Source organism: Cyprinodon tularosa, unplaced genomic scaffold, assembly GCF_016077235.1.
Source record: "Cyprinodon tularosa strain WSP-4 unplaced genomic scaffold, ASM1607723v1 ctg902, whole genome shotgun sequence".
NCBI lineage: Eukaryota > Metazoa > Chordata > Actinopteri > Cyprinodontiformes > Cyprinodontidae > Cyprinodon > Cyprinodon tularosa.
The window spans coordinates 68,901-213,079 of record NW_024039677.1 but is presented as its reverse complement, the minus strand read 5'-3'; the positions used below and the strand labels follow the sequence as shown (position 1 = coordinate 213,079).

Below are 144,179 nucleotides of genomic sequence, written 5' to 3'. Positions count from 1 at the left end.
TAATGATGCATCCTTTTTAAATCAAGTGAATGCACATCTAAGTACTACAAATTCATGCTGATAACAACAATGCTTGCTTTTCAGTAAAATCAGAGTATTTGAAATAAAGCCAGAAAACATGCAGAGAGTGATTCATTTTTAAGATGAAATCTGTTATTGTTAGTGCATGTGTTTCTATAGATAACAGTTCACAGGTAGGTTGGAATTCTGGGGTAAATGCGATGATTTCAAAATCAATTAAATGCCTTCGATTAGCACACCTCAAACTCTTTGGAGACTCTCTAAGTTAGCTGAATGGCTCTTTGCACAACTCCAATACTCCTTGAACTTAAGGCAAATCTTTTGTTTCCTGTCTTATATTAACAGATTAACTGATTAATCCAGGTGTGTCTATCCATGGTTACTGGGGTCAGCCACACCTGGATTAATCAGTTAATCCAGTAGAAAAAGACAGGAAACAATAGAGCTGCCCTAAGTTTAGCAAGTAGTGGAATTGAGCATAGAGCCCATTGACTAAACAGGTCTTGAAATAGGACTGAGCTTTCAACATACAACAGTAATGCTGGAGATGCAATGCATTAGATTTTTCTTGGGTTTGAATACTGTCCAAGTATATTTTTGCATGGAGTTTATACATTCTCCCTGTGAATGCATGGGCTCTCTCTGGGTACTAAGGCTTCCTCTCTCCATCCAAAAATATGACTGTTTGGTAGATTGGGGACTCTAAATTGTTCATGGGTGTGAGTGTGTGCACAGCTGTATGTCTCTGTGTTGTTCCTCTGCTGAACTATTGACATGTGCAGAATGTATCTGACTTTTTGCCCACAGAATGCTGGATTTAGGCAGCAGCCTCCCATGGCCCCAAAGGATAAGAGGTGGATGGATGGACACAGAAATATATTTGAGAGCAAAAAATAGAAAGGTCAGTTGTAAATTAAACTTGCTCTGATCTATAAGAAACGCCTTTATTGTCCCACACAGAGGAAATCAGCACTAAATTGTTTGAGACAATTATTTTTTTTTTTTGTATTTTGCTAACTTGACTCTGTTGTTATCAATGTGGATATGAAAACAAAAAAGCCCCTAGCAGCTTAAATCCGTCCAGACATTGAAATGAGATGGGGAGGGTGAAGGTGATTATTGGGACTCTTATCCGTGTTCAAATCTGTCTGTATTTTATAACATCATTTTGGGTGGAGGTTCTGCTTTCAACTGGTTCTTTTTGCAGATGCACAAACAAAGCCCAAAATGTGATGTTTTCGTATCTGAGTAATTGTCAGTATTACCTTTAGTTTCAAGTATAGGTATATTGACCAGATTATGTTGAAATATAATGGTGAAAAATGTACTACATTAAATAAACAGTGCTTGTTTCGAAAACTAGAAGTTAGATAATGGTCTCCGTGTTAAAGCAATTTGATCAGTCCAGTCAGGCATGCTGTAATGATCCCAACCGTGGGTCGCTGGAATGTTGTCACACTCACTACAATCTGCTGGAAATGACTGCAAGAAAACATCTGATATTGGCTTTGATGTGGTTTCATTATGTGAAATACAAAACCCCCACTTTGGCTAAAATGAACTGTTATGAAGGCTGTTTTGACGAAAGACCAATTGCAGAAGAATGCAGCAGGTTGAAGAAAACCTGAATATTTACCTTCTATTGACACCTCTCAAACTGTTTTTGTTTTCTCTCATCACAGTCTTAAATCCTAATACCTTTTTTGAGATATCTACATAATAGAACAATAAAAAGTAGCACATAATTCTAAACTGAAGGGAAAATAAAACATATTTTAAAATGTGTATTACTTAAAAGGAGAATACCAGGAAAGTTGATGTTGCAGATCTTGTCAATGAGGGGAAGTTGTGCAATAGAATACCGTACCTGGTTTGGGTGTGGTATGGGGCAGAGCTTCATCCTCTAAAAAGATCATAATCATATAGTCAAAGCTACACTAAAATTGTTTAAATGACAGTGCGTTCCAAGTTTTAGCTTTTTGCACACTGTGTACCAGATTTTCAAAAGGTTGATATGTATTAAAAACACCTGTAAACTTGTTTGCAAGAGCAGAGGAAATTTTAATACCAGGAGCAAAAGCGATCTGCACATGCAGTTAAGCAGGTAGTTGGTAGCAACTTTAGTTGTGATTATGCAGCTCATATTCGGATGGCCAAATTGTGAAAGTGCATAATCCTTCAAACAAGAATCAAGAAATCCCAGGATTTCTTGTTTCCCTTGATGTTCCTTTATCGGAACATTAGCCATCAAGGTGCAGAACAAGTTTTATGAATGATATCTAATCTTAAAATTTTTTCTTAGCCATGTTCATCGTTTTTCTGTTCTTGGCTGCACATAAGTGCACAATGAAATATATTCTTCCTTGTTGCTTTTAATTTTTAAATATCATTATTACCAACATGTTGGTGATAATTATAATATATATTTAAAAATTCAAAACTAAATTTTCTTGATTGAATGGGGAGAAACCAAATCTGTTTGCATGTGTTCTCTTTTGCACATTTAGTCTTTGTGGATAAATTACGACGCACAATCTAAGAGCAAGTGCAATTTTTTTGTCCACAGAATTCAACATTCCCTTTTTAAAGTCATGAAAGATCAGGCCCAAGATATTCAAAACTGGAAGAAATTCATCCTCAAGGACTGACTGCAGTGTTTCAGTTTTCTTCCACTTCAAAATGATGCACTTTTTGTGTTGAACAGTCAGTAAAAATCCTTGCAAAAATATTTGAACTTTGTGTTTTTTGTCATGACAAAATGGGTGTTAATAAAATTTTACAAGGAACTGTAAACCATGTTACTCATGAAAAATCAAATCAGTAAAAAAATACTAAGATATATGAATATATTTAGGCCTAATTCCAAATGAGATTACTGTACCAATAAAAGCACAACTGAAAAATCAACTGAACTAAACAACATAACTGGAATATACATTATTTCCATTATTTGAAATAAAATACATAAAACGGGAATTCCAACAAGAATACAAAATGCACCCAAAAACCCAAAACAGAAAGCCTAGGCAGTTCCATGCTTGAAACAAATATAACCGTATAGATAGTTAAATTAAAACCTGCTCACTTTTCTGAGAGCAAAACATACATTACTGTAGACAAGTAATAAAATATTTCCTTTTCATACAGTTTTTCTCTGTTTAACTCAGGCACTAATCTAACTGAATGCTGCTATTATCAACTGTTTTTTGCAGCCACTTACCTCAAGCAGTAGCTGTTCCTCTCCACAGAATGAGTTGTATCTCCAGAGGCCACAGTGTGAGCTGTCCTGCTCTCACCTAGGAACATAACAGATCATGAGGGAGGGCAACGTCCTCCCTGATCATTTGTAAGGTTTCAGTGGAAACTCCTCTTTGCCTTCAGAGGTTCAGTGAAGAAAAAGAAAAAAAGAAAACATCAATTCAGTCAATATGTTTACTCAAATTATCCTGTGATCTTAAGTCGTTCACAGCAGACTTCAAAGAGAAGCAACTTGAGAACTAATAAAGAAATCCTTAAAAGCGAGGGCTTTCTTTCACAGACCCCAGTAACTTTCTTATTTAATAGTTTTTTTTTATTTTTATTCCTGCTTCTGGTTAGGTTGAGTTGTTGTCAGGGTTTTTTTCTGGAGCTTTCAGTAGCTCCCTTGGCTTAATTTGTAAGAGTAGAGTATTCAGATATGGAGCACGTCTGTCCTTTATCCTTCCCCAGGGCCTGAGCTCAGGTAGCAGAACAGGTGACTGACTCTCAGGTTTCAGGACTTACATAAGAAGTACCCACTACACTAGACATAAATGGAGGCAGAGACTTTAAAAAGCTCCTCTTTACATCTCTCTGAAACAGTGAAGAAAAAATTACATTTTAAGATAGCAAAAATACACCTTATTACTACAACCATTCTATTCTTATCAGCGTTTCTTTAAGCAAACTCTCTGTTTCTTTTCAAAAGCTTTTAAATAGCAACTTATTTCCTCCCCCTGTGGAAATAAATAGGCCGCAGTGTGAGCACAAATAAAAGAAACACAGAAGCAAATCTATAAAAAAAAAGTAAATATTCTGTACAAGAGGGAAAGTGCTGAATGTTCAATTCATTGCTTTATTCACAAATAAAACCCAGCCAGATTAGGCTAGAATTTAAATTTCAGTGTAAAGGAACACAATGTTTACACTTTATCACTGTTGAATTATTTGATTATACAAGAGAAAAAGAAATAAAGCAAAACATATTTCAGTCTTGTCAATACTTCCGACCCTGTGGTGTTTTGAATTCTAAAGGAAGCAATGTAATGACCATGCCTCTTACTCAGAGATGAATCTAAAGGTTACTGCAAAACACAATTATAGAGGCATAGTCACATTCTATGCCTATTTAAAAAGGCAAAAAACACCTAAGCATGATAAAATAAGGTTATATACACTAGATTTCCATTCAGTGTTTTGATAGTCCTTTGTAAGCCTAACTAGACTTTAAGCACCAGGCTTTAAGAGAAAACTAATGCTACGTTCACAATGAATGGGATTTGAGCAGCAGAAGTGACTGGTTTACACGTAAAATCAATGGTTGACACGCATCAAGGTCCCTCAAAAGGTCCTGTAGTGTCTCAAGCAGCAGGAGCAAAGCATCTTGATGCATCTGAGCAGCAGAAGCAGCCCCTTATGAGCATTTTAGCATCTTAGGCACGTGACCCGCTTCAGATGCAGCTGATGCTGGAGTTGGAAAATTTGAACTTTTAGTGCTCACTCATCACATCAACCAATCAGAGAAGCTAATATGGGGGCTTGCAGGGAAACAGACACAATGCTGCTCAGAGCTGTCAGCATAACGCCATCAGAAATGAATAAGAATATGTATTACAAGGTAAAGTGAGCGATATGATCCCTCCACTGAAGGCAAGGTAAGAAAAGTTTATTTCTATAGCATAATTCAGTACATGGACAATCCAAAGCACTTTAAATGAATTAGATAATAAATTAAGAAAAATATAAGAAAAATAAAATCAAAAACATTTATACAAATGTTTTTGATTTTATTTTAATAAAACAATTTGACCACAAAAAAAGCAGAATAAAGCAAATAAAAAAAACTTTATGAAAGCAGGTAGAGAAGAAAATAAAACAGTAGAACCACAACCTTAAAATAATAATAATACCTCAGTTACAGTAGCAGCCGTTCAATATTTCTCCACTTTCCTTGATGGGCTTTTGGCTGGTCTCCTACAATTAAGTGGGCTGCCATTCGGCTGTTGTTTGACTTGGAGGGGCCATTTTAAATGGCTGCTACTATGGCAGTCTATTTCCAACAGTTCAAGGCAGCTTTAAACAAATGGGTTTTTTACTTTGACCGAAAAACTCAGGCTTTCATCACTTTTACAGTCTTCTGGGAGTTATTTGCAGATAAGTGGGGCATAGGAACTAAATGTTGCTTCTCCATGTGTGGTTGTAGTCCTGGGTCTACAGAGTAGACTGGAACTAGAAGACCTGAGTGTTCTGGGAGGTTAATACACTGACTAAAACATCTGTTATGTATTGAGGTGCTGATCCATTCAGTGACTTATAAAAGGATTTTTAAGTCTATCCTTTTGAGCTACAGGAACCAAATGTAAGGACTTCAGAGATAACAGGGAGCAGAGATTTGGATCAGCTGCAGGTGTATGATGGAATTTTTAGGCAAACCTATGAGGACACTTTTGGAGTAATCATTTCTACTAAAAAAAGATGCAAGAATTAGTTTTTCTAGATCACGCTTGAGCATTAGTCCTTTAATCCCAGAGATGTTCTTCTGGTGATAAAAGGCGGAGGTTGTAACTGTTTGAGTCTATCATCACACCAAGATACACTATATTGCCAAAAGTATTTGCTCACCCATCCAAATTATTGGAATCAGGTGTTCCAATCACTTCCATGGCCACAGGTGTATAAATTCAAGCACCTAGGCATGCAGACTGTTTTTACAAACATTTGTGAAAGAATGGGTCGCTCTCAGGAGCTCAGTGAATTCCAGCGTGGAACTGTGATAGGATGCCACCTGTGCAACAAATCCAGTCGTGAAATTTCCTCGCTCCTAAATATTCCACAGTCAACTGTCAGCTGTATTATAAGAAAATGGAAGTGTTTGGGAACGACAGCAACTCAGCCACGAAGTGGTAGGCCACGTAAACTGACGGAGCGGGGTCAGCGGATGCTGACGCGCATAGTGCGAAGAGGTCGCCAACTTTCTGCAGAGTCAATCACTACAGACCTCCAAACTTCATGTGGCCTTCAGATTAGCTCAAGAACAGTGCGCAGAGAGCTTCATGGAATGGGTTTCCATGGTCGAGCAGCTGCATCCAAGCCATACATCACCAAGTGCAATGCAAAGCGTCGGATGCGGTGGTGTAAAGCACGCCGCCACTGGACTCTAGAGCAGTGGAGACGCGTTCTCTGGAGTGACGAATCGCGCTTCTCCATCTGGCAATCTGATGGACGGGTCTGGGTTTGGCGGTTGCCAGGAGAACGGTACTTGTCTGACTGCATTGTGCCAAGTGTAAAGTTTGGTGGAGGGGGGATTATGGTGTGGGGTTGTTTTTCAGGAGCTGGGCTTGGCCCCTTAGTTCCAGTGAAAGGAACTCTGAATGCTTCAGCATACCAAGACATTTTGGACAATTCCATGCTCCCAACTTTGTGGGAACAGTTTGGAGCTGGCCCCTTCCTCTTCCAACATGACTGTGCACCAGTGCACAAAGCAAGGTCCATAAAGACATGGATGACAGAGTCTGGTGTGGATGAACTTGACTGGCCTGCACAGAGTCCTGACCTCAACCCGATAGAACACCTTTGGGATGAATTAGAGCGGAGACTGAGAGCCAGGCCTTCTCGTCCAACATCAGTGTGCGACCTCACAAATGCGCTTCTGGAAGAATGGTCAAAAATTCCCATAAACACACTCCTAAACCTTGTGGACAGCCTTCCCAGAAGAGTTGAAGCTGTTCTAGCTGCAAAGGGTGGACCGACGTCATATTGAACCCTATGGATTAGGAACGGGATGTCACTTAAGCTCATATGTGAGTCAAGGCAGGTGAGCAAATACTTTTGGCAATATAGTGTATCAGCCATAATCATTGGCTTTTAGCTGTAATAACTGAAGCTGTGGGCTAACAGCGGAACTCTCCTTCTTTGGTTCGAAAATTATTATCTCAGTTTTGTTTTTATTGTAGAAAACAATGGTGCATCCACATATTGATCTGTTCTAAGCATCTGATGGGTTCATAATCACCTGTTGACATTGTGATGTAGAGCTGTGTGTTGTCTGCATAGCTATTGTAACTGAAGTTATTTACTATAATCTGAGCCAAGACGGAGCATGTACAATAGGTATTCAATAGGAGGGGCCCCAAAATTGAGCCTTGAGGAACCCCACATGTGATTTTTCTAGTCTCTGATTTAAAGTTCCCTACTGGCACATCGAAGTCCCTGTCCATCAAGTAGGATTTAAACCAGTCCAGTGCTTTACCAGAAAGGCTGACTCAGTTTTCCAGACATTCTAATAAAATCAAGTGATCAACATTATCAAATGCTGCACTAAGGTCATACAATACCAGTACAGTGGTTCTTCCAGAGTCTGATTTTATTCAGATGTCATTAAATGCCTTAATCAGAGAAGTCTCTGATTAAGACGTTTGGCACGGACACCTGAGTAGAAGGCATCAAAGCAACTTGTCATTGTTAAGAAGGCACTTAACTGTAGAAAGACAACTTTTTCAATAATCTTACTGATGAAGAGGAGGTTTTAGATGGCCTGTATTTCTGAATGACCAGCTTGTCCAAGCTTCTCTTTTTCAACAATAGTTTGATAATTGCCTTTTTAAGGTTCAGGGGAATACACCTGGCATGAGGGATGTGTGGGGGATGTGATTTGAATCAAACCAGACTCTTTTACCAGTGGGTAAAACGTCAAGACAGCATGAAGATGATCTTAGCTGTTGAACAGTTTCTTCTAAACCTTTACAGTTTATTGGGCAGAATTGGGACATTGTAAAAAGACAGACAGGCAAACATGTACTTTTAGTAATTGATTTGGCACCTTCAGATGTATAATAGTAGAATATACTCACTTAGCAGCATTTAGAAAGTTCATTCATCATCCTTTATTTTGGTAGATTTAACTTTTTCAGGTCCTTGCAAATCAGCCCTTAGCCTCTACTGATCTCAACTTGTTTACTGTTTTTCATTTTTCTGCTTCTACCTCAGAGATGTCGTGTCCCTGTGGTAAAATCCTGTCTTACGGCTCCGGAAATAACTTTGACAAATCATTTCTTCAAAGTTCTTAAACGTTTGTTTGGAAATCAGATTTCAGCTAATCCCATTAATAATATTTTCATATCATATAACATAACCAGACTTAGACTTACATAATTTGCACTTCCCATCTATCTCATTATTAATGAATTAATTCAAGTATTGTGACAACTTAATGAGATAAAATATGTGAAAGCTTTCTTTAATCTGACCCTAAAGCAAGAGGCGCTCATTATGAGATGCAACCCCTTAGGGAACTCAGTGTGATAACAATTAATGTAGGAACTCATTATACTTATTAGAATTGATTTTATGTGTTGGTGTTTAGATTTAACAATAGTTTGTAGAGATTTAGGTTCTTACTCAACTGAACAATTAATGGAGATAAAGATATGTCAGCTGCACATGTGAGTCTTCTGTTCTAATGATCCCCATAAGTGCTTTACTGAATAGAGATTACAGATAGGAGAAGTACAGGGAACTTACTTTCATTTGTAAGCAACCAGTTTTAGTAAGTGGTAGACTATTGCGTGTGCAACATAATTACAGTTTCCAAAAAGAAATACTGTTTCCAAATCACTGAGGCTCTCAATTTTTGGTAGCTAAATTTAAAAGGAGTGAAACATTATCTCTCACTTCTGCCCTTTAAGTGACAGTACTACACCTAGAGTTGCTCTGCTACCACATAGAAGGGAAGAGAGAGTAGCAGTTAACAAACAAATCAAAGGCTCGATCTGAATACAAAAAATTGTAAACCCTGCTTCTTGTTCCTATTACCTGTTCTTTCACCCTTCATGAAATGTAATTTAAAGAAGGATCATGCTAAAATCGGGAGGAATAATGCTAAAGGGACTAATGGGAAACATACAGGAACATTTTTTTTCTTCCGTTCTTCCATACTGCCAACACTACTTGGACAGCACTTATCATTGCAAACACTAATGCACTTCCACTTTGGCTTAAGAGTCCTTACAGATTTTTTAACTATGGATCAAGCCCATGAGTGCAAGCTAGAAGCAAGCACTTTTCCACATAGCAGTTAAGTCCCACAACAATGCGCTGGAAAGAAGAGCATTCAAAGCCATGAAACTCTAGAGCCGAAAAGGAAAGCTTTCTCTGTCATTTGGATGTATTTTATACTTGAGCAAGGCTATTTTGCACAGTTTAAATTATTATAACAGTAACCTTAGAAATTTACCATTTTAAGCAGTATAAGTTAATATGTTAATAACATGATATAATAAAAAATACTTTTTTTACTGCACTCATGCATTATGGGGGAGAGAGTGACAAAAATGATCAGTTTCTTGCCAAAGAGGAACCTAAGCTGTTCAACTCTGTTTCATCAGCATCGCTGATATAAAAAATTTCAGACTTAGCATATATTTAGTTATTAACATGAACAATTGTAATGTAAAATAAAAACTAATAAATTAGTTATCTAGTGTTTATAAATAGATTGATAGCATATCTATGAACTATTTATATGCCACCTATAAGGGAAGCTTCAATGTAAATTGATACCAATGAAGCACTACTGGGTCTATATCCATTCTTCATGTTGTTTCCTCTGCAACAAGGCTGCAACGGTAAGCTAAAACTTGATGAAAGAACAAGCTCATAAACACTCTTGGAAGCTGCAGTATAAATGTCTCTCTTATAGTTTTATCATTTACTTGTGTCAGCTGAAAAAGCATATCAAGCACTGTCCTAAACACAGATCTTGTCTTGCTCTGCTTCTGAAAAAGTCATGAATCTGCTTTCTGAAGTGGTTGAGATATTATGTAATTTAAAGAAGCTAACTTTGAGGATTTCCAGGTGAATACAACTTTTTTATATATATATATATAACTTCATAAAAATAAAACCAAAAGTGCTATCGTTCATTAAAATCTTCTACATGAATGTTTTTTTAGCGAAGCTCTTTATATTGTTTAAACAGTGGTACTGCACTCATTTAGTGTCATGATCTGCCCTGATAGCTGATTTACTGTAATTGCTAAGTTCACTTAAATGCCGAACCCTCCCTCACTAATTACCATTCATCTTATCCACCTGTTCCTTCTGCTTTATATACAATTCAGTTCAGCTATTGGGGTCAGATCATTGTATAATTCTTCTTTGTTTGTTTGTTTTTTTTTTTTTTCCGTAGTTTAAGTTTTTGTTCTAGAAGGCCAGTGGTTAGAGAGGATGTTAGTGTTGTCTCAAGTTTCCTGATCCTGTCCTAGCTCTTGCCCACAGAGCGCTCTCTGTTCCAGCTTTGGCTCGGCGAGGGGAGCTAGTTTAAAGTCCCGTAGACCTGGCTATTATCCTCTGAAGCGTGCCTTGTTTCCTTTTTCAGCTCATTGGAGAAGTCCAGTTTAAAGTTCTGCAGTTTTCCTGGTACCATGTCTTGTCTCTTGCCTCTCAACCACAGATCCCGCCTTTCTCCATCTGAGAGTGTCTGTTTGAGCTCGCTGCTGGACTCGTGGAGCTCTGAAACTGCTTGAATGCTCCTTGGGTTCCTGGAACCCAGGATCTGCATGTTTCTGGTTGGATCAGAACCTTTGGTTGGGCTACGGACTCCTGAATCTAAGAACTATCCTGTTCTGATCTGTTTTTCCTGATCTGGTTCGGACTCCTGCCTGCTCACTGAGGTTGCTACATCTGGGACGCTCTGGACGGCTTTCGCCGCATCTCGTTGGCAGTGCATCAGCTGGATCCTGCCTCACACAAGGGGGATTGACTGAACCATGAAACCAGGTAAGTGACTTACACAGATAATTATCTCCTGTCAGATTTCTCCCTACAGAGTGTCAGTGATGGGCGGTTCCCCCTCCTCCCCCTGCAGCTGCTGCAGATCCGCAGATCCACGTTCTCTTTCAGTGTGGTTTTGTTATTAAACTTTTTTGGAACTTCCCACTGTCTGTCTCGTCTAACTACTGGGTCTTACATTCTGGTTGTCATGACACATAGTTTCCTGTATTTTTAGCAAAACTAAACCATCTATAAAATTGTAAAATGATATAAAAACTCCTATCTGCTTCTAAATATATTGGCAGATCTCTAAATAACTGAATTAAACAATACACATACTGACAGATTGAACCCAAGTCTCTGTATTTAGCATCTTAAACACTCTAACTTTAATTCATTAATTCATATTATTAATCCCCTGTTTTAATTGCTTTTAGGGTTTATACTAAGATTATAATATAAGCAATTTAAATCATAAAAAAATATATATTATTGCTTGTATGACTTCTAGAACATTAATACTATGCTACGCGGGGTCTGACTGAAAAAGAAATCAAATAAACCTGGATAATTTTAAAATACCTGGTCTTAACATTTTGGTGTTTACATATTCAAAGTAAAATCTGTTAATGAGTATTAATATTATTAATGTATATTTTGCCCTGAGTTTCAATTTTTTCAACTTACTTTATTGTTTTTTAAAATACTGAGAATCAATAGTGATTGTATATCAGGTGTTATGCTTACACACAGGCTATTTAATTCTAACAGGTTAAAGCGACCAAACAGGGCAAAAACTGTGAATGTGTGAAATAGACTTTGATAACAGGTTATTGTTAGTTAAAGTGGAAAAAAATGTATAAAATCAGGGCAATTGTACGTTACTCATGGGTGACAAAAAATTTTTTTAGAAGAAAAGCATTATACAACAATCGGGAGTAAGATTGACAATGTCTTTCGTAGATATGGCAGAAGACTTTGCAAAGCAGGAGTTTTCCTCAGCAAAATGTTGTTTGTAATCTTTTTGAGATTTCTGGCTTTGATATAAAGTCTCCCACCAGTCTTGGTTTCAATGAATTATTGAGCCCAGCAAATCATAGAATGCAACTGCATTAATATTTTGCAGTAAGATCTGTCTGAGAACTATGTTGCTGTAAAACTTTTATAAAAACAGCCAACAGGGAGACCTACACAATGTTTTACATCTAAACCATCATTATGACACACGGTGGCAGGTTTCAGTTAAGCAACCTTTACATTATTTAAATCCTTACTTTTGATGAAGAAATTGTCCCCTAATTTGAACTGGTGTAAATGACACACTCTAAATATAGAAAGGAAGATATTCTCCCCATTTACATTCAACATTTATATATAGTTATCAACTGGATAAAGGCAGTAATTTTTGATACATTTCAGCTTTTTGTAGTGGGGTTCATAAATGCTAAATAGCAAGGATAATGAACTTAAAATAAGTTTTCCATTTCTTGGACTTCTACCATACATGGGGGTGGGGGGGGGGGGGTGGATTACTGTGTTATTTCTTTGCTCGACAATTTCGACCCATTTGCTCAATTTAAATCTAGAATACTTAGAGTGGCCCATATGGTCATAAAATGATTTATAGGAAACCAAATGTAAATTCCCTAGAATGTCTCTGTATATGCAAAAGTAGAAATTAATTGTAAAGGTTTGAAAATCAATTTCCTAAATTGAAACTGTATTTAATAAAGTGAAACTTAATTAAAGCTGTATTGCATAATATGAAACTGAAATAATTTGCTCTAAAACAGGATTTTATTACATTGAAAATTCAATTTTACCAAGTTCCCTTTATAACTTGTAAATTTCACCCCTCCTTGAACCACCTCCAACTCCTTGAACTCACACTCCCTGAACTTGATACCTTAACATGGTGGAGGGGTTTCAGTTCCTCAATGATAGCATGGGCTCAGGAACCCAGCTCATAGAGAGGCTGGAGTCTGTTCTTTTCTGGAATGGCCCATGGGGAGAGGATGAGGGTGGGGTTGGGTCTGCTTATCTCCTCCCAGCTCAGCCGTCTCCTGTTGGAGTTTACCCCTGTGGTCTGTGGAGGGTTGCATTCCTTTGCCTTTGGGTAGGGGGGAGGTCTCTGATTGTTGTTTCTTTCTATGGGCTGAACAGCAATACGGAGTACCAGAGCTTCACGGTGTCTGTTGGATGGTGTTGGACAGCGTTCCATCCAGAGATTTCACCATTATGCTGGGGGACGTCTATGCCCATGAGCAAAATGACAGTGACACCTGGAGGGCTGCTATTGGGAGGAACAGCTCCTAACTCTGAACCCAAATGGGGTTTTATTATTAGAATTCTGTGCAAGTAATGGACTCTCCACAATCATATAACATAAGGATGTACACTTGCACCAGGACACCCTCCTGCAGCTGTGGCTGTAAGCAGTGTTGGGAAAGTTCTCTTTCTACGTGAACTAGTTCAAAGTTCAGTTCACACATTTTAAAATGAACTAGTTCAGTTCATAATTCAAAATTTTGAACTAAGTTCACAGTTCCAAAAATTGATCTAGTTCATAGTCCTTTTTTTTTTCATATATTGCTCAATTACACCATAGCCTACTGTAGAACCACAGACAGCAATTATTTTATCAGTTGTAACACTGAAACTTCATATCCAGTTTTGAATCCTTATCCAACCAGGGTTTACATTAGCATTGAGGGGACAGCATTTCCCCATTGTTGCTTTAACGCTTTGTTGCTGTCCATTCACTTCACACTAGTATCAGCTGCAGCTTTCACCCCTACAGTATATTCTCAAAAACATCAGGAGAAATGCGCTGTTTGAATGGTCTGTTTTATGAGGAATTATTAAAAGAAAAACAGGAAAGTAGTCTTTAAGGTGTAAAATGTTTTTTTTATTTTAATAATTTTTTCCATTTGAAATTCCAAAGTTCGCAGAGAAATGTAAGATTGTTGCCATCATCCTCACCGACTACCTGGTCATAAAACTGTTTTAAGTGATCACACTGCTGCTTTGTCGCCTCCTCTGTCGCCTCCATGCTGCTGTGGCTTCCACGCTGCATTTTGTTTTGATGACTCACGTGGCTGTAGGCTACGACACTGGTAGCTGGTGTTGCCAGATTGGGTGTTTTTTTTTCGCTACATATTAGGGCTGTTTACGGTATGATTTAGCCGGGGTTTCGCCTGGAGGGCTCTATAGAAATTTGGCAACCTATTGAACGAAGTTGAACTGAGAGAGCGTGCCGTTCACAGACACCAGAATAAACGAGTTCACAATAACGCTCATCAGGCAGTAATACAGTACGTTCAGTTCACGTTCGCCCAAAATATGAACAAGTTCATGAACTTTCGTTCAATGAACGCGTTCAGGCACAACACTGGCTGTAAGGTCTCAGGTGCCTGTCATGGCAGCAATCCCCAAATCCAGTTGTGGACACTGGCAGTAAGGGATGCTGTCAAGCTGAAGGGGGAGTCTAATTGAGCATGGTTGGCTTGTGGGACTCATAAGGCAGCAGGCAGGTATCATGAGAATAAATGTGTCGCTGTGTAGGCCGTTGCTGAGGCAAAAACCCGAAAGAAATTGATTCTGGTAAACTGTGCGGTACCTCCGGAGGGGAAGACAGTGCTTTGCTAACTGTGTTTACTGTAGAAGTTGGGAGCTGCTGACCATAAAAGAATAAATTGTTGGACGTTGAAATGAGTACTCGAGATCCCCTCAATCCAACTGACACGGCTTTTGTGGAAGAAGAAAAGGGGTGCTAGGGATCATATTCATCACCCTGGCTAAATTTAGTGAGGTGGTTAAAAAGCTTCATGGTGAATGAGATCCACCTTGAGTACCTTAGAGCTCTGGATGTTGTCAGCCTGTCTTGACTCACACACCTCTTCAAAAACACATAGAGATCATTGACAGAGCCCCTGGACTGGCAGACTTAGCTGATGATTGCTCTCCGTAAGAAGGGGGACAGAGTGGTGTGTTCAAAGTAAAGGGTAATAGATTAGCATAGTATTTATTTATTCTGGCATTTCTGAAGGAACAAGATATGTACCACAAAAAAAAGCTGAAATAAAAAAAAATGGTTTATGAATTGAAAGTGAGATTTGTCAGAATGTATTTTCAATAGCATAATATATAACTTTAAAGCAAATTTAAATCATTGCATACAGTTTTTTATAAAGTCAGAATATCTTTCCAACCAGTATATCAAAATTTGACCACACACACTGTGACCGTTTTACAAGATTAATTATTTTAGTTTTTTTAAGTGGGTGTTTTTCACTATTGTAGGGGTGCCAGTCAGTTATCCCTCCTGACAAGTAGGATAAATATTTTACTTAAACCAGTCACACAAGCACCATACACTTCTGTGTGTAGACCCTTACAAATAATGAATGACAAATTTTTCACAAACACACCAACAACAAAAAAAATTAGGCTTTACACTTGTATTTGTGAAGAAAAGAAAATATATAGACATCAAAAAAGAAACACAAAACCCTTCCCCACAAAATAAATGTCAATTTTCTTCTGCCAAGGAGGAAGGGCTCCAACATAAATAAACAAAAGAAAAAAACAAAACATAAGAACCTATACACACTTTAATTCCTACAATTGCATAAAAAACACCACAAACTAACATACACAGAATGGACTTAAAGATCAGATGAGGAAAATCTTGCACAGAGGCAGGAGCAGGGACAGGTTTTCTTGTGTTGGTTTCACTAGATAAATATATGTAAATTTTATTAATTTCTTTTTGTAAAGGAGCATAATGATTAATTTAACTTAATTTTATGTTTTCAGTAATTGTAAAACTTGCAGAGAATGTTTGATCTGTGACATCAACGGCTTCCAGGATATCGGTGGTGACACGTCAGCACGGCAGGTACATAGAATGTAGTTTGTTTTTTGGGTTTTGTCTATTCCTTATTGATCAGCTTGAAGGATTAAACAGTCTCCAATGGACCTTGTTTCTGTTTAAGTGAATGGAATATGCAACAGTTGTAGCCTCGGTTGTTTTTTGTGATGCTGTCTGCTGGGAACATTTTTTAAACTGGAGTTAAGAACCAGATTGAACAGTGGACCAATCAGGTAAGTGCATCTGTTGAAGGGGCGTAATCAAGGTGTGCCTTGAGCTGTGAACAAACACGAGAGTTTAGAAATAACGGTGCAGCTAGCTCTCTGCAACAAGCAGGTTGTCACAACACAATTGAGACATTTTACAATTTCTCAAAGCTTCTGGTTTGCTGACATTTATGATATTGAAACATTCATGTGACACAAGCGATTGTTTCCTGTGTTGGAAAACTGAAACTTAAGAGAATGTACCCACAGTCTTTTTTGGCATGAAAAAAGTAACTGAAAATAAATCTAAAAGAGAACTCTCTTCAACTCTGAGTCAGCTAAATAAGCCATGAAGTCTTTTGCATTTTTCTTAAAATACAAAATGTAAATTCCCAAAAAAGGGAAACTAATAGCAAATCCTCCTCTGTTGAGATAGTGAAACCTTATGTAGGATTTAAACTTGGTACAAGTTGAGTACTTTTTGAGGATTCATTTGTGTTTAAATGTATAATTTAACTGACTTAATAGAGGATAATGATGAGTTAGTAGACACCAAATTACAAGAGCCTTAAGGAATAATTATGCATTGGTAGGTTCAAGAATTCCCTTCATAAAATAGCCTAGATTAATGCCAAGCCAACCTGAGGACAGCAAAAAATAGTAACAATTCCTTTCTGCAAAAATATGTTTCTGTTGTTAGACAATCAAATTCAAAAAGCCCTCCAAACACAAAAATGAAACAAGTAAACCAGAAATTAGACTTGCAAACACAGAAAATAGATATACCGGTACACAAAAAACATGCAAACACCTAATAACCCTTAATCTCCCTCAGTATCACATTTACGCTTTTACTGGGGGTCTGGTCCCAAGGAATTGTCAAATTTGCTGTAAAATAATTTATTTGCATGGAACAACACCTTTTGTTAAAGGAGGGATCATCATCTATTGTTCAACAGTTTTTATAAATGGTTTTGGCTAAATCAGTTGTTTTAACATATCATCCATATTCATAATCAGAACAGATTTTGGCAATTTGTTTACTCAGAATTGCAAATCCATTGAAAGGTACAAACCAAGAAAGAACGAGGGTGGTGCTTGAAAAAAAATTGTTTGTGCTTTTTCTACATGCCTCCCGGGGTCTCTAATCAAATGCTGATGATAAGTCACTGAAGTGCAAGGGTGCATGGGTGTTTTAAAAGTCTGATGCTTGCCTATTATTTGGTATAATTTATGGTGCAAAAGAAAGAGAGATATGATTAATATATTTCACAGTAATCTTGAGAGGTTCAAAAAACTATTTAGAATCTAGAATCCATTATTTTATATTGAGAAGAAAGATTTTACAGTTTTACAGAAAACAGATATGTTCATCTTCAGATGATTTTACAAGTTCATCCAAAAGAAAATCAGTATTAAAAAAGCTAATAAATGCAGTCGTGGAAGTGCATTAATCCAACTTGGTATGAAATCATGGGGCCTACTGAATATGTTCTTAGTAGTGAAAAATAAAATCAAACATTCCCCCGATGTGCACTAGGGCTCTATCTGCTTCCCAAAACATCCAAAGCGTCTCCTTAGTAGAGGGAGTTAGCCAATCCTACTAATGGCCAAAATCTTCAAATTTAACTCAATGTCAAATATACCCCAAGCTTACATATACAAATATATACACGTGGAGAAAATTGTTGGTACTCTGTATATAAAGAAAGATAAACCCTCAATTGCTACAGAAATCATTTGAATTTGACAAAAGTAATTATAAAGAAAACTTCTATGATCAAATAAAAGTTGAACATAACTCTTCAACAATGTGTTTCTACATAATAATTGAAAGAAATTACCAGTAAACTGATCTAGACAAAAATTATGGTACCCAAAACTTAATATATTTTTGAACTACCTTTGGATTGGATCACTAAATCTGTCAACGAGACTTGTGCACCTTCAAGCAGGTATTTTGGCCAAAACCTCATGAGCAAACTGCTCGAATTGGCTAAGGTTGACTTTTCCAGACAGAGTGTTTCAGCTATTTCCAAAGATGCTCATTAGGATTTATTTTAGGTCTCACAGGCTAAGTTCACACTGCAAAGCAATGTAGGCACAGTGTTCCTTTCTTGATTTGCTTCATTCGTCCAATTGTAAACATAGAGGTAATGTAGCAATGGGAACCATTGCTACATTACCATTTCTGTGTTATTTGTCCCTAATATATTTTCCCTGGAGCTTGGTGGCTAGTCAACCTGTAGTTTGGCAAATTCCAGTATGTTTTTTTCATAATTCCATTTCAATGATAGTGTTCTGCTTGGCCATCTCCCATGAAGTCTACCTTTGCTCGGACAAGAATGGATGGTGTGATCTAAGCTAGCTTGAAGTTTATGTTTAATCTCTTTAGAAGTAGTTCTGGGCTTGTGACCATTCCCATTATCAATCTCTTTAGTTTTTCACCAATTTTCCTCCTGCAACCACATCCAGGGGGGTTGACCACAGTTACATGGTTCTTAAATTTCTGAATGATCCATGCAACTGTGATCACAAGGACATCAAGGTGCTTAAGAATAGTCTTATAGCTTTTACCTTAAATATGCTTTTTTATAGCTTCGATTAAGGAAGATGTAGGTTAACTTGCATCACCAATGTCCAAAATGCTGCAAATCCCCCTGTCTCCCAGACTTTCTTGAAGACTTGGACATTTGATCCACCCCCCCACTGTGCATGGGGACAAAGTTTTCTTGTGTCTCTCCTGGAGGGAGCTTTACTGTACATTGGGGAGGTGCTATTATGAAAGCATGGTTGAAAATCAATGTTTGTCATTTCTTTATATAAAAAAAAATTCATTTATTACTTGGATTTGTCAGATTCATGTTATTTCTGTGACTACTGAGGGTTTTCTCCTATTAAATAAGGAGGGATAACAATTTTGTCCACACATGTAAAGGGCATAAGGCAACCAAGTTTTAAATTATTTGAGTTGAAAGCACCAGAAGAACCATAGATGATTATTTTCACTTTATTTTTATTACTAGGAAAATATTAAGTGGCATTTTGGATTTTGCTACAGAAAGACAAGCAAACATTGACCCAAGAACAAATGCTTTAAGTGAGGATTACTGAGAAATAGCAAATTACAGAGATATGATGTTTTTTTTGTTTTGTTTTTTTAATAGACGATGGGAAGCAAGTGAAATAAGTATAAGTAAGTATAAGTTCTCTCAGAAGAAGAATGACAGAGTAATTAAAAGGTTGAATTCTTTTTGGATAAACAACTCACACATCTTAACAAAGACTTATTATAAAAACATTTTTTTTTTCCCACTTAGTAAGCAAAGTGTGTGTAATATGCTCGGAGACTAACAAAGGCTAGATTTTTTAGAAAACAAAACTTCTGCATATATTTAAAGTATTTTCTATATTTTCTATCCCTATGTAAAACAGAGATTACTCAATTGTTATTGCTTTAAAAAAATGCTAAACAAATCTTTGTGATACTCAAGCTTTGAAAAAGAAAAACATTGAAGCAAAACAAATAAAAAAAGATAACAGTCATGGGTTGTAGATGTCATTAATTTTCTCTTCACCACACACCTTTTTTAACACACAAAGATGCATTGCACAAAAGCACAGGGAAGGTGAAGTACAACTACAACCATAGATGTGCTAAGTGGGCTTATTTTAACATTTTTGGAGAAACAAACAAATAAATAAAAATACATAAAAAACAATAGCAATGTTTTTTTACTCTTTTCTTAAAAATGAAGTAGCTGTGATGTAAATACAGCATTGCTTTCACAACTTATCGATTTAAAAATGAGTTTCATTATTCACCAATATTGCCGGTAATGATTCGCTAACTTCCAGTGGTTCATAATCACCCTATTTTTTAGCCACTCTATCCTTCTTCATTCTTTTTTGCACAGTGAACTTGTTAGGTTGTGGAATAGTAATTGCTTCGATTTTTTTTTTTAAGTAAACACTGTTGGTCTTTTGTTCTCTTGTGAGAAGTCATGCATCTATTGTTAACACAGATAAGAAACATGGCTCTGTGAACGGCGGACAGGATTGGCTGTCATGCCAACTTAAGTCACCAGGCATATGTAAGTATGTGTGTTTGACTTGGCTTGACTGGGGCTGCTTGTTACACTCTTCACCTGTCAGTTATGCCTGCAGCAGCACACCCACACAGCCTTTGTTTGCATGACTTTTGGCTAATGCATGACATTTCATTGACCTATATTCATTTAACATGGCATCCGACCCCTCTCCTAACCATTAGCAACATATACCTTAACCTAACCTAAAGTGGATTCACAACCGAGACCTAAACCAAACCCCAACCTACCTAAATATGGAAAAGCTGTATTAAAAAGAAAATGAAAATGTTTGAATGCTATAGTTCACATTTTTCTGTTAGTATGAAGGTCAACAACACTGGTAACACTATTTTTTTTTTAGCACACTAATAAATTCACTTCAGCTCCTCTGTGTTTGTTGGAAAATATCCTCAGGGTATTGGGACAGGTATAGAAGAGGTTTACCTGTTGCTGAGCAGCACAAGGAAAACATGCAGCTGCTGCAAAGACACACCTGGCTATGGTGAACATAACAAATTATTTATCTGAGTTTATAAATGTAAAATAACATAACATAACATAAAACAGGATGCATAAAGCTAAAGCATTTATGCTACAGTATCTACAGAAGAGAAAAGGGAACTTTATTATCTTTAGTATAACATATGTATTTAGAAGAAATATAGCAGGGCTGCATTACACCCAGTATACACAGATAAAATTAAGAAGAGGAAAATGTTTCTCAGTGACACAATTTTGGGCATCTCTGTTCTTTACATAGCTAAATGATTTTTTTTTCTTAATGATATTTCAATCAAGACACAGAATAATTTTACTTATTCATTTACAGTATTGTTCCTATATTATGGACAGCTGGATTGTGACCGTTTATTTTGTGAAACATATTCATGCTAAAATAGAAAAAAAAAAAATCAGAATTAAAAATCATCATCAGATGAGCTTTAACATTATCAGTAATTTGAAACTGGAATCCAGTGTTTCCACTATTTCCAATCTTCACTTCAGTCTCTTACCCATTGCTTCTGTTTTCTGTTCTGTTTTAGTGCTGTGTTGATGTGTTTTCCCTTTAGTTTGCTGTCTCTTTTGTGATAAGTATAGTTTCCTCTTGTAATTCTTAACATTTCCCTGTTTTGTTCTCTTTCACAGCTGAATTCCTCCAAGTTACCTCATCCAGATCAGTTGTCATTCTTATCCCCTTCTGCTATAATAAAGCTCTCTAACTGTCTTTCTTCATTATGGTTCCACCCATCACTCTGCCCATGCCCCATTTCCTCTTTTTCTTGTGTATAATCAGTAATTTTCCTGTTTTAATTATTAAATATCAATAAGTTTTGTAATATGTTTTACAAAAAATGAAAAAGGAAAACATGAAAGAGGATGTAAACTATAAACATCAATAGACCTGATGTCATGTAAAAATACATTTATGCCTTACAAAAAAATAAATTTAACCTGCCAAGGCATCTCCTTAAAGTCGGCTGCCAGCGTACGAGTCTTTCGGGCCGAATTTCCAGTCAAGCAAGAATTATTTGCATCAGACCAATTTTGCCGGGGTCCAAGCACCAAAGAACTTGTCATTTATCAATAAATCTCTCTAATTGCCACTTTTTATTTGTGAATCTCTCCAGGATAAATTATTTCCCCAACTTTACAGTGGAGGCAGAGATGGATACTTAGTTATTTTCATTTGCGCAATGTCTTTGAAGCAGGGTGCTGCATCTGCTGCTTTCTATGTTAAAGCAGCCAGAAGCAGGTGACTATAGACCGCCTAGTAGAGCAGATAGCCTGACTAAGTAACCAGCTAATGTCTGCTAGTTTAACTAGAGCTACTCTGAATACAGTAAAATGACAAAATGTACATTTTAATAATTTCTTCCTTTTTGCAAATTGACTACTATGACTAAAAATCCAATTGTAGTGTAGTACAATGTCTTTACAACAACCAAAAATAAGATATATGTATACAGTATGTCAATATTTGCTATACAGGCAGATCTCCTTGCAGGGATACTAGGTGTTTTGTCAGCAACCCCTGCCATAAAAAAGTTGTAGTATGTGTCCTGTGAGCTGTTGGTATTGATCTGATTAATCATGGGGCAAAAAGAGCTAATCCTTGACAAGCAGTGCAAACGTAGCCCAAAACCTGTCCTTTAGAAAGTTCCATACCACCCTTTGCATGTACATAAAATCCTTATGTGTTGTATCCTTGTCGACTGGTTTTCTTGTGAAATAAACTTAAATGTAAAACAATTCAATAAAATTATAAAATACTTGATTGATTCCAAAGGAAAATGAAATGTTTTGACTGCTATATATATATATATATATATATATATATATATATATATATATATATATATATATATATATATATATATATATATATATATATATATATATATATATATATATATATATATATATTTATATATATATATATATATATAATTTTTTTATTTTTTATTTTTGTAACAAGGTGTTTTAGATTATGGCTCCGGGAAGAAAAATTATGCTCAGATTTTATTTAATTGAAATAAGATTATAAATGTGTATTCCTAAAGGATTGTTTAAAAAAAAAGAAAACTTCCCATGTAGAGTACATATTAGCTCCATGTACCAAATTTCTTAACACTAGAGAGTATAAACATAAGCACAAGGGCAAAGGTAATTATTCCATAGCTATAATTGAGGCAGAGAGGCTCCGTATCAGTTTGTCAGCCTTAATAAGATCTCCCTACTGCTGAGAAGAAGCAATCTACTTAAAATTGATATGAGTGATGAATCTTCAAATAAGCCACCAAGCCGGTCAATTCCGCAAATCAGATATCCTATGACTCTAAGAAATCACCACAGTTAAAGTCTGTCTGTAAATGTGGTTTATTAAGCTATAAATGTAATTTAATTCAGTCATTCTTTTAAGCACAGAAATGTAAGTACATTTAAAAAAATACTTTAAATGAAAGCATTTAAATAGCAACCACAAGTTTTAAATCCTGTCAGCCAGTGTTGGTTCAAACAGGAATAAAGGGCAAATCCTTTTTCTATATCAACCACCTCATTCAAAAATTAAATGTTGTAAAAAAAAACAAGAAACAGTATCTTTGGACTAAAAAATTGTAAGTCATAAATATACAGTAAATGTTAGAGTAAGCATAATACACATGAAGAATGAAATAAATATCAATGGATGAAAAATGACACTAAATACAAAACTGCAAATGTGGCTACAAGGGTGTGAAAGGTTATTAGGTGCATTGCCCATTAAAACAAAAGCTAGGAATGCCAAAGGTGGTCAGCAACGCCAGTTTAGGAATTTCACCAAATTTTAGAGACGAAGGATATGTTGCTCCACTGTTATACTATATCAATGTAAATGAAAAAAGGTATCTTAAAAATAAAGGAATGCTGGGAATGGGATTAGGAGTAGAGGGGTTTTTTTAATGAGAGACAGATCAAACATATACAGACAATGCATTACATTTTGAAGGGAACCTTGCATCTAGCACACCCATGGCACAGAGGAACAATTTGAAGGCCTAGGTTACAAAACCAAGATAAGGGTTTAGTCAGGCTTTCTAGATATCCTCGTTTATTTAAGCTTTAACTCAGTATTGCAGAAGCAGTGAGTTGTTACCAAGGTGATTTATTCTGTGCAGCTGGACTGCTCCTGTCCAGGCAAACAGCCAGGCTTCCCAGTTCTGGTGCCATATCTGCTCAGTCAGCAGTGAAACCAACCAGAAACCGATGAGTTTATTCAGTGATTTTGTATTTGGCACGAAAAGGATCCATTTCCATAAGCCCTCCCTGGCTACAGTAGAATTGACTACATCAAGGAGGGATTCTACAATATTGCTTAAAAACCAAATCACAAAAGACTGCACATATGTTCAGGTAAGAGTAAGTTTTGGTAAGGCCAGTCAAATATATATATATATATATTACATGTGATGCAATATCTGAATGCATCTTATAGCTGTTTCAGCCTCTGCTTGTTGTAACAAAAAAGTGATAAACTACATCTGATGTTCAATAAGGTTTTCAATGCTGTATAACTTTAATAAAATCCTAATGATACAATCAGGATAATCTACCAAGTCAGGATTATGTTGGTAAAAAAACAAATCTTTAAATGAAATTTATCTTTGATCACAAACTTATAAATAAGGAAAAATTGGTTGCAGGATGAGAATCCAGGAGCCAACTCATATACAGTTACAGAAATGTATACTGCCCCTTCCCCTGTCTTTTAAAAGTGTCTAAAATTCCTCAACACTCACTAACACAGAGAGTTTCTGATCCTTTTGGACTTCATTCCAGGCAAAAAGAGCAGCGTATTTAAAAGCTCTCTTACCAAGTTCAGTTCTGACTCTTGAAACAGCAAGAAGATAAAAATCTTGAGACCGGAGTCCATGAGGATTAAGTGACTTTGTGATAAAACACTCAGATAGGGAGGAAGAAGACCAAGTATGCATTGGTATGCAAAATCAGCCAATATGAATCTTTACAGACAAAAAGAGGGAGAACCAGCAATAGCATATAAGAGACTAGGGTGAATACAATGGCACAATGTCCACAGCCAGAGTGGTATAGTTAGTGCTGCTCTGATAAATAATAGAGCAGCAATGACAAGTAACCCTGGAAATTGTGACATTTTAGTTAAGTGAAGTACTAGCCTATGTATTTTAGGCTCTTTAGGCATTTGGCCAATCTGTTATTGTTTTAGTCAATATATCTGTGATTGATCTTCACACATATCCCTGCAAGTGTCCACTCTGTCACCCACAAAAAAAGAGGTGTAGCAGTCCTCCCTTGATGCATGCAGAAATTGTCAATAGACTCAATCGTGTATCAGTTGGATGACAGAGGGGTTGCTGTTGTAGATGCTGCACTGCAACAGTCGGTACACTAACTAGAGAAGCTTCTATTTATGATGGGATGAAGGATGATGGAGTGAACAAGGAGTCATACTCTCTTGAAGAAAACTTCAAATTTGCATTTAGTTTGAATTGGTACGCCAGGCTTGACATTGTTACATATGCGAAGCCTGGCTTGGCCTTTACGGATAGGATGAACCCTGGATGCATGCTAGGTTGAGCCTGGTTTCATCTCATATCTAGAATTTTTTATTTCAGCTTTTGTGAAATAGGTCTCTTAAAGGAAATACAAAACCACATAAAACAAATAAACACCATAAATCCACACATTAATGGTAAAATATCTTTGACATGAACCCAAAAAATGATCTAGAGCTCTAGCTCTTTCCTTATATTCCTATTTATATTCAATTTCAGCTTATGATCTATGACTCCATTGTCCTTAATGACAGTATAAAAGTAACAGCTCCATTCATTTCCTGTTTATCTCCCAGGACTGTAAAACATAGTGTTATTAAAGCTATGATTGCTATCTACTAATTATGATTGGTTGAAAAATTATTTGGAGCGCACCAGCATAACATGTGTAAATTAACAGATAGCTGAAAGTGCATCTTGAAATTACGATCATGGACCATCTGTCCATATGGCATGTAGTTGCATCACAGCTGTGCCATAAAGATTTGGTTGAACATAAAACATCAGCTGAATAAAACCCGATTTATGACAGGTAAATATACCCTTGATTTAAACTGTTTTTATAGAATGATTCTATAAAATGGGTGTAAAATCTCACTCTAAAACCTACTGAAAAATTATCTTATTTCTTTTTTTCTACACAAACCACTGGTTTAGAAATTTTCTACAGCCTTCAATTCCACCTAAGCACAACTGTGTGCTGGTTGGCAGAGGTTTTAATGTTTTCTGTGCAGGAGTGTGGAAAATCCCTCTTGTGTATGCACAACACTACCGGCCTGTCTTCAGGAGAGCCCGTGTTCCGACTGAGTGCGACTTATTACAGTGAACATGTCATGTGGCAAACTGTGACAATAATTCACAGGGAAACGCTTGCCCCTGTCCTGGCGCTGTTTGACAGGACAGCCATCTGCAGCCCACATGTGTCAGAGAGCAGCAGCCAACACACCACTGCAGGATAATTGGTGTAGGGAAGGGGGCTGGAACAGTAGCTGGGGTTTAAACCTACCTAAATCAATTAGCGAGAGCTTAAACAACAAAGCAGCCTAATTTCAGTGCATGTGCATACCCTCACCAATACTGTGTATGCATGAGAATTTGCATACCCATCCTGTATTCCATCACCAAGAGGGAGAAATGTTTAGATAGACTCTCTGACTGTAAAGGTGTGTGATTTATTCATGGCCCGAGGGGGCTATTATTCGTATACATTTCATTGCACCATTTGCTAGGCGTAAACATCACTCCTGTCGGGGTGACAAAAGTAAGTAAAAAGACATAAGACATCACTGTAACAGAGCTGCATGCAGACACAGTTTTCGATTTTTTCTGTAGAGTTCTGTGCAAAATGTTTTACATTTATGCAAATTAATTTTTGTGTGGTTTTGTATTACAATATTTAATGCATATAGCCGATTATCCCTGATCAGTTAAAATGGTTTTGTTTTCTTCAGGGTGATATTTGAAACAAAAATAAATCTATTTGCTGGAGGTTATTTTCCATAAATTTTACTTTTATTTTCAAGGGGATATTTCCACTTCCATATGTAAAGTTAATAATACTGTTACACAATATCAATAGGCGGAACAGTGCCACATTAATCTAGAAACGTATAAAGAGACAGACAGTCGTAATATTAAATAAAGACAGCTAAGAAACCTTAGATGCAATTTATTCCACAGGCAAAGCACTTTTCATATAGGTTTGGTCTAAAATATTAAATGTAAGAACAGATTTAAAAGCCTACAGAGCAATTTACATTAAGGAAATGCAGACTGTTCATTTACAACTGAGAAGCCATTGCAACTTTATTATACTTCTTATCAATATTTTGTTGCTGGTTTATGAAAATATACTAAGATAAAGGATCATTAGGCTACTTTAAATTATTTTAGTTTTAATTATTTGAATAACTTGTAAAATCAAAGCATATCTGAAGGGAGAATATTTTCCTTCGCTGAAGGCTCTCCATTTGTCGTGATTTTTCCTGATAGCTGAGTTGAATTCTTCATTTCACCCACCTGCTGAACCCTCCCCGCTCACTAATTATCATCCATCTTATCCACCTGAACCTGCTTGAACACTCTCTGCGTTCCTAAAGCCCTGGATCTGTCTGTTCCTGTTTTGATTGGAACCCCTGGCTGGGTGGCTGACTCTTGGATCTCAGAACCGTCGTTTAATGAGCTGTTTGCCTGACCTTCTCCGACTCCTGCCTTTTGAGGGAGGCTGCTGCATCGAGGATACTTCTCCACATCTCGTTGGCAGTCCATCGGCTGGATCCTGGCTCACGAGGGGATGGACTGAACTTTTAAACCAGGTAAGTGACTCACACGGATAATCATCTTCCCTCCGATTATCGTGGTCACTTACCTGTGTTTCTCCCCATCCAGAGTGTCAGTGATGGTTGATGCTCCACCTCCCCCCGCAGCTGCTGCACGTTTGCAGATCCACAGGTCTGCGTTATTCTATGCTTTATGTTAATAAAGGTATTGAACTTTCCAATGTCTGTCTCGCCTGAATACTGGGTCCAACTTTCTGGGTTTCCTGACAGTTTTATTTGATTTAAGAAAAAAAAATAGTCTTAATGTATTATTTTTTGGAGGAAAAACTGTAGACAGACTACATGCAAGAAAGTGTAGATAAGTGTTTAATGATAAACACTTAGAAAACTTACTGGTTTGTCACAAGGAGAACAGCATATTTAACTTAGATAAGCATAATAGAAGAAACCAGCAAAGGCAGATCAGAATGAAGAGGCTTTCAAATAATGAAGGAAGGATGACTCCTAATTCACACAGGCTCCATGGCACTGCAGCATGTAAGCAGAGAAGACATGAGTTTCTAAAAACCGGATGAGCCAGAATTCAGGTACTAGACTCATAAGATGGATCTGGTAACTTCTAAATTAAACAGGGGAGGAAGTCTACTGGGTAGGGGGCTCAAAGGAAACGGCAAATTAAGTGAAAACAGAATGAGAGCAGAACACGGGGGATACATTACAGTATAACAGAAATTTTCTTTTATGGAGAGATCTAATTAATGATAAGAAGCAACAAAGAAAATATTAGAATACAACAGAAGTGAAAATGAAACAAACACCTAAGGTTAAAAAAAAATTGTAATTTCATTTTATGATTTTTTTGGGTCTATTTACAGAAAGATAATCCATGGTCAACTTGTTTGATCTGGACCAAAAGCTGACTTTTTTTTTTCCTTTTTTTTTTTTCGTTTGGTGAGGTTTTTATTCAAGTTGTACTTTTTGAAAATTGACTATATTTGACAGCAAAGTCACAATTTTAAAAGTAAGATTAAAAAGGATAAAGGATGGGATAAAAAACTGGATAATTAAATTCAATAGTCAGTACTGTGGTTGATTAGATGCCACAACAGATCTTGATGATTTCTGAAAACCTTTCTATTTCACAATAAAAAACAAAGTGGTAACACATTCTTACTGCAGATAATGTGAGGCATTGCATGTCCCTGTCAGGGAGTACCTATTTAAAATAACATTTACATGATTTGGGGCTCTTCTTTATGTCATGATCGTGCCCTTTGTGGACTTCTGTTTAGATTTTTTTTTAAGTTCTCAAATACACTTTGATTTATGTTATTTTGTGCTTTCTGGTTATTGGTTTCTTTTCCATTTTGTCTTATGTTTAAAGCTACAGTGTGTAATAATTACAGGGATATACAGTCAGAAATGTAATATCTTATACATAACTATGTTATTTATCATCATCTACGAGCTCAGCCTCTTAACCTTAATATTTGCATTGCCTTAGAATTCGTTATTTATAATTACATAGGAGCGGGTCTCGCAGCCATGGAGGCAGACATCTTTGCGCTACGGCAGCGCAGAGCCAACAAACTAGCGATTGCGAGATCGCCCATTACGCTCGAAAGTAACTACGGCAAGTTGAGAGAGATGAACTGAGACGGTACTGAACAATAGATGGCAGTATTATGCCTGAGAATACTATCTGTAAAATTATCTATGTAAACAAACCTCATCACTTGAGAAGGTAGGTGATGCGGACGTCGTGGAAGACATTTTGTCCCGTAACGCTCGCCGTACTGTTGGGGGGGAGAAGCGGTGGGGGGGGAGATGTTCATGTTGCTGCAGTCTGCAGTCTGGACGTCAGATGTCGCTGAAAATTACATACTGTAGCTTTAAGCAGTGTTTTATTTTTTAAGTTGCTCTCTGTTGCTGCCTTGTGCTACTCTCCTTTCCTTTAGCTCCTTCTAGTGACTTCTGTCTACACCTGCTCCCTATCAACTAATTAGTCCTCCCATTGTTTATGTCTCCAGTATAAACACCTCCTGTTCAGTTAATCTTTGCTGGATCCTTGTCATTCTGCTCTAATGTGTCCTAGCTTTTTGCTTCTTAGGTTTTCTTTGTCGATCAGTTCTGGACTTTGGATTTCATGTTTTTATGTTTTTTCATTTAATCTGCCAGAAACCACCTCAGCTTCCGTCTTTGCATTTGGGTCTTCTAAAAATCTCCACACATCCTAACACTTTATTTCTCATCACATTGTTACCTAGCCAGAGCCTCAGTGCTGATCTCCATAACTATTTCTCTGCCTTATTAAGATTATAGTGTTAAAGTCTAATTTTGTTACAGAAATATCCTTACAGTATGTTTTAAATAATATGTGTCATCGCTTGTGGGGTGAAATATTCTAGATGTTTTACACTGGCAATCCTGTGCATATAATTAACAAAGCAGCGATAGATAAATTTGCACCCCTTAAGTCCCCTTAAAAGTCATAGTAAAAAATCAATAAACACAGTTAAACTTTGAAGAAAAATTTAATTTTGTTATAGACATAAATATAGTATCATTGATATACATTTCAATTCAAATGCTGCATCTATTAATTGAATAAACGTTTGGTAAACAGAGAGCTTTATATGTGTTAGCGATCTTGACAGAGATCACTAGAGATTTGCAGCACCGGACTTGACGTTCATATGGCTAGTGAGATCCTTTGCTGTGGTTCTTAAAGACTTTGGCCATAAGATCACCTACAGAAGCAGCCATTTATAAAATGGCCCTTCCCAGCTAAAGACAAACCGACACTGCATGAAAAGTGGGATTTTCGTCAATATACGGCACTGTAGATTGTCGTGGAACTTCAGGTTAGCGGCAGTTTACGGCAATTTGCAGGCTTCGCCGAAAACTCCCGTAAATTGTCAGAAATTGACGTGGAATTTCTTAGGCAGTGTTCCCCCCATGCCTCCCCCCCATGGAATTCTAGGGGAGGCTTTAACATGTAAATGAACATGCTGTGAGCTATACAAATGCAAACCGGGGTTGCAGGGGGGGTAAAACCCCCCCTGCAACCCTGGGTAAGAAAATCTCTGATACAAAGAGATCAGGTATAGCCTCTTACATTTTAGCTTGAATTGATTTATTTAATTAAAGTATAGAGACCAAAACAGATCTTTAGCTGACAGAGCAATACATTTAGAGCAGTAATTATTTTTTTTTAAATTTGCATTTAAGATAAAAAATAAAATGTTGTCTGTCAATATGCTCAATTCACAATTACTTAAGTGGAAAAGTTTCAAGAAATGATTCTGAGATGATTCACTTTATAACATGGCGCATTATCCTGTTGGAAGTAGCCATCAGAAGATTGGTACACTGTGGTCATAAGGACATATTTCAGCATGCTAAATTGGTTTTAAGTGGCCCAAAGTGTGGCAATAAATATCCCCCAAATAGATGGTAGAAATAGATCAGGCTCAGTATAGCCTAATTATAGACTCTTACATTTTAGCTTGAATTGATTTATTTAATTAAAGTACGCTAGATTACTCTGTATGCAAATGTTATGTAAAAAAAATACACAAAATAATTTACTTCAAAAATTAGTTTTAATCAGAATCAGTTGGCTGTAATGGTTAATTTTTTTTTTTAGATTTCCACTTTTTTTTTTTTTTGTTATTGAATATATAAGAAAACAATAACAATCTCAAATAACAAGTCAATAACAAATATTTCAATACAAGAAGAAATATCACAACTCCTGCTTTTGAAAAATAAAATTAAATGCACAGGCTGGAACAAAGTATACAATAAAATAAAAATAAATAAAATAATAATAGTAGTTAAAGTAAATTAATCAGTGGGGACTACCAACTGAAATTCTTCTATTAACTCAAACAATTTAATTGCATTTAAATTCTGCATCTTTCTCAGACATCTTTTGAAAAGGGAAAGTTCATTTTTGAGAGCAGAGATTGAGAGGGAGCATTTTGCATAGCGACATTTATGGATATAATACTTTGTTACAATTATTAGAATATTGATTAAAAATTCCAAATTTTTTTTCTTTAATGGATAAACCGAATTGAATGTTTTGCCAGGAAATAAAATCTAAATTTATTGTTTTAGAAGACAGAAAGGTTCGAAGTTGATCCCATAAGTTTAATACTTCTTTATATTCATAAAAAAGATGTTTAGTTGTTTCCAATTGAGTTGTACAAAAGCCACAATTCTCAACATTAAACTTAAATCTCTCTCTTAAAAACTCATTTGAAGGATATATGTTATTTATTATTTTAAATTGTAATTCTTTATATTTAGGAGGAATTGGGAATTTCAAATAATTTGTCCTAATTTTGACTATCATAGATTTCTTAAAATTTTGTAAGAGAGCTGTGCTTTTTGTTCTTCCTGGGTACATATTATTTATAGAATATTGATTCAAAAACTTGTTGTTGCATTTATTATCTCTAATGTCCACCTGCTCAAATTCAATCTTATGGAGACAAACAATTGCAATTGCAAACAATTTATAGGTGCATTACCGCCACCTTCCAGAATGGAGCGACGCGAGCTCTTCTCGCGAGTTCTTCCGTATAACAATGACGTCGTATGTGATTGGAGGAGCCTGATGAGCCTTCGGCCCCATCGTCCAATCACGTGTGAGCTTTTGTGCACTACGACTTCTCGCGAGACCAGCATATTAGCAGACATGTTTGTGTTACTACACTCAGAAGAACTTCATCTCCAGTTACCGTGTTTGTATTTTGTTGTTACGTGAACAATGGCTGCACGACGTCTCGCGTTCAACTCGCCTCCAACTGCTCTTAGTCCACAACTTTCGGCCAGCCCGCAGACTGACGAGAAGAAACTGCTGATTGCTATCAGCGGACTGTCTCGTCAGCTTGCCCAACTTGAGTCATGGAACTGTGCTTACAGCTCCTTATTTCATGTAAACTAATAACTTGTGTACATGATACTTGTTGATGGCAATAAAATTATTTCTAATAGCATTAAAAGAGCATTAAATTAGAGCTCCTCATTCCTGTATAAAACCTGTGAACGCTTAATTTAATCTGACATATTAAAAAAATCCCCATCATCATCCAGCAGATGTTCAGTTTCTGCCCAAATGTTTTCTTTCTGTTGTGGATTTTTGTAACAGGGATAACTAGGATCATACATAGTTTGTATGAACTCTGTTTATTCTCTGCTTCCAAACTCATCATCTCATCCATTCCTGCAATAAGAATTTTCTTTTAAAGTTTTGAGATTCACTCTAGAATCTCACAACTTCTTCCTGGTCTGTTGAAGCACCAATAGTCTGCATCCAATTATTTAATTAATTGCTCTTAGTTTTTGGGAATATATACAAACTATGCTCTAATTTCTAGATACCTATCTGTTTTTACTATAATTTAATTTGACAAACCGGGTCTTCTCTACATCCTTTTTTCTGTTTGGTGCGATTGCAATAGCGGGTCTTGATCTGGACGGACCGGAGGGGAGCAAAAAATAGCTCAGCTCCGTATTTTGATGGTGAAGGACGGAGAAGACGTACGTGGGCGGTGACGAGTGGAGGATGTGGAACAGCTCTCATTGATTTACATGACAGACAAGTACTCCGTACGTGAGCGGGGCGGAGCGCTGACGGAGTATGTGGAATCTGGGGGTAAAGGAGGACAAATACACGTCCGGCTGGGTGCAGCGCCGGACGCCGGACAGTGCAATGAAAATCCGGACTGTCCGCCCTAAAGCCGGACATCTGGCCACCCTACTCTGCAGTCGAGCAACTTTGCGGGATATACGAACTCGAGGAAGAGAAGACGGGTGCACAACGCCACGCTAGCGGTAAATATATGTTCGATTACTGGTAGCTATGCTAAAAGCAGCCTAGCTTAGCTAGGCAAGCTAAAGACAACCTAGCCTAGCTAGGTAAGCTAAAAGCAGCCTAGCCTAAAGCTTTATTAAAGTGTATTTTTTGTGATTCACAGGAACCAGTACACCGTCTTCACAACTCGGAGACTAATTGCAGGCGCTATGAACCGGAGCAGGGGTAAGGTTTAAAGAATATGCTTTCATTCTGCGGTAAAAGGACATGGATACGGATAAATACCGACCATAGCTGTACTTTTTTTTTCACAGACTACAGTCGCCTCACAATGAGGCGGTGACCTCCTATTTGCTCGGATTTGCACGATGTTGATAAAGACGACATTGTGTGTAAGTGACTTGTTTTAATGTTTTCTCCTTCCTTGTTACTGTGACTTGCGTTTGATTTTTTTTTTTTTATTCATACCACTCTCATTTAATTGTTTTCCAGCTGCCTGTAAGACGTATTTTCAGACGGTACGCAGGAGCTTCAGATACACGCTGCTAGCCAGCACGCTGCGTGCGGAGGCTGCCAGGCTATCTGCTCGGAGTCGGGCCAGAAGAAAGAGGGTAAGACTTTATTTGGTGACTATTTTTCAGGTGCATTGATAGATGTGTTGTGTCCATACGCAGTGCGCTGATTCATTGTTTTTTTTTTCAGCTGCTGAAGGCGAGGCAGAGTGTGCTAGCAGATGAGGAAGTGGAACTCTGGAAGTCCGCCACCGTCGACCTCATGTCCAACGAAGAAGATGGCGTCGTCGGCGGTGTCTCTGGATGGATTGTACGGTCGCCGCCATTTCGTAGGCCGGATCTCACTGAACTCTGTGTTAAGCTGCAGTCCCGGTTAGAAGCGATGCCGAAGTACAGGGCCACGCACAGTAGGCGTCTGCACATCGGACCTGCCTCGGAGGGAATGCTGCCAGTTACCTCCAACCCCGAGGAAGCAAACGGACCGTTCATGGAGTTGTAATTTTTAGATACGCATGTGTTTGGATACGCGTTGTATATAGTTGTGTGTGTTTTAATAAAGCTCTTTCTTTGCATAAACAGCTTCCTGGCAAATCTTCATTTCCTGTATAAATTCATTCATGTCCTTGATGGTAGCATAATAATTGTGTAGTAGTGTAGGATAACATAAATACACAGCATATGAATGAATAAAAATATGAATGAATAAATATATGAATATATATATATATGAATGAATAAATATATATATATGAATAAATATATATATGTAAATATATATATTTGCCAACCAATCACGAGCGACTTTACTTGTTTAAAAAGAAGTGGTTCCGTCCAATACTCAGTAAGAAAATTAAAGCCTGGCGTGGCCACGTGTGGTTTTGCTGCCAATCACGAGCGATTTCATTTGTTTGAGAATAGTGGTTTCAGCCAATACTGAGAAGGTTATTCAAGCCAGACCTGGCCAGCCGCGCGGGTTTGCTGCATTCATATGCTAATTAGGGCCATTAGTACAGCTGATCGCTCTCCACATACGTCACGGTACGTTTTCGACAATTTGTGGCACGACAAACGCGGACAAGCACGGGTTGCAAATTGTCGGAAACTGACGAAAATCAGGCAGATCTGCGGGAGTTTACGGGGGTTTACGGGGACGAAAATCTCACTTTTCATGCAGTGCGAATGGCAGCCGACTCCCCTGCGAGTCCCCTCAAAATCCCCTCCAACTTCTAGCCACGGGTGTGCATTTTTTAAACTCTGACTCCACCCTTTCACTGAATTACAGGATCTGACCAGGAGATGACACTTCTCTTTAGATCTTAATTTCCACAAATCATGACAGAAAAATATTTTAGTAGAAAGATTGATGTTTAAAAAGGAATTGTAGGGGACCAGCCAAGGGCCCATCAAGGAAAGTGGGGATTTTTTGAATGGCTACTACTATAAAATAATATTTATTTTCATTAAATAATTTATTCAATTCAGTACATTAAAAACTATATGCTTTTTAAAGTCATTTTCTATACAGATTTATTAAAGTCCTCATTTGAACCTTTTGGTTCTAGAGTGTCAAAGGTATAGATCCAAAAAGCCATCATAAGGTAAAAACCTACTAAGGCAGGTTAATCCATCTAGAGGCTTTTAGTTAGTGGAAGGGCGTGTGGCCTTAAATGTCACTTCATTTTTGGTGAATAAATCAACTTGGGAGCTACATCAAATGTACTGATGAATTTTTAAAAATAATTATTTTAAACTGAAAAAAGATAAATAATTGTAAAACATTTTTAGCCAATTTTTAAAATTAATTTTCATACCACATGAGACATTATTGGCTTGTTCTCAAATTTGTATTTTGCATTGAGCATGTATTTTAAATTAAATGCAGCCTAATATACCAGAGTAAGAACTAGATGTATTTTCTTAATGTTTGCATTGGTCCACTAGTTTTTCTTTTAAAATCACTTGGTATTTTATGGGACACAGTTCTTACTCTTTCCATCTGCAAACCTAGGGTATCAAATCAGGCATAGTAGTACTCTGTAAACTTAATTAATCCCTGTATTTTATATATTTTTTATGACCTTTTAACTGAAAACATCTCCCTAAATGGGAAAATGTTCAAACCTGTAGGACCCCCATAATAATTTCATAAATTCTCTCAAAGAGAGAAATAAATTTTGAAACAGTTGCTCACCTCTTGATTAGAAAAAGAGAAAAAAGACAATAAGGTCAACTGCATCTCTCAGATATTGTGCCAAAGTTGTCACACATTGGTTGCTTCCAAAGCTGCAGGCCAAATAATGCAACATCCAAAATAATAAGCAGTAACTCTGCCAGGGCTGTTTTCTCAAAAATCTTACTAAAGATCAGTGAGCAAAATCATTGACAAATGGAAGCAGGTGCTTTAGCATTTAAATATGCCGATATAGACATATGGACAGAGATTCTGTTGTTGTCTTCTTGTTGTGACGGGCTTTCCTCTATTCCCATTGAAGGTCTATGCTGTAATTTTACACTTTAGGCTGTGTCACAATCTTCTTACTTATATTGAAAAAAAACTGTAATATAAAACGAATTAAAAAGAAAGCAGGGTAGGATATTCAAAACCAGCATTTGATATAGCCATAGTGCATTATCCAGGGCAACATTCTGTCAATGGCTTGTTTGGGTGACAATAAATATGGCAAAATAATCTGCCCCATATATCATGTTTGGACATTAAAAATACAAAGAGGGAATATACATGAATTTAATCTCAATATTATGAACCATAATAATATTTGAAAAGTTCTTCCACTTACCCTATGAGAAACTGAAAAGTAGCTGATGAATCTCATGTCCTGTCACAATCTTTCTGCTGCTAAAGAATCAATCTTATGTTCTCTGCTGTGAGTCCAAAGCTTTCTTTGTCCAATAAAAGTCCCGACGTTATGCAGTGAAGCGCTGTGACAGACACGGTTCAGTTCTTGCGCAATGAGATTAGTAGGGTTCACTATATTTTTCAAGCAACAATGAGTAGCCAAGTGTTGACTTCAGAGATGCCTCATATTCACCAATATGTATAAAAAAGCCTGTGCAGAGCAAAATAAAGATGGTATATAAAAGACCTGTAGGTTTTTCCTTCCCCAACAATGCAGATTCTGGTGTTGAACAAGATTTTAGGACCCATCATATATTGTGACCCAAGGAAGTGCTGTTACAGATTCTCTTCACTAGTCTGCAACAAGTAGCAATGTAATACAGGGCACAGAGAATGGTACAACCCGAGGAGGTTGTAATTTACGTTGAAATCTGCCAAGTTTAAATACAACTTTTACCATTTTATAACCTCTGAAACTGTCACAACTTCAGCTAGTACATTTTGCAATATAACCTAAATTGCAAATTCATGGGAAATGTTGGGCTATATGCGCTCTGCCAATTTGTTCATGCTTCTGCAGTGGTACGTAAAATTTGTTGAAATCCAGAATTTGTTTCTAAAACTGTCAATCTATCACCCTCCTCAGGTTTAAACTGGGTTATGGCATCTAGTTTTTGTTTGGCTTCTCTAGGGGTTCTGACAAAACCCAGGAAAACTGAGGTCAGATACCCTTCAACACTGGGCAGCCGCTCTGCTGTCTCGCTCCTTTTGCACTGATTTGCTTTAATGACTGATAAAATGTTAATGATTTTATTATAATGAAAAAAAATTTTAAATCCTTAAATGATACTTGACAAAAATGTATCACAGCTCCCCAAAAAGGAGTGTGCCTAATATCTCTAGTCTAAAACAAAGATCAGACATTAAATTTGTTTCCATAGATCACAGGAGAGTAGTAGTCTGTGTTTATTAAGCCATTGTACGTGGAAATGGGTATACATAAATGTCTTATCCACTAGCTCAGACAATTATGTCTGAGAGCGTGGATCAAACCAATGCAGGCCAGGGCTAGTGGCTGCCTCCATGCCTCCTCTGTGCACAAGATTGAAAATGATTTAGCAAAATAATTCTGGAGTGTTGCAAGGGTGACATTCATGTGAGAACTGTCTCTAATAAAACCTAACATACCTGTGTAAATGTGGAATTTAAGGTATAGGCCTGCATTAGGATTGGGATTACTGATTTTCTTGTTGGCTTAAGTAAGAACAAATGGTGAGAAAATGCAAAGCAGGTCCTGGTCTGGTGCTAAGGTAACTTAATCCAATACAATACGGTAGAGTAAGCAAGTTATGCTTCTTGATAACATTTTTGTGCTGCCCTAATTTAGAATAATATATAGTTTGTGCTTTTACTCTCAGCTTCTACATTTGGCTGAAAAGTTGCTCACTGTCGCGGTTAATCTGTTCGTATAATACGTTTATACGGGTTTCTGATCTGCTTGAGAAAGATATGGTCCTATTCAAGATTTCACTGCTCTTTACTAATTAAATCAACATTTTATTAAATCAACATTTTAATAGCTTGATGCTTTTACTAAACATATGTAGCAAATTTACCAAATGTTTTAGTTCATTCATTAAATGTAATGATTTTGTTCTTGTATGGGTGAGTACAAATAAAGCCTGTAGGCAGGGTCAGTTAAACCACTGAATTTGTGCATGACCTTCAATATTAAATATAATTTTTCAAGCTTGATAATTATGTAGCTGCCCTTGGAGTTAATATTTATGGAAGGTCAGAATGTAATACTTGGTTTAAAAGAAAAGATTCTTTGGACAGCTCTGTGAATTTACTAAGACACAAAATATCAGTAAAAAGGTAAATAAAATGCTACCTTCAGAGGCAAAATGATTCAGTAACAGTGTAAGGAGCTTTTCTTCCTTGAGCATTATTAATTATTTATGAAGCTGAGGCAACGTTACACCTTCTGTGCACAGGACAGATTCAGAACACCAAACAACTCAATAAAACTGTAATATATACTGTTAATGAAACAAAAGAATAAAACTGATATGATAATAGATTTAATCATTTTGAAAACCATTTGATTGCCCCCCTTTCTATTTTAGAGATGCTATACACCCATATTTCAACTTTACAGTAAATATATTATTATGCTGCCAAGTTTTTCAGCTATGGTCATGGGAAAATTAGACAACCCATTGTTTCTTTCTTTTTTTAGCAATTTACCTGTAGAATACTCTTTTTAAAAAAGGTGATCTAAATTTTTTTTCCATGTCTGCACGTTATTCTTAATGACAAAAAGCCCCTTCCTGTATTTATGTTCCAGCTTAAATTCTCACAACTTTAAATGTTTGCATAGAATGTAAATGAACAGACATCAAATCCAACTTTAAGGCCAATATCAGAGCCAATGCTGACACTTGTATATGCCTGTCTTTACTTGGATATTATGTCCTACTGAAAGAAAGATTCACCTGGCAAACAAAGAAATAACTGTTATCAATAGTTGTCAGGTTTGGTGGAAGTTTTGCTGATTTAATAAAAAAAATGCAACAGAAACAAAATCCAAGAACCAAAATACAGGAAACCAAAAACCAGGAGACATCAGGGGAAAACAATATGGTGAGCCAAGTAACAAGAAACCAGCAATGAGGAACTGTAGAGGAGGTATGTGGGGTACAGAACAGAGAATAGGCTAATGAGCTGATATGGCATAAGTGTAGATAGAAGTAACTAGAAGGGAGCTAGGGGAAAGGAAACTTGCACAGCGGGGAACAGAGAGTAACTCAAAAATGCAACACAGCTTAAATATAACAGAAAATGGAAAACAAAACCAAAGATCAACAAAACAGAATGACATCAATAACTGAAAACTCATAAAGAAACTTAAATGGAAGTCCGAAAGGGGAGAATCATAACAATAGTAGAAGTAGTATCTCAGGATTTGTGACTATAATTTCACAACATTGACTAATTTATTGACTGCTTGTCGTACAGTGCAGGAACAGAGGACTCAAATGCAAGACCTGACACAGTGGAGTAAAGTTAAAACTTCTTTTAATACACTGTGGTCAAACACCAATAATCCGAGGCAAGCAGCAAAATGGAGGCAGGGAAATGTCCACAAAGAAGCAAGATCAAAAAATTGCTAAAAAGGCTAATTTCAAATCTAAAAGGACTGGAGGACTTGACTCAGAGGACAAAGACGAACTGGCATGGGGAAGCTGTATGAATGAGAAACAAATACGCCAATAAACACAAGAGCATCACAAACTCCAGGTGAATCACATTAAGGTTTGGCACATCCTGATTGCAGAGAAGAGCTCAGGAAGTGAAGTGGTCTAAAATGAGAAATTAATACAATATAAAAGAGGAAGTGAAAATACTGGTGACACAAGTAAACTCAACTGGACTGCCCCTCACACTGCTCAGCTTAAATATAATTGCATGTGATGATAGCTTTTTCAATCTCCAAATTAAAATGCTTTGAAGAAAATAACCTCTTAGTGACATTATCTGTGAATGTCATCACCCAGACCATGGTCAAGCTTGAAAGGTTCAGTTAAGGTAACTGGATGGGAAGTTTTCTAGAAGATGTTTTGCCTCTCATCCAAGAGGCTTCTTCAGTTCTAACTAGTGGTGGGAAGCACTGAGATTTATGTACTCTTGGTGTAAAAAATAATTAGGAGGAACAAATGGTGGCTCTGATCCCTCCTACCGGATTGGCCATGAAGATCGTCTGGCAGGTCACCTGACACTTAAATGAGGCATATGACAACTCTGAAGAGGGAGTTAACGACCCATTAGAACCCCCTAACGACCATTAACCCCCCCCCCCCCAGTGGATCTGCATCATTTTGATTTTGGTTGGTAAGAGGTCTGCTTTTTTGTTCTCGTAAAAATAGCCACAATCATTTTTTTCATGTGCTGATCCAAACAACACATTCTCAAGTGCTATTCCCTTTCCCAAACAATAGAATGTGGTTTAAAGTGAGTGAAGCATGTGGGTGTGATTTGCTGTGAAATTGACTTCGTTATTAGGGAAGGGTTGGCTGGCGGGGAAATGGGTAAAAAAATCCCTTTGAGGAAGGGACATTCAGACATGAACAAACTTCTGACTATTGATTCTGCAACATTTCATATGTTTGTAAGAACATTTAGACACTTTTCTTATGTTATCCATATTTTGCCCAAAGCTAGTATGACTATGCATGATAAACAATTCAGCATTAATTATTACTAGACCACAAGCAAACATCACACAAGAGAAAGAGCCTAAACCCCTTAATTGATCTTAGCAATAAATGTAAAAAGTGAAAGAGAATACTTGATTAGTTAAACAACTGATGCTTGAATTGTTCGGCTGAAAGGGTGTTTAGTTCCTGCTTAGAAAATTTATATATCCTAGCAACCAGACAAACATGAAATTGTTTTTCATATCTCTGCAGCCGCTGTAAATGTGCGTAAAAAGAAAGAAGGATAAGCCAGGAGTTTATATTCAAATTTTTGGCCAGGGGCATCAACTACAGACCATTTTAAATCATTTCCACAAGCTGATAATCTCATTCCTATACAAACCAAAGCACAAACAGCACTTGCTGGAACAGAGAAACATTTTTTCGTTACATTGGTACGCGTGCCAGCTGGACACTATTCTTTTGCCTCCAGACAAGGTCGATGTGGGAGAGAAAATAATCCAATTGGGGGGTGTCAGACAGTGAACATGAAACAAGAAATGAAAGATGGCAGCAAGAGAGATTTGTGACTGCAGCCTTGTACAAATTAACAAACCTATGCTTTTGAAGCAAACCTTACCTTCCTGAAGAAGTGCACATTGTTCCTGATTACCAAGTCCCTTCTGCCAGTTTATCTACTTCTCTATTTGTCTGAGTAGATTTACCGATCCTTTGCTCATCCTGTGCCTGATGACTTGGTAAGTGGTCTTGAAATTAATTTGGACTACCCACCTTTTGCCATTCTTTCTTTTCTACCTCATCTGCTGTTTATTCACACTGCTTTAAAGGTTTATTGGTTTAAAAGATTACTGGCAGATGGAGAAAGCGTGCTCACAAAGATGGGTAGAAAGTGAGAATGCAGGGCTGACCGTTACTCTGCTGACATTGTGGTGAAGTCATTTGACAAGCTATCTTACCTGAAGTGCTAAACTCCTGACATGATCAAATCCCCAAGAGGATACCTTGCCCCTCCTGCTGGCAGGGGATAAAGTGGCTTCATCAAATCTGATACAAAAAACAAACAGTGGTAAGCTCACTGGAAAGAAAAAGAGGTTAAAGGCAAATAGAATATAAGTACATTTTAATACTGAGCTACTTTGTTGTTATCCAACCCTAAAACACAAAGAAAAAATCCTAAAGCCTAAGTGCACATCAGTTCAATTCTAGGTTTTTACTTGAATCCTCTGTAGAGCGAGGAAAACATGATATTGTTTTGGTAATTAAGCTGTTTGTAAAAAAAAAAAATAACTTTGAACATGTCGTTGGTTCTTTTTTAACTAAAATCTGAATTTTTCAGATTAAAAAACAACAACAACAACAGAAAAAAAACAGTTCCATTTCTTCTTAAAGGGAGGAACTGATGAGCACAAAGTCTCTCTCCCTTTTGGGTCTTTTTCTTATTTTTTTATAGAAAATAGAACCCTTGATTGTAAAAAGTCCTAGTGAGGAGTTTGTAAGTCATCTAGGTCCAAAACCTGCAAACATTGCCACCACCATGTACAGTAGTAGCCATTCAAAATGTCCCCACTTTCCTTGATGGGCCCTTGGATGGTCCCCTACAAATCCTTTTTAAAAATCAATATTTGTACAAAAATATTCTTATATTCTCTCTAGCTGTGAGCTAGAAAGAAATTAGCTGGGAGTAGGAGGGAATTGGGCTGCCATTCGGCTGGTGTTTGACAAGGAAGGGCCATTTTGAATGGCTGCTACTACTATAATAGTCTATTTTTTCACCTTAAAAATAAACATATAAACGAAATATGAAATGTGATTCTTCAGTGGCTCTGAGTTAGCAATATTATTTTGATGTTTTAGGGTAAAATGAGCTCCACAGTTTGCACAGGTATTGTTTAACTTTGAACCCCCACTGGACCCACTTTGCTTTTTAGCAACTGACTTCCTGCCTGAATGAGCTACTTAAATCCAGATTGATGAGGACTTGAAGCCTCAAGTGTCAAAAATAGACCCACATTTTGGAGAAGCGTCCACCAGCCCACAATTCTGGCACGCTTTAAGGAATCTCCGCTGCACTGAAACACTCTGGTTGACAAGAGTGGTTTCAATCAACCTCAGCAGGGGGGTGTTGATGCTCCGCAGCGTTAACATGTTTAGTGGGACCCCAGGGTAACACTGGCACCTTAGTTACAATGATATACTTACAGTTTTGTAAAACTAAAAAAACATTTAAAATAGCTTCAGGAAAGCATCAACACAGTAGGTGAAATAATCAAGTTATTTGTGTTTCTTTGCAGCTGGTACAATAGTTACATTAATGAGGAAACAATAAAAAATCTCAATTTTATATATAAAACAAAGTGTGGAAAAATACACAACAGATAGCCTGGGTAGGATTTTCCTATAGTCTCCTGGGTGAAAATCATGCATGCTGACCAGTCAACCAAATGGGAATTGTCAGAGACCCATTGTGGCGTTGTAGTGTGTCCTGTGCCACTTGCGAGGGCACAGGTGGTTGTGCCATCACACTGCAATGGTGCCGCAGTTTTATTAGGGGTAATAAAAACAAAAACTCTCAGACCACCCCTGCAGTTTAGACCTTCCCTAAAGCCAGTCTGCACCTGATAATGACTGATGTCAAGACAAGAAAGTTCAAAACAAGGCACATTTGTAATGCTGCAGAGAAAGGTTGGAGCAGGACAGCTATTGTAACAGCAGCTGATATTATGGCTCAGTTCCTCTCGTCAGTTCAATACAGACCTGATTTGATAGTTTTATAAAAAGCAACTTGTATTGAAAAGTCTTTTAATGTGCATCCCCACATAGGGAAAGTCCAAGAATGGAACTTCCCTCACGTAAATGTGTAAACTATGTGATAACAATGTTCTCAATGAGTATCCTCCAGAGAAATCCAAAAACTTAAAGAGAAATGCATTCTTAATTTGTCACAAATACCTGTCATATCTCAGCTTCCATCAGCTGCTGTGAAATAAAAAAGCGTTCTGCCAACAGGACAAACAGGCAGTTTCTGCTTTTTTGCTCTTTGAACTCCTGACAGTGCCTCTCAAGGAATCTGATTGGCTGTTTGTAGCAGAGAAAGGGCGATAAAAAGGGATGTGACACTGTAGTGGAAGCAACCTCACAGCAAGTTTAACAATTGATATCATTGAGTCAGACACACAGAGGGATTTTTCTTTTTAAAGTCTAACTGCTTCAGTGGAATACAGAGTAGAGCATATGGAGACAAACTACAGAGAAACACTGCAGGCCGACTTTGATGCATTTGATATATCCGAAGAGCTTGGATTTATTCTTGAAGAGCCACTGGTAAGATTCTCTGTCATCTTTTCTTTGCTGAAATGCCAAAGACTCAACAAATGCTGCTAGAATAACAATATGATCCACTGACAAGCAGAGTTAGTCCTTAAACTTTTAGCCTAGAAACTCCTTATGTCACCTTAATCTAAGTGCTTGGTTAGCAGCACGTGTAAACCCTGCAGACGGAACAGATAAGTTTCCCTGTTCTTGTGAAATGTTAAAGAAGGTTATTGATCTGATGGAGGCCTATTGCTCCTAATGTCTGTTGAACCTTTCACATGACTAGGCCTGTCCAGTAATGCATAAAAATAAGTTTATTAGAAGTGACAAATTTGGACATTGCTGTTCTAAAAGAAGTAACAGTGCCTCATTAAAGTTTCATTCCATGTTTTTCAAATAACAACCGCAGACTTCAGTGCACCATCTTGATATTTTATACTCACCAGCACCGAGTAAGGCATAGTTTAAAACATGCTTTATTATTTAAACGTTACGTTTGCATTTTCAGTCATTCTGATTCCTCTAAACAATTTGAAGGTAAAAAGTCTTAAAAGTTCCCCAGAATAGTAAAAAGAGTTTATTCTTTATAACTGTCAGCATACACTTCAGCCTTTGGAGACAAAGTAATCCACCTAAACTAACAGGCAAGGAATGCATTGATCAGAGAAGCATCCAATAAGCCTTCTTTACAAAGTGTCACAATCCAGGTCCAAAGCAAACATATGGAAAACTGTGCTCTGGAGAGATGGGACCAAAACTAAGTATTCTGATCTAACTAGAAGAAATACAGGATGACATTGGATAAAAACTTTTAAGGGCTACAGAAGACTTGTTAGGTTAGGTTCCAGCAGGACGCTAAGCAATTCCCTAGAGCTGGAATGAAATGGTTTAGACTAAATACATTTATGTTGCAAGATCTGGTTAATTTCAAGTCCAGATCTTAATCCATTTGAGAACCTTTGGCATGACTTGACAATGTATGGCCCTATAGACTATCTAACCAATGAATCTGAATCCAAGCCACCTTCAATGACACAATCTCACGAGAATCTCTAAGGAGGTAGAGACATACCACAAAAGATTTAAAGCTGTGATTGTAGCAGGTGCTTGTCATTATGTCCATCATCTCAAAAAAATAAACAAAACATAGATATAAATTGCAAAAAATTCATATGGATATGATTACTTTTGTTTGGCACTGTATTGTTCATTCTTAAAGTGATTAATCCATTATGCTAAGTGTTTAATCTCTTTGTACAGCACAAAATAATATAATCTTCTTTCCTGAAGACTAAGTAAAAGCCTAGTCTTTGATTATAGAATTGTACCCTCTGTAAATCACTGTCTCTTAGTTGGCATATTTTCACTTACAGTATTTAATTTTTCTATGTCTGTTAAACTTCTTATCATCTGTGATTGAAGGGTTAATAATCAATGAACATCCTTGACACACAGTCAGAAACAAAACAGAAAATCAATGAGCGACTCATTTTAGTTTTATCATTTTCCAGACTCATCTCCCAGATTATTATCGGGTGTGGTTGGACTTGGCAAATAACCTGACACAATTGATTGAGTCTCGTAAACTGCGAGAACTTGTCCATAAGGTAAGAGCAAGGTGTTTTAATTAGAGTTCAGAACCTGCACTGTCTTGGTGCATGGAAAACATGAAAAAGGGAAGATAAATACAGTGTTTGCTGTCATTAAAAGGTAGTTATAAAGTTTAATATGATCTTCATTCAGATGCCAGTTTTGAGTCCCCACCTTTTAAATAACCACCGGGAGCTTAGGCTGGCCCACCTTGCCCTGGGGTTCATCAGTATGGGATATGTATGGCAGGAGGGACAACATGAGCCTGCACAGGTAAAGCACCACTGCACATGAGAGCGATAGGGGGAAGTCTACAGTTCATTTACTGGTGCCATTGGAGGGTGAAACATGGCTGAAAGCTATACATTTATATCCCAACCAAAATTTCTCAAGTGCAACGGGATTTATTAGAGGTAAATATTAAAGTGAAATGCCTTATCTTGTAATAATGTTTAAATCTACTGTTGGTTACAGTATGCATTATTGTACGTGTTAACTTCTCAAAATAAAAATAAAATCATCAGTTGTAGAAAAAGAAAGCAGAAGAAGTTATAAAGATGGATAAAGGGATACATTTGACAGCTGAGAGGAGGACTTAAACATAAAAAAAGTAATGAGAATGAAGAACTGAAACACAAATTGAAGATGTCATATTTTTTTAACTCTGTGGTTTTATGTGACAAATTCAAAGTAAATGTGAAAACTTGCAGGCCATAGTTAGTAAGAAAACAATATTAAATCAAAGGTGTCATCAGGGTCAGAGTTTTGCTATGGGAACAACCTACTCTGCGTATTGGATTTCTATGTATGGATTGAATCAACTGAACCAACTAAAATGACTAATTGGGATCCTCAAAAGCATGTGGTTTTGTAAGTGACCTTTTTGACTGAACTTTAGAATAATGATTGTTTGGCAGATTCTCCCCAAAGCCCTGGCCTGGCCTTACTGGTTAATATCCCGCAGACTTGGCCTTCCACCAATCCTGACCTATGCAGATTCAGTTTTAGCCAACTGGAAATTAAAGGATCCCACAGGGTAAGTAATGTCTTTTTACATTTCTAATATTACATTGGTACTTTTAGATGATTTACAATAATAATCAGGAATGTCCCAACTAGATTTATTTTCTTCCTCATTACCCATCAAAGTGAATTATTACGATTCATCAAAATGTCAATTAACTCACTCACAAGTGACGTAATAAATATAGTTTTCATAGCCTATGAATTGCTTATTTTCTTTTCAACAGCTTATGACCTGTATTGCTAGAACCTTTTCTACCTTTACACAAATAGAAATTGTAATGACTCTGTTTTCAATCCATACAATTAGATTAAATATCAGTTCACCTTTTTGCAGCAATATCAGAGTCAATGTTTTGGAGAGGGTTTTCCTCAAGGAAAAAAAAAAAAAAAAAAAAAAATATCTATATCTATATCTATATATATATATATATATATATATATATATATATATATATATATATATATGTATATATATATATATATATATATATATATATATATATATATATATATGTATGTGTATAGGGGAATGTTTTTAACCAATCTTTCAAAAGGACATTTACTGTAAGTGGAACTCCAGAATACCATAATCATAACTTTATACTCTATCCAGTGAGGCACATACTTCTGTGTTGACAACTGAGGCCCAGGGACTCGTCCAGTGGATTATTGGTCTCGTTTCTCATCAGATCCACATTGTTGTTTTTTTTGTTTAGTTTTGTTTTGAGTTTTTACTGCACTAGTGGCTCGTTATTTCTACAGTAGGCTGACAGGAAAGGGGGTATGAGAGAGGGGGAGAGATATGCGGCAAAGGACCACAGGTCGGATTTGATCCTGGGTCGGACTATATATATATATATATATATATATATATATATATATATATATATATATATATATATATATATATATATATATATATATATATATATATATACACATACAAGGGATGGAACGGTTTATGAAAACCGTCCGAACCGTTCGGTTCGCGTGTGTTGCGTTCATAGGCGAAGCGTTTACACTCCAGAGCAGAAGATTGCGGTACTGCGACCAAAGCCAACCACCAGTAGTAAACAAGAAGAAGAAGCGAAGCTGCTTAGCCGGGTGTAGAAGAAAAAAATCAGTTGTTGTGGAGGATTGTGTGGGTATGGCGAGTGGGAAAGAACAGGAGTTGGAAGACGCGCCAGCAGCACTTTATAGGTCGGCTGTATGGGACCACTTTGCATTTAGAGTGACCTACGATGACGGCGGAAAGAAAGTTGGGGATAAAAGTGCAACAGTGTGCAAGCATTGTGCAACACGTTTTGTTTATGCTAACAGCAACATAACCAACATGTCAGGCTAACCCCGAAATCCCACATACTCCGTCAGCGCTCCACTGCGCTGCACAAAGCAAAGCCTACAGCCTCCGCTTTGGCTCCCGTCCGCTTCGCTCTGAGTTTCTTGGAGATCGTAGAGGCCATGCGAGAGATGATTAAATTCAAAGCAGCAAAACATGCGGAAATGAACCATGGTTTCTGCGGATCATTAAAAATAATTACAATTAATTAATTTTTGGGGATTTTTTCATTAATTTCATTAATTTTTATTTTTTCAATAATTTATATAATTTTTTTTTTTTTGGTGTAACAATAAACATATACCGAACCAAACCAAAAACCGTGACCACGAAACCGTGAACCAAACCGAACCGTGGATTTTGTGAACCGTTCCACCCCTAATATATATATATGTATATATATGTATATACATATATATATGTATGTTATGTGCTGTATAACATCGTAAATGATAATCCAATGAAAGTGATCTGTTGATTTCTAAGAATGGAAGTCTGAGCTGGTAGCATGATACATCAACAAAGAAAGAAGTCCCTTTACTTTCTATTTCAGGATTGCAGGGATTTTGGATTTGGTGTTTAGATACATGAAAATACACTGACATTGATACTATGTTCTAAAAAGGCTTAGATATTTCAAGCCAGTAGTTTCTTGCGATCATGTTGGTTTGTTAAATTTGCACCTAAAATATTGCAATAAACTTTCACTTTTCTTTTAGGGATATGGAGATTGGGTAAGTCTAACACAAGTTCCTGTTTTCACAATCTCCATATCCACGCGATATGGAGATTGGGTAAGTCTAACACTTGTTTTTGTGATTTAAGTTTACTCATTATTTATTATATTTTGAACATTCTTTTCACAAAACAGGAACATGGACTTGATATTTTCCTTTCCTGGAGGGGAGAGTTGCAGGGGATTTTTTACGGTGTCATTGCTAGTAGAAATGGCTGCCAGTACAGGCATAAAGGTCAGTGTTTTTCTGTCTGACTTACCTTTTATCCTTTAGCTCTTGAAACCTTAGACAACGCATCCATCATTGAAGTCAGATATTTCAATACACTGTATAAAATTGAGGTTTCATTTTTTTCTCCTATAACCGACATTAAACCAGATTAAACGTATTCTTCTGCATATTAATTACTGTGGGATGAGCAAAAATATTTCCATTTGGTAAAAGTCAAAATGTTAAGAGAATGTTTTGGAGACTTTTTATATTCAGAACTTTAGATATATTTCATCACTAAAGCATTGGTAACATATAATTTAAAGCTATATCGGTGATCAAACTTTTAGAGATTCCTTCCATTATCCTTTCACAATGTTTTATTGTAATTCTGTTCCCTTACCTTGACAGAACCGATATAACTTAGTCAGGTTGAGAGACCTTTTATTGTTCTCACACAGATTTTTAGCCTTGCCTACATGTAGTCCCCTTATAATTGAGTCATATCTTTTTGTTTGTCAAACCTCCGCTTCAGTGAACACTAAGTTCAAAGTGTATTCCAAGTGCTATCTCATCTTACCTCTCTTGATAAAAAATAAATAATTGTGCTTTTTAAACCTGGATCTTGGACATTTCTTTATTATTTTCACAACTTTGCTGGCAGGTGCTAACTTGCATAGCCCCATTACATTGTTGCTTACCTATCGCATTCACGTGCAAGATTGAACATTCAGTCAGGTTGTGTTGTAACTTTTAATATCTATAGACAGGCTTTACTTTAATAGAAAACAAGTAAAAGCAAAGTGTAAAACATAAAAATAACAAATTATAGGTCAGCAAGATGTCGTTGCTTTATTACAAGATGTTGTATGCAACCAGAATGAGCTACTTTACTGGCATATACATTTGAAAAGTTATATAATGAGACTATGCCCCTTTAAGCCACATTAACTAAGTAATTTTCCAGCATGCTTGGGGCTTGCTGTCTCTTTAGAAGAGCAATTTCCTGTCCAAGGTTTACATTTTGTTAAACGTCTTGAGATGTTGATTTGGCATGTCAACATGCTGTTCATTCCTTCTAATGTAAACTTAAGTGTTCCAGTTCCATTTGCAGCAAACATTCATACATTATAATGCAGATAACCACACTTTAATATATGCATGATGTTCCAATGCTTGCATGCTTCCCCTTTTTCTCTCTCAATGTAGAGTCAGATCTGCTGACAATAAACTTCAAATTTAGTTTTCATCGGATCATAGAACATGTCTCCATAAATAAAGTTAATTTGGGTTTTCATTTTACTTTAGGAGCTGCTTCTTGATAACCAAATCTCATTCACTTGTTTCACTGTAGATGATGACTCCTATTCACTTTAACCAGCTTTTATTAATTTTTTTTTATTCGCGGTTAACTTGACTGTTCTGATATCTTTTTTTCATTTCTTTTTTTTTTTTTTTTTTTCCCATGGTGTCATAAAAGTTAATAGTATGTTTATCTTTAAAATCCCAATTGATCTAAGGGGTATACATTTTGTATGCTTGAATCCCAGGCAAAAAAACACATGGTTGTATTTTTGTATGTATGTGTATGCAAAATCTGCTTTCTATTTTCTTGTTTTATTTACTTGTTTTCTAGAATTGCATTGCTTTTCTCATGTAACTCAGCAGTTGATTTTCTAATCTTTCAACTTCAACCAGGGGGCCCTGGAGGTAATGCACGCCATGAAGATATCAGACCTAATCGGCATACAGAAAGGACTAAACAAAGTAACACAGTCTTTGAAGAAGATGAAGGAAACCTTTCAACTCATGCACAGTAATTTCCAGTTGAAGCTACCGCAATATGAATTTAATAATTTAAATTGCCTTGCCTTTTAAGAAGGTAGCAAAATTGAGGCTAATTAAAATAACCTGCTTTGTGCTCGATGCAGATCACGTGGAGCCAAACGCATTTCATGGAACTTTGAGAATTTTTGTCTCAGGGTGAGTTATGTAGCTGTTCTAGTGTCCCAAATATTCATGTTATAATTATTTAATTTAAATTTTTTCCTCATTTAGTACCCATTCCATTATTACCCTTTAATTCAGTCCAGCTGATGTGCCTGTCTTTTACTTCACTATATCTTTTAATAAAAAAACACCCTAATGCCATGACAAATAAGCTGGATCTTGACCACACTTAAAAAATCTTTAATACTTTTTAGGTGGAGAGATAACCCAATGCTTCCCCGAGGTCTGCTGTACGAAGGTGTTAGCAATGAGCCTATTTTGCTGTCAGGTGGAAGTGCAGCTCAGAGCTCAGCCATTCAGTGCTTTGATGCTTTGCTATGCATTCAACATGAGGGTGAGACAGGTAAAGATGCATTTAAATCTACTTTAACCTGATTAGATGCTTTTCATTAATCTGTGAAGCCTGAATATCTCCCAGGTAAGGAATGTGTCCCGGAGAGGCTGTTATCTTTATTCTTTCTGTTTCCTCTGTGTTGTTTTCATTGATTGTCCTGTCTAGGAGCCTTCCTGACACGCATGAGAGATTACATGCCCCCTGCACACCGTCAGCTGATTGAAACTCTGTCTGTCTGTCCGTCGCTACGAGATTTCATTACGACCTGCTCCAGCTCTGACCTGTGCCAGGCCTACAACTCCTGTGTCTCTGCACTGGTGGATTTACGAAGCTATCACCTAAATACTGTGGCCAAGTATGTCATTGTACCTGGTAACCATGCCAGATCCATGGGCTGCCCTCTCAGAGGGGTAGGTACTGCCCTCAACAGCACTGGAACTGGTGGCTCTAATCTCATGGTCTTCCTCAAGAGTGTTCGTAACACCACCCAAAGAGCACTGATCTTAGAAAGACCAAAACATCAAGAGAAACATGAATGGAATGCTGCAAAATAAAATATAGACAATACAAAACTATTTTTATAAATTGTATTTATGAAGAAAATTATCAAAAATATATATTTACAAGTATCTGCAGGAATTTTCAAATGTGACAGTTATATTTGTCAATTCTTGCCTCAGTGAACTCTTCATGCACTGCAATACAGATGGACGTTTGGAGCATCAGAGGTAACTGTTATAAATTTCAAGAAGAGGAACTGAACAGCTGAACTTCTCATTTAGCAACTGTAAGCTTGAAAAACAGCATCAACGTCATCCCAGTGGTATGACCACATTAAAACAGAGCATTTTTTTATTGCTTGCGCTTAACTTGGGCTGTTATTTTCTCAAAGCTTATCCATTGCAATGTACTAAATATAAACCTTAGAGAGCCTCATGAATTAAATTCTGATTTGAAAGCAGATTAATTAATTCTTAATAAACAGCCTTTTAATTTGTTGTCACTTGAACATATTTATGATCAAGTGCTGCTACAGCACAGACATTTAGGCAGTAAATGTTTTCTATTGTCACTTTTTTCTTATTTGATTATTTTAAAAAGTCTTTGAGACTCTGGTTTCTAGCCTTGATCAGATTTTTTAAAATTATGTTTATGCATTTAGCAGGCGCTTTTATCCAAAGTGACTTACAAAGTAGACACAATGTTACAGTTATCATCAATATGACAATAGGTTCTCTAGAGAAAAATCTCTAGTGGAAATCAGTGGTGAAAATCATGACATTTTATATGCAGAGGCTTTCAAAATTTTAAAATCCTGTGATATACATCTTGCAAAATTCAGTGCCATAGTTCCATCTGAAGAAAAGTAAACCATCGGCATGATGCTGCTAAAATAGGTCCTCGGTTGTGCTGTGTTTATTCTTTGCCCAGGATACCTTTAGGACAGAGTCCAAAAATCTCTTTTCTTTTTGGATAATAACACAATCTTCCACTACATTAGCAGGGGTTCGGAAAGCCTTGATGATTTCCTTACTCCAGACAGAGATGAAAATACAACAAACTGTTCTCGCAAAAACAAAAGATCTTTCACAGTTTTCATCACCTCTTGAACTGTTGCTTTTGGCCTCCTTGCATCCTCCCTTGTCACACATTAGCGCTTTATTTTAATAGACAGGGAGATTTGGTCAGCTTGTGTAAGTTCCCTAATTTGTTATGGTATTGGTTAATAAAATGTAGATATAATGCTGTGAATTTTTATGCAATCTGTCTTTGACTGATACCTTTGTACAGTATTTTGAGTCTTAGTAACCTTTCAAAATATGACTTTAGCTAAAATCCTAACAGAAAGCTGTTTTACCACAGTTATACTTTATTTAATTTTAAACAGATCATACATAATTAATTCAGAAAAAGTACTCTTCCCACCCATTTGGTTATTGCTGCCTTTTATTTTTTAAATGTTGTCCTCTAATAAATGTGTTTTTCACTGGAAGTGCGCAGAACAATTGTCACATTAAAATGGTTGCTGTTGAATTTTTTGAAGAATATTTGCAAATATTTAACATCATTACTAATACTTGCATTACTTGTGGTATAATATTCGCAAGAGCTGGTTGAGAAAGGATTAAATCTTCTGAATTGTGGAGGTTAAGTAATTATTACAAGCTGGTAATACTCATGTATCAATCTGTCTTTTCAGCTGATTTAACTCATCAGGTATTCAGTAGTGCTGGGATAATTTTTAAACAAAGATCAGACCTGGGATGCAGATGATGTAAATAAAGACTCTGACTTATTTACTTTTCCAACAAGTTCAGGGTTGCATTAAATCTTTCTACAATAAATAAAGGAACTAAAACCCATGATAGCTTCCTAAAACCTTATGAACTAGTTAAACTACTAAACTAACTTTTCAAGGAAGAAGTTTCAATTATTAAATTCTAATGTTTTTACTCCACATAGAACAAGCATTAGAACAAGGGTATGCACAAGTTTGATACCTGATAACCAGTGTTGGGCAAGCTACTTGTCCATTGTAGTGAGCTAAGCTATCAGTTACTCAACAATAAATTAAGCTTCACTACACCAAAGCTACCACCTAAAGAATTATAGCAAGCTAAGTTACACTAATGTGTTAAAAGTAGCTTAACTACAACAGAAGCTACTTAACGTTTTACCAACCTAATATCAATTCAAAATGAGTCTGATACACTGGTTAAAATATTTATTAAAGATCAGCCAATGACATAACACAGTGTAAACATTGCTTTATGTTCAGCATATTAAAATAAAAACTGAAGTAATTACTAATAGACAAACTAGTAAACAATCTGATGTTATTAGAACCAAATTAAAGGTATTGTGTAGTGTTCTACATATCGAGACATGGCTATGAGTTTGCATTCAATGGACATCTCTAGGGAAAACAAAACCCTACAAAAGGCATCTTATTTCTTTAGGGTCTCCCTTAGAGAAAACTTCTTCAGACCTCAATTAAACAGTCAATTCAAGTAACAAATAAAACTGTTTACAAAAAAGGTGAAAAAATAAAGAAGCTAATTAAGTGATACATATATTTATGTCTCACCATATAATTTTATTTCTACCTACATATTTATTCATTGTTTAGTCATTGTTTTTGGGGGCAATTAATTGAATGCTTATTTATTTATTTATTGAGCATTTATTTATTTATGTATTTATTTTATATACGGTAGAGCTGTTCCTCCATAAATAAAAAAAATCTTATCTGTGCAAAGCCTAAAAACAGGTTTATGTAAACATCCTGTCAGGTAAACTAGGCCATGAAAATACAATATCGAGATTTCACTACTGCTCTCTAATTAGAGTATCTTAGTGGCACATATGGGAGAATTATCCTGCCATAATGGAAGAGCACATCATTTCAATTTGAGAAAAGAATTTCATCTTCCTGCACTCAAAACTTATAATGCTCACACTCAAAACATGGGCTCTCTCTCAAATATTTTCTCTTCTCTCTTTGTTTCTTCTCTCAGATTTAAGGCTTCTTGCACAGATATTTTCTCCTCTCGCTTGCCTCCGTCTCTTCGCGCACAAACCGCGCTCTGCACGAGTCTCAGATACACTCGCAGACCCGTAGGCTCTGCTTGCGGATTTTTTTTTGCTCTCTCGGACTGCAGTTGGAACGTCGCCTAGGAACCATTCCAGCCAATAGAACGACAGACTCGGAAAGGGTGCGCTTGTTTAACCCTACTGAGTGTGCCTGTGCTACTACGCCACTTATAAGAGCATCAGCTGAAACTGCTATTTACAGTAACTTGTGGCTGATTGTTGTTTCAAAATAGAAAACCTGGTTTCATTTCTTAGTTATGCCCTGGATTTTGTAGCGTTTGTGGACGCTACGTCGCTACTTGATCAAAACAATAACGTCGCTACAGGAAAGTTACTTCATAAATAAAGCAGCGACGCTACGGTCAAGCTACTGGAAAATGTATTTAAACTAATAGCTTCGCTACATGTAGCGCTGCTACTGCCCATCGCTGCTGATAATGTATGTAAAATATCACAAGTGACTGAAAGATTTTACCTTAATCTTGTTATTTTTGACCTGTTGTTCAATAGAGCTTCTATTAAGTATTGCAGAAATTACAACACTGACCAAGTACCCGTAAAAAATTAGGTAGAAAGTAGAATGATAAAAGAAAAACCTTTAAAAAAGCAAAAAAATATATATATATATATATATATTTTTATATATATATATATATATATAAATAAGAATGAAAAGAAGACACTGTTAAAATAAAAGCTGAAGCAATATCCTGAGAAGAATGAAAGAGACAGAACAGTCATGATAAGGGCAACGGATAGATGCAGGATGGGGTCATTCAGTTTGATGGACTGGAACTGCTTGCTCCCCTCCAAGACTTGAAGGTTGTTTCTTTCCTCTCTATTGCAGACTAATCTCATTTGAAGAGAGCAGGGAAGGAGCAAAACTGCTAAGCCCTTGTCATGGTCTAGATCCATTTCACTTATAGAACAAAAGTCTAAAAATGTGAATAAAGCTCAAGGCCCCACAGCAGTAAAGAAAGGTTGAAATGTATATATATATATATATATATATATATATGTTCAATTCCATTTCGAGAACGAGATCATCTGTGGTAGTAGCACTAGACATCTTCCAGGCATGTGAGTAAAACTAGCAGCAGTTCAGCGGACAGGATGAATGAATCGAGCCGGTGCACGCAGATGACGTCATATACATTCCGCACTTGTTTAAAAAAATTATAAATATAATAAATAACCGTGGATCTCTGGAGGACAGTGATTCGCCTACATGTTATAATAATAATAATAATAATTAATTTTATTTGTAACGCACTTTACATTTGAATTCAAATCTCAAAGTGCTACAGTTCAAAAAGGAAAAATTAAAACAAGGTTAAAAGACCATAACATTAAAAACAGAGTAAAAAGACAATCATTAAAATCAATAAATTTACACCCAAAACATGATTAGCCTTCATTTTCTACTCACCCCCATGCTGAACAACACTCTGGAGTACTTTTTTGATATCTCAAATGCATCTGGAGATCTGGGAGGCTTCTTGCTGTCTGCTGACATTCAAATAATGGAGGTCTACGGTGCCCGAGACAGAAAGGTCCATAAAAGTCCACAAAAAACTTGTCAATATTCCTCCATACTGCTCGTCCAATGTATTCCAAGTGTCCTGAGTGGGTAGCATCCAGAATTTACTCGAAACAAAGTCATTTAGAATGTTTTTAGAGCATAAACAGTAATGTATAGGATTTCCTGAAAGCGCGAGCCTGCACGTTCACGACGCTACGGAAGCCGGCAGACCAAACCAGATGAAAGTGCGCATTCAGCGTCTGCTCTGCCGATAATGCAAGCGTAGAAGAAGAAATGTGCTGTTTACCTGTGCAAAGAAAGAAACAACGAAAGAAAAATGTCTGATGACTTCAGTGTTGAGAAAGAGCATGAGTTCTTTGCCGAGCTGAATGCGCACTTTCATCCGGTTTGGTCTGCCGCGGTTTCTGTAGCGTCGTGAACGTGCAGGCTCGCGCTTTCAGGAAATCCTATACACTACTGTTTATGCTCTAAAAACATTCTAAATGACTTCCTTTCGAGTAAATTCTGGATGCTACCCACTCAGGACACTTGGAATACATTGGACGAGCAGTATGGAGGAATATTGACACGTTTTTTGTGGACTTTTATGGACCTTTCTGTCTCGGGCACCGTAGACCTCCATTATTTGAATGTCAGCAGACAGCAAGAAGCCTCCCAGATCTCCAGATGCACTTGAGATATCAAAAAAGTACTCCAGAGTGTTGTTCAGCATGGGGGTGAGTAGAAAATGAAGGCTAATCATGTTTTGGGTGTACTATTCCTTTAAGCTGCAGGAAGTTTTGACTCATCCATGCCTTTATATCCTCCAGGCAGGAGCTGAGGCGGGTGACAGAGTTGGCGGGGGAGCTGGGGGGAGTCATTTTAATGTAAAGTTGTGTGTTGTCAGCATAGCAATGGAAGTTGACGCCATGCCTGCCGACGACACAACTAAGGGGGAGCATGTATATGGTGAACAGGTGGGGCCGAGCACGGAGCCCTGGGGGACCCCACAGGTGACAGTGTGAGGTCTAGATTTTGCCTCCCCCAGGGTCACGTACTCAGTCCTGTCAGTGAGGTAGGAGTGAAACCAGTGGAGGGCAGTGCCAGAGAGACCAATGAAATGCTGGAGGCGGCGGAGGAGGATGTGGTAAACTACTATGTCAAATGCAGCAGAGAGGTTGAGAAGAATGAGGAGGGACGTGAACCCGAAATCAGAGGCCATCAGCAGATCGCTGGTGACTCTGATGAGAGCTGTTTCTGTGCTGTGGGAGGGACGATAACCAAATTGGAATTTTTCATACAGATTATTGCATTTAAGGTGGTTGTGGAGCTGGGTGGAAACAACTTTTTCTAGGAGTTCGGGGATGAATGGGAGGTTTGAAATGGGTCTGTAGTTTGACAGAGGTTCAGGGTCCAAGGTGTTTTTTTTTTTAGGAGGGGTTTAATGATGGCAGTTTTAAGGGTAGATGGGACGGTACCAGTTTCCAGGGAACAGACTATTATTTTGGTTATGAGATGACAAATGAATTGATGGTGAGTTTTGAGCAGAGGGGTTTTGGGAGGGGATCAAAAGAGCAGGTGGATGGTTTAGATTTGCGGATGATGTTCTCAACCTCCTGCTGCTTTGGCAGAAAGAAGTGTGATAGGAGTTGTGTGGGAGATGTCTGAGGTGTAGCAATAGTGTTGCTGTTTGAAGGTGAAAGTGAAGAGCGGATGCTGTCTATTTTTGATATGAGGAAATCCAGAAACCGGTTGCAGTTTATATCTGTGTGGTTGTAGAAGGAGGAGACCTGTGGTTTGAGAATATGGCTGATTGTGGAAAAGAGTTTTCTGGAATTACCTGGGTTATTGTTGATAAGCGAGGAGTAGTAATTGGGCCTGGCCTTGGAGAGGGCTGTTGCATAATTTCTGCAATGTTCCCGGTAGGCCAATTTATGCACCATCAGACCAGAGGTTTTATATGCCCACTCCAGGACACGGCCAGACCTCTTAATTTGCCTTAGCTCTTTGGTAAACCGGGAGCGGAACATGTGAATGTGACAGTCCGGGTTATTACAGGAGCATGAGTATCCAGGATGGAGTTGAGGCTTGTGTTTTAAAAGTCCATTAAGTCACCGACTGATGAGAGTGGAGAGGGGTAAAGATGCTGAAGATGTGAGCTGAAGGATGAGGAATCAATGTTTTTGATGTTTCTGAAAGTGATATGGCGTTTTGGTTTAGTGAAAAAGGTTATGGGGAGTCTAAACATAACTGCCAGGTGATCTGAGACACCAACATCATATATGTTTAGGCTGGTGAGTGGAAGGGAGTCAGTTAAGACAAGATCCAGAGTATGCCCTCTGCTGTGGGTGGGGCCATCTGTGAGCTGTTGAAGATTTAGACAGTCCAAAACCTGTTTGAATTCGGCAGCTATTTGGGAAGTGTGTGAGTCCATGTGTATATTGAGATTGCCAATAATAAGAATATTTGAGTGTGCAGTGCAGAGAGAGATTAGGAACTGATGAATGTCAGAAATGAAAGTTGGTTGTGGTTTAGGGGGGCAATATATGACAGCTACTGCAGCAGAGAAAGGATTATTGCATTTGAAAACAAGGCTTTCAAAGGAGGAAGCACCGGGTACAGACAGGAGGGACACTGCAAAGTAGCTGCGATATAAAACAGCAAGGCCCCCACCCCGCCCAGTTGTGCAGACTTTGTCCAGGTATGAGTACCCTTGTGGGCAGGCCTTATTGAGGAAGCTGTAGACATCCAGCTGTTGCCATGTCTCTGTGAGGCAGAGAATGTCTATTTCTTTTTCCAGAATGTGATTGTGGATGAATCCGGATTTATTTGACAGTGACTGCACATTAAGCTGTTCCAGTGTGATGTGGGAATTGGAGTCCAGTTTATGTAGAGTGCAGAGAACACTGTAATCCACTCCAGGTCTTCCAGTTCGCCGTTCCCACTCAGCCATATCTGAGCTAGGCATAGCGATGCTCAGATGACGCAGATGGTGACGTACCTGTTGCACGACAGGACATGATGCTGACCAGAAGGATGCGATGGAGCTGTGGTCACCGCGTTTGGACATGACAAAGCAGCGCTCGGATCCCCGGTGGATGTAACGGGGTCGACGTGGAAGATCCAGTGGAGCTCTGTTAATGTTGAGATTCGGAAGCGGTTGTATCGTGGTGTCGATGGGCAACAAGTGGCGTGATGGCATGCCGGTGCTAACAGTTAGCCAGGATCCAGCTGAGCAGCGGTGGAAAAAAGCTATACCCAGAAGGATGATCCACAGCTTCAACAGAGGTGGTGTTCCATTCACAGACCTCCGCTGGAAGGCGGAGGCACTGGAAGATTTATGATGACTGATGGTGCTGATAGGACTCTGAAATAGAAGAGTAGCTCTGGCTAACTCTGTTAGCGTAGCCAACCCAAACAAGTTGCCAACGGGCTAACAAGCCGACATGCAGAGATAATCCAGGGAGGGCATGAAGCACCAGACATCTCCTTAGGAATAATCCAGTTAGAGGGAAACAAAAAGGAAGCAGCAGGATTGGGGGATTTGAAGCCCAGAGAAAAGGACGATTCACTTAGCAAGCAGTGTCCAGCGTAGTGACAGGTAAGTGCAGGGTACCACACAAACTCGGTGTGTACTACAAAATAATCTGTCACTTACTGTAGAAACTGAGTTCCCAGAATACGGTACAGTAGGATGGATTTTGCAGAGAAGGACAGATTTTGACGGATTTGCAGAGAAGCGGCCAACAGCCAACGCCAGCGTCCTCTCTGCTTCCCCTTTTCTTCCTCTCCCTTAATGATGAACTCGCATCATGTAAGGCGGATGCTTTTTTCAAGCTTGCGCCGCAAAAGGCTGCATTGAACAGGGCTGCAGTCAGCGCACAGAGGAGAAGCTGTAAGTAGGGCACTCCGTCATTCGGTGGAACGCTGAGGTTATCAATGCTGGCGTACCATAAAGAACAAATTATGAACAGTTTAGTTTGTGCCTTCAACTCGTTGCCCATAGGAAGATGTTACTTGGATTACAAAACCGAATATCTTCAGGAAAACTCCAAATGACACAAAACTAATATGGGTGAGTGGCACATGATGTAATAATGTAAAATCAAGGGGCCAATGTAAAATAAAACGGTGTCCCCCTTTAACTAGAGTACTTTCTGGTACCTACTATGATTCATCTTTTTACTACAGCATGGGACACACTTAGTGGTTAGGGCTTAGATTTTTTAATCCTGAGTTTCTGAGTTCAGACCCCACACCCACAGACTGCCACTCTGGGCCCATGAGCAAAGACCCTTAACCCCACACTGCTCTTCGGGCACTGCCGATGTCAGCCCACTGCACCCCAAGAGAACAGGTTAAATGCAGAGAGTTAATTTCGTTGCCCTGTACTTTTGACAGTGAAATGATAATAAAAGCTTTAGAAAAAAATGAAGCAAATGCTGTCATGCAAACCTTTGCAGACTGCCCATTTAGGACAGCTGGTCATGGCAAGCCACATGACTTTTGTCCTTGTGGCGATCTTAGGTCCCTGGTGTGAGGCCACTGGTGTTCAGTGTCATTTCCACTAATTTTGTTGAAGTATACATGTTTTGACAAGGTCATATTTGTATAAAAATGCAGTTCTGCTCAATAGATCGTAAAACTACAGTGTATGCTAAAATAAATGTAAATTATTTCAATGCAAAGTTACAGAAAATGTGCCAGTAAGTTAGGCAGTACAAGTCCAATTGTCATTACTTCTAGAGTAAATAGGTAGTCCATAATTACTTTTCCAGGGACACAGCTAAATGAATAAGTTTTTCTGGCAGACTCTTTTAGTCCTAAAAGACTCACATGCCATTTTGTTAGGCTTGTTTGCAGTCATATTATCAAATATTTGAATGAAAAAGCCCCCAGAGTGCTCCCCAAAAGTGCATTTGGATGTCTCAGTGTTTGTTTTATCACGTCTTAAACCATCTGCCTACATTCCTATACTGTACTGTAGTTGTCTTTAAGAAAATACCCCTTATTTTTCGCTTGTAAGTCAGTTAAGACTTTACCTGAGAAGCAAGAATGCATCAAAATATATTGTGTCCAAGATTCCCCTACATGGAATCAGTATTTTCTTTGAGAAACAATTTCATACTTAGAATTCTTCTTTCATAAGGCAGACATGGCAATATGGAACAATGACCCAAATAAGATGCACTCAGAACACCGATTCAGGGTAAAAAGACAGACATGAATTTAGAAGTGACAACAGCACAATGATACACTGTCCTAGTGAAATGTTTTAATTATTTTTAAGAAACAGTAGAAAAACCATTATATTGCACTTGGATGCTGAATTGCAGTTTTTCACGGTAAAGCTCTTCACCAACACACTGGTTGATGAATGAAGGAGCTCTGTGTTGCAAGAAGCAATCCACATGACAAGCACTTCTGTGATTCTTTTCTAAATTGCTTCAATGCTAAATCTGTGAAGGAGAGGTTGAGGAAAAACATGTCTTCAACATTTCAGTTTTCAAACAGCTATGCCTAAGCTGAATCAGAGGTAATAATTTTTACAGGCATATACAATCCCATCAAAGTATACGAGTAAAAATTGTGGAGACTTTACAGAACTAGTGGAGATGTGTGAAAAGATGTATATTTTTTTTTACTTAGATATATATTTTCTACTTGAATTTTTTAGGTTTAAGATGTTTCTACATCTCTATATGGGGTGAGAATAAATATGACAGCTGTTCTAAGTTGTGTCATGAGAAGAAACATTTCTTTCAGACATTTTAAATGTGTCTGAAAATATGTTCTTAAATTAAATTAAACCAAAATATAAATAAATGCCATCATCTCAACAAGTTCATGTCACTGCTACATATTGAGTTTTTTTCTTCACGTATTTTACGAAAGCTGGTGGCTAAAATGTATTTTTCCTTCATAGATTACAATGGTATTATTTTTGCTTTGTACATAGAGCCCTTCCACTTGTGTTGCAAGTTCAGCGCACATTTGTTTATAAGTGCTCCCTAAATAAGCAGAGTGGCCTAATGGGGCTTGCAGCACAATGACAAGGTAGATCAATGACACATCTCTGGAAGCATTATACGGACATTAAACAACACTAGTTTTGCTACTTCAATTGAACAGGTTGAGTCAGAGAGATCCAAAGCAGACTCTAAGTTGACTAAGGAATACATATCAAAATATCCTTAACCTTTGAATTAATTATACATGATAATAATAATAATAATAATAATAATAATAATAATAATAATAATAATAATAATAATAATAATAATAATAATAATAAGCAATAATAATAATAATAATAATAATAACAATAACAAAAAACAATAATTTATTCTTTCATAGAAAATACAGCAGAAATTGAAAAAACATCATCCATGCTGATAAAAAATAAGATCAAACTTTCCCAAGAGGATTATATGTACTATATCTTTAAATATTACATTTTTTTTTCTTTCCAAAGATATACAAGTGTTAGGCTGTAGAAATTCACAGTACTTTGTTAAAAAAACATTTTTTAATAAAAAATATAGATCTGGAACTTTTAAAATCTAGAACTTTAAAAGTCAGATCAGTAATGATAACAACTGGATCGGTGAGGCTGGCTGGTTAGTTGCCTGCACATAAAGTTACAGTAATAACACGGGGGAGGAAAGAAAAGCCTAAGGACATAGTTTAAAAGACATGGAGGTAAGCATGTGCTGACTATTTCAAGTAGACATTCAGCCAGGGAGAAAAAGCGAGCAGCATGTTTACAAATATGGCAGAAAGGAAGAGGATAGTAGAGGGATCCAATAACAGTGCTTACATATTGGCAAATACTGTACTGATGCAGTCTTTTAATGTGTCTTTCCTTATTTAAATATTTGTGCTTTACTGGAAGTGGGGCTGATGTCCATTCAATGATTACAGCTTCCTTCAAGCAAGACCCTTGGCATGACTCCTCCACTTAATGCCAAAAAATATGCTCTAAGAGGAAAACAGGGAAAGTATATAGCAATGAATGGAAGTTCAAAAAGATTAATTTTAATATGAATAGCTTTATATTTAAAGATAACAATGCAAAAAGTGTATCATGGCTTACCAAGAGTTTTAAGATGTCGATCCAGTCCAGGGAATGTGCCAGAAAAGATTAAACTGAATGTAAAATATTTATGTCTCTGCTGTCCACCAAGTGACCTTATTGTCTCAGTTTAAAGCTTCATATCAACAGGTGTAGGATGGCGTCCTTTCATACTGGTCATTGGCCTATCTTCTTAATATTCTTTTAACAGCTTCAAGAGAAACTGGGGTTTGTTATGTCCCCAAGGGATGGCTTTTTTCAAAGGCTTCATGTTTTATTCAAAGGAACCAAAGTTTCCAGCGTGCATGCTTCTTGGACTCTGACTTTGACTTGCGTTTTGGGGTGGAAGTGAACACTTCATTGGGATAAGGCAGAGCGGGGTACTGTTGGTTGTCCATGGGGCAAAGTCTCTTCATTAAGGGCTGTAGCTTATCCTCCTGTTGTTTAAAGTCCAGCTCAACACTGCAAAACAAGCACAGAAAAAGAAGGTCAAACAGCAAGATTCTCAGTCAGTTTGGTACACCAATTTGTACCCAAGACTTAACTTCCTTGTAATGTCTTGAGATATTTCTATAAACCATTTTTTTCATGATGACATCTATTTTGTAAAATACAACAGCCCTTCATCCAATAAAACACAGAAACAAAATATAGTCACTTACTTTCTTTACCATTGTTAACATTGCAAAACACTTCAATACGGTTCAGACAATAAAGTCTCTGTGTCTGGTTTCGTTTTCAACCAGTAGCCTTAACTAGTAAAGACAAGTTTAGGCTGCTAGTTTAGGCTACCAGTAGCCTATTTCTGCTTCTTTTGGAGGTATGACTTTTTGTCACCAGTGTTTACCTCTTTATTTGACCTGAAATCCACCTGTGAGCTCATCTGTGTTTTTTTTTTTTACAAGACTACAAGACCATCTATGGGGCCAATCAATCATTATCTTTCTGACAGAAAGTATTTTTGGATCAAGTTTCTGTGTTCTTTTTGTGTCTGCTCTCTCTTTTGAAATCTCATTCTGTTGTTGCAGAAGGCCGTTTACACAGAGCCTGGTTCTGCTTGAGGTTTCTTCCTGTTGAAAGGAATATTTCCTCTCAATTCATGCTAGAGCCCTGCTCGGTATGACTGATTACTGCAAAGTCAATCACAGAATACAAGAGACTGTCCACTGCTGCCATTTGCTCATCCAGGAGGAGGGATTTCCGCATTCAATGACTCAATGGAATCTGCTAGGTTTCCTCAGATAGAAATCTTTGTTAACTAATGTTAACCAATTTTACCTGTCAGTATCTTTTTTTTTATTTGACTCATTAAATTCCTTTTGATGAATTCTTGTGAATTAGTGCCATACACACAAGTGAACAGAATTTGCCTGACTCCACCTGCAATTGGTTCACAGATTTCCTGATAGACAGGAAAGAGAATTTGAAAATGGTAAAACAGATCTCTGACTCCAGAAGCATTAGTACCTTTTCCACTCAAGACTATGGTCTTTCCCTGCTGCTCTTCACCCTGTACACCAACAGTTGCACCAGCAGTCACTAGTTTGTAAGCTTCTATTGTTTGCAGATGACACCACCCTAACTGGGCTAATGTCATAGGGCTTAGTTCTGCCTACAGTTGGCAGATTGGTCATCTGAGCACACCATGAGGCATAGCAGAAGATGTACAGTAGTTCTTGTGGCAACTTAAGAAGCTTAGCATGCTAAAGACTATGATACTCGACTTCTACTCCAACATCATTATATTTGTCCTGTCCTCCCCAATCACCATCTGTTACCCTTCTGCCGCCACCATGGACAAGGGCAGGATGCAGCATAGAGCATCAACCACATAGTTACTTTGGCTAGTAACGAGTTACTTTAATTGAGCAGTAACTGAGTTACTAACTCAATTGTTTTTGGACAGGTAATTAGTAACTATAACTCATCACTTTTTTTAAGATAGGTTTCCAACACTGATAATAACTGCCATGGAGCACTTGATATACAAGTTCAATTTGTATATTCAACAGTTTTATATTCCAATATTTATTTATGTCAATTGTACATTTTCTTGTCTATGTTTAACACCTCATCAGAGTATTTTTTAACACAAGTATCTGTACTTTTACTCAAGTACGAAAACTGAGTACTTTTGCCATCTCTGTCAATTGGTAATAAGATTCTGAATCTAATTTTGAATTTAAGCTGTCACAGTATTTGCAAGATTCTTTTTTAGGCCATATAAGAAGATTTGGATAGATATATTACTGCTCTTTTATTAAAAATCTAAAAGTTCGTTAAGATGTTTAATTTCTTAGCATAAGTCCACTTTTTAAATAATGTACAAATATTATTGGTATAGTATAAAGAAACCAGAGCTTTTCCTAATGTTTACTGTATATAAAATCAGTCATTTTGCAGCTAGTAGCACATATGCATTACAATAATGTAAGTGGAAAAATAATGAAGGTAAGGTGCTGATTAATGCTTGGAAACTGTTGGGTACTGTAACAAAAAATTACTTTGGAATAGTTTAAGAAGGCAACTATTACGTGTTTGGAAACCCTTGTGCTTACTACACAAAATTTTTAAGATATGCTTAAAAGCTTTTCTACACACATTGTTAAAATAGATTCAGACTTGTAAAATTTAATAAGTATGTGCACTGGATTATTGCACCCTGACCTTTTAAACATTCTAGAATTACGCTATTCAAAGTGTCTGCATGTTAGAATAACTCTGCCAACTTGATTTCTGAATATTTTTACCTCTGGTGTATGATGCTCTGCCTCTGAAATTATTTTTTCAATGTCTTTTTTATTCTTGGACATTATATTCTTATCTGAAACAACACTCCCATCAGCAGCTCATTAGCATCTCAAAAGCTGTAAGAATACTTTAACTGTTTCTGCAAGTCCCAGCTACAGTAAGTAGAAAAGACGGAACAGGGAATGCAGAGCAGAGGCAAGGAGACGAGAGAAAGGAGAAAATACAAATATCTCTTTAAATCATTATTGGCAAGGTGCAATATTACCAGTTGGAAAAACTCGAAATCCTATCAAGGACCCAGCCAGAAAATTTAAAAAGCAGTATTATGTGTTTTACTGAAACATGGCAGCAAGATCGTATCACTGACTCAAATATCTCTCTGCTAGGTTTTGTGACGATAGAAATAGACATAGATTTAACAAAAAGGTTGAAGCGAAGAGGTGAAACAAATGACCAGCAGACTGCATGATGTAGGAGTGTAGTTTTTTGGCTACAGACTGGGATGCACTCTTAACCACATAGAGAGAACATCGGTGCGATTACTAGGTGTGTGACTGACTAAGTAAACTTCAGTGTCGATAACACTTTGAACAGTGAAATGCTTCCCCAGTAAAAACCCTAGATCATTAGTCATCTAAAAGAATTGCAGTGCAAGAGAAGCAGAGCCTTCAAGAAGGGAAGCAAAATTATTAAGGGATATACCGAAAAATTTTAAGATCAAGATATGAGAAAACAAGAAAGCATGGAACAAGGAACAAGCCGAATGCTGTTAACATCATGAAAGAAGAAGATGAGGAGTTGGAAGAATATAAAAACCGTAATGTTCATCTGATCAGCCTCGATTGGAGACACAACTGTAAAGCTGCGAACAAGAAGGGACAGGGCAGCCTGTGCTTCTTTAGGAAACTTTGATCTGTTCTAGGAACTCCTCTAGAACTTCTGCAGCTGATTTCATAAGGAAGAATATAGGACTACCATGAGCATCCTCTTCAAAAGAATGTTAAGCATGAAATAGTGTCTTAGTCAAAGGCTTACTTTGATCTGGTGCAAGACAGAGGATTATTTTTGCATACAGCCAAAACATCTACAGCAAGTCACTCAAAATATCCCTATGAGTTACTACAACATTTACCTTCTTTTTAGGATCAATTAAGAATTTTTGACTAGAACACAATTTAACTACCACCTCAAATTGGTGTAGGGGTTTTACTGATTCCAGGTAGGCTCTCCCAAGGTATACAGGTTCTGGGTGATGGGTCAGGAAGGGACCCCCAGCTCTGAACCAGAGTCGTGTTTCATTATTGAGCTTCTGTGCAAGTCATGGATTGTCCATAATGAACGCCATGTTCAGGCACAAGAATGACCATTGGTACACTTGTCTTCTCTAAATTCTTCTTAGGTGTGAGTGTGTGCGTGAATGGTTGTTTGTCCTGTTTGTCTCTGTGTTATCCTGCGGTAGACTGGCGATCTGTCCACGGTGTACCTCACCTCTCGCCCATTGATAGCTGAAGATAGGCACCAGCACCCCTCACAACCCCAGCAGGGATACGCGTGACGGAAAATGGATGGATGGATAGATAGTCCACTGTTTTCTAAAGGGAGGAAAATGGCTTAAATGTATTGTGGAGGATTTTCATTTATTTTTTAAAAAGACCTGCCCTCTCCACTTTAATAAAAAATTCACATCCACAACGATTTTCCCGCTTCCAAGAGAGAACGCCTATTAAATGTGTGCAAGAGCACACACAAGACCATTTCTCCTCGTGCACGCTGTTTAAAAGTTGCTGTTCTCATAGCTCATACAAGTTTACTGTGCCTGAACGTCTGCCCTAAATCCCTCAATCACTATATAGAGCAGGGCCATTTAGTGGACTTTATAGCAAACTCAGTTACCTTGCTGTTTGGACAGATAATCACTGCATTTTGCTCCGGTTTGGTCACTTAACTCCTCGTCCACTGCACAGTGCCTGCGCCTTCTTTGTTATTAGTTACCGCTGTTGGGTAGCGACAGCCTATGGCGACAGTGAGCCGCTGTGACAGCAAATCCAATAATTCTTTGCGAGGAGAGCTCTCCATGTAAAGCATTCCAGGATATATCTGGTTCTTCTGAGGCCTTTCTTTTCTTCACATACACTTCGTAGAAACTTTTTCCTCTTACGACTCTCTGCCATTTTCTAAGAACTGTGGTGAGAAAGTTGGTTTTAAATGACTGTCTGAAACCATATCTCACTCCACATAAACACCTGGAAGTGCACATTCGCAGAAAAAGATGGCTAACGGGACACACGTGTAGTATGGCCTTACGTAAACATATCACCAGAATGATTGGCAATTAGGAGGACCATTTATTTAGATGATCCACCCGGAAATAAAACACCCTCCTCTATACCTTTAACCTAACAGACGCTAGCACAACATACTGTATATGTTTCAGCACAGGGAATAATTAATTTTATGAATCTTCTTTGTGCTCTGCAACCTGCAGTCAAAGGGTTTTTCTGCATAAATTATATTTGAATTTGAAAAAAGAGCCAGGATTTTACCAGCTGTCATCACACCTCGGCATCGTGTCTAGTCGATGCCTCAAGTCTAGTCCAGTCTGGTCATTGTCTGATTTTGTTGTAAGGCCGTAAGTGAACTTTCTCTTCTATTTAATCTCTCAGGGTTAGGAGAAATGTGCCACTTAATACAGTCCAAATAAAACTATTGACAGACTGAGCAGTCCCTGAAAATGTATCATTATACACCATATCCTTTTTCCTTATTGATATTGATTTCTTGTACTTGTCAGTTTGATTAATCTTGCTATGTGCAACAGAAGTCATAATGTAATGGAGAAAATCAAGAATTAGCCATCTTCTATGTGGTTCCACAAAGACAGTATTTAGAGTTGGGTTATTTCAACTTTTAATATTCTTGTTTTTTGTATTAACTGAATTTTCCATAACAAGTTTAAGTGACATGACAACTCACAGAGCTCATTCCTGTCCTTCTAAGATTAAGATTAAAAGGAGATGAACAAACTAAATGATCAAATAAAAAAGGAGAGATCTGACAATGCAAGGTCAAACATGCAATTTTTCTTCACATCTGCAGACAGAATTTTACATTGAAGTAGGAAAAATTGCCCTGATTAGGCAACAGCTTTGATAGGCACTGTAATTAGATTGCTAAAGGATATGCTTGACTCAAAGTGATATAATGAAAATAGAAACTATCCTTAGCTCACCAATAAGTGTCATTTAATTGCACAGCTCTATTAAAGCCTCCAAAGGAGAGGCATTATCAAGAGGTGATTTGGCAGGCTGAGACCTGCTTTTCATTTTGTTGGGTTAAATTAAAAAAGACAATAAGATATAAAACCCTTTTTCCTGCTTTTACCTTAACATCAATGTAAATAATAACAGAAAAAAAAGTTTTTAGGTCCATCTCATTGCTTCAGAAATAAAACCGGTTCTGCTATTCTTTTACGTTCTGTTAAAATGAAATCCAATTCTTGTAGACCTTCAGAGTAGTGACTTCCCAGAAATGAAGGACACCATTTTCAGAGTAGAGTGATGCCATTATCTTGCTCTTTCCTATCATAAACCTTCACAGTCTGTAATTAATAGATGTATCATTCCATATTCTCTTGCTTTTATAGCTCTGAATGTTTCCTTTTGTGTTACAAACCATGCGTGTTTATCACAACATTCAAACAATGTTGACTTGACAATAAGTAGTTTAGGATAACATCAGTATGGTGCAATGCAGGATAAGCTCAACAATTATCTAGCAGTTAATCGCTTGCCAAATAAGTACAACTGCTCCACACTGAGCACAAACTCCTGTGTAATGCCCAGATCACCAATGCCTGGTTGATTCAACACTGTGGAGCAGGTGATTAACTAAACAAAAGCCCCACATCCTACCATGCCTGTACACAGACAAACTGAAGCAGTTTGAGACAATATTTTTTTAGAGGATTCAAAAGACCAAAATTGACATTCACCATTTATGCTGGTTGAGTATTGCTGTGACTAGTGGTGAGCTATTTGTATGTCTGTGGTGGAATGGTGCTGAGCACCATTCAATAATTGCTACTCCTGGAAGGGGTTGAGCTGCTGGAAGTCTCTGTACTCACTATCAACCATATCCTATTGTCACAGCTTTAAACCTACCATTTGTTTTTACTTTCCCATTGTCTCTGCCTTTGTCATTTTTAGCTTAAGATGAACATTTGATTAAAATAAGATGTTTATGTTAGATTGAACACCTAAATTTTAAATACATTTTAAGTAGAACCACTAGAAAAATACAATGACTTTTCTCATAGGCTGTTATGTAAGAATGGCATACAGTACTTTGGGACAAAGGACACTACTGCCTATTAGGCGTTTGTCACCATAGGTATGATACTTTGTCTCACTTTCAAGAGTCAAGCTCTGTCCGAAGTGTAATAAGAGTATTTTAAAGTCCCAGTTTTTTCTACCCTTATCTTGTAATACTTTGATCTCAAGATGTGTTTCCACTAACCGTCGGACTGTGCAAAATGTAATAACCAAAATAAATTTGCTAAAGGGAAACACTGCAATTTCAAAACAACTCACGTTTTTCAATGAAACTTTTTTCCGCTTCAATGAGGTGGCTTTTTCGGTCACATGGAAATTGTTATATTTCACAAAACTGCAATGGAAACACTTTTGTACAACAAGAGTCACGTGATCTGCACATGGATCTTACTGCCTTGTAAAAAGACAAGAAAAAAAAAAAAGACCTGTAGTAGTTGGAGGATGATGATGCCCACTAGAGCTGTGGCTTAAATACATAATATGAATTTATCTTATGTTTACATACGCTGCTGCCATGTTGCTTTCAAAAATTAGTAGTAGGAAAAATTAGTAGATAAATCTTAATTTTGCGCAGATTTGTAATGAAACACAACTTGAGATTGACTTCAGGATGAGCTTTTAGGTCTAAGCTTAATCACTGGTTTGTCTTATATAATTCATACTTTGCAAAATATTTAGTACACTACTGTAGTACTGTTACCACTACCATCAATACTTTGAAAAATGTTGCATAAATAAAATTGAAAAGGAAGATATATTTTAAATGCAAACTAACGTATTTTCACGACCATAAGGCGCACCGTACTAAAAGGCGCAGTCTCAGTTATGTGTCCCATAACTGTATTTAACACACACATAAGGCGCACCGGACTATAGGGCGCGGGTTTTATATACAGGTACATATCCACCACTACGTTTAAATACCTCTACTATTTAAAAATAGAGCGGGAGCAAAACTGAGTACGATTGTGCTTTATTCATGTATTTATTACAAAGTATTAATCAAACCCATCAAAGCCATCATCCTCTGTTTCTGAATTAAACAGCTGCGCTAAATCAGACATGCCAATTTCCCCTTCTTCGCTGTCAGAGTCACTTTCCGTGCAGCGCAGCTCCTCAGAAATAATGCTGGCTTTTGCGAAAGCTTGAACAACAGAGTCAGCAGACACGTTAGCCCAAGCATCAACAATCCATCCGCAAACTGTAGCGTAACTTGCCCCGCGCTGCCTTCCACTTTTCGTGAAACTGTGGTCTCTGTCGGTCATCCATCGCTCCCACGCCGCTCGCAGCCTTACTTTGAACGGCCGGTTCACACCGATGTCGAGCGGTTGAAGTTCCTTTGTCAGACCTCACAGAATAACAGCGAGCACAGCGTTCATTTGCTTCACCTTTTTTTCACATCGGCTGTGAGATGGGCACGCATGGAGTCACAGATTAACAGCAATGGTGATGCGTGGAAAAAACCACCGTCTTTCGCTTAAAAATCTCCATAGGCGGCAGTTTCTCTCCATTTGCGTGGCAGCCAAGCACGACAGTAAACAACGCCTTTTCATACCCCGTTGTGTGTATCGCTACCGTGCTGGTCCCCTTCTTCTCCACCGTTTGATTCACCGGGATGTTGAAAGTGAGTGGCACCTCGTGGATGTTGATGATGTGGCTTAGCTGGATGCGTTTGTCGGCGATGTGTTTGCTGCAGTAGGAGTGGAAGCTCGCCAGCTTTTCATTATAATCTCCCGGATGTGGCTGAGCAACTGTAGTCCTGGTCCGGATGGAAAAATTGCACTCATAGGCGTGTCTCTTTGCCATTTTCAGGGTTGTTATGACAACAATGTTCTGCATAAAGCACATACCTGTTCTTTTATACACAATCCACGCCCACACTTCCCCCTTTAACGTTCTCATGGCGGTCTCAACAACGTCCGCAGTAACACATAGGGCGCACCGCACTATAGGGCGCGCCGCACATTTTGAGGAAAAAAAAGACGTTTATATGCGCCTTATAGTCATGAAAATACAGTACCTAAATTAATTTATCTAGACACACATTTAAATTCGAGCTTCATAGATTATATACAGAGTAAAGCAAGCAGTGACTGTTTAATGACTTTTAACATTTACTGAGGATGTAAAGATGCATATCAAGAACATACAAAACAATGACTTCCTGCAAACTACTGAAGAATTTAGCAACATCTTGAGAAAATTTAAAAGTCCTGCTCACTGTCCAGAAATAAAAATATTGTATTTATCATAAACCTATGATGCAACTATAAAACAAAGAACAGGTTTAAAAATGTCTGTTCATTTTTCATGGCCAAAACAAAAAATGCACAGAAAAGGGTTTATTTGTGTTTAATAATAAGATGGCCAGGAACCTACAATGTTTTCTCCATAAAGTTAAATTTTGTTTATTTTATATCTGTGATGGATTTTGCTAGTCCTGTAGTACTTTTGACCAAGTGAAATCAGGTCCTTTTTTGAAATTCAACAAATAAGTAAGTAAAAAAATTAATAAAAAAATTAATAAATTATGTATATATATATATATATATATATATATATATATATATATATATATATATATATATATATATATATATATATATATATATATATACATACCTTTATTAGACATTGTCATAATAGTTATTTCAGTAATACATCTCCCAGAGACATATTCTATCTATCTTTATCTCACCTGTCAAATGCATGGCCTATTTGTTGCTATGATAAATGAGACACTACTCAGAAACAAAAGATTGGAGGGGGTTGTCAGCGGGAAGCCTGGACGACAGACAGCATGCCTGACTTAGCTCTGCAGCAGCTGAATTACTGAAATTACTGGACATTTTAAATGCTCTCTAAAAAGACAACAGCAATAAACATCCCCACTAAAGCAGTGATCCCCAACTAGGTACTGGTCCGGTTCAGCTCCATGTGTCATTTGTTCGCAGGCACCACAAAAACAAAGAAGCACTTTTATTATTTCCGACTGATTTCTTTTCTGAGTCTGACTTGTATGTTATTTTCAAACATGACTGGATTCTCTCTATCGTGTTCGTCTATGACTTACTATTGACGTATGTTGGCCATGACACTGTGGCTGATGTGATACCTTCCTCTTTAAACCCAAACCCTTCTTGTTGCAGCAAAACAAGCTCAGGGTTCCCACTAAATCATTGCTAATGTAAGTAGTTATTATGCTGTTTTAATGCACTGTGTTTTTGTAGTATCTTATCTAAAAGGTATGTTTGACTTTACCATAGCGATCAGAGAGATAAAAATCTGTCAGTGAAAATATTGTCTAACATTAAACCAGTCTCTGGCACAAAAAAGGTTGGAGCCTTTGCTCTAAAGGGGTTGGTAAGCTTGGTAACACTGTAGTCAGTGTCTACCATGGCAGTAATTGTTATCAGCTTTCCATTTTGGCTGGTTTCAGAATGAGCTTATTGACCAATTGCTGATCCTCCTAATCCATTTAACAGTTGTTTTGACCAAAATTGCTGCCCTGTCAGCATTTTAAATGAGTCAGCAAAGCAAACTTTAATAACATGGCTATCGGTGATGGAATTAGACTGTAGCTTTAATATTGAAACAAAGTAGAGTAAAGCTGCAGCAGAAAAGAAGAAGGCTGCTCCCCTAAGCACACATACACACACAAACCTCTATCTTTGTGTGGCCTTTCTATTGACTTCCATTAATTATTACAGAATATGTCTTACCCTAAACATAAGCATTACGGGTTCAAACCTAAATCGAACCTAAAGTCAACCACACCGTAGTCCAAAATGTGACACCTGAACTTCAAACAGCATTTCTCCTCTGTCCCCCAACATACTTTTTTTAATAGAAACTGGCCATTGTATCAACTACACACACACACACACAAACACAAACTCTGTCTTAAGGGGACCTGTCTTTGACTTCCATTCATTTGTATGGCCTTACCCAGACCCTTACGTTGACAAATACCAACATATACCTAACCCTAAATTGAATTCACACCCAAATCTTATCCCAATCTCAAGATAAGAACTTTTCATTATGGCCACCAGTTGAGAGGTCCTCACAAGTACCTGTAATCCCTTTAATGTAACATATTTAACACAATTGGCCTTACAAATTTTCATTAAAAAACTAAACAAAGCACACACACCAGGTTTGTACCTCACTATCTTGGAAATTTAGCTGCTTGTGACTCTTGAGTGCTCAGAAATTGATAGGCCTGTGATGGATACCCATCCCGTTGCAAAATGCTTAATTTTGTTCTGTAGCTATAATGTCAGCTATTTAGTGACACATGGATTTGAAAAAAAAAATTCTCCTATTTCCCTACCACTCTAAAGAGAGCATCTGAGATTTTATTGCTGTATGCTATATAATATATAACTAGTTTTTTAAAGACAGTAAATTGAGGGTAAAGTTTTTGCTATAATGCAGAGGCAGTTCTGAGTTTAATTAAATGAATTTTCTCCCACCTGGACTATTAATTCAATAATATTTAGGCTACCATAAAGCTGGAAGCTGATTTCATGGTTGCAATCATTGAAGTGATCGGTCAGTCTGTGTACATGTTGGCCATTCGATTTCGGTTTTGAAATGGGAAATCCAAAATTGGAAAACAAACTTGCTTCCATATTTTTAACTGAAAAAAAAAAAAAAAAAAAAAAACACAGTTGTTTTGTTTTGGGGGAAAAAAAAGAAATCAACCCGCTTTCCGTTTTTTAAATTCAATCAATCTCTTTATTTATACTCAACTATAGTCCATAAACAGACAAAAAACAAGAACAATAATAGAAAAAGAGAAAAACATTCCAAAACAAAAAAGGATAAATATAAAAACAAATCTACATGTCCTTTTCTGATTCCGCTCCTCCTCATTAGAGTCATGTATGCATACACACCACTATGGATATGGTACAATACAAAATCATATTCATACAACCGCATCCCTGGACACTCCTGATAATTATCCCTCCATCTTACTGTTATTACTGTATATACGGTAATTTGGCAGCAAACCTGTTTTACAACCAAAAAGCATAAATCACAAGGACTCCCAGACAGTTAACTTGTAAACAGAACCCCTCTGGACCAGGAAGTAACACATGAGCCTCCAGGTAGCCCATCAAATCCTTATAGCTTTTTATTCCAATGCAATGTAGTTATGTTTTGAGAATAAAACCACCAAACTGGGAATAATAACTATCACACACATAAATTATGCAAAGGCTTTCTATGCTGATGTTATGTCTACTTTTGGGTCACTAACAAAACAAAACAGAGAGGCAAGGGAAGGAGGTAGCTTAATCAGGAGGAAAAGAAGTCTAAATTAGTAAAAACATTTTTGTTTTTCATTTTGGAATTGAAAAACCGATAATAGGTCAAAAAAAATGGGGCCCAATTTTTTGTTTTTCCATATTTTTTATTTGGAAATCTGTTAACTGTTCTGTTCTTTTCAGTCTGGATTTCTCATTACTAAACCAAATTTGAATGGTCAGCATGTAGAGTGACCTCAGTATTAGAAAATCATCCTGATTTTGGACAGAGTAAATTTTTTTTTTTTACCCAATGATTTACCATTAATCCCCTACTGGGGCAGCTTCAGTATAAAATGTACACTTCTCATTGATAGGGTTATGTTTGCTGTAACCAAATAGAACTTTTGGTCATAATTCCACTCACTGTGTTGGGAGGAAGTAGAATAATGAGTACCATCCCAAGAATATCATCCCTACTGTAACGCATTGGGGTAGTAGCATCATGCTTTGGGAATGTTTTTCAGCACATGGGACAGGGCGACTGCACTGTATTATGGGGTCAGCAGCAACACATTCCTGGGGGTACAGATCACAAACAACCTCACCTGGACTGTAAACACGTCCTCACTGGTCAAAAGGGCACAAAAGCGATTGTACATCCTACTGAGGATGAGGAGAGCTCTCCTGTCCCACCCATCCTCAAAACCTTCTAAAGAAGCACCATAGAGAGCATTCTGACCAGCTTTCTCACTGTGGGGTGGAGGCTGCTGCGCCAACTGCTGAGACCAGCAGAGAGGATCATCGGGGATCCTCCTCCCTCCATTAAAGACATTTCATCCCAGCGCTGCGTGTCCTGAGCCCGTAACATCATCAATGATCCCTCACACCCCCCATGGACTGTTCTCCCTGCTGCCCTCTGGGAAGAGGCTTCCCAGCATTTGATGCAGGTCCAGCAGATTCCATAACAGCTTTTTCCCCATTGCCATCAGACAGCTGAACTGTTGAGAAAAATCTAAATCATGTCACAGAATTTCCATATCAATGTGTTTTCGTACCATGTTTTTTCACCCACACTGTTTACATTTGACACTATTGCACTTTATGGAATGGAAATGTTCTGAAAGCTGTACAAAATGAAATTTTGTGTTGTATACACTGTGTATACAAAATGAAAATACAGGGTTTCTAACTCTTATAAGAGATTTCCCTTTCCCAGAAGATATTATAGTTATCAATAAAGCTAGCTGAGGTTGCAGAGCAGGCTAGTTTGATGGATTTATTCAGATTGAAAATTCTGCTGCAGTCTTCAGCTGATGGAGTTCTTATAGGTCCACTAAGGAAGACTCTAAAATGCTTTAGTTTCGATGTGGTAAGCAGATGAATCAAGTCTCTCTTTAATAATTAGTCTTAGCAATATCACTGACTCTTTCAATGTGAATGACAAGGTTTCCCTGCTTTAGCACAGCTGATTCTGATGATTAATGTTAGCGAAAGTCTCTCAATCAGCTATAATTGAAAATGTGCTGTGCTGAGGCAGGGAAACATCTAAAGCCTGCAAGACCAACTTTTGACATGCCTGAATAATCCCACTCGTAGTTACTATTAATGCCGGTTCAGTGGCCAGTTTTGGGAGAGAGCTGAAGGCCCTCGTATGTTTGTCTGTTGTCTGGAAACAGGTGGTTTCTCTTCAGGGTCGACATCAAGTAGTGCAGCAAACCTGTTTTTTAGTGGAATCCAAATATATTTTCAGTAATCTGAGTCAGCTGTTCCTTATCCTCTGTTTTTTGAACAAACTGATTTTTCACCTATTGTTACTTCGAGTAGAAGACATGTTTCTCTGAAGTCTCAACAAGGTTTTAACATCTTAATGTGGTATTACCTTGTTAGGCATCTTCTCAGATCTGGGTCAAATCATTTGCTTTTTGGTTTTTCTCAGAGAGTTTTTGCAATGAGGGCTACTAGTCTGGTTATTGTCATTAAAACCAGCACCTTGTTTCATGGCTGCGTTGGTTGCGTAGTTTTCATTCCCACCTGTTGCTATCAGAAGCTACTAGTAGGATTATCTCAGTGTTCTAAAACTGTTGGGATCTGGAGATCTGTACACCTTTCTCCAGCAGAGGGCGCCCTGGGTCTCCTGGAGCTGAAGCTGACTACCACACCTGCGGCTGATTTGCTCATCAGGGAGATCAGCATATAAGCAGCGGCAGAACTACTCTTCGGCATCAGAGTGTTAAGCCAGTTACGGTTAGCAAGCCTGAGCCAACCAGCCTGCCAGACTCTCTGACTCCCTGAAAGCCTGACTTGAACCTAATCAGTTTTTTGTCCTCTCTGCCTCCTTGGAAGAACCTGACTGAAACCTGGAGCTCTGGAAGAGCAGCTCGACTGAAAACCTGCCTGCCTGCTCTCAGTAACAAACCTGAAGATCAAAACTGTCTGAACCTGCCAACCATCCTTCAAGAAGGAGACTTGGAGGAGCTCTGAACACTAACAAGCCTGAAGCTAAGTCCTGTCGCTGCCAAACCCTCTGCCGCCGATCAGTCTCTAGACCCTTCTGGTTCCCTCCCTCTGCCGCTCAGTCTGAACCTCTGAACAGGTACAGATCTGCACATTCTCTCAGATACAAGATCATTAGCTGCCTGGCTAACCTAACTGTCCCTCTCTGCAGAGAGCATTGTGTGACCAGTCCCGGACCTGATTCCAGTATCTGTCAACCAGAGATGGCAAAAGTACTCACTTTCCGTACTTGAGTAAAAGTACTGATACTTGTGTTAAAAAATACTCTGGTAAAAGTGGAAGTACTGATTAAACTTCTTTACTCAAGTAAAAGTAACAAAGTACAGGCTTGTAAATTTACTTAAAGTATAAAAGTAAAAGTAGAAACCACTTTTTTCATGCCGTTGCCTACATTTTAAATGGATGTCTGCCAATAGGACTAGATCTCTGTTGTGTTCATTTTCAGTCATCCCGTCGTCCATACTACTATGCTAACGCCACCGCCACCAAGCTGCAATGATTTGCCGCGAATGAATACCGCCGAATCTGTCGGTTCATCTTGTAGTGGTGCGTCAAATGCAACATAGATTCCCATCCAATTACATTGAATTTGGTATTGATGACGTGAAAAATAATAACGGTAACTCCATTGAAATGATTCAAAACTAAAGTAACGAGCCAATTTTTTAAAATGTAAGGAGTAGAAAGTACAGATATTTGTGTAAAAATGTAAGGAGTAGAAGTAAAAAGTCGCCATAAAAATAAGTAGTAAAGTAAAGTAAAAATATCAGAAAAATCTACTTGAGTACAGTAACGAAGTATTTGTACTTCGTTACTTCCCATCTCTGCTGTCAACTAACCTTGTGCTTATATTCAATAAACTGTTAAACTTTTACTCTGACTCCTTGGTGTTCTGCATGTGGGTTAGAAACCTGAACCCCAACATGACAGAAACACTGGCAGAGTCAACACTAGCAAGGTTGTATCATTTCCATAACCAGAGTTTACCTCCACATTCACTTCCAGTCAATTCATCTTCATTTCAAGGACTGTTATTTTTCTTGATAAACCTGTCAAAGTCCTCTAAGGCAAAGCATGCCATCTTGTGATGAAAAGTGATTTACAACTTTCTGTAGCTTTGCCTAAGAGATAAGAAGGTAAAAGTAAGAGAAAAAACAAGCAAATTGGTATTCAAGGGAGAAAATCATTTGAGCACGCAAAATTGGAAGTGCAAACTGCTACTAAATATATGTTCTAGTTTTCCTCGGGATTGTCTCTCCTCCTCCCTTGGTGGGGGGGCGGATTTACTGGGTTGGCCCCTCCTGGGTGCCTTTGCTTTTGGGTTCCCTTTGGGCACCTGGGGCTTTGGCCTCGGTTCTCTGGAGGGGCGCATCTTTGACTCTTCACAACCACTGTTGAGCATTTTTCCTTTAGATAAACTTTACATGCACAAGTACACTCTCACAAACAACTGAAGGTGCTTGGCTCCAGGTACTTAGAGATTCACTTCCATACAGTACTGTAGGTCATATTCTTATCTTCAGCTACCACAGTATACATGCAAGATTAAATAATACTACTTATACTTCAGCAATAGTATGAAGGTGTTACTTTTTTGTATCTCTTATACTATATCCGTTGGTTGTGTTGTTCTTTTTACATCTCTTTGCAGGGGATGAAGCAGACTGAAGATGTTTTATTGTTATCTCCCTTTTATCAGCCTTTTTTATCTCCTCTTTCTTTTATCTTTTCTACTTTGTTCCTGTTTTTCCTTTCCTGTTCTACTGACATTGCAGTGTCCATATAAACTGTAAAACTCCCTGCATAAATTATAATAAAGCTATTTATATACACTATATTGCCAAAAGTATTTGCTCACCTGCCTTGACTCACATATGAGCTTAAGTGACATCCCGTTCCTAATCCATAGGGTTCAATATGACGTCGGTCCACCCTTTGCAGCTAGAACAGCTTCAACTCTTCTGGGAAGGCTGTCCACAAGGTTTAGGAGTGTGTTTATGGGAATTTTTGACCATTCTTCCAGAAGCGCATTTGTGAGGTCGCACACTGATGTTGGACGAGAAGGCCTGGCTCTCAGTCTCCGCTCTAATTCATCCCAAAGGTGTTCTATCGGGTTGAGGTCAGGACTCTGTGCAGGCCAGTCAAGTTCATCCACACCAGACTCTGTCATCCATGTCTTTATGGACCTTGCTTTGTGCACTGGTGCACAGTCATGTTGGAAGAGGAAGGGGCCAGCTCCAAACTGTTCCCACAAAGTTGGGAGCATGGAATTGTCCAAAATGTCTTGGTATGCTGAAGCATTCAGAGTTCCTTTCACTGGAACTAAGGGGCCAAGCCCAGCTCCTGAAAAACAACCCCACACCATAATCCCCCCTCCACCAAACTTTACACTTGGCACAATGCAGTCAGACAAGTACCGTTCTCCTGGCAACCGCCAAACCCAGACCCGTCCATCCGATTGCCAGATGGAGAAGCGCGATTCGTCACTCCAGAGAACGCGTCTCCACTGCTCTAGAGTCCAGTGGCGGCGTGCTTTACACCACCGCATCCGACGCTTTGCATTGCACTTGGTGATGTATGGCTTGGATGCAGCTGCTCGACCATGGAAACCCATTCCATGAAGCTCTCTGCGCACTGTTCTTGAGCTAATCTGAAGGCCACATGAAGTTTGGAGGTCTGTAGTGATTGACTCTGCAGAAAGTTGGCGACCTCTTCGCACTATGCGCGTCAGCATCCGCTGACCCCGCTCCGTCAGTTTACGTGGCCTACAACTTCGTGGCTGAGTTGCTGTCGTTCCCAAACACTTCCATTTTCTTATAATACAGCTGACAGTTGACTGTGGAATATTTAGGAGCGAGGAAATTTCACGACTGGATTTGTTGCACAGGTGGCATCCTATCACAGTTCCACGCTGGAATTCACTGAGCTCCTGAGAGCGACCCATTCTTTCACAAATGTTTGTAAAAACAGTCTGCATGCCTAGGTGCTTGAATTTATACACCTGTGGCCATGGAAGTGATTGGAACACCTGATTCCAATAATTTGGATGGGTGAGCAAATACTTTTGGCAATATAGTGTACATGATTTAAGTGTAACACTATGGTGATAGCCCTACTGCTCCACTTGGAAAGCAAAATCTGTTGGGCTCTTTTTGGCATCAAGACAATTATTATTATTGCCACATTGCCAGACAGGACACTGTAAAAAAAAAAAAAAAAAAAAAAAAGTGACTAAGAATTTTCACTAGAACATACAGTAGTAGCAAAAAGACCTACTGGATGTGACTCTTATCAGACAAAAACAGGAATTTAGTCTATATTTCAAACAAGAAAACTGGAAACATGCTTCTTTGCCAGCGAGCACTAATTTTATCTTGGACATTCACATGGTAGTTCACCAAGTTCCAAAAAATATGAAAGTCTATCTCCATCTTGCCTTGTACCACTGCTGAAGGCTGGTAATGGTAGTGTAATAGTGTTGGGCATAATTTCTTGGTCCATTCTAGGCAGCCTAATTAGGATGCCCTATCTAGGCTTACTACAAGTTAGGTAATGTACCATGTCCTAAATAATTTCATACCATTTTCAACATAATGTAGTGCATATTGGTGAGGATATGAACAGCAGGTAGCTCAGTATAAGCAATAACATAATAAAGAGGCATGTGCATCATGTATACAAGGAGTGTGTTCAAACATTCACCTTTTTTCTTTTTTTTCTTTAGCCTTGATGATCATAGTTTTGCCATAGTCTCAGTGCATCAAAAGACCTCACTGGCTTCCTCTTGGCTCCATATATCCTCCACCTGTCACCTCTATCTGCCCCTACCTTCAAAACACCCATTCCTCCCAAAGCTAGAAATGTCCAAAGCCCCAGTGACTCTTCATGGCTTACTCCTTGCTGTAACCAGTAAGACCTCTTTACCTTCACCCTCTTATATTGGGTCTTTATTTTTTTCAATTTCACCTCAGAATATATCTGCACCCAGAGCCTCAAGGTACCTCAGAACAGAACCTCTGCATAATCTCCCTTAAAATAAATAGCCCTGTTGTAATTTTTCTTTGCTTCTTGTGAGTTTCTGCTAGACCGTTTACTGCCAACATTACAGCCAGAGGTCTGCTGTCGTCTTGAAGTCAGTAACAGCACAGACACAATCAGATGGCATGAAGAAATACCATGACAATGTTCTCTGGCATAACAATCGATCCTTATACGATTTACTGTTCGAGATGGAGCCTGCTATGAGGAGTGCTGTCTCGGTTTCATCTCCTATTTTCTAGTTCACTGAAGTGATTGTGATTCAGTGCAGGGTCTTGGTTCAGCTGAAAGAAGTAGAGGTTTTTTAGAAATAAAAAAATTGTGTTACTACTTTGGCGGTGTTGATTTCAACTCATGGGTTAAGTAAACAACTGGATAGGTAATCACTTTATGCTAAAAGATGAACCGCTTACAATCATGTCTAATATAGGAGAGTCCATAGGTTAAAAACTTTAATTAGTTTAAAAATTACAATGTCCTAACAAACCGATAAGCAGTTACAAATGTGATGCTTTATATTGGTCATACAAGAGGCAAGTGAATGATTCTAGCGATGTGACAGCATAAGTAAATGGAGAATTAGATTTATATGTAACCTGCTCTTAATATTTGATATATTGTACTTTAGCGTCAGACTCCTATACTCTCTGGGGAGAGGAGAGTGCTGCTTTAAAATCTAGTGTCAGTACCTGTTGAATATTGTTCTTTCATATTAACTTATTCTCATTTTTCATAGCCTTGAGTCTGTTTCAAATTTTCATTGACTACAGTCCAGCAACTCTGTTTAGTACTGGCATTGAGGTGTGACTGTTACTCACTGCTCCTAGTCCCTCCTATACCTTTAAGGGCTGTTGGCAGAAAACAGGATTTAGTCTTTAACATTTGCTGCCAACTGTACATTAAAGCTCCTGCACAGCAATAAAACATAAAATAGTCTTTAGTCATGCTCCTTTGTTAAATCATCTTCCCTCATCTTTGCAATTCATATCGAGAAGATCTTTAATAGGATGCAGCTCAGATCAAGATCCCCAGTTTGATCCGTAGTTAAATAGCTACAAAGGGCTTTATACTTTTATGGTGCGTTTAGACCAAACACAGTGTCTGCGTTGATTTCCGTGACCCTCAAGGGAAGTTAACCACTCTGCATTTTAGACGAAAGGGGTTACAACCTGGACCGCATCATCAAATAGGAGAAGCTTCTGCTGCATAAAGCTGTCACTCCACTGATGTGAAAGAAAACAACAAATCAAATGGACTGAATGGTTAGTGCTTCATTATTGCTTTTGTGATCTTGCCTGATAGCTTCACCTTAATTGTTATTTCACTCATCTGCCTAACTCTGCCTGGTCTCTAATTATCACTGATCTCAACGACTTGCATCTGTTCCTTTATATTGGGCTCAGTTCCAGTTTATCAGGGTCAGAACATTGTTTGTACCCTGTCTGTCGGTTTCGTAGTTCATGTTATTTCCAACGTTTATAAACCCTCTTCCAGTGAGGAGATTATTCTGGAGCCAATGTCTTCAGGCAAGTTAATTCCCTAACCAGTGGTGAGAGCATTTCAGCGTTTCCCGAGTGATTCTGAGTTCCTGATTCCGTTCCCTCTCACCCACTGGCCCTGTCTGTCCCAATCTGATCTGTTATCCTGAACCACCCTTGGACTCCTACTGGAATCTGCGTCTGTGTCTGTGCATTTTTGTCTGAGCTGGTTGCTCGTCTCACGGGACTCTGAACCTGCCTTCACGCTCTGTTGGATTCCTGAAACCCGGAACTGTGCGTTCCTGTGTGGATCTGAACCCCTGACCAGACTGCAGACTCCTGGATTCCAGGACTACTCCTGTCTGAGCTGAATCCCTGTCCTGGATCGGAGTCCTGCCTGCTCACTTGGGCTGCATCGGGGACGCTCTGGAATGCTCAGAGCTGCATCTTGTTGGCAGTGCATCGGCTTATCCTGCCTAAAGCCCTATTTATACTACCCTTGAAAAACCGATCCATGCCGAGACCGGTCCGAACTCGGATCAGTTAACCAGGCCGAGCTCGGTTCTGACGATCGTTTACACATCACGCTATCTCGGTTCCTCGACTCCTCGCCTTCTGGTGACGATCTGCAGTATTACTGCCAGTATTAAAGGAGGAAATCAAACAGTTGGTGGCGGTAATGCCCCAAAAGTTGTTTGCCAACCGCCATAAAACACAAGAAGAAGAAGACGAAGAAGGAGGGAATCAAGCAAATCAAAATGGCAGCGCCTGTCACATTCAGAAAATTATGCTTGATTATTATTGCTGTACTTCCGTGTTATTATTTAAAATGCCATTATTTAAAATGTTGTGTGGAGAAGATTTTGATTGTTGTTTATAGTTGAAGAAGAAGTTCTTCTTCTGTTTCTGGAGGGGCATCGCTGCCAACTACTGGAATGGAGTGTGAATCGCGATGTGCAGCCAGACGGAGATGACGTTTTCTGCTCATGCGCTCTTGTTATCAGAGAACCGAGCCAGGGAAAAACCGAGGCGAGCCCACCTCTGGAACTGGTCTGCAGTTATCTCGGTTCGGTTGTGTCTAGCTCAGTTCAGTTCAGTTTGCTTTCCATTTACACACGATAAGTTATCTCAGTTACTGAGCTCAGACCGGTCTCGGCACGGTTTTTCAAGGGTAGTGTAAATGGGGTATATGATTGAGAGGATGGACTGAACTGTTAAAACCAGAGTGTCAGGATAGGACGGTGCCCCGCCCCCTCCTGCAGTCGCTGCAGGTCCGCCGATCCACATCAGCTCTGCGCTTCTGTTCTGTCAATGTTTTTATTTTAATACCTGTTCTGAACTTTCCTACTGACTGTCTCACCTTGAATACTGGGTCCACCTGTCCCATTTTATGAGTGCAGGATTGTGCATTTAAAAATGCCTTTTTAATATAAATTAAAAAAAGATTATGTTTGCTGCTGTTTCAGATATGTTAAAGATTTTTCTAGGTCACCCAAAGGTCAACGATCCCACCATTAAGCTCCGAATTCAACCAAAATTATCCAGCCTACTTTTTTTTAGTGCTACTTGATATGTGCAGATAAAACTGACATTTGGGCTGTGCTGGTTTTTAAAATAGAATATTTTTTTATAATATCTTATGACGTCGCCATCCCAGCAGACGATAGAGCTGTGCTTGTTTCCTGATATAAAGTTATTGCATAACATCAAGTGTCATTCCTGTGCTGGTACTGAATATGACAATGGGCATGTTTACCTTATTTAGTGGCTGGAATGATTCTTTATTTCTCCTACCTTTTTCCTGCGGCTCTGCAACCTCCTGCTCTGTCCCTGCTTTGCTGTGTCTTTTCTCTGCCCTCTCTTCATATCACCCGGGTTCAAACCATGGATCTGGTCAGCTGGTCTCTCAATGCAATTGATAAAATTTTATCGACTTGAAGACAGGGAAAGGGGGACCCTTCCTGTCCTGCCGGGACATAATTTGCTGGATACGACATGGACTCCTGGAAGGCTTGGAGGATGGTGTGTTTTACAACGTTATCAGTCGAGGATGTGGAGGATGCATGGATTTTCTGATTTATGATTTATACTCAGGATTTCTCCTGTTTGATTAAAATTGTTCTCTATGTACAATTTTTTAATCGTCTTGGAGAGACGACGCGGTTTTGGAAAATGCCAAAAGCTCTGAAAAAAAGGTCCACTTTGGTCTATCCGGAGCTGCATCTGGTTGACGATTTGCTTCTGCCCGCTTCGTCACCCTTCCCTGCATGGTTTGCAAAGAAATTCTATGTAAATCTACCACACTCACCACAGACACAGCGTCCAGTCTGGATTCATAATTACAAATACTGTTTTTATCCTTTTAAGGAATTTTGTGTATAAAAATCTACATGGTGGACCGACATACAAGTACACTTCCTTTTTCAGGGCAGATATAAAAGTAGAAAAATAGAAAACAGTAGCAGAGTAATTGTGAGCGATCTGTCAAAGCTGCAATAATCAATAAACATAAATTCAAAGACAAACAAATATTTCTGGTAACCCAAACAGGCTTAAAATGAAGGCAACCTCTTTAGTACGGAAAAAAACAGGATATAGCTAGGGTGACCAAACGTCCGTATTTCCCAGGACATGTTCGTATTTCACGTCCTGTCCTGGGCGTCCCGGTTTTTTTTTTAGAAAGTGAGGAAATGTCCTGTTTTTTAAAATTACCTTCATTGGACCATTAAATTTACAGACGCTAGGGCACTGCGCACGACTCTGCGTGTGACGTCACCCCTGAGCCACCCGCACCAGTGCGGGCAGCCCTGTTCTTAATCAGAATATAGATAGCGTGGCTGTCAGTACGCCAACAACATGCAAAGGCACAAATGTATGTTTACCAACGATTTACAAAAGAGTTTCCCCGCTTTCAGACCGGATCGAGACAAATGGGAGGCCTTGTGCACAGTGTGCAAAGCAGGCACATATGTCTCGGTGTCCAATGGAGGTGCAAGGGATCTGAAAAGCCACCTGGACACCGAAAGTAAAGATAGTCTATTGATATGTTTGTTCGTTTTTGGTACATTTTGAGTTATTTTTGCTACAAAAGAGGTATTTTTTGTTAATTAGCTCATTTGTTTATTTGTTCCAATAACCTACAGAACAGACATTATTTCGTTCATTGCTGAGGCTGAGTATCATCATATTGGGAGTTGAGAGTTATTGTTAACTTTTATTGTTAAGTGAGGGATGTTTAGATGAGATCTTCCATTGTGCTATTCATTCATTACAGGAATTGTTAAGCATTTTTAATAAATACATTTTGAATAAAATTATCATTTGTTATTGGAGTTATTGCTGTTGATTTTTACTGAAAAGCATTTTTAATAAATCAACTGTTAATATCATGTTATTGTAGGATTACCTAGGCCTATGCATGGGAACAGAGATCCCCCGCCACCGCCCACCCCCCCGCTCCAAGGTGTCCTGGTTTTTCAAAATGAAAATATGGTCACCCTAATATAGCCTCTATTAGAAAGTGAAGAGATGGCTGGAAATTTAGATTTTTTTTTTTTTTTTTTCGGATCCCTGGGGCCTGGGACTGGATCCGCTTCGGGGTGGGGCTGGGTGTTGTTCGGGGATTTTCGGGGTCGGTGCCGGTGCCTTCGCTATGATGCCAGTTCCTGGGCGGTGTTTCTTTCCTATGCCGGTTCTGTGGTATCGGTTCGGGGGGGGGGGGGGAGCTGCACGGCATGGTGGGGTGCGGGTCTTGGGTCCTGTTTTGGGCTCCGGTTTTTCCGCTCGCACTTCTCCTCTTGCCTATTTATTTTAATTGTAATTATTAATTAATTAATTTATTTACCTATTTATTTATGTTTTTTTTTTTCTCTTCCTCGGTGGGGGGGAGCGGTTGCGGGCGGGTCGGTGTCTGGTGTCCGCTGTCGCATTGTGGGGGCTCCTTTTTTTTATTTTTATTTTTACTTTTTTTTTTTTTTTTGGGGGGGGGTTTGGCATGTCTGTTTCCGCGGGGGGCTGGCGGGCCTGCTGGGTGGGGGTCCTGCTGGCGGCGCGCCGCTGGAGTGTGGGAGTCCGGGCGGCTCCGGCGGGGGTGGTGTTGGGGGGCCGGTCTGGGCTGGCTGGCTGCGCTGGCTGGGTATTCGGGTGGGTTTTCCCTCCTGGAGGCATGGCGGGGCTGCTCTGTTCCCGCTGATCGCGGCGGGTGGGGCTGCGGGGCGGGTGGGGGCCTGGAGTGGCTATGGCCGGCGTGTGGTGGGGGGCCGGGGCGGCGGAGCTGCTCTGGCCGCGTGTCAGGGCCTGGTGCGGGCGGCGGGGGGGGGCGGCGGACGTGGCTGGGCTGCTTTGGCTTCGTCCGGTGGGGGGGCGGCGCGGTTCGCTCCGCTCTGGCTTTGTGCTGCCCCTCGGGCTGCTGGGGGGGGTGGTTGCGCCGGCTGCGGTCTGCTCTTCTTGCGGTTTTGCGCCGGGCGGCTTTTCTGCTCTCGGGCTGATTCTGTGCGCGGTGTGTTTCGTTGCGCGCTGTTGGCATCGGTCTTGGTGGGGTGGGGCTGCGCTTTTGGCCGGGGGGGCGTTTTGGGGGGGTCCCGCGGCGCTCGCGGCCGGTTCGCGGCGGATGCGCATGGGCCCCGGCCGGGGGCGGGGCCGCCTGAGTGTTTTCCTGGGTGGTGCGGTCGCGGTGGGTGTTGCGGCCGGTCGCCGGGGCTTGGTGCCGGGGGGCGGGGCGTGTTTCGGTGCTCTGTGGGGCTGGGGCGTTTCGGTCGGCGCCGTGGGGGGGCTGGTGTTCGGTGCCCGGCCCTACTTTGGGGTGGCCGGCTGCCGGCGGGGCCCGCGGACTCGTGCCCGCGGCGCCGGCATGGCGGTGGCTGGGGGGCTTCTTCGTGGCTGTCTCTCCTCCTGCCTTGGTGGGGTCTGATTTCCGGGGCTGGCCCCGCCTTGGTGCCTTCGCTTCTGGGGTCCCCTGGGGCTTTGGGTCTCCCGGCGCTGGACTCAGTGCTCTGGGGGGTGTGCCTCTCCGGCTCTCCACAACCACTATTGAGCATTTTTTCTATGGTTAAAACTTTACATGCACAAGTTCACCCTCACAAACAACTACAGGTGCTAGGCTTCAGGTACTTAGAGATTCACTTCCAAACAGAAACCCCACATTCATATCTTCAGGTAACACAGAGTACATGTCAGACTTAATAATATTACTTTAGCGATAGTTTCAAGGTGTTTGCTTTATTGTATATCTCGTACCATGTCTTTTGGTTGTGCTGTTCTTTTTTTTTTTTTTTTTTTTCCATCTCATTACAGGTGTTGAAGCAGACTGAAAATGTTTTGTCATTGTCTCCTTCCTATCTCCTCTTTCTTTCATCTTTTGTCCTGTTTTTTTCTTTTTCCTTCTTCTTCTTCTGTTTTTCTGCTCTACTTACATTGCAGTGTCCATATGAACTGTAAAACTCCCTGCACAATTATAATAAAGCAATTTATATACATGAAACAAGTGGAGCGGTATGGCAATTGCGATACCGCTACACTTGTGAAAGTAAAATCTGTTGGGCTCCTTTTGGCATCAAGACAATTATTCCTATTGCCACCTTGCCAGACAGGACACTGTAAAAAAAAAAAAAAAAAAAGATTTTTATTTTTTTTTTAACTTCTTTTAAATGTCATCTGTAAATTGTGGGCTTGTGGGACACATTCAGCTCAAGACATGATGAAATACTTCTTCATAGAAGCCATTTTCAAAGGACAAAACATGGCATAACCATTTAGAGCTAGATATAGTAAATATGCAAAGACACGTTTAGGGGTGAAAAAGAAACAATATGGCGCAATGTAAGAATGAGCCCCCCCAAATCTTTAAAGCAGTGCTGTTTGTTTTTTAAACCAACTATTATCCTAATTTGCGATAGTTGAAATGATTGTTCAAGTCAAAATAGAGCACTTGGCCCATATTGATGGGCTTCTCGAAAACTGGTCTATGTAAAGAACTTTGGGACGGTCAGATAATTTGCTTAATGGGTCACACAATCCAGAGGGCCACTTGATGGCAGTTTGAGCTCCTCTTGAACAGCAGAACCAAGTTATATTTGTTGTGAGGCAACAAAATATATAAAATATATACAACTGAGACAAAGTTTTCATCTCTAAGGTAGGAATTAATCTAGAGGATTAATGTGGCCTTGTCTTTACAAGCAACTACTTGACTTCTCAACCTGCTGGTCAAAAGTTGTCTGCTTCAAGATAAAAAAAAAACAGAGAGGGAGACTTTCCTTAAATTGGGCAAGAAAATGATTCATCTGTCAGCCTATTTTATAGGAGCTTTGATCGACTTGTGAATTGAAACAGCCTTCATTGCAGCACTATGATATAATTGGTCTACAAACACAAATTACAAAGGATGCAGCACCTGAATTGGGAAATTCCAAGAATAAGGCGACTGACTGAGAGCTGCTTAAGCTGGAGAGCTGATTACTGACCAAAAAGCAGGTGGTTGATTAGAAACAGTCTGCAGCTGTGAGGGAAGGGCAGGTAACTGAAATAGAGTTACAAAAATTGATAAAAATGGCTGATATAAAACATTGGGAATGTTGTGAGTTTTTGCCAAGTATTTCAAAAAGTTAAAACAAGCAACCTATACAATCAAAGGTCTGAAACACTGGATTATTTTGTACCACTGACTTTTGATGAACTGCACATTTACCACAGAATAAATAAATTTTTTTGAAGTAGTGCCTGTTTGAGACTCTGTGATTTGTCATTCCCTACAATCCTTAAAGGAATAGTACACCCAAAACATGATTAGCCTTCATTTTCTACTCACCCCCATTCTGAACAAAACTCTGGAGTACTGTTTTGATATCTCAAATGCATCTGGAGATCTGGGAGGCTTCTTGCTGTCTGCTGACATTCAAATAATGGAGGTCTATGGCGCCCGAGACAGAAAGGTCCACAAAAGTCCACAAAAACTTGTCAATATTCCTCCATACTGCTCGTCCAATGTAATCCAAGTGTCCTGAGTGGGTAGCATCCAGAATTTACTCGAAACGAAGTCATTTAGAACGTTTTAGAGCCTAAACAGTAGTGTATAGGATTTCCTAATAGCGCCCCCATGCGCGCTCACGATTCTACGGAAGCCGGCAGACCAAACCAGCGCATTCAGCTCGGCAAAGAACTCATGCTCTTCCTCAACACTGAAGTCCTCAGACATTCTTCTTTCGTTGTTTCTTTCTTTGCACAGGTAAACAGTACATTTCTTCTTCTACGCTTGCATTATCGGCAGACCAGACGCTGAATGCGCACCTTCTTCCGGTTTGGTCTGCCGGCTTCCGTAGAATCGTGAGCGCGCATGGGGGCGCTATTAGGAAATCCTATACACTACTGTTTATGCTCTAAAAACATTCTAAATGACTTCGTTTCGAGTAAATTCTGGATGCTACCCACTCAGGACACTTGGATTACATTGGACGAGCAGTATGGAGGAATATTGACACGTTTTTGTGGACTTTTATGGACCTTTCTGTCTCGGGCGCCATGGACCTCCATTATTTGAATGTCAGCAGACAGCAAGAAGCCTCCCAGATCTCCAGATGCATTTGAGATATCAAAAAAGTACTCCAGAGTGTTGTTCAGCATGGAGGTGAGTAGAAAATGAAGGCTAATCATGTTTTGGGTGTACTATTCCTTTAATGAAATGCAGCTTTTGCTTTGAAGTTGAAGTTCGCTTCAGACTTCTTTCAAAATAGTTTTATGTTAAAGGTGCAAGTGCTATTATGTAGAAGTGAAAATTTCAAAACACCTCTTAATTTTCCAACTTTTATTAAAGATTTTATTTTAGCTTACAACACTTAATTATTCGCTCTTAAGTTTTGGGGGCAAAACTAAAACATTCTTTAAAAAATATACAAAAACATAATTAAATTGCAAATCATATAGACTTATTAAAGCCTAGCTTTATATGTTTGAATAGATGTGTAGGAACTGATGACTTTGTTTGTTCCTCATATACAATGTGTCTGTTTCAAAGAACTTCCTACTTTATAAAAATAACTTCCCACTTCTGCTTAAGATTGTTTATTGGTGACAATGGGCCCATACATTGCCAAATAACTAATAATGTAGTCATAATTTATCTAATAATACAGCAAATCCAGTGGAAAGGGGCTTAATCAAATTTTGCCAAATGTACTATATTTTATACTTTGCATATTTAAAACATAAATATGCCATTTTGTGTTTGTTTATACAAATCACGAATAACACGTACTGAAACTTGTGGTTGGAGAATTTCAAAACTTAAAACAATTCAGCATGAATAATGTTAAAGCCATTGTACAAAGTATGAGCAGTAGCATTTTGTACAATGACACAAAATTGTTTTTAGAGTGCTATGATACAAGTAAATCCATTATTCAAAGAGGCAGGCTACCAGAATGAGAATGGAATGACCTTAGTGCAGCACACAGAAAAGATTTAGATTTAATGCAGCATTAATGTGTGGCTGTGCTAAAGGCCGAACCTGTAAATGATGCAGGCGCTGTTTCGACATGTATCACAGTTGGCTGTGTCTTGCCCCGTTCTGTATGAGAGCCTGTGAAAACAGAAAGAAAAACATTTTTAAGATTTAGGAGTTTCATTCTTTTTGCTACTTTTTTTTTTTTTTATAGTTTGATAAGTTAATTTTATTTTGGGTTATTGTTATATTGTTAATCAAATTTTAGAACCAAATTTGAAAAAAAAAAACTCTCTTTCTGCCCTCTGTGTGTGCCTCTTTCATCTGTTAAGCCGTGGGAATTTGAATTTCCCTGAAGGGGTAAGGGATAAATAACGTCAAGCTTATGTCTGAGTCTAAATCTAAAAGAAATCATCATAATCTGTGGCATTAACACACTTCTCTTTTTAGTAATGATGTAGCTGTGCTAAAAGTCATGCACAAATCAGCTGCTCAGGTGTGCTCCCCTGTAAAAACAATAGCATATATATATATATATATATATATATATATATATATATATATATACAGTATGACTGTAATTGCTTTTGCAAAATCTAGGTCATACTTTCAGTGCCAATCCTCTTCACATTTTCTGCTATTTGCCACATTTCAGGCTTCAAATGTAAAGATACATAATTATATTTTTTATGAAGAATCAACAACAAGTGGGACACAAATGAAGTAGAACGACATTTATTGGATATTTTAAAATTTTTTCAACAAATAAAAACAGAAAAAATGTGCAAAATTACTTAGCTCCCTTGCGTTAATACTTTGTAGCACCGCCTTTTGCTGTGATTACAGCTGCATGTCGCTTTGGGTATGTCTCTATCAGTTTTGCTCATTGCGAGACTGACATTTTTGCTCATTCTTCCTTTGTGAGGTTGTGAGGTTGGTGTTTTAAGGGTGATAAGCTGTGCTGCTTTTATGCCAAACAGCAGGACAGTGCTATAAACAGCAGTTTTCAGTTCTTTCCACAGATTCTGAATTGGATTCAGGTCTGGATTTTACCTTGGCAATTCTACAACCTGGAAATATTTATTTGTGAACCATTCCATTAGATTTTGTTTTATGTTTTGGATCATTGCCTTTTCGGAAGATAAATCTCTGTCCCAGTCTCAGGTCTTTTGCAGACTCCAACAGGTTTTGTTCCAGAACAGTCCTGTATGTTACCATCCATCTTCACATCGATTTTAACCACCTTCCCTGTCCCTACTAAAGAACAGCAGGCCCAAACCATTACGCTGCCACCACCATCTATGACAGTGGGGATGGTGTGTTCAGGTTGATGAGCTGTGCTGCATTTGTTTGTCGTGTCTGCCAGGTGGCTTATGTAAAACTTTAAACAATACATTTTATGGATATCTTTAAGAAATGGCTTTTATCCATAAAGACCAGATTTGTGCAGAATACGAATGATTGTTTTCCTATGAACAGAGTCTCCCACCTGAGCTCTAGATCTCTGCATTTCATCCAGAATGATCGTGGGCCTCTTGGCTGCATCTCTGATCAGTCTCCTCCTTGTTTTAGCTGAAAAGTTAGAGGTACGACTGGGTTTTCGTAGATTCCCAGTGGTCTGATACTCCTTCTATTCCAATATTATCACTTGCAAAGTGCTCCTTGGGATGTTTAAAGCTTGGGAAATACTTTTGTATCCAAATCCGGCTTTAAGCTTCTCCACAACAGCATCTCAGATCTGCCTGGTGTGTGAGACTTGCTTACACACAGGTGGATTTGATTTATTATCATCAGTCATTTAGTTCAACAATGGATCATCCAGAGATCCTTACTAAACTTCTTGAGAGTTTGTTGCACTAAAAGTTAAGTATGGAGCTAGATCAGTCTCAATTTTCACAAATACACATATGTGATTCATACATGAACAGGACAAGATTCACACATGCACAGCACTACTCACGCAAGCACACAAGATCCACGCATGCACAGCACTACTCACGCAAGCACACAAGATCCACACACGCACTTTGGTGAAAATGCTATGAGGTGAGATCCCAGCAATGCCTTACCCAGTGATGTCACTTGGCCTGATTTTGAAGTGTTTATAAGGGATCCTTGAACTGCTCATTGTTTAACCCATCACCCAAAGCCTGTTTGCCTTGAGAGACCCTACCAGGAGCATTTAAGCCTTCGACAACAAAGCCTTTAGGATAATCTAAACCTATTCCTCATATTAAGGGTGGAAGTTCAAGGAGGGGGTATTGATACCCTTGGATATATTTACCTAAACTGGTGAGTTAAGCATGTCCCTTTATGCAGCTATCACTGGTGACATGGGAATTATTCAGAAATGCTCATGTTTAGTCCATACATGTAAAAGTGGGCTCTCATAGTAGCCATTCACCTTGATGGATGACATGTAGAGGTCGACCCCACCTGCTCACAATGGCATGGGGATGGCCTCATCTGAGTATGAAACAGATCTGCTTTTACACAGATCTAAAATGCTAATGTGAGCTGAGGGGTTCATCCCCCCTGCCCTGTTGTCAAATGAATTGTTTTCCAACAGCTGTGAGCAAGGACAGGAACTCAGTGCAAAGACGACGACTACTCCAAAGATGTACAACCTCAAATTTGCCTTTTAATTCTTCTCATTTAAACATCTTCTCCCCATTACTTTACAGCAACATTATAATCATTCCATGTATTTTACATAGCCTTTCTCTATTTACAGTAGAATATTCAATCTTGTTACAGTAAAATGAAACAAATAGTATTATCACAACAATTATTAGCTTTTTAAGCTGTTCTTGGCTAACTTTTGGAGGGGGATGTACAGCTGAGGTGTTTGTTCTCATCAGCTGTCCTGGGACACAGTTTGCCCTCAACATTTAAGCTTCACTGTCCACATCCCCTGCCTACATACCTGCTGCTCTGCCTGAGCACTGCATAATGCCAGAACAAAGGTCAACGTCTCAGCAACGTCTCATGTTTAATTTATATTGCAATGCAGTGTGTACCATTTTTAAAATGCTGAAGAATGAGATGAATTGCACAAGTTTCCCATTTATCAACTACATAATAATAGCATTTTGTTAAGCCATGCCTTTTTTTCACAGCCTTTATTATATGTTAAATATTGTGACAGCTTTAAAACATAAAGCTGCCCGTCTTTTAAATTACATAGGAGTTTCAAATAAACCGATGAGTAAAATTGGCATAATTTTCTTGAAGTTTATGAAGAAAATCCTTAAAGAAGTGAAACATAGCTAAATTATTTGTACTTCCTTTCCTTTGTTTGTCATGCAAAGTCTCCACCAGAACTTCATTAAATGTAAGGAGATGTGAAAGAGGATGAGTACAAGCATATCCTATGAGTAACGTTTTCTGACATTCATAAACATTGTAAAAAAAAAAAAAAAAAAAAAAAAAGGAGTTAAAATACCCTGGCCACATGTGATAAACTGTGAGTAATTTCCAGGAGAAATAAAACAGAAAGTGCTGCTTGTACTATAGGATGCTGTAGGTTTGCAAGTAATTTCACAAGAGGAATTAATATCAGATCTGTTTATCCAAACTAAACTTAAATAACAGACTGATGATAAATGGTAGTTTAAGTTTTCTCCTCATGCCAATCAGCAAACTCTGGTGATGCCTTAAATAAAGTGGCTAGCCAAAGTATTAATAGCAACTTCAATAGTTCCCATTTTGAAATTTTCCTAACTCAAAGCCAGTTTACTTTATTTTACATGATAGGTGTGCTCAATATGTAGTATCATTTTGTGGTGGGAGGACATAAGGCATGGGTATCAACATTTTTTATGCAAATATTCCCCATAGTTATTTAATAACTAAATACGGATGCAGCTTTTCTATAAAGGAGGCAGTGGTTGAGGAAAGAACATTAGTGAACAAACACCATCATGAAGACCTAATAAAACAGCAGACAGGTAAAAGATAAAATTGTAAAGACCTTTAAAGTGGCCCTGTGTGATTTGTGTCTCAGGTATTAGCTGAGTGTGAGATATATTGCACAATTTCCTGGTCAAAATACATCACTTGAAGAGCATCGATGCACCTTGTGGGCTGCTCCTCTCAAAAACTGGTCTTTGTAACTTGAGAGTCACATGACTTATCACTGAATAAGTCATGTGACCTAGAGCACCACACAGAGGCAGTCTAAGCTTCCCCTAAACATTAGCTCTAACCAAGCTTTTTAGTTAGACGAAAAACAGACATAATACGTGATCAGACATATTTTTTTCCTTTGATGTAGGATTTAATATAGAGGGTTGAATGTGGCTATGTCTATACAGGTAAGTTCATAAAAAATGCAGATAATTCTATTAGTTATATATAGCACCAATTCACAAAAAAAAGTCATCTCAAGAAACTTTACAGATACAATTCAACCAGATAATGCAGCCAGATTGGTTCAAAGTTTTCTATCTCAGGAAAACCAATTGATTGCATCGACTCATTGACTTGAAAGCATTCCTTTACACCAATCATGCTTGTAGTGACAGTGGAGAGGAAAACTCCCTTTTAGCACAAAGAAAACTTCAGCAGTACCAGGCTTATTGTGAGCGGCCATCAAAAGAAGATATACAGAAAGGAGCAGAGATATCAAAGGTAACTGTCCACCAGCTCCGTAATCTGGTCAAATATAACTAAAGAAATGCGTATTTCTACATGTATATAAATGGTTAAACTCTATTAAAATTGTCTACACGAAAGGTCATTCTTTTGAGAATGTAAATTTCTTTTTTTCACAAGTAAAAGTGGAATTGCTCTATCAGATCATTACTTTATTACTCGAAACTTTTTTATTTAAGCTGTAGCAAAAAGTTGAAATATAATACCTACATTAACCTACAATGTCAAAACTTTCCGGCGAGCATTACAGTTGATATTTGGTCACTCCTAGTTTTACTCACATACCTCATGGATGGTTTACATTGACTTTCAGTAACTACAACTAATACAGGCAGTGGGAAATCCCTGAGCCCCAGGCCAGGTTTGATGACTCTGTATTGGGATTCGCAATGCCACTACTGCTAGATTAGCTCAACTACTCTGACAGCCTGACTGGTCTTTAAGTGCCAATCTAAAAACATATTTAAAAGCACATAATCTTGATCAATTTACTACACAGATTTACTTTAAAAGGTGTGCTTTCTAGTTTTTACTTTAACTTTTTAATTGGCCAGTTTTTGGAGTTCCTGTCCTCCAGGGAGGGGGACTCTCTTCAGGAAGGATTACTAAAGGATTTTTTTTTGTGTTTCAGGTTTACCTTGCTCCTGCCACAGCTGGGATGTATTACAGCTTTTTTTTTTGCTAATCAGTTAATTAGGATACTTTTCACCCCTTTATCACAGCGAAAGCTTGTAAGGATTCTCTGCCATATTTGTTCTATCACTTTTTCATTTGTGGTCAAGCAGGGAGCTCAGTCTTTGTACTTTTAAGTTTACCCTAAGCCAGATAAATTTTACTTTCATAATTAGGCTATTTATTTTGGCCTTGGAGGCCTTGAAGCTTAAAGCTTACTGCATTCAAATATTTTATATATGTATCCTACCTTTTCAACATTGTAAAACAAATTGTAATTTTGATACTAATAACACCTGCTTAAGGGGTTATTTCATTGTTTTTATGTGACACGCAGTGCCATATCTAAACTTTGTTAAAGGGGTTGTAACACCAGTAAGGACTGACTAACTGATCAACATTGCTACTGAAGTTACCTAGAGATCAAACTCCACAATCCTCTAAAGTAGATATTCAACATTGAGATAAAGGGGGACTATTTTTGTTACACTGGCTGCAAAGCTGAAGTTTGGAGTTGTACTTTCTCTCTGTAAAACATCTCAAAAGAACTTTTTGTGTAAAGATAATTAACAGATAATAACCGACTGATCAACATCATGATTGCGGTTAACCGGTGTTCCCACTCAACATCCCGGCTGAGTAAGCAGCACACACTGGCCTAGGGACACACTTCCTCGCAGGGGCGTTGCTAGGCACAAAGCTTTACTGGGGCACTGGCCCCCTAGTGCATATGCCCCTCCTTCCATACATAAATACAGACAAGCACACTGCCCATCCCTGATACATTCCTACCAAAATTACCAGTTGAGATATTGAGTGTAAGAGCATATTTGTTTTAACAAACATGAACATTTTCAACATTGCAGCTATAAAAAATAAGACATCAACAACTTTGACAAATAAAAAGTTTCCTTATACATATTCTGAAGTAATCATTAATTCCTAGGTTACAGAGTTTTAGTTCGGGGGAAACTTTAACTCATCCTGAGCTAAGTTTTCCTTTTATTTTTTGAGCATTAAAGTGTACCTCCTATTTATCATTTTTGCAAAGTGGTCAATCACTTGTGACTCAGCTTAGAAAGTTCTTCCTTTTCAACTGATAAAATAGCAAGATGATGGAGCCTGTCTTGTCCCATTGTGCACCTCAGCCAAGTGTGGATCCTTCTCAACACACTGAATGACCTTTCACAACTCCAGCTGTAGACTGGGATTGTGAGGGAGATCTGGATGACCTGCGTTAGTGTTGGAAATATGATGTTATCAAGCAAGTTGAAAACACACTGCGTATCCTTGATGACAAGGCTTTCTTTTTTAACCAGGAAAAGCTCAAACCATTTTGAATTAAATGAACGTTTTTTTACTCCAAATTTGTGCTGGGGATGGTGGGACAACTTCACTTGTTTTTGACCATCATGCTTTCCCTCTAAGTCACTAATGTCCCCTTCTTGTTTGTGGACGCTGGTTGTTGCTCCCTCATCACCTTCATGGTCCTGTCTCTCCTGTCTCTCACCTGTCTCTTCCCTGTCAGTCTCACCTCCTCCTCCCTTTCCTACTCCAGCACCTGCATTCTCATTCTCTACAGCAAACATTAAAAAAAACGTAAATTTATAATTATGTAAATATCTATCATATTGCTTATAACGTCCCTAATGTAACTGGTTAGCTTAAATCACTAATTCATCACAGGACCTTACCTCCCTCTCTCATCTTGTTTTACTGCTTCCCTGTCTCTGCTTCGTGTGAGGAATTTCCTGATATCCATCTACAAACCAATACAGTAATTTTCAGTCAGTAGCCTATGAATCATGTGGTTTCACTGGGAAAATAATAAAAATAATAATATTGGTAAGAAACGTTACCAGAACTAAAAATGCGTTGTGGCCGCACAGTGTCCCATCCAACTCAGTTGAGAGCAGCGTGTTAGTTTACCTGCAGTTCATGCAGTGACATGCGCGGACGTGGGGGCGCTATTACATCCTCAATTTGGAGTTACCAACACACTTGCTGCGCATTTGAGTAGAAATATACGTCTCCTTCCGTTGGAATGATCTAAATTGATGAATTAAAAAAATTTAATACTGTTGCAAATATTCATGAGATTTATAGTGGGGCACAGCTCATTTATACTGGGGCACGTGCCCCAGTAAATGGGGTCTGGCGACGCCGATGCTTCCTCGCACATATTTTGACACAAAATTAAAAGCAGGCTGCTTCTTGACAAACCAACCACTCAGATATATTTTTGAGCTATACTTGCTTAAAAACATATGAAAGGCATAAGGTATGAAAACGGTTATTGGGGCCATTGGTGGAATAAGGTACTACAGCTGTACACAACACACCCGTCAAATGCCCAGAAAGTACAGAGTCTATAGAGGTAAGGATGTATGGAATCGCTACTGAGGTTTCAAAAGCCCAGGCTTTTAAGTGGCAATGGCTAAGGGGCTTTAGATGGGGACCTATCAATGAGTGATAAGACCCCCAGCTGCTCTAGGACACCCAGAAGAAACAGCTGATGAAGATTCTCAGTCATCCAGGTCATAGTCATTGCGTAAAATGTAAAAAAAAATCCACTGGACTTGGTTTTTAAGATTTGAAGACGTTTCGCCACCTCTTCAGGAAACTTTCTCAATTCAAATGTCTGGATCCGCAGTGAGTTTGAGTCTTACCCCGAAATCCCACATACTCCGTCAGTGCTCCGCTGCGCTCCAGACCGCCTGCTCAAAGTAAAGCCTACAGCCGCCGCTGTGGCTCCCGTCCGCTCCGCTCTGAGTTTCTTGGAGATCTTAGAGGGCATGCGCGAGATGAACCAGGGTTTCCGCGGATCATTAAAAATAATTACAATTCATTCTTTTTTTTTTTAAATCAAGGTCTTAATTGGCACTTAAATTATTTAAATATGTTTATCAAAGTATTTATAATTCTTTAATAAAAAATGCTTATAAAAACAATTTCGTAAGATATATTATATCGCTATTAATTTGCGTGGAACTGATCATAAAGCCGTATGTTCGGAAAGGAAGCTGGAGGCGGAGAAAAAGCTAGAGGATATATATATACCTATATATGTGTGTGTGTGTGTGTTTACATACATACAGGAGTCATGGAACTGTGCTTACAGCTCCTTCATATTTCATGTACACTAATAACTTGTGTACATGGTTCTTGTTGATGGCATTAAAATAATTTCTAATAGCATTAAAATAGCATTAAATTAGAGTCACTCATTCCTGTATAAACCCTGTGAACCCTTCATTTAATATGACATATTAAAAAAAATCCCACCATCATCCAGCATATGTTCAGTTTCTGCGCAAATATATATATATATATATATATATATATATATATATATATATATATATATATATATATATATATATATATATTGTGGATTTTTGTAACGGGGATAAGGATAATTCAAAACAGCTTTTTTTTTAATGAACTTGTTCTCTACTTCCAAACTCAGCATCTCTTCATCCATTCCTGCAATAAGAAGTTTCTTTTGAATGGATTTGATTAAACTAAGTCCCTCGGTATAAAATAAATATTTTGACGGAGATGAGAAATCTGCTTCCTGGTTGGTGAATAACCAATAGTTTGGATCCAATCATTTAAATAAACGGTGTTAGTTTTTTTTTTTTTATATATAAGAATTGTGCTATAATTTCTAGTCACCGATCTGTTGCTGCTATATTTTAATTTGATGAACCGGAATTTGTCGATGTTCTTTTTCCTGTTTGGTGCGATTGCAATTGCGGATCTTGACCTGGCCGGACCGGAGCGGAGCAAAAAATATCTTGGCTCTGTAATTTGTCCGTGACGGACGGAGAAGACGTACGTGGACGGAGACGTGCAGAGGAGTAGCAGTGGATGTGGAACAGCTCTCATTGATTTACATGAAAGACAAGCGCTCCGCACGACGTATGTCAGGGGGCGGAGCAGAGCGGAGCGCTGACGGAGTATGTGGAATCTGGGGGTTATATAGACAAGGCCTTGTATTGCTTGGAAACATTGGATATGTTTCCAAACATTGGATATGTTTCCAAGCAATACAAGGCCTTGTCCATATAAGACTCAAACTCAATGCGGATCCAGACATTTGAATTGAGAAAGCTTCATGGAAAGGATGCGAAACATCTTCAAATCTTGGAAACCAAGTCAAGTGGATTTTTTGAACTTTTACGGAACCCAGAAGAAACTGTTCTTCCTGAAGGTGCTTAGAAAAGATATTGCACAGACTGCTGGTGTCCTTTTGTCGTAGCTCTATTGAGAGCATATTAAACTTTTGCATCTGTTTGTGGCCACACAGTGGCTCAGAGGAAGGTGCTTCAGAGGATAATTAATGTAGCCCGAATGATTGGTGGCTCTTTTCTTCCTGCACTGTAGAACTTCACAGCTCCTGCTGTCAACGAGAATTCTCAACAAGTCTCTATAAAAAAGGACCGACATCACCCAGATCATACTCTGTCTAAACTTTGAACATCAAATCTACGCTACAGGCAAGGTGAAGCATTTGTAATGATAGTTTGTATCCAACAGCAATGCCTTAACCCAGTTACTCCAAAAAGTAAAGGGAAATGCAAAAATAGGAATTGTGCAATCCATAGTAGGAACCTAGCATCACAATGCACTAGCAAAAGGTCTAACAATGATTCCATTTATGCACATATTGTAATGGCAGTGTATGTGCCATCCTTTTTCATAAGTTTATGTTCCCTTCACGAATATACCTCCCCAGACCAACACTGACCCACCACCAAACCCATCATTCTAGATATGGTGAGCAGCATGACTTTCACCAGAGCTTCTCCAGGTCCTTCCTGTCAGTCACTTTTCATAATTTCACTAAGTTAAATGTTGGACATTGTTTCAATTTATGGGAAACCAGGACAGAATCGAATAATGCGGCACAGTCTCGCATGGATATGCATGTGGTTTTTGTGTTATATTACTGACACATTAGGCATCAAAGATATTAAATCAGAAATTCTGTAACATTTTGCCAGCAATAGCATACCTTCTCTACAGACAAATTTTTCAAGCATCCATGTTTGAAAAGTATCTAAGATCTTGTAGTACTAAAGCACTCCTAATGCAATAATTGACGATGTATCCCTTCAATCTGTGTTGTTTTTTTTTTGTTTTTTTTCCCCAAGTTGGTCACATTTTAGCAAAATCCGTTAAGCTTACCAAATACTTTTGTTTTATAAATTCAGTACTCAATTCTTTCTACACACTCTGTGTTCATTGAAATCTAACTAAGTTGATTATTCCTAAAATAGGTAATTTTTTTTCCCTGAATTGAGGAGTTAAGTGAAACAGTTTGCAAATGTAAATAACACAATTTACATTTAGAATATGAAAAAAAAATAACGACTGCTGTTTTTTTGTATCAAGTGCATAATATCTAAGTACAGTATCTTAGTAGTAGTCTTCCTACTACAAAACCTCTCCTCAAGCCTGAATCCAACAGAGACTGTAGTCTCTTGACAATTACTATCCTCCTTGTGACATGGCACACAAGTCAGAAACACATTTTTGGTATTATACGATAAATTACAGATTGCTCTTCCTGATCCAAATACTAACTAACTCCCTGAGTAATCACGAGATGTTGTCTTCTTATAATTGGCCAAAACAATTATGAATGTTGTCACAATAAAGCAATTACCGCCCATATCCAGTCCCAACAATTAACCACTTATTAAATTTGTGTTAGACTTTTTTCCTGTTATAATTATAGAACAAAATTGGTACAAATTGAAAAAAACACATTTTAAACAAGATTGGATGTCAATTACTTAACTCCTTTAGGAACTAAAGACAATCTTTAAATTCTATCTAAGTACTGTTTGATGACACTACTGTGGAAAATATCAGCCTGGAAAGTTTCTATAAATAAATCTTTTTTTTTTTTTTTTTTTTATATCTATAAAAAAAATCTATACAATTATTACTATAAAATATGAAAACAATCCAAAAGATGACCTGATATTTTTGCATAAGATTAGCATATAAATCATTTTAGCTTCACAAAGTTAAAGCTTCACATTACTATCTAGATCTTTCACAGCCAGATGACAAGGCCTCTTTCTTGTTGCATAACTTTCGATATGCATATTGTTTCAAGTTCACTTGAGTAAAAAAAAAAAAAAATCAGATCTTCGCTGAGCAAAGTAATCACAGTCACTCATAAGAAATAAAATGGTACGTATCTAGAAGGAATATTTGCAACAGCTATGATTAATGCAGCAAAACTGAAAATCAATTCTACACATCTAGTCACAATTAAGTTCTTGTCCACTCTAAGAAGTAAATTCAGGATGTTGAAGATAGTAAATGCTTAAATGCTGTTTTAAAATACAATTGTACCTGATAAAAATGGCCTACGTTGTTTTATGTGAACAATGAAAAAGAGAATATTATAGATAACCCAAGCAAGTAAAACCGTTTCTTGTAAAAATAATATCAAGAACAAAAAAACCTAATTTGAAAATTACTAGAAAGTCTTGCAAAGGCTCTGAGCCATGTCTCCCAAGGACATTAGTATGTTTACCTAAGATGTTACATGTTTTTGGACCAGAGAACTTGACAGCACAGAGAAAAACCTGTTAAATGAGGACCACTGAAGAAATTTTACTGACCCTTGACAATAATACTGTGAAAAGGCTCTAAAAAAAAAAGCTCTTAAAGGAGAAGTTCGGTTTTTTACACTTTAAGCTCATTTTCTGTAGTGTCCAGGATGAAATCGAATGATCGACACCAAAAGTTTGACAATTGCTCCTGTCTCTGCTTTTTGGCTCATTTAGAATCACCCCCTGACTGCTTTAGAATGGCTAGCATAGAGCATGTCCGATAATGTCCTTAAAACAACCTTAAACGTTCTTTTTTTTTAAATATGCTACTCACCGGGTCGTCAGCGCTGTTCAATGACGTTCCAAAAAAAGTTTCGTGAAGAAAAAACGTTCCTGTAGTGTTTTATTTAGCATTTTGTAAATCCCATTGAGTTCTGTAGGAATAGTCAATATTCCGCTGCCACCGGAAACGGAAATGGGGCCTGTTTACACAGTTGTAGTCTTTTCGCTTCACTCTGTTTACTCCGATGTCGAGAATCAAGAATCCACCTTTCGTATTCCATTTTCAGAGTTTTTTAAAGTGTTTAACAGAGACGTTAGCACCTCGACGTCGGAGTACACAGAGTGGAGCAGAAACACTTGGGTCTTGCGAAAAGACTACAACTGTGTAAACAGGCCCCATTTCCGTTTCCGGTGGCAGTGGAATATTGACTATTCCTACAGAACTCAATGGGATTTACAAAATGCTAAATAAAACACTACAGGAACGTTTTTTCTTCACGAAACTTTTTTTGGAACGTCATTGAACAGCGCTGACGACACGGTGAGTAACATATTTAAAAAAAAGAACGTTTAAGGTTGTTTTAAGGACATTATCGGACATGCTCTATGCTAGCCATTCTAAAGCAGCCAGGGGGTGATTCTAAATGAGCCAAAAAGCAGAGACAGGAGCAATTGTCAAACTTTTGGTGTCGATCATTCGATTTCATCCTGGACACTACAGAAAATGGGCTTAAAGTGTAAAAAAACCGAACTTCTCCTTTAAGAGAAACACAGGACAGAGAAGAAAACTAAAGTGGGAGAAAAAAAAATCCAAAAAAGTAAAAAAAAAAAAAACAATGCAGAAATTAAGATGGGAAAAACTGTGCAAGAAAGAGACAAGACAGTTGTCCATTATGTTTCTGTTGGACAATTACAGTAGTGAGTACTTGTGAAACATAACTTGTCTTTCCTTAATAATTCCCATCTATTTGTAAAAGTTGTTGAAATCTGTTGAAGAAAGTAATTCCCAAATCATGTTATTGCCAGAAGCATATTTTATGGTTATATGAAAAGCTTGCAGAAATGGGAAAAAAAAGCAAACATGAAGTTAACATTGCCTGCTGCTAACACTATCACTGCTAGATTGCTGTAATAACTGAACTTATTAGTCTCACAATGGAGAAATTTACCTCTGCATTTAACCCATGTCCTTGGGGAGCAGTTCGGGGTTAAGGGTCTTGCTCAGAGGCCCAGAGTGGCAGTCTGTGGGAGTGGGACTTGAACTCCAAACCTCAGTATAATATAATATAATATTGCTTATATACACAGCAAGCCCAACGTAAAATGATGAATCTGTTGCAGATATTAGTTAATAGAATATGCTGTGACAAGGAACAAGGGTCACTGACAAAACAGTGATCATCAGTCCTCTGACGTTGATGTTGGAATGGTTTAAACCCCAAAGTAAATATGGTAATGAATCCCTGTAACAGCTACTAAGGTAAAAATTGTTGAAAAAGTAAATTGACCCATTGTGAATCAATCCAAGTTGGAACAGGTGGAAAAGGGGTATCTTGGTCTTTATGATGCTGTTTTTTTTTTTGCTGTAATTCAATTCAATTCAATTCAGTTTATTTATATAGCGCCAATTCACGACACAAGTCATCTCAAGGCACTTTACAGTTCACCAGATCATCCAGTCAAATTGATCCAAAGTTTCCAATCTAAAGAAAACCAGTTGATTGCATTGAGTCATTGTACAGTGATGTAATGTAATGTAGTGTAAAGTTATCAAACAGCTGTTTTTATACAAAAAATAATTACAAAGGTTGACCCTTAAATAACAGTTGATGTTTGATGATTGCTTTTTCTAAATTGTTAGTATTGGATTTTATTAATGGTTATCAAAGTAAAAGGGGGAATACTTGCATTAAGTCTGTAGTTTTATATATCTGGAAAAAAAAAATCAAATAGACATTTCTTTTTGAGGTGTACTTATGTACTTCGTTTTTAGGTCTGTCGTACACATTCCTAGTTCAGTGCTTGGAATTTGTAATTTTAATTTCACAAACTGTATTAAAAAAAACAAGAAATATAACCCCAAAAAGCTTCACGATTTTGTGACATATCCTTAAAAAAAGATAAATAAGCACAGGACAGTTTGCACTTTAATGACATATTCAGTCAAAAAACATGTTTTAATGTATTATGAAAGTTGTCCTTTGCTCTAAATTCTAAATGGCAAGAAACATTATAAGCAATAATACAAACAAAATGTAAAAAAAAAAAAGCAGAGAAAATAGCTAAAGGTAAATAAGATAGCATACCATTACTACACAGAAAATACAAAGTGTGTGTTCTAATACCATATTGAAGCATCCATTATGAATGTAATGATGCAGGCTTCAGAAATATGACTTCATTTCCAATCCAAAGTAAAACAGAGTTTTAAAGAAGCCTATCTGACTCCCCAGCCAGAATATGATTTTGCAAATGCACCACAGAAGTTAATCGAACAACTCTGTCTCACAATGCCCACATATAGTAGAGTGCAGATGCAATAAGCAGGCTGAGTTTTGTAGAGATGAAAGGGAAAGCATTATGAGGCCACACTAATTGAGCCTTTAAAACCAAGTCTCACTGTGGCACCAGGGTGCCTTGTTCTGTAGTGGGTGTTGATAAAAAAAAAATTGCCCTGAATAGCACTTCGTATTATAGATGGTGTTTGTGTGTTCCTTAAAGAGCTTTGCTATGAGTAAAGTTATAGGACTTTAATCAGCCAATAAAAATTTCCCCTTCAAAGGAATATGGGAATAGTAAGTTAGACAAATTGTATATGGGGTTAAAGTGTTTGAGGAGAATAACAGTTATCTGACAATATGGACAATAACAGTTCATCTCTTGCTAAAATATTTAAATACCATACTCAACATTTTTTGCTAGGTTTAAGCACTCATGTAACAAGAAAACTGAAGTTTCATTCAATGAAACAAATAACAACATTGCTGTTATTTTGAGCTATCTACAAACTAAAGAGAAATAAAGAAACCTGTTGTAATTTCATTGTAGCATCTTTTGCAGAAGGACATCTTTTGGTCTCCTTTTGATAAAAAATGCTTGACTAGATCAACAAAAATATGGTGTGATGAAACTGGCTTGTTATATATAATATACTGTCATATATACTAGTCTGACAGAGTATGAAACCTTTTATGAGCCACAAACCTATTCCAAAAGGATCCCCAGCACTTTATGTTTTCATTTACACTATATGGAGTTTGAATGTTGTGCCTTTATCTTCAAGGAACAAATTGGTATTTCCTTGCAGTTTATAACTATGCTTTGCTTTAATTTTTGCTCAATGTAAGGTATTAGTTGTACAACCATATTGTCACAGAACAGATTGTCTGATTTCTGACGGACCAATTATTTTTAGTAACTAGAAGAATGTGAAGTAAACCCCCCTACCTGTGTATCTATGATGCCATGCTTCTTTAATCCTGCAAAAATGATTAGCCATTGAGTATTTAATACATAGAACCTATTTGCTATAAAGGTAAAAAGAAATTAAATAAATAATCAAATAAATAATTAAGTTTTAACTTCATTAAGCTGAGTTTAATCACTTAATGTTACTTGTTAATGCCCTAGTACTAGGTGAAGTTCGATTTTGCAGAGGCAGATACACAATTTTGTAAAAGATGTCAGATAAATATCCCTAACAATAGCAATTGCTGTCTTTTTTAGTAAAAGTTATCTTTCTACATACAGAGGGCAACAAGTTTACTAATAGGTGTAGTAAAGTATTAGAAAACTTAAGGCCCATTTATACTGGTTTTTGTGCTAAAAGCAAATGATTGACATGTTGTTCTTATGTAGAGAGCTTTTTAGGAGTTCTGCAAAACTACAGATGCCAAAGGCGCCTTTTTAAGCGTTTAATCAGGGACTAGCTTTGCTGTGACATAGGGTAAACGAGCAAAACGAAACAAGCTTTTTTCAATCAAAATTAAATATAGTTCACAAAGGAAGAAGTGGGAAATGTGCTCAAGAGGTTTGTAGGAAGGTTTTAAAAAGCCATTTTAGTTTAGCCCTGGAGGAACTGTTCAATCGTTCATCATTCCTCATCTTCCCTAACGCTGGCCAGCAGCTGCTACCTCTCCTCCACTTTAGCATAGTTTCAGATCCTAGAAGTATTGCGAAAAGCTGCCATCATCCAGTTATAGCTCAAAGACTCCCCGAACTGGGAGCATCTCTGGACGATTGGGTGGACCCACTGTCCATCAGAGGTGCACAATCACCAGACCCTGAGGAAGACTGACAACCACAAATTTCCAAAAAAGTAAAAAAGTAACCTTTACCTTAATTTTAATTTAGCCTTTTTGCAATCTTTACTTTAATTTGAGTATCAACTCACAAGGTTGTCTTTAAACATGTTTGGATAAAAATGTCATCAGTGTTCCTGAACTTTTACTTAAGTCATCTTTTTTCTCCTCTGCATTGCAGCAAGTACTGTTCAGGAGAGATCCATACTGTGACATGTCAATCATCTATAGAGGGGCTCTTTGGGGCCCCCCCACTCAAGCTGCACAAGCTCCACCTCTGTCCACTATCCAGGTGCATTTCTGTCAATGACATGGTTCTTTTTGTTTTACAGTGTGTTACAATATGATTTGTATTGCCAGTTTCTGAAGTAAGTGAAGTAATGATTATTAAACAATGGATCTATTACAAGTTGCCCGCCTTGGTTCTGTGCCCTTGTCAAAGTCTTGATTGATGGTCCTCTGTTTGTTGATGCTAGGAATGACTTAGGGGGAACCATATTTATTGCCAGTGATGCCCAACAGTAAGCAGTAAAACTTGAAGTCACGAAAAGTTGGTTTGATCCTGCATCAAGCTTTTTTATGATTTGCATATAATTTCCATACACTTAATTTAAGTAGTATTTTGCTACATTTGTGTAATAGCATGTCATGAATTGCTCTGTACTTACCCTTCCCTCTGTGCTTCGCCTTTTTCCAACTCCTGAATAACTCCAAGGAGAACTTTGATGGTTTCTTGGCTTGAGCTGATGAGATTCTCCATGGCCTGCAGCTGTGCTTTCATATCCTTGTCTCCAGATAAGGATATTATCTGCTGACTGCTCCCTAAGCCTGGAGCTTGTGTGCCTCCTGGTGGAAAGCTCTCATACCCCTCAGTAGTTTGCTGCAATTTAGAAGAGGCTGAGCCATGCCTTGCCCGATACTGTCCTTGTGACTGCACAGAGGATTTAACACTATGAGGTAAAGTTTGAGACTGTTGCTCATTTAGCTGTGAGCCCTTTTTCCTTTTACAGCTCACAGAGGGGCTCTCTATGGACTCAACTTGTGTCAAAGAGTTCCAAGCCACAGGGCCCATGCCCCTTGGCTTATTTTCTGAGAACTCGGAGTCCCCAAGCTGACGCTTTGAGGAAAAACCAGAGTCAGTGTCTTCTTTGGGTAATCCTTTGTGTTTAGTCCATTTCCCACAAACTTGATACTCTGGCTCATTTCTAGAAGGTTGTTCACTCGAAAGTATTTCTTCCGTAAAGCGTAAGGAGTCTGGATATGAAGGTCCATCCACACAGTTACCACTTGACAGCAAATCCTCTGTATCACTGCTGTCATCCATGTGATGAAGCAGGGCTTTCGTCTGTCCTATATTTTTACCCCTGCACTTGGAAGGCTCATCGGCTGGTTCACCATCAACTCCCCCTGTCTTTATATCACTCAAAAACCCATTGTTTTGGCGTCTGTAATCTTCCACCAAAGCTGTATGTTTAAATGTGTGTCCTTTTTTCCTCTCAAAAGGAAACGTTTTGTATCTCTTAGTAAGGTCTGGTGAGGTCTGGACACCCGTGCTCCTAGTCACGTTTGGAATAGACCTTCTGGCTGGCATGGTCATGTACTTTCGATGTTTAACCTTGCAAGAAATTGACCTAGAGTGTCTTCCTCGCTGTTCTTTTTGAGCTTCACAGATATCCTTGAACCGCACTTGCAAAGCTTTGTTTCTCTTCTTCACCTCTTGCCCACTTGATTCTAATCCAGGAATTGAGGTGTGTGAAGGTCGCTCCTCTGAATCTGATTCATCTGAACTTGACAGAACTACGCATGAGGCGTCCTCTTTGCTCACCATATTTCCTGAAATGATAAAACAGGATTTATGAGTTAAATTACCTCTTTGGAAAAAACAAACAAACACAAACTCTCTTTTAGGGGATACAATTTCAGGAGAATGGGGAGAATGTCTGATACAAGTTTTAGGAGTAACAAAAAGAACAAAGACTAAATAATCAGGGATCTAATACTTCAAGATCAAAGTTATATTCCAATAGAGGTTGTCCTACAATGCTTTTAATTCCTCCACATTTTTTACTCCAGACCTGCTCTCTGTATTCTTTTTTTTCCTGCTTATGTACTAATGTTGTCCAACAAACCTCTTTGGTATTATGTTAAGATTCATTTGCTCACAGATGGTCTCTAGATATCAATTATACATCTCTTTAAAGTCAGTTGCTTGTGATGATCAAGCAGGTACAAGAGAAATATACTACACTTCTTTTATCTTTATTTGTGAGTGTAAATAATTTGTGCTATTTTACTACTCCTTAAGTATGCAGTAATTTTTTTTGTTGGTCTATGACACAGAGTTGTTCTTGTCGAAAGAATCCTGTCCCACATTTTAAAACCCCAATTTATATGAGTCGCTGAATTTTTAGTTTTCTCTGCTTATTTATGAGAACAAAGCAGTAACAAAAGAGTTTTTATTTCCATTGTTGCTCTGTTTTGCTCAACTCTACAAAAACTATTTGGATGCAATGGCATCTCACATGCAGCTTCCTTGCCAACTATTGGCATGATTTACTTTAAGAGAGCTTTCCGGAATAATAATTGCCTCCACCCTGTCATTCTTACTGGTTTGCAATCTTCTACATACATACATAACTCATCTAAAAGGGGTTTTCGCTTTTAACCCTGTCCAGTACTGCTAATTCCTTTGCTTAAGATAGCATGTGATGTAAGCAGGTAAAGGGAGGTTGGCTTCAGTATTTGTTTAATTTCTACTCTTGCAAAAATTAATAACTTTGCCTTTGACATATAATTTAATCTATTAAAACTGTAATAAAACAGCAGTATTTGTTGTGTTTGAAGAACTACTGACTTAGATGATGTTGTCTTTGGGGGCCCTTGCTGGGTCACTATGAACCTTCTTCGCTCTGGACTACTGTAATAGTGTAATTGAGCTTTAATGATTTCATTTGGTGTTGACTTTAAAAATATATCTTTTGCTTTACTTAAGATTTACTATAGGAAATGTATAAATATATATTTATCCCCAGGCTCAAACTTGTAATCTTATGAGACATTTTACTTTACTGTTCTTTATATTTTAGTTTTATCTAAAATTACATCTCACTGCTGTGCTACAATGCAATCAGCCACACCTATTACTAACCTTATATTCTTGCATCCACCTGCTTTTCAATAAACCTTCATAGCATGTTTATGCTTTGTGGACTGCTGTGTTGAGAATTTAATAGTATACTTGTCACAGTGTTTGGAAGTGTTTAGCAAAGAAATGGCCGGAGGGGGCTTGGTGCTAAGGCTCCTTGCTAAAGGTGTTTACTATATAATATATTCCTCCTGTGTATTGAGGTACCCTAGAAGAAATGGCCTTGGAGCAGCTGTGGCCCACACATATAACACTCTGAAATAATAACTGGTGTTGAGATCCTCCATCTGTATATACCTAGGCACTGAAACTCCCCAGGGAGAAATTTATTGTCCTCACTCCTCGGATCTCAGCTTTCCTTAAGTGGAGACGCTAGGTCAAAAACTGAGCATATAATATGAGCATGGTAAGCCCAGTGATCACATTTTAAAATGAGCTGGTTGAATTAAATCTACTTAACTCTCAACAAAAAGAAAGTCTGAGAAAAGATACAAACTAGCTTAAGAGATTTAGAAGTAACCTATAAACAAATTCTTAGAACAATGGAGGAGTTTATTTTTTAGAAATGTAAAAAATTACCATCACCTATAATTTTGTGAAGCATTTTTAATGGTTAATCTAAAAGAACTGTTTGCTAAGCCACAAAAAACATAATTTTTTTGTATATTTTAATATTTTTGAAACATTGTAAGGTTCATGTGTCAGTGATATAGAGCTAAATGTTAAAAAATGTTATATCTATGTAATCTATTGTTAAAGCCCAGACTCCTGAACCCAAACTATACCATAACAAATTTCAAGGTCATGCTCCCTGTGGCTTAATTAAATGAGCAACCTGAAGCCAGAGCTACAAGGTACTATAATTGAAAGTGTAAATATATAACTTTCAAACCAAAGCATTTATTCTTTTTTTTTAAGCAAGGAAAAACTCTTGTGTAAGTTTAATTAGTGGACCATAAAGAAAACATGGGCTGAACTTATATGAAGATATATAAAAAAAGATATAATAACTAGAACCTCAACATTAGCCGAGCACTTCGGTAAACCCTTTCCCTTAGAATAGAGCCTCAGTTGACCAAGATAGACTTTTTGTAGCCACATGACCCAAATGAGACAGTCCTTTGGGAGTGAATTGTAAACCTGTTTTGTAGGTGTTGTGTTTTTCAAACTTTATAGTATAATTCCTAGCAATATTGTATTGAAGCAAAAAATAAAAGAAAGTGTCTACAAATTCAAGGACAACAAAATATTTGTCACCGTCAAAAAATTTGCAAGTAAGAAATCCATATTCATATCATATGGCTAAAATAATTACTTAAAAATTTTTTTTTAAAGAATTTTGCAAAATCAAAGCAAAGGAGGTTTTCTCATCTCTTTAAATAATCAAATCATTTCAAGGCAACAGGAAAACCCCAGCAGTTATCATATCTTAAAATACATTCTGTAAACACTGGTCCCATACAGGTAGGTATCTGGATGCATATCAACCCAATATTTTACTACTGGGAAGTTAGGGACTAGTCTCCTCTACCTTAGCATTTGGTATTGTCCAAAGCTTTGGTTCAGCAAGCATAAACTGTTAAAGTAAAGCTGAACAAATTTACTTATTTTTAACTTTAATTTGAGGAAAACTGGAGGAACAGATGTATGGGCATCCTTTTAAAATTAAGAACCTTTTTTTTTGCTATCCTAATATGATGCTGAGTTTCTTATATGTTGTTAATACACATGTAAAGTTTTTGCAAAGTAATGACTATGGCGACAGTTTTCTCTTGATGACTATCAATTATTTTGGGAATTAACTTAAATCATCCTAACGGATAACAAATACATGAACATGTATATTAAATCCAAAAATTAGACTAGGTTTTAGTGCACTTATAATTATAAGTAAAACATTTAACTGATAGCTGTTCTAGACAGTAATGTTCTGGACAGTTCCAGACCTTTTGACCTTTAGAATAATGGAAAACTGGGGGGGGGAAATCTAATTTTCTGACTCATCTGTTGTAAAGCATTTCATATTTCAAGTGCATGAAATATATCAAGCACTGCAAGGAAATGAAATGATGTCTGATACGGTTGAAAGGAAACACCAGAAGAGCTTGTTAATCATTTTCATATGACAAGACAGCACATGATGAATAAACTTCAATAAAACATTTGTAACCATACATAAGCAACCTACTTGTTTTGTTGAAGCACCTCTAAAAGTAATTATGTTCCATCTTCCAGTGACATTCAAAATCCATCAGTACATTTGTAATGATGAGTCATTTCCAATGAAGACATGTTTTCCTTACAGTTCATATGACCAACTTTGTAAAAGTTATAAAAAAAATTGACACATTACAATTATGTTAGTTTCTGCTATTTAGGACAGTTTTGAAATATATGTTTAGACATGCAAATGGTAGAGAAGATAAACTAAAGACGTGTACAAGTATGGGTCTGCTGGCCTTGCAGTCAACATTTTGAAGGGAATCTTTTGCCAGCTTCTTAAAAAATCTCATTCACACAGGGTACAGTACTCCTCCTATGTGGAAACTATATACACCCATGCCAACATATCTTTTAGCTCTGACTTTTAAACGAACTGATTATAGTGCCTTCCAACATCATTAATGTCTATTTAGAGTTATTTTTTAATTTAACAACCACAAACTTCAATATATATGGCCTTTTTTATTATTAACCAGTAAAAAGCACTTCCTAGTCAATGGTGACGAAAAGTGATACACATTTTAGAAAAGAGTATTACAAAAAATTAAAAACTGTGGTATGCATGTGTATTCAGGCGCTGGGCAGATGACAGAGCTCACACCACTACCTTTCAAAATGGACTAAGTTTATCATAACTGCAAGCATGCATGGTTGTCTACTGAAACTTAACAGACCCATAAAGAAGCCGGATTACTGAAGAGGATCTCTGTAAGGATGCACGGATATTTGGGAGAACTGATCAAAAGGGAAACCAATAGTTGTGCACTCCACAAATCTGAGTTTTGTGTAAGATTTTCAACTGTTGAAATATCCTTTGCATTTTGCTTAAAGCAAGTTATGGGACACTTTATACACTTGGATGGTTGGTTAAACTTACTTTCAAAACACAGTTTGCCTGAAAAAAATGCTAATTAATGTAAATTAATTATGGCCAGTCAAACCCAGAACTTAAATCTGGTTAAGAAATTGTAGTCAAAAATTACCAACTGAAATTTGCTTAATGTTAGTGATCCAGGCTGCCCTGAAATTTTTTTTCCAGTATCTGGTTCTGGTGGACCACTTGCTGCTGCCCCAGTCCAGTCCTGTCCCATCTGCTTGTTGCCAACATGCTGCTTTGAACTGCCAAGCCGTCATCGGGCGCATTCGGCTGGTGTAGCAGTGCGTCCAGCTACCGGCCTACAGCTGATTCCAGTGGGAGACAACCCCACGAACTGCTGTAAGTGATCAAAAAAGTTTCAACCTTGCAAAGTTCCCTCTGTTGTTGCATCAGATTTATCCACATCTCTTCATGTACCGGTTGGACCGAGCAGACCAGCTTCCCGAACAAGAGTTGGACCATTGGTCCCTTTCCAATTTTCAATCACTGATCTCTATGTATTCCCTGTATTGCTGATAGCCCGATAAAAGTAAAGCCCCCAGCCGCCATATTGGTACTCAACACTCCCATGTAGACACGCCATAAAAATGCCTGCGTGTGCAGCATTTGGCAGCAAAAACAAGCAATTTGCTGGCTGTGGGAAGGTGTTTCACAGGTAATATCACAGTCAGTGGATGTACTAACCAAGAAAATCCATATATACACCAATGTATCCTATTGTATAGTATGTAGCGGAACATTAGTTTGGCTATCTTGGACTGATTCCCAGATATTGACTAAGTTAGCCATCGACATTGTGTCTAAGGTTCGAAAATAGAAAGTAGAGTAAATGTAATTCAATGTGAATTGTCAGTTAAGTAATTCTTAATTAAGTGAATGACACTGCTTTTTTTAATGGTGTTTGTTGTATTTTTTTATTTAAAAAATCATGTGCTGAAATATTGCATGTTATTGTGACGGAAAAAAAAGAAACTCAAACATTTATAAAACAACCAGAACCATGGAGACATCAGGGAAAACAAGCACGAGGAACCACCACTGAGGAACTGCACAGGGAGAGTATTTATGGCTGACTGAACAACAGTGATGGGCAGTAGCGCCGCTACATGTAGCGAAGCTATTAGTTTAACTACATTTTCCAGTAGCTTGAGCGTAGCGTCGCTGCTTTATTTATCAAGTAACTTTCCTGTAGCGACGTTATTGTTTTGATCAAGTAGCGACGTAGCGTCCACAAACGCTACAAAATCCAGGGCATAACTAAGAAATGAAACCAGGTTTTCTATTTCTAAACAACAATCAGCCACAAAACTACTGTAAATAGCAGTTTCAGCTGACGCTCTTATAAGCGGCGTAGTAGCACAGGCACACTCAGTAGGGTTAAACAAGCGCACCCTTTCCGAGGCTGTCGTTCTATTGGCTGGAAAGGTTGCTAGGCGACGATCCAACTGCAGTCTGAGAGAGAGCAAAACAAATCCGCAAGCAGAGTCTACGGGTTTGCGAGCATATCTGAGACTCAAACAGAGCGCGGTTTGTGCGCAAAGAGAAGGAAGCAAGCGAGAGGAGAAAATATCTGTGCAAGAAGCATTAAATCTGAGAGAAGAAACAAAGATTTGAGAGAGAAGAGAAAAGATTTGAGAGAGAGCGCATGTTTTGAGTGTGAGCATTATAAGTTTTGAGAGCAAGAAGATGAAATTCTTTTCTTTAATTGAAGTTATGTGCTCTTGCATTATGGCAGGATAATTCTCCCATATCTATGTGCCACTAAGATACTGTAATTAGAGAGCAGTAGTGAAACTTCGATATTGTATTTTCATGGCCTAGTATACCTGACAGGATGTTTACATAAATCTGTTTTTAGGCTGTGCACAGATAACATTTTTTATGGAGGAACAGCTCTACCGTATATAAAATAAATACATAAATAAATAAATGCTCAATAAATAAATAAATAAGCATTTAATTATTGCCTCCAAAAATACAATGAATAAATATGTAGGTAGAAATTAAATTATATGGTGAGACATATATATATATATATGTATCTCTTAATTAGCTTCTTTATTTTTTCACCTTCTTTTGTAAACAGTTTTGTTTGTTACTTGAATTTAATTGAGGTCTTTTGTAGGGTTTTGTTTTCCCTAGAGATGTCCATTGAATGCAAACTCATAGCCATGTCTCCATGTGTAGAACACTACACAGTAACTTTAATTTGGTTCTAATAACAGCAGATTGTTTACTAGTTTGTCTACTAGTAATTACTTTAGTTTTTATTTTAATATGCTGATCATAAAGCAATGTTTACACTGTGTTATGTCATTGGCTGATCTTTAATAAATATTTTAACCAGTGCACAGGCGCGCTGGAAGCTGTTTCAAGCGAGGGGGGCTGATGGCTGGGTTGGAAAACACACGTGACGTCATTATGTTGAGGGCTGTGGCTGACGTTTTTAACATAATATCGTAGGCCTACATTTGTCGCCACAAACTGCCATTTAAAATGCATCGGAACAAAGCATGAACATTTTAAACTTTATTTCTTCTCTTTTAATCATTCAAAACAAACAACAGCTCCCAATCAACAGGATCAGGAACACTTGAATAAAACATGGCCTAAATATCGCCTAAACTGAGCATTGAACGTCTTGAAAGTCCATTTGACTGTGGATATGGGGGAATGATTTCATATCTGAAACAAAAAACACACACAAAAAAAACAACTAATTTCATATTTTATCACTAAATAGCTTAATACAGACATAATATTTAGTGATATACAGCCTTATTCTAGCGTAGACTTCTTCAGCCACAGGACTACGACGAATAGGCACAGCATATAGAAATAAATAACAAAATTAATAATGCTAAATAAATGCTCGGCGCCAGTATAGGGGAATTAAAACCATTTCCTACCTCGAAATAGTCAGAAATACGTTTCTGCTGCCTTTTGCTAGCAATGCCTAAACGAATGTGAGGTGGCGGAAGCACTTCCGGGGGAGTAGCCTAGTTTTTTAAAATAATGAATCATTAGTTTATATCTTATACACAGCCCATCATTTTAATCCCATATCAAACACAGTCTTTTAAAAAATAAATACATAAATAATTTCATGTTTTTAAGTACAATATTATGTTACTCCACAGCCCCCCACCATGGGGGGCTGATGCTATGACGAGGGAGGCTGCAGCCCCCGCAGCACCCCCCTTCCCGTGCCACTGCCAGTGCATCAGACTCATTTTGAATTGACATTAGGTTGGTACAACGTTAAGTAGCTTCTGATGTAGTTAAGCTACTTTTAACACATTAGTGTAACTTAGCTTGCTATAATTCTTTAGGTGGTAGCTTTTGTGTAGTGAAGCTTAATTTATTGCTGAGTAACTGATAGCTTAGCTCACTACAATGGACAAGTAGCTTGCCCAACACTGCTGAACAAAGACAGGACTAACGAGTTGATTGGGAACAGTTGTGAACAGAGCCTTCTAGAAGGGAGCTAGGGAGAAGGGGACCAAGAGGGCAACAGAGGGAAACAAAGAGCAACCTAAGAGCTCAAAAAACATCCAGAAAAACACAGCAAAATAGGAATTAAACTAATAAAACTATAAAACAAAGAAAAACATGGATCAACATGAAACTGAAAACTAAAAAAAAAATGTACAGAACCAAGACAATGACAGTTTTGGTGCATCTGTATTATTGTGCTCCATTGAGACATTAATTTTGTTGTGATGGATTTGTATATTATATACTTAATTAGGGTGACCATATTTTCATTTGGGAAAACCAGGACACCTTGGAGCGGGGGGGGGGGGGGGGGGGGGGGCTTTATTGAAAGAACAAATGTCTCATCATCGGGATTTGTTCCGTGATCAGAGGAAATGTTACTTGGCGCAGAACAGTGGTGAAAATTGGAAGTTCAGTTTAATATAATACAACTCTGTTAATAGTTCCATCTGAAATGAATGAAAAATAGTTGTTTTAATGGTTATTGAGTCAGATATGTGGCGGTAATGTTTGATTTATCTAAAGGTTTTTATCTGTTACTGTGTAAATGAGTTTGGCTGTAATTAAAGGACAGATTCTAATAGATCTGCAGAGAGGGAACTTTAAATCTTATAGGAGTTTAATTTTTTTATTGTTGTTTTGCACAATATGCTTAACTAAGTATTTTTTGTTGTTGAATATTATAGAAAATTTGCAGATATATTTTTATACATACATTGTTTAGATTTACTTATGTATTTCTAACCCTTTTATAGAATAGAAAATCCCTTTATTGTCCCACAATGTCCAAATTTACAGCAGCAGAAAGATTATTGAAAATGGTCACACAAATGTGGACCTTAGAAAAATGTATAAGAATAACATAATAGGGAAGAGTTAAAATATAAACAATAAAATCCTGTAAAGTGTTTTAACAATATAAAACTGGAGAATTAATAACCAATATGCAGCTATGGACATTTTTACAGTAATGGATATTTGAAAATAGCAGCAACATCAGAGATGTGCAGAATGACAGCAGCAGGTTATTTAACTTACTAAGGTTTCTATCATTACATTTGATTTGATTTGTTCCTGCTCCCGGTGGTTGGAACCTTTATTCCACTCTGGATTCTTGTGAGTGTAGTCTTTGTTCACTTTAACTTTTTTAAAAATAAATAAATAAACAAACAGTTTTGAAAACCTCGGTATTCATTCTTTTCCTGCTTTGTGTGTCAACTTTCACGGTTGCTAAGCAACAGAGCATACGGCGGTAAAACCCGCCGAAGGGTGGACCTGTTCGAATTTACAGACAGAACTCTTCCGGCCTCCTTATTTTTAAGGACTTCGAAGGATCCAGTCTAGGTAGACCGCGTTCTTGGAGGATGCAGCCCAGGTTTTCGAACAGAGCCTCTGATTAAGAACAGGGCTGCCCGCACTGACGCGGCTCAGGGATTACGTCACACGGAGCGTCGTGCGCAGTGAAATCAGGACATTTCCTCACTTTCTAAAAAAAACCCGGGACGCCCGGGACAGGACGTGAAATACGGATATGTCCCGGGAAATACGGACGTTTGGTCACCCTAACTTAATTGACTATGCAATGCGGTGTGCCTATGTTTCTTATCATAAATTACAGTAATCTATGCATGCCATGAGACAGCAAGTGTGTGTTAAAGTGCCCCTGAAAATGAATACAGTACATCATCGTTGTTAGAAGCTGTAGTGGTCGTATTGTTTAAATTGTGACCGGTCTAACTAGAGAGTACCAATATGGCGGCCAGTGGCTTAACTCCACTCCATACTACCATCCAGTGAATAAATAGAGATCAGAGGCAACAATCTGCATACTAGCGACAACTCTCTCTACCTGTCACCTAATGGGCTTGTAGGAGAAATATAATGTCTCAATTTATGAACAGTTCAGTTTGTGCCTTCAAGTCGTTTGCCCATAGGTAGACGTTACTTGGATATAACCTAACGGAATATCTTCAGAAAAGCACCAAATAACATAAATCGCATATGGGTTAGTAGAACATGATGTAATAATGTAAAATCAAGGGCCCAATGTAACAAAAAACGTAAGCTCTCACTTACTTATGTGTTCATTTGCTCACTCGCTTTAGTAACTGTAAAAGGTGTTTGACACAACATTATTTTTCCTCCTTTGTCTGTCTCCTTTTAAAAGCATGAGATTTAATGTTGATTTGTATTTTACTGCCTTGAAATAACATTACTGACTTGATGTGGAAATAAAATTTCCTTTAATGTTTGCTGATCAGGTAAAAGCCTAATTAAATGCCTCGGGTAAACTTGTGCTTTATTGTGTAGCCATTAAAACTATTGTGCATTTGTCTCAGCTTTGTTTTCACTGGCTTGAATTTTCCACATGGCTTGAGCAATCTTACAGTTGCTGTCACAACACTTTCAAGAGATATCATTACTTTTGCAAGGTACTGTACTTAAGAACAATTGTTAATCCCAGCTCCTGCCATGCTTTATTAACTAAAATAAGTTAGAGCAAGATGGAAAAAAAAATACATGTACAAAACCGAAACAAAACTAGTTCATTCTCATTTTGCCAAAAGAGTATATCATGCTTTCATTTTACATACACTGCGTTTAGAATACGGTGCAGATTAATTTTCTTGGAGGATGGTCTGATTGCTTGCTAGTCAATTTGATATGTCAAGTTGTTTGTTGAAGTGGGTGCACAGATAAAAAATAGATTTTTTTCAAGGCTGATTCACATTAAATCATGCTATTTCACACTCAGAAACCCTAATCTCACACTACTGAAAAGGTAATCACATTTGCAGGAAGTCCTCTTTGAGTGCATGTGATTTCCTTATACACTCTTGTAACTGTTATAAAATAGCTAAACAGTGATTCAACATAACAAAAGGAAACCAAGAAAATCCCTTTAATGAGTTATTATTGTTGGAAGTCAGAGCTGAATGATTGAGTGTGACTATGATACATGAAAATGTTCTTACTCATGAAAGAGAATTTCCTTTTTTTACGAATCTCAAACGCCTTTTTCTCCTCCTCTTCACAGCAAGCGATCTCCTCTAATGACCTGAGGACCTTCCCTGATTTGGCCCCTGCTATCCAAAGGATTATGAATAATGCATTGAATCCAAAATTGCAAAAGTAATCCTCTGAAATCTCCTTATGTACCCTGACAGACCACGTTGTCTGCTCCAATTGCCCGTCAGTTCTTCAAACTGCAGTGCTGCATGTGAGTCGGAAGGTCTTAGTGCATGTAGTGGTGGTGATTGCAGGGTCATCTACTGTAACATCATTCATTATCATGACTAAAATGCTGTAACATACACTATATTGCCAAAAGTATTTGCTCACCCATCCAAATTATTGGAATCAGGTGTTCCAATCACTTCCATGGCCACAGGTGTATAAATTCAAGCACCTAGGCATGCAGACCGTTTTTACAAACATTTGTGAAAGAATGGGTCGCTCTCAGGAGCTCAGTGAATTCCAGCGTGGAACTGTGATAGGATGCCACCTGTGCAACAAATCCAGTCGTGAAATTTCCTCGCTCCTAAATATTCCACAGTCAACTGTCAGCTGTATTATAAGAAAATGGAAGTGTTTGGGAACGACAGCAACTCAGCCACGAAGTGGTAGGCCACGTAAACTGACGGAGCGGGGTCAGCGGATGCTGACGCGCATAGTGCGAAGAGGTCGCCAACTTTCTGCAGAGTCAATCACTACAGACCTCCAAACTTCATGTGGCCTTCAGATTAGCTCAAGAACAGTGCGCAGAGAGCTTCATGGAATGGGTTTCCATGGTCGAGCAGCTGCATCCAAGCCATACATCACCAAGTGCAATGCAAAGCGTCGGATGCGGTGGTGTAAAGCACGCCGCCACTGGACTCTAGAGCAGTGGAGACGCGTTCTCTGGAGTGACGAATCGCGCTTCTCCATCTGGCAATCTGATGGACGGGTCTGGGTTTGGCGGTTGCCAGGAGAACGGTACTTGTCTGACTGCATTGTGCCAAGTGTAAAGTTTGGTGGAGGGGGGATTATGGTGTGGGGTTGTTTTTCAGGAGCTGGGCTTGGCCCCTTAGTTCCAGTGAAAGGAACTCTGAATGCTTCAGCATACCAAGACATTTTGGACAATTCCATGCTCCCAACTTTGTGGGAACAGTTTGGAGCTGGCCCCTTCCTCTTCCAACATGACTGTGCACCAGTGCACAAAGCAAGGTCCATAAAGACATGGATGACAGAGTCTGGTGTGGATGAACTTGACTGGCCTGCACAGAGTCCTGACCTCAACCCGATAGAACACCTTTGGGATGAATTAGAGCGGAGACTGAGAGCCAGGCCTTCTCGTCCAACATCAGTGTGCGACCTCACAAATGCGCTTCTGGAAGAATGGTCAAAAATTCCCATAAACACACTCCTAAACCTTGTGGACAGCCTTCCCAGAAGAGTTGAAGCTGTTCTAGCTGCAAAGGGTGGACCGACGTCATATTGAACCCTATGGATTAGGAACGGGATGTCACTTAAGCTCATATGTGAGTCAAGGCAGGTGAGCAAATACTTTTGGCAATATAGTGTATTTGTTTATGAGGATATTTAGTGTTGGATTGGATCAATTTTCCATGCAATGGCAGTCCTGCCACAGTGCTGACTCATGATTTCTTTCTCATCACGAACCACAGAAAATTGATGCAGCTTTGCTTGGATCAGCTTGTATCCCTGCCCGGGTGCATCAACATAGTAAATACTTGAGTGCATCAGTCGTATATTTACATATGATAACACTGTCTAGCCACTCTCATTAATGGTTAAGTAACAACGGTGGCCTAACACTTCTTAATATTCTCACAGCATACTGAATGCTTCATAAACACGACTCAGTCTTGAGCATTTCAGTTCATTGTCTTTGTAAAATGCTTTTAAACATCTGTTTATTCAAATGCAGAATGACTTCTTTATTATACAAGCTTTTGCAAATCCCAGAGTAAGCATTCTGCTGTGCAATGGCTCGTCTTTGAAGGAAGAATCTTTAGCTCACTTTTTTGCATTAATTATAATGTGACATTGCACCAACCATATATCCAGGGGCATGATTCAAACGCTGAGGAAAACGGTGCTTAGTTTTTCCTTTCTTCCATGTACATGATAATTAACATGTCATTTTGCATAGTTGCTCCGGTGCCGGTTTTGTGTAAAGAATATATTGCACCATGTTACAAAATATACCTTATTCTACAATGTATTAAAAGCAGTGTCAGACAGCTTTAAGATAGCACATGCAGATTATCATTACTCATATTGTCACACAAAACTATTTGCATCCATCCTGGCTGCAGGCTACAACTATGAAACTTGTCTTTATTACTTTATTAGCTTTAAACATTGATCACCGAGTTACAGTTCTATTATGGGGATCTGGGGTTTAAGAAGTCTCGATCTATGTTGTCTGGAATGAAACCATGCTCCGTAAATTAATTCCTTCATGATAACAAGCTTTTAAGAATATTTATTTCTTCTACAGAGCAAAACCATTAAGAGGTCATAAATAAACAAAGGATGGGCTTAGCTTTATGTACAGTGCGGTGAAGATAATTTTTACAAGCAAATGCTAGGCACAAAATATATAAAGGTGAATTGCACCTTCATTTTTTATTTTTTTATTTTTGCTATATTAGGTGATAAAGGAATGAAATGTAGAGAAGATAAGGTTGTTAGGAGGAGGCAACAGCTGAGACCATAGACACCATAAAACTGTAGCTCCGTATGTGATGCAGTACCATAGCCCTTTACATCTAACACCTTAGCAAAAAGCCCAAAACTTGCCTCAAATTGGACTTTAACATAGGAAAAAATAAGACACACACAGGTGATTTGTGTAATCCAGGGAACGAGATGCATAAAGGCAGAGTGTGTGTCAGCTACAGTCAAATACACACTAATCTATTAGTAAGCTCTCACCTATATTCTTATCTGTCAAGCCCTGGCAATTCACAAGTATAGCAATCTCTATAATCAGCCTTTTTCTTGCTTGGAAGATGCAGCACATCTGTCAGCAGCTACAAAGACTTGCATCACGTTAAGATGATATGAATCAATCCAATTTACACTACCACTCATGATTTTTCTAAATTGGTTGTATGGGAGGACCTACTTCTTTCCCCCCTAAATTTTCCTTCTATCCTTAAATGTCTTCCTGCAGGCATACGTCTTTCCTATTCCAATATGATTTAATACAAACATGGATTATATGCAGTAAATACACAGAGTTTAAGAGAAATTTGTTGAATGGCTATATATGCTACTTATTTACACTTTCATTTAGTTATGATTTAAGATTCTGAGGAAATGACTTGCTGCCAAAGCTTAAGAATATCTGTTGAACTGTATTTTCATGTGTAACTCTATGTCTTACCTTGGAAAATAGATCAGAGGTGAAAAGGACAAGACAGCTCAGATCCCCTGTAGATCCATTGTTCATCCATGTATTCACAGGATGCCAGGGTGCCGTCCAGCCCCTGGAGCAGTTCTCATAGGGGAAGGGAGTATTGAGAGAGAGGCTGCCAGTGCAGTGACAGCTGAAGTAGTTATAGCACATCCGGCAAAGACTTAGGTTATCGAGATAGGAGAGGGGGAAAGCAGACAGACATCGTCTCAAAACTAGAGTGATATATCCTTCCTCTTCCTCTTGTCTTTTACTCAAAACCCCCCACCCCCCTACCCCCCTGTTCTCCTTCAAACACCTTATTCAAGCATCACTGAAACTCATCCACTCTCGTCCTCGCACTGACCAGGAACAGGCACTCACACACGCAGTGGAGATCTCCATCTCACATTGCTGTTGCTGCTGCTGCTGCAATCCCTGTGCATTCAATATTCAGTGCGTGCATGTGTGTGTTTGGGTAGAGCAGAGAGAGGGGTGGGCTCATGGGTGGGTGGAAGGGGAGAAAGGAGGAGGTGGAGCAAAGAGAGGTGGTACGCAAGCTGTTGGGGAAAGTCCAGTGTTGGTGAGCCGCATCGTCGGCAAAGACCACTCAACTTGTCCTCCACAGGCTGGCTCCCTTGACAATGAGCTGTTATATAATCTGAAAGGCTTCGGGAAACTGCAGAGAGGGGGAGCCGAGAAATAATAATGCATTGTTTTTTTTAATTGGATGTCTTCTGCCCTCCTGTTTCTTTAGGACACATTGTTTGTTAGAAGTGTGGAAGGAACGGGGGGGCGGTGAACTGAGCAAAGTAAAAGTGTTGCATTGCTGCTTTATAAAAGGGAGAAACAGAGGAGACAACAAGCTAAAAGGGCAGAGGTGTTAATGAGAATATGAGACAGAAGAGAAAATGAAATAATGAGATAGAATAAAGGGAATGGTGACAGAACTCTTGTTTTATTTATAGAGCCTGTTTTATACTATGATCTTTGATCCAGTACTTTAAAAGCAAGTGTTAAAACAAGAAAAACAACAGATATTCAATCTGAATTATTCTTATTTTTTTTTGTCAGTGGCTTTTTTAATGGGTTTTTTTACACTCGTTTTAATGTTTAAAGCACAAACCTTTAAAAAAAAAACGGCAAGATCTGAGCAGTTAACAACTAGCACACAGTCAAAAGCTGTAAAAGAGTTTTGACTCCAGACTAACAAATCAGTGTGTAACGCAGCTATACCTGGAGGAGATTACTGTAATTGCAGTAGTCTACAGATTATATGTGGTCACATATACCCCATTTACACTACCCTTGAAAAACCGAGCCATGCCGAGACCGGTCCGAGCTCTGATCAGTTAACCAGGCCGAGCTCGGCTCTGACGACTGTTTACACATCATTCTATCTCGGTTCCTCAACTCCTTGCCTCCTAGTGACGATCTGCGGTATTACTGCCAGCATTGAAGGAGGAAATCAAGCAGTTGGTGGCGGTAATGCACCAAAAGTTGTTTGCCAACTGCCATAAAACACAAGAAGAAGAACACAAAGAAGGAGGGAATCAAGCAAATCAAAATGGCGGCGCCCGTCACATTCAGAAAGTTATGCTTGATTATTATTGCTGTACTTTGGTGTTTGCGGAGGGTCAGGCGAAGACAGCAACCATTATTTAAAATGTTGCGTTGAGAAAATTTCGATTGTTGTTTATAGTTGTTCTTATTCTGTTTTGTGTTGGTTGGCAAGCAACTTCAGGAGGGGCATTACTGCCAACTACTGGAATGGAGTGTGAATCGGGATGTGCAGCCAGACGCAGATGACGCGTTCTGGTCATGCGCTCTTGTTATCAGAGAACCGAACCAGGGAAAAACCAAGCCGAGCCCACCTCTGGAACTGATCTGCAGTTAGCTCAGTTCGGTTGTGTCTAGCTCGGTTCAGTTCAGTTTGCTTTCCATTTACACACGATAAGTTATCTCAGTTACTGAGCTCGGACCGGTCTTGGCACAGTTTTTTTAAGGGTAGTGTATATGGGGTAGTAATATCTTCCAGTGTTTTGGGATAAAGTAAAAGGAGGCAGAGGAAGTGTTACCTTTAACACAAAACAAATTGACACCTAATCCTGTTTTCCTGTGGCAAGACTAGGCTTCTGGTAATTCAGTACAGAGTGTAGTAGCAGTTTTATTGTCTTATATCAGAAATCAGAATCAGAATATATCCTACAACATGGACCTATACTTACTTAGCAATAAAACAGTACATCTTGAAGTTCAAGTATGAGTCTTAGTAATAATAAAGTCTCTAATGCTGGCTGGTTTGCCAAACAAGGAAGCAGTTGTACTGCGTTATGTAGTCCTGTTTCTGACCTTATGCTCACTTAGCAACACAGAGATTGCAACATGTAAACAGGGAGTCTGCAAGCTCGGAGTCACGTACGAATCTTGGCAAAAACAGGCTTCTTACTGGCTGACTCGCACGCAATCGGGTCACAGGCCAAGAACTTCCAGGAAGGTTCTTCAGAGCGTCCAGTCGTGCGCTTGCATCCACACAGTGCGTTGTGGAGCCTATAAAAGGCCGCCCTCAATGGATTGAAGGTGGGGGAAAACTACAGATGTGAGGACATAGCGCTGAATGTATGAAGTGTTTAAGACAGCTGTATGAATTCGGTTTTGTAAATAAATGTTTCCCCCCTCCGGAGACAATGGAGTGAATCGTCAGCCTTCTTCCTATCATAAGAGAATTCTACCAATGAGCTTCCACAATTGGTGCATTTTGGCCGCATTGAATTGAATCAGGACCTCCCGGGTGAAAACAAGGAAAAACTAAGGAAAAGGAGAGGTAAGTTAAATTTACCCTCCTATTTATTAATTAGTATAGGCAGAAGGCTCTTACTGGCTACTGAATTAATTTAAGCGATTCACCTTTCTGTCACCGGATGTGCTGCAGCATAAATTGGCATCTTGAGATAAATAGTAGCTGTCGAGAACTGGCTCGGATTTTTGTTTTTGGATGATTAATAGTAATCTGCTGAAGCGAGATTGCACCATAACTTTATAGAAATTGGTGGAAGCTGGCGGTCACGGATTATAAGTGATGTATCACTGGGATGGGATCCCTCTCCAAGTGAATTAGATAAGTCAAACACTATGTACTACAATAGGATTGGAATAATATGAATAATATTTTCTATGATTAGTTGATATTTGCTGATAAGAACACTAATTGTGATTTTTCTCTTACTCATTTTGAGGGGATGGATTGTAAAGACCGGTGACCCCAGGCATAAGACTGCAAACCTTCGACTTCCGCCTGCAAAATACTAAAGGCGGGAACCACTGATCCTGTGTTCATGCCTTTAAAAGCCAAGGACAGAGCCCTGAAGTGAAAGAACTATATTTTTGATTTTTTCAACAGGAAAGAAGACAACACAATTATTGATTATTCTTGTATTCTGTAAATATAAACCTGATGATTGTAACATGCCATTGCCTTGCATTATAACCTGTATTACTGTTTTATTATTTCACATTGTGAACCATCCATAGCAGGCTGTTTAGAGGAGTACTGACTGACTGACTTCTGACTGACTTTTATTATTAATTATGATATTTAGTAATGGTTAGTTAATGGTTTCATTTAAAGGTTTGTATCCCCCAACTTCCATCCATATCAGGCTGTGTCCGTAACGTTAATATTTCGTTTTTTTTCACTTAAACTTCACACACATGTAAGTGCACTTATTCGCTTAGTATTCACACCATCATGTAACATCACAAAATATTTCATCTGCAATGAACTACAGGGGGGAATGTAGTAGCAGTTTTATTGTCTTATATCGGAAATCAGAATCAGAATATATCCTACAACATGGACCTATACTTACTTAGCAATAAAACAGTACATCTTGAAGTTCAAGTATGAGTCTTAGTAATAATAAAGTCTCTAATGCTGGCTGGTTTGCCAAACAAGGAAGCAGCTGTACTGCGTTATGTAGTCCTGTTTCTGACCTTATGCTCACTTAGCAACACAGAGATTGCAACATGTAAACAGGGAGTCTGCAAGCTCAGAGTCACGTACGAATCTTGGCAAAAACAGGCTTCTTACTGGCTGACTCGCACGCAATCGGGTCACAGGCCAAGAACTTCCAGGAAGGTTCTTCAGAGCGTCCAGTCGTGCGCTTGCATCCACACAGTGCGTTGTGGAGCCTATAAAAGGCCGCCCTCAATGGATTGAAGGTGGGGGAAAACTACAGATGTGAGGACATAGCGCTGAATGTATGAAGTGTTTAAGACAGCTGTATGAATTCGGTTTTGTAAATAAATGTTTCCCCCCTCCGGAGACAATGGAGTGAATCGTCAGCCTTCTTCCTATCATAAGAGAATTCTACCAATGAGCTTCCACAAGAGCAATGTCATTACATTTGAAAAAAAGGTGTTTCATGAAGATTTAATAATATAAAGGGTAATAGAACCACATATAAATCCACACAATCCAAAAATGCTGAAAACCGGGAATACTCAAAACAAGAAAGGGGCAAAGAAATGACTGAGCAGCAGGTGCATATATGGGAGAGAGAAAAAAGACCAGGCTAATCAGCAGATTGGCAGCAGGTGAGAACAAAGGAGTCTAGAAGGGAGCTAAGAGATTGAGTCTGACAAAAATAAGTGGATCTGGGCTAGGGTGTTTTGTTTCTAAGTTCACAGATAAACACACTTTGGTCTTTTACTAGCACAAAAGTTTAAAAAAAAAGCAAAAACAAACCACTCAAATTGAAATTGGAGAATAAATTTCAATTCAAGAGGGCAACAGGGGCAAACAAGAAATACCTAAGAACTCAAATAAAATAAAAAATAACTAGAATAACACAAAATGGAAATAAAACCAACTAAAACTCAAAGATAAAACTTAAACAGAACCAAAACCATGACACCATCTGCTAGACCATTCCCCATTGGCCCCACCACTTTCAGGGAAAACCATTAGGGACCTGTACAAAAAGAGTTGGTCAAAGGAAGAGATGTACACCACCTGATCCACGAACACTTAAAATGGCTTGAGAAATACAGAATATCACCTAACTGAAAGGAAGGAGCCTGATTGTAGGCGACTGAGTGAAAGAAAAAGTTACGCCTACCTTAATGCACAACCTGGGCTACGCAGCCCGGCTCATTGTGAGATCCTAAACTTCTCATCTCATGTTGGGGTTTACCACAGTGGAGTCTCACCCTGGACCATCAGTAGCTTTGGGTACCTAGCCTTCTTGGGACCTCTGGCTTGGCTGCTGGATGGTGCCTCTCTTTGGGATGTTGTCAGCTTGCTGGCAGACTTCAATGCCCACCTGGAAAGCAACAACAAAACTGGAGTTTTGATAGGAAGAAAATGATTCCCCAATTTGAATTTGAGTGGTTTGTTTTTGCTTTTTTTTTTTTTTTTTACTTCTGAGCTAGTAAAAGACCAAAGTGTGTTTATCTGTGAACTTAGAAACAAAACACCCTAGCCCAGATCCACTTATTTTTGTCTTCTGACCTTCAGCTGAATGTTTTGGACACTCTAAGAGAAGAGATGTTCATTACTCAAGTAGAAGTATAAATCCTACTGTTTAAAACACTTTTGTAGAAGTTAAAGTATCAACATAAGCTTTTTACTCATACAAAAGTGTAAAAGTGCCATTTTTTGTCATGATCTTTGCTCTGATGCCTGGTCTGATCCCTCATATCACACACCTGCTTGGCTTCACCCAGTTTTCCTTACCAGCTTATCTAATCCACCTGGATTATTCTCTATCTAATCAGCCTTCAGACCAGTCATCAGTACCAGGTTATTTTGAGCCATGTGGTGAGACTTACTCTAGTGTACATGTTCTTGATCCTGATCCGTTCTGCCTCTCGACCTCTGAGCCTGCCTGTTCCCATCTGATCTGTTTGCCTGATCTGTCTTCTGACTCCTGCCTGATCTCTGCTTGCTTGTGTACTGACCAGAACAGTTACCCAATCACTGATTCTGCCTGCCCTTGTCCAGCCTGTCAGCCTTATTGTGTATGGAACCTGGAACTGTTGCCGTCCTACATCATGGATTTTCCTTTGGCGCCTCACCGTATCTCTGACCTCCTTGCTCTGACAATCTACCACATCTCTGACATCAGCTCTGGCTTAACCCTCTGGATTATCCTGCTTACATCCGTCTGCTTGGTACTGATTTCCTACCTGTCCTCTGACCTCCACTACAGCTGCGTTTGGGATTCGATGTACAGTAACCTCTGAGCCGCCTTGGCGGCCGGAACAATCCTCTACCTCTGGACTCTAACTGAAATATAACACCAGGTTAGTCACTCATTCGTTTGTGATTGTTCACCTCCAGAAACACATGGTCTCTAGCCTACTGTCTCCACCTGCAGAGGTTCCAGCCTTAGACGCCGACGCCATCCACTCGATTCTGTTGTTAATAAGATATTCAGAGAAAAAATGTTAAGCACAGATGCTTTACTGCACTACCCTATTAAAGTAAAATGTTTCTACAACTGTTGATGATAATCTATTTAGACTTTATTGTCTTATTTTTATAACTAATGGCAACAGAGTCGTATTATCTTGAAAAACTATTTATTTTGATATGTGGTGAACAACATGTTGGTGCTGCACAGAGTAAACCACAAAGAAATTGTCTGCATGAAACACATTATTTGAATGGTTTTTATTTATTTTTTTAATACTAACAGGCTATAATGAAAATTAGCTTAAATGAAACAAAAATATTTTTAAAATGTAACTGCAAAAAAAAAAGTAAGGAGTAGAAGTAAAAAGTTGTCTACAAAGTAATTACTCAGGTATATTATAGACGGCCAAAATTTAAAGTTAATTAAGGTAATGAAGTAATGGTACTTTGTTACTTGACACCTCTGATGTAGAGTGAGGCTAAGTTTTCCACTGGTTACAGTCTGATAGAGATATTGAGCTGCAGACAGATAAGAAAGATGGATTGATTAGCAGGCCTAAGTGTGTAGAAAGGGTCAACGCATTTTGTCCAGACAAAGCCTGTCATACATGTTGCAGCAGTTATTCCAGGACCAGGTGTTGAACACTGGCAGTAAGGAAACTCTTTGTTGTGATTTTATGTTCAATGCCCATCCAGGTTGGATGCCATATTAATGTTGTGGATTTATATTCTTTTCAATTCCCAGCCAGCTGGGAATTTATATTTCTGATACTTTAAGATGTTTATTGCCCTCCCTGGTTGGGGTAGGAAATATCTTATTTAATCAGATATTTTTTTGGCTGTTATATAATGTTTATGAACACAAGCTCTACTAGCTGTGTGTTAGAACAATAAATGAAAGAGTGATTCGAGCACTAGTCATGGTCAAACAGTTAATTCTGCACATACATGGAATAATGCACCACAACTTCGGTTCAAAATATAAGAGTTTATTAACAAAAATTGTTCAGCTCCAAGTCAAACATATTTCAGTTTAACACTCTTAACTAAAACTATTGAAACTCAACTAAACTAAACTACTATATACAAAGAGGAAGGGGAAAATGGTTGAAAACCATATTATAGTTTAAAATGGATTTTGTGTTTGAAAACCAAAGTTTATCTGGAAGAATTTGGAATGTGATCAAATTAGCTTTTCACCCATTTAGAGAAATTGGAATGTTTTCAGACCAATTCACAATGCAAATGAATGAGGTGAATAAAACATTTGGCCAAATAATGTTTTATTAAATTATTTGATTAATCAAGAAGCAATAACCTTTAGACAAATTATTGTTTATCCTCTTTTAAATAGCTAGCAGCAAATAGACATGAGGATTCCATTAGATGACTCTTGGTCATACTTGGTAATCGAAATGTAATGAGCATATGAGGAACACATGAACTCTAATTTAATATCAGAGCTTAAAGGAATAGTACACCCAAAACATGATTAGCCTTCATTTTCTACTCACCCCCACGCTGAACAACACTCTGGAGTACTTTTTTGATATCTCAAATGCATCTGGAGATCTGGGAGGCTTCTTGCTGTCTGCTGACATTCAAATAATGGAGGTCTATGGTGCCCGAGACAGAAAGGTCCATAAAAGTCCACAAAAAACGTGTCAATATTTCTCCATACTGCTCGTCCAATGTATTCCAAGTGTCCTGAGTGGGTAGCATCTAGAATTTACTCGAAACGAAGTCATTTAGAATGTTTTTAGAGCATAAACAGTAGTGTATAGGATTTCCTGAAAGCGCGTGCCTGGGGCAGACCAAACCGGGGCAGACCAAACCAGATGAAAGTGCGCATTCAGCTCGGCAAAGAACTCATGCTCTTCCTCAACACTGAAGTCCTTAGACATTTTTCTTTCGTTGTTTCTTTCTTTGCACAGGTAAACAGCACATTTCTTCTTCTACGCTTGTATTATCGGCAGAGCAGACGCTGAATGCGCACTTTCATCTGGTTTGGTCTGCCGGCTTCCGTAGTGTCGTGAACGCGCAGGCGAGCGCTTTCAGGAAATCCTATACGCTACTGTTTATGCTCTAAAAACATTCTAAATGACTTTGTTTCGAGTAAATTCTGGATGCTACCCACTCAGGACACTTGGAATACATTGGACGAGCAGTATGGAGGAATATTGACACGTTTTTTGTGGACTTTTATGGACCTTTCTGCCTCGGGCACCATAGACCTCCATTATTTGAATGTCAGCAGACAGCAAGAAGCCTCCCAGATCTCCAGATGCATTTGAGATATCAAAAAAGTACTCCAGAGTGTTGTTCAGCATGGGGGTGAGTAGAAAATGAAGGCTAATCATGTTTTGGGTGTACTATTCCTTTAAACCCTTAGTGAAATAATGCTTGTCCAAGCTTCAACAACAGCTCAACACATGTTTCTGTATAGCATAGCGTAGCATGCAGTCCTGCTAGGTTGTTCTCTACTCATCAGTAAACACATGAAATTATCAAAATTTATCAAAGGACATATTGTTTGCTCTGTCCCTAATAATGCCAGACCTGCAAACCTTTTTCCATGTCCATTGGAAAGCTTGAGTTTCATCCAGCAACTTAGCAGGCAGCTAACAGCAAGGCAGTCCCTCTCTTTCTCAGTGGCTCCCAGCAGGGGTCCTCTTTGCTCAGTGGCTCATCGAGGCAGGCTAGTCTGGCTCTATAAGTTCTTGAACTCAAGAGAAATGTGTTGTAAAACGTCTTTTTTGCAGCAGTTTGTTTCTGAAAGGTTCTGTCCTACCCTTGAAAATTCTGGAGATCTTGGTCCTGGGCCTTGGATCTTAATATTGTTGGAGATCCTGACGACGGGGACCCCAGCTACATGGGCAAGAGAGCAGGAAAAGAGAAAGAATCTGTTTTTTGCTCTGTGGTTTATTCTGTCTTCCCACAGAGGGGGCTGGGAAGTCACACCTCTGTGGGCTGCCATGTGACTTGCCTGTGAAGGCCTTTGCTGAAAAGTGTTTGTGGGGGTGTGGGGTTGCAGAGATTCCACAGTTGTTTATTCACCAAGCTTTTATTTCCTTCTCTGGTCATCATGTCAAGATGAAATATGGTCACCGGTTCCCAATGTCAAAAACCATGATCATGGCATATGGCACAACACCTTCAAGCTAAAGAAGTCTCAAAAAGTGCAACAAGCTTGGTTGGATGCTAGAGTCAGCAGTTTTGGACATTATGAGCAGCAGCATTTGGACGGGTCTGACCCGGAGAAGATGCTTCTCTTTAGATATTTTTAATGTCCACAAATCGTGAAAGAAATTATATTTTTGTACAAAGATTGATGTTTAAAAAGGAATTGCAGGGAACCAGCCAAGGGCCCATCAAGGAAAGTACAGGAATTTTGAATGCCCTGTGTTTAATTCTGCTAGTTCCTAATCTGTTTCTGCCCTCAGACTTCTGACTTTTCGACCATCCCACTTTGCTCTGTTTGCCTGTTCTGTGTTTTCTGGACTGTTAATTGGATTCTGCCTGCTGCCGACCTTGGACCTGTCTTCTGTTCATGGCTTGGATTACCTTCCTGGATCTTTCAGTTCTCATGCACGCTCTAGCTGCTGAAGAATGCTGCTGTTCTTCTCTCCTGGATCTCTGGTGCCGGCTCAGAAAAAATCAACGGACAACACTCCTTCTTCTGTGCACAGAAATTTGATTACCAATCTCTACATTGTAATATTAGACATTAAAGTGAGGTAGGGGCAGGTAAGACTTTGAAAATGTTGTCATTCGTTGTCTTCCTCTTCTTACCCAGGCCTAAACAATATATGGCAGACCTCATAGGACCATAGCTTATTAAAATATATCAATGGTAGAATGATCCAACAAAATACTAACTAAATACAAACTGGCAGACTATGGTGTCATGTTTTTGTGCTGTATGACAATACACAAGGCCTTCTCTGTAAAGAGTTTTTTCCTTAATCTGACGTTAGTAATTTGAGGTGTAAGGTGCACTTTCTTTTCTTTAAAACAGAGAAAGGTAACCATAGTCAGAACAGAGATCTGCTGACTGCTGCTTTATTGATCTAACTGTCTATTTTCCTCCCAGCTCCGCCTGTTTTATAGACCAATGATGAGTTTCTCACTGCTCCCACTCCATGCATGAAAATCCAACCTGCCAGAGAACACCACCCCCATTCAGTCACAACACCAGCTTAAATTCTATGTTTAATAAGTGGAACAACAAAATCTGACAAGTCCTTCTCTCCCCTTTTTCTATGATCCCTTCTCTACCGCACTCTTTATTTCCCTGCCAAGGGCTGTGAGGGGAGTGTCTAGCTTTATGCACACAAAAAAAATGTCCTACTACTTGATGATCACTGTCAGCTTAGTTGTTCATTACAGTTTGACCCCTGGGGACAACTTCAGCCTCTGAGCCACAGCAGATGTTGTTTTAAGTGGTCATATTGTACAAGAATAGGGTCTTAGTTAGGTGTAAATTCTTGAGCTAAAGAAATGGATGAATATAAATAAATATAGCAAATGCTATGCATAAAAGACTCATTGGTAGAGTTATGTTTTGGGGGAAAAAAAACCTTCCTTTCTTTCTGATAATATTTTGGTTCTCCTTTGAGTTTTGCAAGTCTCAAAGGTAGAAAAGTGTGTTCTGTCAACATTTTTTTTTTCCAGATTCACACATGATCCCATTGGTAAAAGGAAATCTGCCCTAGCAAATTAGAATGCCAAAGCTTTAAACCTACATTTTTTATCTTTTATCTAAATTATTCATGAAGAGTTTCCCTCTGCATGTAACAAGCACACTGGATCAGAGCAATAACAATAGCTGGATTTAGCTACAAACATGAATAACTAAGGACTTTATCTCATTCCCATGGTACCTGCTAGGAAAAAAAAAATACTTTCAGGTGAATACTGTGCAGAGTCTTCAAGAAGCAGAATTGAGTTTGCATACACTTTTGATTTAGAGGTGTGAAACACATTGATTGTATCTGATGACATTACAACATATGGCCGTTTTTAGTCATGCTACTGGGGTGGCCAATGGGATTGTAATGTCACAGTTGGCCCACCACTTCACTAAAAATGGTAGTAGCTATGTTGTTGTAGAACAAATTGCCATGATACTTTGTAAAAATGTGCCCTTAGATAAAGGCTATTGACTAAAGCAACTCTGTTTATTTAAATGCAACACTTGAGGCAGTATCACATTTAAAAAAAAATATTTGACCTTGACTATGTGGAATAGCTACCTTATTTCCAGTTTTTCCCAACACTGTTTTGTGAAATATCTTTTCGATGGAAAATTGCATGGCACTTTCTTGTTCCAACTTGACTACATCAGTGCAAAAAACACTGTCCATAAAGATGCAAATGCAGAGAAAGAAGGCACTTGCCTAAGCCAGTGGATAATATTAAGTTTTTGAGCCAGTAGTGCTATTAATTAGTATCAATAAATTAAAAAATCCCAAGAAGTAACGAAAGCTGCTCTGCAGCACATTAGACTGCAGGCCTGTTTGCAGATGGGTGGATGGGAGTCATTTTCCTGCTTTAAGGCTAAATAATAAATTTTTCCTAAGGTGATAAGAAGCCTTTAATGCAATGACTCCTGCTCTATTTCCAAAGCCCTTCTACCAAGCTGACCTCATTTGTCTCCCACAAATTGCTTTAATAACAAAGTTCCATTAATCACCATTAATGTTTTCGGAAAATTGGCTTTACAATCTCTAAAAACTCTCACAGAAAAGCCAACCCTAATGTCATTTTACCTGTTTTGATTCAACAACACTGACATGGAAACAAATAATATGTTGGATCGAAAAATTAAATGACCTATAATTTTTCTGTTGGTTGGATTATTACCTGGGCAACTGTTTATAATGGTGCTTAAACAAACAAAAAAACCAGTACGTTCAGTTTCATCTTTCGCCTTTAACATCAACCAGACGCAAAGCAGGAAACCTCCCTCTAGATATGGTCTTATACTTGATCTTAACATACTTCGACAACTGTTTATATGACCTAACTCCCAAATGATAATTTGTGCAGAATGTAGAATTGTCTGACTGAATGTAAGCAGAACTTGCACTGCTCCAAACCAGCAGATGATCTAAGACTTTATACAGTAGTTAAATCTTCTTCATACAATGACATTGACTCTTTCGGTCTCTGTTCTGTCTGTGTTTTTCTTCCAGTTGTGACAGGTCTTTCCTCCTCAGTCCCCTTTTGTTTGAAAGGTTTTTGTTTTAATTGGTTGCCTGTAAATCTATTTGCATATGCAATGTTTTTCTGGCCCTCTTGAAATTATATTCAAACTCAGCTAAGCTGGTGCAAGTTTGACGGATCACTAACCAGCAGAAGAGGAATTCATTTCAGTCAGACTTTTTACATTCTCAGTAAAGACGTTCGATTTTGAATTTTCAAGTTACTATACCCATTAAAAACTTTGTAAGTCTATGCACAACATTAAAGCTTCTTAATTTTAAGATTATTTTCAGCCTATTCCGTATTATGTCTCATAAACAATGGTGTTAGGAATCCAGTTTGTGTGGGTTGTGTTTTTTGTGTTTTTTCTCCCTCCACCACCAGGTGGTGCCCTGTCCTCGTTGGTCCTCTTGCACACCTGCGGCTGGTTGGCTCATCACTGAGGACTATTTGAGCAGTGTACTGTCACTGCCTAGCCGCCAGAGTGTTTGCCAGTTTTGGGTACTCTAGCCAAGCTGAGTTTTGCTGAGTCTAACTTAGTCTTTGTTTTTCACTGAGCCTAACCTTATTTTTTGTCTTTGCCCTTTCGGCAGGAAGCCTTCCTGCAAGCTGGATGTTTGGCCTTCTCCCCCTGGAATGATTGTTTGAGTCTCACACTGAGCAGGGGATTAAACTCCACAAGTTCCGTTCAAGTCCTCTTGGATTCCCAAGTGACAGTCCGCTCAATAGCTCCTCAGGGTCAAACCAAGTATATACCTGTCCGCCCTCCAACGAGTCTCAACCTCTGGATAAACCCACACCGACTGAATTCTGGGAAGAAAGTTTTCTCCACCAACGTGAGTCCCGTTTTCTCTGTCTCTCTAAGTCATCGTTCAAAGTTCCCACAGATCCTGAGCTAACCACTGATACTTCCCTTCCCTCTTCCAGTTCTGGTTCACCAGTACACTGTGTTTCCTGAATCCAACCCCAGCTGGGGCTATAAATTCAAAATAGATGTATACTAAAAACCAACATATACTAAGTTATCACACCAGTGTATTCATATTGAATGCCAACCACAAAAAACATTACAAAAACACTCTATAAAAACTAAGCATAGTTTCATGTACAGGTTTACTTTTTGTGCATACGATTTTTTCATTCTGAGGCTTTGTGAAGGCAAATCTGTGTTTTGCATGGTCCAATATTGTGTCACAATTCTAAAAAAAATAACGTACCAGTTTAATAATGCAGAACCTATAAATCTACAGATTAATATTTTTTTCATATATAAATCTATTCATTTTCTGAGAATAAGTTTATCTAAGAGCAACTATGCAATTTATAAAACATCTATTAAATGTACACAATATTATATTATTTTCCATGTGAATCCTAGATTGTTCATGCTTCTTTGCCTTTTCTAAAAAGTGCTTTAAATTAGTCCTACCTGTCTTTATCCATGCGGGGTCCCACCCTGATACTGTATTTGAGAAAGGATGCAGGGAAAGCAGAATACTGAGTTAGCCTCACTGCATGCAAGCCTACTTGCTACAGTCTTCCTCTGATTTTGGACTGCTGATTAATATGGATGTTCAGCTTATCAGGGCCAAGAGCCCTCACCTCCAGCTTCTCTTGTTAAGTTCTCTGCTCAAAAGACGTTGCTCTAAGGGACCTCCCTGAATTTATTTTTTCTTGTGCCATTTCTCTCTCTCTCTCTCTCTCTCTCTCTCTCTCTCCAATGTGTCTACAACTCCCGCAACTTGACCTGTCAATCACCCGTAAATCGTTTGTGCTGTGGCGGGAGGTGGTGAGCAAATACACTTCATGTCACACTCAGGTCGTTGCTAAGCTGCACCCTGTGTCGTCCTGGGCCACCTTTGTATTGCAGAGGAGCTACTTCACAACTGTACAACTGTTAAAGAGAGGCAATGGGTAAAATTTCTTGCACCCTAGGAAAATACATAAATACGTCACCAATCCAATGCAATATTAAATGACGCGTTACTCGTTATTAAAGATTAAACATTTATCTTGCACATCTAAAAAATATATGTTAATATATTTAAAAAAATCTTAAAGTTGTAGGGAATTGGCTGTTCCAACCGTTGCATTTCTGAATTCTCCCGAGTGGTGCACAACTTTACACGAGTGAATAAAGTGAATGTGATTGGTCGTTTTTTCAATAGGGTGGGATTGTTGTGGCGCAAGGTTCGTAAGCAAGTTTGATTGTGGCAGGTGTCTTGGAAGCATCTTGCAAACCAGTTAGAAACTTGGTGCTAGTAGATTCCCAATGGTAAATTACATTAGGACCAAGTAGCACTAAATTGGTGACTTAAAAACGACACTGTAAAGGAACGCTATGGACAGTAGAAACATGCAAGGGGAGGAGAGTTTTGTGTCAGAGGTCATAGATGAGTCTCCTCTGTGATACATATTTTATTTAGAGGAGTAAAGTGGGGACGAAGATGTTGTGGAAGAGGATGCCAGGGTGGCAGAAGCTTCACCTGGTGTAGATGCATACCGCCATACATGTTTGAGCCCTTGCCTTGTTAAGATGTTATGACAGTAAAAAAATTATTGACAGATGACCATTGATATATGATTGGCCGAATTTTTTTAATCGAAATTTTCTACTGGGACAATATCATCTAATAAAGAATAAATTTATATAAATGTTTAAGAAAGAATGATTTGACATTTAAATATGATTTCCTAGGACTTTTTTGTATAAAAAAAAAAATGTACTTAATTTTTATCAAAAATGTAATACATTTTTTTTTTATGTGTTAACAGGGTCATTGGGTGGGTAGGGCGGCGCCCTAGTGCCACTATTGGCTGACCGCCACTGGTGTCACGCACTGTAAAATAGTTCATATGTGTCTACTCTTTAGGTTAGTAGAGGTTCTACTATCACCGTATATGATGATGCTATGGTCTGGGGGAGAAGGCAGGGTACTGACTCTTGAAAATTTAGAAGAGACACAAGGATGGGTGTGGCATTTGTTTTGATAATTAGAAAACCTTTAGTAGTTGTTGGTCATTAAGGCATTCAGATAGCTTGGTCAAGAAGACAGGCCTAAGACAAAGAATGTGAAGACTTCTTCTGCAAACATGACTGCTATAGATTCTGTTAACACTTAAAGATGTTTCTTTCTTTTTAAACACCTTCTCAATTCAATTCAGTTTATTTATATAGCGCCAATTCACAACATATGTCATCTCAAGGCACTTTACAGTTGACCGGATCATACAGACATATTGATGCAAAGGTTTCTAAGGAAAACCAGTTGATTGCATCGACTCATTGACGCGAATGCAATCCCTCACAATAAGCATTCTTGTAGCGACAGTTGAGAGGAAAAATGCACAAATGTTGTTTCTGCTGTAAAGGATTTATCGATGTTATGGTCCTTATTTCATCTATAAAATTAAGGCCTAAAAAGGATTTTTTTGTATTCCTTTCAAGAAAACACGTTAACTTAGGAGTTCCAGATTTATATTTTGTTTAAGGTATTTGTTTCTCTTTCATAATAAGAATTAGGATTTAAAAACTAGCAGAAAAACTACAACCAACAGAGAATTATATATAATATGATCAGATTTTTTATTATTTTTTATTTTCCAGATCATTTGCTTCGATGATAAACTTATAACTTGCGTTGTGAATTTAGCCCGTCAGATTTTATTTCATCCTTTCAAGCAATCCTAGACTAACAAGATCAAGACAACAGACCATCTGTGTTCCTTATACTTGCTGAAGGCAGATTTTTTTGGTCTTTCATGACAGCAGGCAGCATGTTTACAGTATATTTGCAATGTTGGCATCTGGAAAGAAGTTGACTTAAGGTGATATTTAATAGATAATTAATGTATTGCATGATAGCTGATAGATGGATGACATCTGTGTTCCTAAAACCTTTATACTATAATTTGATTGAATAACAGGGGAAAGTCTTCCAAGATGTCCTCTGTTTAATATTATTTTCATTTGTGAAGAGCACGGAGTACTCTTCACAGATGAAAGCAGGTTCACACTTAGCACATATATTAGACATGACAGTGTCCGGAGACACTGTGGAGAGCGATCTGCTGCCGGCAACATCCTTCAGCATGACCTGTTTGGCAGGGAGTCAATAATGGTGTGGGGTGGCATTTCTTTAGAGGCTGGCACAGCCCTCTATATGCTTGCCAGAGGTAGCACGTCTACTATTATGTACCAAGATGGGATCCTGGGTTCCTCCTAATATAGGACAATGCTAGACCTCATGTGGGTGGACTTTGTCACATTCCCTAGACCTCAATCTGAGTTAGCAAAACTGGGACATCATGTCATATCCATCCACCAACGTCATGTAGCACCACAGACTGTCCACGGGTTGGTGGATACTCTATGCTTTATTTCAGGTTTGGGAGGAGATCTCTCAGGAGACCATCTGCCACCTCATCAGTAGCACATCCAGGCATTGTAGGGAGGTAATACAGGCTGATGGAGGCCACACATAATACTGAGCCTCCCTCCAAAAAAGTGGAGCGCTTCAATTCAAAATGTCAGAAATAGCATTAAGTTTGAGTCTTTATAGAGTGGACCAAAAACAAAGCCTTGTTTAGACTCAGAAACCATGCAAATTGAACTGGACGAACCGGTCCATCCCTTTGGAATGGGGATTGTTTGGTTTCTTTGTTAGCCTATAATTGTCACAGTGTTGGTTCTGTTATGTTTTCTTTTGAGTTTTCAGTTTAACTTTGCTCCATCTTTTCTAGTTTTATTGGTTAAATTTATATTTTTTTGTGTTTTCTGGTTATATTTCAGTTCTCAGGTTTTTATTTGTTGCCCTCTTGTGTTGGTCTCCTTTTCCCTAGCTCCTTAGACTGCTCTCTTCACACCTGCTCCCAATCTGCTCGTTAGTCCTCTCTTTGTTCAGTTATCCATTAATAATCTCCTTGTGCAGTTCCGCAGTGCTGGTTCCTCGTCTAACTTCCTCCAACTCCGTCTTACTGTGTCTTGCTGTTCGTGATTATTTTCCCCTGAAGTCTCCATGGTTTCTGGTTTGTTTCACTTTTTCATGTTTGATTTTTGGATTCCTGCTTCAGCTGTCTGTTAACCTTTCATTAAAGGCACACTATGCAAAAATTTTCAGTTAATTAATGTGTTCCATAACGTTTTGGATGATTAAATGAGTCATTTCAGGTTGAACAAACGTATTCTCGGCCACCCTGGTGGTCTGTGGGGGAAATACCGCACTTGCAGTTGCAGGAGCCCTCGGCCCGCACCCACAGGCTCAGAAGTCTCGCGAGAGTCGGTCTTGCTTTACGGCGAGAACTGCTACACGCCCCCAGTTAAAAGCATGCTCGTTGCTAGCACAGTGGCGATCTTTGTGCAGTTATCATGGCGGAACCAGCGTGAAAACAGCGTAAGCCCATGTCGGAGCAGGCAAGAAAGAGGAAAAGGGCTCTGGACAGAGAGAGGAGTCGTACACGGGTGAACATCGGGCAAGCTTTTTCCGAATTGCGAGAGCTAAAATAAAAAGAAGGCTGCAAGGCTGACACGGACCTCGCATTTCTGCTGATGAGATTGTAAGTAACATTGGAATGGTTTCTCTCTCTCTGTGTGCATGTTTATACTTTCACTTTGTTAGTCATTCGTTGCGTTCGCCTGTCTACTAAGCTCAAAACAACCGCGCCTGGCTTGACGGAGAAACCAGGAGAACAGCTGTGCATATTTACGACAGTGCACTTTTACTTTCGCCCTCTGGGGGGAGCTTCGCTGGAAAATCAACACCGGTTGCATAGTATACCTTTAAATCTACAAGAAACTCACCTCTGCCTCCCTGCCTCTGCATTTGGGTTCTCAAACCACACCAAAATCCTGACAGTAATACCCAACACCATCCTCTATCTCTGAAAGGGGGGTCGTTAAAGGGAATTGTTGGCCTGGATAAACAGGTGAGGTGTTCTGTTTCCCTGTAAGGCATGGGGGTTGCAATGATAGTTGGAAGGAATCTTTACTCTGACTATGCCCTGGATGACCAAGGATCTTCACCAGCAATAATGAGCCTGATTTTTAAACTGTTTTAAGGACATTGCATTAAAGTTGGATTAGCCTGTATAGTGTTTTTTCACTTTAACTTTGTGTCGAAATCAAAATCCACGCCTCCATTACTTGATAAATTTGATTTCCATTGATGGTTTTTGTGTGCTCAACACATTCAACTTGGTACAGAACAAAGCATTCAATGAGAATATTTCATTTATTCAGATCTAGGATGTGTTGAGTGTTCCCTTTATTTTTTCGAGCAGTACAGTTATGTGATTCTTATGAAAATACAGAAATAGCTATTTAAAAATTTCCCTTCAGGATTAAACCCAGCCAAATTATCTTTGGGTTTCAGCATTTTCTGTTTGGGTGTCTGGGA

General features: G+C 38.3%; 3 protein-coding genes across 3 annotated transcripts in view; 1 reads left to right on the top strand and 2 right to left on the bottom strand.

Annotated features, from left to right (window-relative positions):
* LOC119776061 overlaps positions 1 to 3,558 on the bottom strand; it is a gene marked incomplete at its 3' end in the record, with an annotated part of 12,382 nt that extends 8,824 nt beyond the window's left edge. The window contains exons 1-2 of the mRNA XM_038274277.1: positions 3,242 to 3,558; positions 1,889 to 1,924 (exon numbers count right to left, since the gene is read on the bottom strand). The remainder of the gene's footprint in view (positions 1 to 1,888; positions 1,925 to 3,241) is intronic.
* A 40,523-nt stretch (positions 3,559 to 44,081) lies between these two features.
* On the top strand, positions 44,082 to 52,532 carry LOC119776059 (indoleamine 2,3-dioxygenase 2-like). The gene is made up of 10 exons (XM_038274275.1): positions 44,082 to 44,286; positions 45,789 to 45,884; positions 46,021 to 46,140; positions 46,785 to 46,903; positions 48,952 to 48,966; positions 49,104 to 49,203; positions 50,878 to 50,995; positions 51,111 to 51,162; positions 51,384 to 51,532; positions 51,689 to 52,532. The coding sequence occupies exons 1-10, from the start codon at positions 44,197 to 44,199 to the stop codon at positions 52,075 to 52,077; spliced, it is 1,248 nt and encodes a 415-aa protein (XP_038130203.1). The 5' UTR covers positions 44,082 to 44,196; the 3' UTR covers positions 52,078 to 52,532.
* Positions 52,533 to 62,925: 10,393 nt separating this feature from the next.
* On the bottom strand, positions 62,926 to 125,742 carry LOC119776060 (inhibitory synaptic factor 2A-like). Its single transcript, XM_038274276.1, has 5 exons — positions 125,151 to 125,742; positions 109,679 to 110,843; positions 92,588 to 92,659; positions 63,736 to 64,176; positions 62,926 to 63,620 (listed from the first exon to the last, which is right to left on the bottom strand). Exons 2-4 carry the CDS (start codon positions 110,836 to 110,838, stop codon positions 63,993 to 63,995), a joined length of 1,416 nt encoding a protein of 471 aa, XP_038130204.1. The 5' UTR covers positions 110,839 to 110,843; positions 125,151 to 125,742; the 3' UTR covers positions 62,926 to 63,620; positions 63,736 to 63,992.
* Positions 125,743 to 144,179: the final 18,437 nt, after the last annotated feature.

What these genes read in the sequence shown, in the direction of transcription:
- LOC119776059 (XM_038274275.1), top strand. Translation starts at nt 44,197, where the DNA reads ATGGAGACAAACTACAGAGAAACACTGCAGGCCGACTTTGATGCATTT. An exon ending in TTATTCTTGAAGAGCCACTG is followed by an intron (nt 44,287 to 45,788) that starts GTAAGATTCTCT and finishes ATCATTTTCCAG; the next exon opens with ACTCATCTCCCAGATTATTA. An exon ending in TGCGAGAACTTGTCCATAAG is followed by an intron (nt 45,885 to 46,020) that starts GTAAGAGCAAGG and finishes ATCTTCATTCAG; the next exon opens with ATGCCAGTTTTGAGTCCCCA.
- LOC119776060 (XM_038274276.1), bottom strand. Translation starts at nt 110,838, where the DNA reads ATGGTGAGCAAAGAGGACGCCTCATGCGTAGTTCTGTCAAGTTCAGAT. An exon ending in GGCGAAGCACAGAGGGAAGG is followed by an intron (nt 92,660 to 109,678) that starts GTAAGTACAGAG and finishes CTGTTTTCACAG; the next exon opens with GCTCTCATACAGAACGGGGC. An exon ending in AGCGCCTGCATCATTTACAG is followed by an intron (nt 64,177 to 92,587) that starts GTTCGGCCTTTA and finishes CTTGTTTTGCAG; the next exon opens with TGTTGAGCTGGACTTTAAAC.